Genomic DNA, 144,179 nt, shown 5'->3' with positions numbered 1-144,179 from the left:
ATTTGTGTTAAGGACCCCCTTGAAATCGAGATTGTTCATCTCAAGGGGTTTATATTTCTAATAAAAATTTAATCATATCAGATGACTCAATATGAATGCTGGTCAACATTTCAGCTGATCCTCATTAACTGTCTACTAGCAAATGATCTGCTGGCAGCCCACTGCCTCTTTATATACTATATATAAACATTACATGCAGCTGTGCAGCTGAACAGCTTAACATCCTCTGCAGAAACTTCAAGATCAATATGTCAGCTCTTAATAATGACAAATATGATGTGTTTTGGGGAGAAAAGGGGGAGGGGGATAAAAAAAACGATATATACAATGTGTTATTCCAAACAATAGTGCTTCCTCTTCAATATGTCCACAGCTTGTCTATCAACCTGTCTGCAGCAGCAAATGAATTTACTCTCAGCTCAGTGTGTTTGTATTCTCTGTAGACAACCTTCTGGGTGAAAAAAGCCTTTGTGGCATGTTTGGCTCTTGATACCCTATATTCTCGATAAAAGCTGCAGTTTTGTATGGAGGCAACTAATTGGAAAGGGGCATACTTCTGAGAAGCGAATATACTATCGGTCCACTATCCCGCATAATCGATGATAATTTCACCAATAGGTAAGTATGTTTTAACCAGAGAAATAGATAATATACTCAAGTGTACCAGCAAGCCTCATCTCCAACAATGATGAAACCCAGTACCGCACTGAAGTAGACCACGCTGTCACCTGGTACGCAAACAACAATCTTCTGCTTAATACAGCCAAAACCCAAGAACTCATTATTGACTTCCGTTGCATTCCTAATCCCAAAACACCCATACAAATGAATGGAGACCCCATCACCCCCACCGACTCTTTTAAATTCCTTGGAACATAACAACAAATCTTACTTTATTCAGACACAAAGGTAGGTCCATGTTAAAGACAACAACAAAGAAATACAACACAAGACAAGAACTCAAAAATATAGCTAAAAACAGCAGCTCACAAGTCCACAATGATTAAAAGCTATACAGACATTTGTTCCAATGTTAGCAGAAACAAGAGGAGTACCTGGTGTCCCTTTGTGTAGGCTTTGTTGACAGCATTATAATTACATTCTTAGAATCAATTAATCGACACATAAATTTGTACATAAAATCCTCAACACAGCATGAAAAGTGGGAACATTACTAGTCACAAACATATGACTTGCACTTGTCCATCTTGGAAGCTTGAGCAATATTCTAAATGCATCATTATATGCTACCTGCAGCTTTTTAATTTTTGCTTGGCTATTATTGCACCACAAGTGGGCTATATAGAGTGGAGTACAGTAGGCCCTAAAAAGAGCAGTTTTGAAACTGCTGAAATTTGCATGCCAGCATATTGGCTTGTGCATACTGTTTGCAACACTGGCGCTGCACATCATCGTCGTCACATAGACCATTCCTGATGATGTGACCCAGATATCTCATTTTGTTCACCACATTTAGTGCTTGGTCTGCCAAGAAGAATGAGGGAAATTTTTGCTTCTTATCCTCCTTGGTTTTAGCAATCATGACAACACTCTTTTTAGAGTTAAATTTAATGTCATGCTGCACACCACAGCTTGAGCAGACTCTGAGCAGTTGCTGTAAGCCAGCACTATAAGGGGACAGTATGACTAAGTCATCAGCGTACATCAGATGGTTAATAAGACTATCCCCCACCATACAGCCAGTCTTACACTCCTTTAACTTTTTGGAGTGATCATCCATGTACACACTGAAGAGAACAGGCGACAGTATTCCACCTTGTCGGACCCCATTGGTCACTGGGAAGGGTGCAGATATACTCTTACCCCATCTGACTTGCATGGTTTGATATGAATACCAAAAATGCAAGATCCTTATCAAATAAGAGAGGACCCCTCGCTTTTGTAGTTTAACAAATAATTTACCATGATTAACTCGGTCAAAAGCTTTTAATGCATCCAGAAAACACATAAATACTGTAGTGTTACGTCTTCTATATTTACTAACAACTTCCTTCAGTGCATATGTGCACACATCTGTGCTGTGTTTATTTTTAAAGGCAAATTGATTGTCAGTAGTTGATATATATTCTTGAAGCCTATCCAAGAGAATTCGTTCCAATACTTTGGAAAGTATGCTAGACAGAGCAATTGGCCCATCATTTTCTATGCTGGATATTTTACCAGTTTTATCTTTGATTACTGGCACTAGTAAGACAGACAACATAGAGTCAAGTAGGATGCCATGCATTAACAATCCAGAAAAACACATAGCCAGTAACACTGAGATTCTGTGGTTAGCATACTTCAGATGTTCTGCTGTTATTTGGTCAAGGCCACATGCTTTGTTCACTGACAATTTCTCAATGGCATAGCACACTTCATCGGGTCTAATAACCATATCATCATTGTTAGAGACATCACCAACATTAAATCCATCACTCTTTATGCAATTAAACATGTCTCTATAGTGTTTTCTCCACAGTTCAGCAATATTTTCAGGCCCAGTAATCCCATCAATACTGAATGGCAAGGGCATCTTACTATTATTAATAACCTTAACTTCCTTCCAGAAGTCATGGACATTATTCTGCTGAAGCTTTTTGGCCACGGAGTTTGCCCTCATGGCCTGCTCATTTCTTTTAATAAAACGTACAGCATATTAAAGTCTAGCATTAGCCTGTTTCTTGTGTTCACACTCTGGTCCATGCCTAGCTTTTCCTGATAAGACCCAGTTTCTGAAAGCTTCTTTGGCCTCTACATGCAGTTCAGCTACATATTCATTCCATCCTGGCCTGACGTTATGTTGTTTAGCCCTTTTTTTGGTGGAATGATTTACTGCCATTATTTAGACATTTCACAGTTTTATCATACAAGATTCAAAAAAGGACTGGTTGTTAAAATCCCTAGTGTTTGCACTGCAACAGATTCAGTGGAGATCAAACTGGAGATGTCTGCCAAGGTGACATTGCCACCACCAGGACACATCATCAGTTGTGTACCTCAGCATCACAGGGTGTTTCGGCCTTTTATCACAAGACACCCTCCGCTGAGGCAGGCCCACCACAGGTTGATCGGTCCTGGGTGTGTGACCTGTGGTTAGCTGTTCACCCTGGCAGCCCAGACGGCGTCTCTCCTTTTGAGCCAGATCCAGTGGCTAGTCCTCTCAGCAGTGTTGGCTAGCTCTTTGATCACTCTCCTGTGGGCCTGCCCCCTGACTCCTAGTTCCCTCAGGAGTTTTGCTGTGGAGCTGGCAACAAAGCCCCTACAACCCACCTCCACAGGGCGCACCTTCACCTTCCAGTCTCTGTCCTCTGCTTCGGCTGCTAGGTTGGCATACCGCAGCTACATTATACATAGATCATGCTTGTGGTTTTGGTTCTTACAGTTAATGCTGCCACACAGAATAGCATCAGATGTATATGCATATTACTTAGGCTCTTATCAGTCGGTGAATTATAATGTTTTAAGTCATCTTCTGTAAGTCTAGACCAATCTACTTTCCCACTTTGTTCACGGTTATCATAACTGGTCAACTCAGGTAGACTCTCCACATTTGACATCATAGACACAGGTATGTGGTCTGTTGTGGCCAGACCATACAAGATCTCCACTTTCTCCAAACATTAATGAGCATCAGCTGTACATATACAGTGATCCAGCCAGGATGTAGTATGCCGTGCTTCACTGGTATATGTGTAGCTATCTACTGGCAGCAGCACTTTACTAGAAAGAACCAACTTGTAATCTTGACAAAATTGGATTAGGTGTTGACCAAATAAGGAATTATTATCCACAATATCAGCACCCAACATACATCAGCAATACCTGAAATGGAAAATTAACACTGAACACGTCATTGCAAAAGCTCAACAACGACTTTACTTTCTTAGGCAGCTTAAAAGATACCGGATCAAATATCAACTTGTCGTTCTGTTTTACTCAGCCATTATCGAGTCCATCATAACATCTTCTATTACAGTATGGTACAGCAGCGCAGAGAGTCAAACACAGAAAAAACTGCAACAGATTGTCAACAAGGCATCCAAAATCATAGGCAACCCACTCCCCTCAGTTGAATCTTTACATACTCATCGGACTGTAAAGCGAGCAAAGAAAATCCTCTCCGACCCCTCACACCCTGCTCATCACCTCTTCCAGCTCCTTCCCTCAGGGAGGCGCTACAGGTCACTGTCCACTAAGACTAAACGCTTCACAAACAGTTCTTTTTTTCCCCCTAGCCATCAGGACTATGAATTCCTCCCTATAGTCCCCTCCTCACGCACCATTGGCATAAATACCATCATTCACCTAATTGTTATGTGTGATATGTTTATTTCTGTTATTGTGTAACTGTATTGTTCGTGATAATATGTTTTGTGTCTGTTGTTGTCTATGTATGTATTGTGCTGCAGAGTTTAATGTGTACCAAAAACAAATTTCACCGGCCTTGGTCGTGTGGCTAATGAAACAATCTAATCTAATCTAATCTAATCTAATCTAATCTAATCTAATCTAATCATATTTCTTTGACTTTACTACTGTAAGTGACATTTTCTGTATCCTTGTCAAATTAATGTTGAAACTGTGGTATAGTGAAAACACATGGCGCCATTGTTGTAGTATTCAGCGGTACCCGGCCGAGGAGGCTGAGATGACACAAGAGGAGGAAATAGGGAAAGAAGGATAAAGGAAAGGCAGTGGAAAGTTGAGACAGCAGCTTCCGTGCCATTACAGGTGTTGGTAAGACCTGACAGACAAGCACCAGGTGGGAGGCAGGGAGCTGCGGGAGGCTGCCAGAGAGGAAGACGGGTGTCGGCAGGAGGGAGGTGGGAAGTGGCCGGAAGACAAAACAGTTTGTGGTCCATATATAAATGGGGTGGTGGTGCAGTAAAGATGACAGAAGTAGGTTTGTGACTGCTTGGTTTCCAAGTTTGACTTCGTTGGGAAATCTGAACCCCCTGCTCAAAAAAACCCCAAAAAAACCAAACCTAAATGTCAGTGGATTTGTTTGACGTTACTAGTTCAGGGCAATATATATAATATAATTATCACAGTTGAAGGATATATGATATTGATATACACCGATTAGCCAAAACATTATGACCACCTGCCTACATTTGTGCAGATCCCCCTCGTGCCGCCAAAACAGCTCTGATCCATCGAGGCATGGACTCCACAGGACCTCTGAAGATGTCCTCTGGTATCTGGCACCAAGACGTTAGCAGCAGATCCTTTTAAGTTGTGAGGTGAGGCCTCCATGGATCGGATGTCTTTTTCCAGCACATCCCACAGATGTCTGATTGGATTGAGATCTGGGGAATCTGGAGGCCAAGGCAATGCCTTGCATTCCTTGTCATGTTCCTCAAACCATTCCTGAACACTTTTTGCAGTGCAGCAGGGCACATTATCCTACTGAAAGAAGCCACTGCCATCAGGGAGTACTGTTGGCATGAAGTGGTGTACTTGGTCTGCAATGATGTTTAGGTAGGTGGCACATGTCAAAGTAACATCCACATGAATGCTAGAACCCAAGGTTTCCCAGCAGAACATTGTCCAGAGCATCGCACTGCCTCCGCTGGCTTGCCTTCTTCCCATAGTGCATCCTGGTGCCATCTCTTCCCCAGGTAAACAACACAAATGTACCTGGCCATCCACATGATGTAAAAGAAAACATGATTCATCAGACCAGGCCGCCTCCTTCCATTGCTCCGTGGTTCAATTCTGATGCTCACATGCCCATTGTATGCACTTTTGGCAATGGACAGGGGTTGTCATGGGCACTCTGACCAGTCTGTGGCTACGCAGTCCCATGCACAGCAGGTTGTGATGCATTGTGTGTTCTGACACCTGTCTATCATAGCCAGCGTTAACTTTTTCAGCAATTTCAGCTACAGTAGCTCTTATGTGGGATCAGATCAAATGGGCTAGCCTTCACAACCCACCCATATCAATGAGCCTTGGGTGCCCATGATCCTGTCACCAGCTCACCAGTTGTCCTTCCTTGGCCCACTTTTAGTAGGTACTGACCACTGCATACCGGAAACACCCCACAAGACCTGCTGTTTTGGAGATGCTCTGACCCAGTCGTCTAGCCATCACTATTTGTCCCTTGTCAAAGCTGCTCAGATTCTTACGCTTGTCCATTTTTCCTGCTTCCAACACATCAGCTTCAAGAACTGGCTGTTCACTTGCTGCCTAATATAGCCCACCATTTGACAGGTGCCATTGTAACAACATAACCAATGTTATTCACTTACCTGTCAGTGGTTTTAATGTTTCGGCTGATCGGTGTTTATCACAATATCTATTCCCATATACAAAAAAATAATGTTCAAAAATCAAACTGAAGTTCATCAAATTGAAAATTTTTTGGTAATGTAAAGTATAATATAAAAGAAACAAAAAAAAGTTTCCAAATAATGAAATATTTCAGACATGATTTTGTGAGAAATTTCAGGTAATAGATTATCATTATTATTACTTAGACAACAATGTCAAGATGTGACAATATCCAAATTTCATGTTGATACAGTACCATTGAAGGATGATAAACAGTGATATCTAGCTACAGTCCAGCCCTTGCTGGTATCCCCTACCACCAATGACCTGTGCTTCCATATCAAACCCAACTTCCTTATTAGTGGGTATGGGTTTGCTTCAACCCCTCTGTTTTTTGCTGAACATTGTCTTTTGTGTTGATGTTGTTTTTTTTTTTTAAGTGTGAAAGTCTTTCTTTTAGATGCGTCATTGAGATAATCCACTAGGGCCTTTGGACTGGGCCACCCACAGGTAAGAAGATGTGAAAATGTGAAACAAGGATGTGAGTGTTGGAATGGTAGTCAAACAGGCTATGCATGTTAAACTGGAACAATGCTCTCTAAACAGGGGGGGGGGGGTTACGGCATCATTCGTCACAACACTGTGCTACTTCTGATCATTTTGATTTTCAGTAAGTGTTATCATTCACACGGGAGTATGCTGAGAGGCAAGAAGTCATGTTTGCTTTAAAAGTAGACTTGTGTTGTTCAGGGATTATTTTTTGCAACATAAAGGAATACGACACCTAAAGACATTGCAAAACAGAATGGCTGAGAGATTAAATTATCACATATTATGATTGTTATTATTGTCATTATTATTGTCATTATTGTTGTCCCACATGGTATTGATGTTATTATTGTTGTTGTTGTTGATGATGATGCTGATGATGTGGATGTTGTACACGGTTGCTCCTGGTTGGCAGGTTGTCCTCCGGCGTCACGTGGTGCTCACGAGCATCCTTCGCAGAACGAGCGGGGTGGTTTTTGCGGCGCGTCTCCACTCTCAAGCACACGGACGTGGATCTCGGCAGCCGCCGCGTTGTTTAAAACCGCAAGAGTCCCTCCTCTTTCCTGCCGCCGGGCCTGCCATCGCTAATCCCAGGTAAGCCGGAGGACACTGCACCACAAAACACGAGGAGAGCGGCGGCGCCCCACGCGAAACGCGTGCCGTTCGATCCGAGAGGAGCGCGGCGGCGTTTCAGCGGCGTCGTGCTGAGCGGCTGCGCATGGGAGCGCTGAGCGGCTGCCCATGGGGGCGCATGTAACAAAAGAGCAAGAAAACAGACGAGTCTGTGTGCCACGCTGGGTTTTGCCCAGGTTTGGGCGACGCAACCCATTAAACAGTTGCAAGCGAACATCAGAGGGCTTGTTTTAACCAGGTACAGTCATGCTTTTTTTTCCGTGCCGTGCTTCATTGTGTGCAGTCAGAGAGCATCGTGTTGGAGGTGTTTGCCGTATCACCGTGTCACTGAGGTGTATGCTGTGATGCAATCCTGATAAAAGCGGAAATCTATGCAGTCTGAAAAAAAGAGTGTCTATCGCATTTATAATGCATTCACAGTGCGTCTGATTTTCTAAGTTCAGGGGGGGGCGGAGGTGGGTAAGGTCACAACGCCATGACACAGCTACAATCATGAGAATGGAAGAAAACCAGAATCTGTTATTATCCAAGTAAGTTTTGATACAATAGTGGGCATACGAATATTGTTTTTCTTTGGTGTGTGTGTGTGGGGGGGGGGCGCTACAGTAAAAATGATAGTGTTTCTCAGTAAATTACTGACTCCTTATTGCAGTGATTTAACGGTGATTTATAGTAACTAGTTTGCAATAATGAACTACTAAATAGCAACGGTTTACTGCTTTTTTGCTTTTTTAAAAATACATGTAGACTGCTGTGATTTCAAACTGTGCTACTGCCAATGTACAGTATGTAAGTGCAAATGACAGTATCAGTCACACAACCACTGTATTTTTTATGAAAATAATATGGGTATCATAATCATTATAGTATTTACAGCAAGTAGGTATTATCTAAAACATTAACAAACAGAAAAAAGTAAATAGTGGGTCTCTGTAATACTGTAGTCTGCCTGCATTTCAGATTCTTGTACCAGTGAGAAACACATTAGTAGAAATATATCAAGATTTAGTGTTGAATGGTTTTGGTTTGCCATCGCAGGAATGAAAAAAGAAGACATACAAGGACTAGTTGGCCCTTTTATTCTATTAGAAACCAGATGGCCATGGTAATCTGAGACCCCTTGTATCCGAAATAGACAATGTAGCTCTTCTAGTATGTATTCTGCTTTATTATATTACCAATGACACAATGAAATTACACAATGTAGTCCCAGTCTTTCATCTCCATTACAACCTAGGAGTGTACTAATGTTGTTAAAATTAAAGATCTGAGTTATACAGTTCAGAGAGTTTACACAAAGACAGAGAGAGAGAGAGAGAGAGAGAGAGAGAGAGAGAGAGAGAGAGAGAGAGAGAGAGAGAGAGAGAGAGAGAGAGAGATGGATGGATGGATAGATAGATGTTGCTTCCTTATTAAATCAAAATGACCACTATCATATTTGATCTTTATGTTAAAGGAAAGGTAAACCCATGGTAAAAGTACAGTTAGGTAAATAGATTGTGATATAAATTGGCCATTCATGCTATTGACTGAATGAGCCCATACAATGACCATTTAACATCCATCTCCGAAAGTCTTTTTTTTTTTTAGCGGAATTGATGATTTCATGTGCACCACCATTGAAACTTGTTTAACCGCTCAGAGAACTCTGCCGGCTCACTTGCATAACTTCTCTGACATCATGGAAGCTCTGCATATGGGGAGTAAAACTTGAAGCCATTAAAGCAATCATTTTCCCATGTTAAAGGGCACTGTTAGTCTAATTTGTACCCACTGCCTTCTGAGTCACTTTCCACCATCTTATTTGCAGATGATGATTTCACCTTTTCTTCCCATGTCTGTGTGGGTTTCCTCCGGGTGCTCCGGTTTCCTCCCACAGTCCAAAGACATGTAGATCAGGTGAATCAGCTCTACTAAAATTGTCCCTAGGTGTGTGTGTGTGTGTGTGTGTGTGTGTTTGTGTGTGTGTGTCAGCCCTATGATGGCCTGGCGGCCTGTCCAGGGTGTCTCCCCGCCTGCCGCCCAATGACTGCTGGGATAGGCTCCAGCATCCCCACGACCCTGAGAGCAGGATAAGCGGTTTGGATAATGGATGGATGGATGGATTTCACCTTTTGCCCCCTCTGTAGTGAAGAGCTGTCCATGGGTACCCAGCCTCGATCTTTCAAGCTCAGCTCAGTTTGCCATGAGATCTTAGTCTGGATCTCTAACCCTAACCGGAGTGGGGGGGGGTGTTAGGTGTTAGATAAGGGTTTCTCAACAGAGGCAGAACTAGCCACCCATTGGGCATTCAGAGGATGATGGGGGGTACTAGGGGCAAGGCAGCTTAACGAGGGGGGGCACTCATAACAGCCAATAATTCCAACTGACACCAGTGCTTGAAGTGGTTTGGTACTGAATGGTACGGATGGCCCCCAGCAGCTGAAGATCATGTCGGGTGCCAGCGTTATCAGCAAAGAACAAGAAAACATGTCTGCAGTGGACACAGGAGTATCAAAACTGGACCGTTGAGGAGTGGTAAAAGGTTCCCTGGTAGGATGAGGTTTCCTTTTGCATCATGCTGATGGAAGGATCAGAATTTGGCACAAGCAACGTAAGTCCATAGAGCCATTTTGTTTGTTGTCAGTAAGGGAGGTGGTGACAGTGTGATGATGTGGGCAATGTTTTCCTGGCACACATCAAGGTGCCTGATTACCACTGAAGAACATCTGACCAGCATGGCATATCTCAACACTGGTGCTGACCAAGTGCATTCCTCCATGGCGACAGTTTATACACACTCGGCTGGATACTTCTAGCATGATAATACAACATGTCAATTGGCATGCATTGTCATCATATGGTTCCTGGAACATGACAGTGAGTTTTTATTGCTTCAGTAGCGTGAATTGTCCCTGATCTCAACATATTAAGCATCTTTGGGATGAGGTAGAAAGGATTGTGCGCAAGACTGCACAGCCATCCAATTTGTAGAAACTGCACAACGCAATCATTTCTGTGTGATGCAACATTCCTTCACATTGCATCTAGCATCTTGTAGAGTCCATACCCAGATGAATCCACGCTGTTCTGAAGCATGCGTTGTATGAAGGTTACTAGATAGGAGTACCTGTTGCAACAGGCCTATTCCTCTCTACTTCCTACGTTGAACGATATTGTTTTACTTCAGTAGAACTGCTACATTGTCATCAAGTTTCAAATGGATAAAATAGCAAGAAAAGTTGCAGATTGCTGATCCCCGACTCTGGTTGGAAGATCCTCCCAGTTCCTGAGGTCTCAAGGTTGGCAAGCATGACTCAGCTGATAATATCACAACTTAACATGGAGATTTTTAATTGTTTCTCATGTGGGGGCAGCACCAAGTCTGGATATCTAGTAAGCGAGTGTCACACAAAAAATGGCTGAGAAACACTGGTTTAGATGATGATGACCAGTGAGCAGGCGCAGCTATTGTTTATCAAACACAGCTCTGCACACTGGTTGTCATTATCTAAACTGTCTGCATAGTTTCACTGTTTGGCGCTGCCCTCAACCCAAACAAATTCCTACTGGCCTTTGCCAGACTAAAATGAGCAAAGTGAAATTGGCTGGCTGAGCAAGGCTAGGGAGCCTATGCAACAGCATGGCAGCAGACAGCATTGCGCCCCCTACTGGCATTATAACAACGGTACAAAAATGCTTGCAACTTTCTCATAAATAGACAAACATGCCTGAAACATTTCTTATTGGATCTCCTTGCTATAAGTTATCAACCCATGCATGTGTTTGTGTTACATTTAGTATTTTTAAGGCATTTTTCACAAGTCAAACAGTAGACTGCACTTGTACAATGAAAAATATTCCAAATTTTCTTTGATGGTAGATTTCCAAGGTAAGAAGTAGAAGACCAGGGTTTGAATTCAACTCAGTCTTTTTATTGAGCAGATAATCCTCACCATATCCTTATCCTATACTTATCCTTATCCGATGCGAGGGTCTTAAGGACAGGCCGTTGTGTCGCTGTAAAGCCCCTTGAGGCAAATTTGTAATATGTGATATTGGGCTATACAAATAAAATTGACTTAGCTTGACTTGACCATATTCTACTCTTCCTCCATGGCTTTACCTCTAAGTAGCACTTCTCTACCATATGGTATGGCATGCTGGCCGAATAAAAATAATGGTAAACATCCCATTCTATAAAGAGATTAATATACATGGTAAACTATCTATTGCCTTTGCACTGTCCTCATGGTTGTAATACAAGTCTTTCCTAACATTGTTATGGGCTTTTCCTATGATGGCTGCATTCCTTAGAAATGCTTGCAAGCAATGTTGGTGATCAACATCTTTTTAGGCTTATTTTGCTCTTGCACGTATCATGAACTGCTTTGGATAAGAGTGTTAGCTAAAGCAGCGAGAGCTCAAGACTTGCCCTTCACACTGTCATAATCTGAGTCCTTTGCGGAAGCATAAAGACTCATTACTGTGAGTCTGCTGCCCACTTGTATGTCTAAATATAGATCTATACATCACCTGACAGCACTCTGTCCCTTGTCTGGAGTGGCTTGATGTGACTGGAAGTTAGGGGAGCGGTCTCATTCAGACAAGTGGCGATAAATGACATTTCTGCAGGTGACGTCTCCTCTTATCCCCTCGTCTTTCTGAACACCAGGTGGAATTTAATGCATTGTGCTGCCCAAGGAAAGCGGTACCGCCAACTTGTTAACGTCAACGCGGTGCAAGTGTGCTGGCATATGCGTGGTGGTTTAGGCAGGACAAACTTTTTAAACTGCTTTTTTTTGCTTCTTCAGAACAGTCAATGTTTACTAACCAAGCTTTCTTAACTCACAAGAATAACATTTCAAAACCAGTACCCCTTGGTATGAAGTAGGATTAGTAACGCTATAGGGTGCTGGTTGTTGGATATATTTGCTTTTTGTTGCTTTCGTTGTTCTTTAAATCAAAGTGATTTTGATTCCTCCCACATGAAGTAATGATTAGCCTTAGAATTAGCCTATATTATGTATCAGTTTGTAAGAAGAGAAAGTTAAACGGCTGTGGAGAATTAATTGTCTTTTGCCAATTGTATTTCTCTTAACTGAGTGGAGGAACTGTGCACCGTTATTGGCTGCAGAGAAATGTCAAACCAAACCTTTAGTAATCAGTGAATGAATTATAATCACATGTGTTGGCCCACTTTAACTCCAGCAAAGCTTATAGTGCTTATAGTAGTTACATTTAGTGTATAATTTCTCAAAAAAATTTTTTTTATATAACATTTTTAATTTCCAAGAATGATTGTTTTTTTCCTTTGACACACAACACACACACAAAAAAAATAGAAGCTGTTTCTAGAGCGGTGGTCTTCAGCAGTCTTGTTTGTTTCCTAGATATCTTTTGCTGTTTTATCGGGCACAGACTGAGTCAGAGACCCCCCCTCCCCCACCACACACACACGCACGCACACACACACACACACACACACACACACACACACACACACACACACACACACACACACTCAATGTGTAGCTCTCACTTGTTGATGCCAGTGTCCCCTCCACACATTCATCAAGCCAGATTTGCAGGGCGCTCTCGTTACCCGGCTGGTATGGGGTGGGCGGGATATTCGATATTAGTCACCGGTTAAGTGGTGGGCAAGAGGGGGGCTCTTTCTGGAGGTCGGTTTGTGGCAAAGGTGACTGACTACATGACTACACATTCCACTGGTGGCCAACAAGGAGGACAGCCTGAGTCATCAGAGACAAAGGAAGGTAGGCAGGGGCATGTGGCTGTGAGAGGGCAGTGTGAATGGATAAATCATAACCGCCGAACCACCTTCAACAAGCCTCCAACCACCTTCATTGGGTGTTGTGTGTGGTGCATGGCCCTGTGCAGGGAATACAGTCTCGACAGTATATGGTGGCTAATGGCTGAGCTGGGGTAGTTGTTTTATTTTATTTTTTGTTCAGCTGTCAACAGCGTCCTTGTTTCCTAGTGCAACTCAGATAATGTGCACCGCAAAAGTTGTGTTTTGACTTCTAGCCTGGAAGCCAATCCAGTTTCAAGCTATTGTTTCTGAATTTCAAGGTCGTCTTTAACGTCAAGGAACGGGCGTCGGTGCAGTTGGTGACACATGTAGAATTCCCAAGACCTGGACAAAAATTCCTTCCTTTGTAGTAACTGAGAATACTTGTTGTTGAGATGTTAATTTACTTTTATTTTTAAGCCCATTTAAAGTGGTTTCATGGGGGGGGCTTGTTATTTTTTGGGGGGAAATGGTCGTGAGGTGAGGAAGTAAATGAGTAATTTGAGTTTGAACATTTCAGAGATGACAGACGCTAAATGGGTGATGTGCTGCCTGGCGACTAAATCTTTGCGTGGTTGGGAATTGTTTTTTTTTTTTTTCTTGTCTTGCCCCACCAACCAGGCTAGAGTAATTGCGGACCAACCATCTCTGGCATGTTTACACAAATGATAGGCACCTGTTGTCTTTCATTTGGAGCTGAAATCATCAGCTGCATCTATTTTGGCATCGTAGGGATAATTAAGCAGTCCCAAGGTGCCTTCTGTTCTAAGTCTGTGTGGATGAATGTCCGTTCACTTGAAGCAGTTTCCATGCAGGTTCCATTGTCAGAACAAAACAAGGCCTGTTAAAAAAAGTGCACGGCAGTTAACGCACCACATCACAACAATGATTAACATGATGCTTTGAAATGTATGTGGTGAGGGGAAGAAAGAAAAAGAGGGAAAAAAATGTGGCTGTTGTATTTCTTGCGAACACCTTAGACTTAGTGTGTATATGACTTTTCGTCACCTCCTGCTCAAGTCAAAATAAGTTAAGACTTGTTTGCGATGTAATACAGTATCAATGTCCTTCAAACAGGGCTGACAATTGAGCAACTCCAACAACTGTTTGGACTTGTTGACGTGTCAGGATCTTGATACTATACTCGACAAGCAGTGCAGATCTTGAGACACAAATGCATCAAGATGCACATCAAGAAAAGGCAAAAAAAAAGGTTTTTCATTAATTTCATAGCAAATCTACATTATTACATAGTACATTTGGGGGTGACAGAAAAGGGGGATGACTAGGGCGTGTCTAGTGAGGAGCAAATGGGAAGTATTTCCAGGGGCCCTTAAAATGGATGGGGCCCCTCAGAGAGGTGGGTGATACTGCAGTAAGTCAGGTACAATGGGGTATGCAACTGAGGATCATGTTAAATCACGGGGCTTCCAAGCTGTACCTCTGGGGATGCAATGTGACAAAGGCACGGTGGCCCTGTGGTTAGCACTGTTGCCCTACAGCTAGAAGGTCCTGAGTTTGAACCCCAGGCCATACCAGGTTCTTTCTGTGTGGAGTTTGGATGTTCTCCCCGTGTCTGCGTAGGTTTTCTCTGGGTGCTCCAGTTTCCCCCCACCATCAAAAAGACATGCATGTTAGGGTTAATACCCCTGTCTGTGTCGCTGAGCAAGGCAATGGAAAGAAGACCTGGAGTTGGTCCCCAGGTGCTGCAGCTGCACACTGCTCCTCTACAATAGGATGGGTTAAATGCAGAGAACAAATTCATTGTAATACAGTGACAAAATAAAGTGGCTTGCTAAAATAGTTGGATTTAAGGCCATGGTGATAACTGGTGCGTGGTATTCACCTTACCCCATTGAGACTACAGGAAGTTCCCACAGACAACTATAAAAACAGAGATGTGGTCTCTGGATAGTGCAGTACTTTCCCCAAGCATTGTGTTGCGATGTGATTTTAACACTTATGCATCATTAACACTTATCTTTCAGTGCATGAGATTTTTTACCGCATTTCTTTCTTTTCTATTTTTCAATGTTCCCTCTTGTTATTTTTTGTATATATTTTTCTTAACACACTATTTGTAAACTGGGTGTGTATGTGTGTTAGGGATGGAATTGTACTACTACAATGTCCTAAAATATGATGACCCTTCATGTATATATGTGCTTGGCTACTGTATTGTAGTTGGCCGCAACTATATAATTTCAGATTATATGAATCTGGATGATCAAATTATGAATCAGATTATATGTATAACTGTGAGATCCCTGTCTACTTTCTTGCAGGTTATGCCGCTGCAAGGGCTTCCTGGATCCCCAGCCGTAAAAGAGAAAGGCTGATCCCTGGCCCCCCTCCCCAAAATTCTTGCTGCTTTTCACCCTTCTCACCTCCTCCCTGCCTCAGTTCCCTTGCCAAACTGTGCAAGCCCCATCTCCTTTCCCCCCTCTCTTTCCCCAGCCACACCTCATCCCAGCTCTCCGTACTATCCCCTTGTCCCTCCCAATCCTACCCTCCTCCAAAAAGACTCTGATCTAGCCACACCATTCTACACCCCTCTTTAGCTACGCCCTACGAAATCCCCTTCGTATAGATCCCCCAACACACACACACAAACTTACTTCAGTTTCACTCCTAGTCAAAGCTACGGTTTACTTCATCTTCATCATATCTGACACCATCCATTTTCACTCAGACCCTTTCCTGCGTGTCACCCCATTACCCATCCTTTAGTTGCACCTTAGCCCCCATGGCTACAGGAGGTCATGCCCCTGACAGAGATGTATTGATCAACCTGCATCAGGTAAGAGTCATTCAACTGTTAGTGTTCCTATGATATGTGTTGGAGGTGTCAAGCACATGATATGCACGTGTGTTGAAAGATGGGTGGTTTTGTGTGTGTGTGTGTGTGTGTGTGTGTGTAGGGGTGTTCCTGGTTGGCCATCTAGCCCTCACAGGAGGCTCTCTCTCCAACCTAATGCTTTCGATGACATGACACTGCCTTACGAAAACAGCATCCGCGTTCACCTTGACTTTATCTTTAATTAGACCTGGTTGCTACGGTGTCTCCCCCAAGTGGCCGACTTATCACAGACCAATGGCAAGGTTTCTAATGGGCGTCAGTAGTTTTGCTGTGCTAATTATGTGTGTGAGTGAGTGTGTCTGCGTGTGCCTGGATCATAATTCTGTTTTGTTTGTGTTTTTTTTTTAAAGCTTATTTATTCCCCCCATGGATTTACTGTAGTAGTGCCTACAGCCAAAGGTTATCAAACCTGTGTTGTTATCCTTTCCTTTTTGCAACTATGAGGGTAACAAATGAGCACATGCACATCACAGAGTTAATGGAGAGTGCTGCAAGAGCGAGCAAATTCAGTCAAGGAACTCTTGCTGTCTGCTGACCTACTCAGCCTAAAATATTCTCGATACACAAAGCACAACTGCACCAGTAGAAAGTGGGTCTAACCAGACTACCAGGTTGTGCTTCTTATTGTAGAACCCCTGCTGTCTGCTGCACAGCCACCTATACCCTCAAATAGAAACTAGTGCAAGAACATTAAGGCTGGATTTGTACTGTAGTCTGTAGTGCAAAGTGATTAATTGCAAGAGAAGTAGAATAACAACTGTGCTCCTTAGAACTGACGGTACAGGTTTTTTGTTTTTTCTTTAGATTTGGAAATATTGGGGCTGAAGGGCAAATGAATGAAAGAGAGGTGCGAAAGCATTAGGAAAGCAGCTTGAAGGACTTAAGAATGCTTGCAGAAAGAGGATGGATGTATGGACAGTGAAGAAGAAAAAACCCTGGTGGATGCAAACTGATAATTGGCCAGACTGGAAGTGAAATGAGCAGAGTGGGATTTGGTTGTGCAGAAAGAAATGGCTTCTCCTGAGAAGTGAGTGAGAAAAGGATGCTGATGTGAGTGTAGCAAGATGTTAGGATGACTAGTGATAATCTTCATTTGTGAAATCAATTGTCCATTGGAGATATATGCCACTGTTAGCCGTGAGATAAATGGTAGCAGTTAGGTGGTAAGAGGAGACTGAAGAGACTGCGAAGGCTTGCTTGGTGGGTATCAAGAGAAAATTATAAAATGCTGTGGAGGGACCTTAATAGAGGAATCTCAACAGCTTTTTTTTCTGATGCTGTTGTAATCATTTGTTATACAGGAGAAGACAGATGAGCATGCAGCTGCAGCACCCTGCTTCACAGTCACAGTTACTCATACGCTCACACAAGCTTCACTCAATGCAACCACAACCATCTACTCTCAACCACTGAGCAGCAGTTGGGGACGAGTGCTTTGCATAATGATGCTTTTGCATAATGATGCTTTAACAGTAGTAATTGAGGTATGAGTTGGAATGGGTCTGTGTGTGTGTGTGTGTGTGTGTGTGTGTGTGTGTGTGTGTGTGAGTGTTGGGGGGGGGGGGGCACATCTCTCTAACCAGATCAGGGACTCTACACAGCAACCTTCATGTCACCAGCATCATTTCTCCAACATGTCCTTTGCTACAGTAAAAAGTAAAATACATTTTGATGCAAGTTCAAATCTGACATACATTGTCAGTGAAAAAACACACAAATACTCAAAAACGTGAATGACAAGCAATGGCAGCTTTCAGTTTCTTAAAAATGGGATTTAGAAATGAATAAACTAGATCAGTGGTCTGGGACAGTCCACCCAATGCTAATTTTAATGCTTACATGTGCACAATAGCCTGATTACCATCCTTGTTTGAAATAAGACAATCGTCAGATGAAGCCATTTGCATGAGTTCTGTGAAAAACACGTCCTTTCATATTCCAGGTTACATACAACACAGCATAGTGCATAGTCCAAATACTGTTGGTTAATGTTAAATGCCCGTTCTGCAGCATGCACTTAAGATGCCCGTACGTTCGAGTTTCCCTGATGTTTTTAAAAGCCAGGGAAAGATTTTCCGTTGCAGACATATCAATTTTGGCCAGAATATTAAGCATGAAGATCATTTCAGGCTTGCCCCAAGTATGCTCAGAATCTTTGTTGCTACACTCCCTTGTCTGTGTAAACTGGTAACTTCGCCAGCACCAGATGAGTGCTGTCTGTCGGCGGTCTTCACTTGTCAGATGGCGTAAAGTGTCGCCAAAATTTAGTTTGATAGTGGCAGTGTGATAAGGGTCTTTATATGTCTTAACCTACAGGTAATCCAAACGTTTGCAGAGGAGATGTCACCCCTTACTGGTTTTGGATGTTGTCGGCTGTATCGCAGTTTTGGAAAGAGACCAGTCTGGCCACAAGCTTTATTCCTTAACCTCCATGCTGCTGCTGTCTCTCTTTAAAACAGCTTATCTGGAATGACAAAGGAAAAAAATGCAGCCTCTTTCACTTTGTTCAAAAGGCAATAGATTGGTTATATTGCCTAATTAACATGGCTGAATTACTGGAGCAAAAAATGCAATGCTAGAAGCAAGGCTTCAGCTTTATGTTTGCTTGTTTGTTTGCTTTTACGGATTATATGATATTTACTCATAATGCTTATTGAGGTGAGATTCCTTCTATAAACCCTAAGGGTTTTTTTTTATCTCATGTGCACATCTTGCTTATTTTCATCTGTTGCTGTGTTTTTGCTGCTTTGTTTTATATCCATCCACCCATTATCTGAACTGCTTATCCTGCTCTTAGGGCCGTGGGGATGCTGGAGCCTATCCCAGCAGTCACTGGGTGGCAGGCGGGGAAATAAATAAATAAATACAATCAAAAATAAATCAGACCAAGGGTACTCCTGCATGCATAGCTCATGTTCTTGGCTTGACATGGACATTTATTTATATGTAACTGACTAATAACTGCTTTCTGTCTCTGCGTTGTGTAGTTGAGTGAGGCATACACCGGAGTTGGAGATCTGTGGGGTTTGCTTTTCTTCACAAGAAAAAACAAAAACCAAAAAAATAAACAAACAAACACGGGCGTCAGCCACAGATGTCCTCTGCATCTCTCCATACTACAAAAAAAAAAAAAATACAAAACTCACGTGACTCTACAAAACATTGCATCACTTACGATGAGACACCATTAAAATCCATTCATTGCATGAAGCTAGCACGAGGCTAATTAAATTAGCCAAACACACATGAATAGTAGTCTAAATCAAAATTACAAATAATTTATACAATGGAAGCTAGACCAATAAGTTCATTAGCACCTCACAAGACTGTGTATCACCATAATATAACTTAAAGAAGAAGAGGAAGAAGAAAATATGTAAGATAATGGAGAGAGAGGGCGAGAGAGACAGAGAGAGCGAGAGAGAGAGAGAGAGAGAGAGAGAGAGAGCATTAAGACACGTGACTCGCCAGCCCCGAGCAAACGTGCTCACTGAAGCTAGGCTCAGCGGTGTGTAACACCAGAACAGCGCCCCCCGGGGGAACAAAAGGTATGCATTTAAAACCGCTAGGATGGACTTACAGGTAGGAACTAATTTTGAGGAAGTTCACAACAATAAAAAAAAAAAAGATTTGAGGGAAAATAAAGAAATAGAATAAAATAAGAAATGTGTCTCTGCTACACCAAGTTAAAAACAGTCTGATTTTTTCGTAATGTGTTTCATAAAATTAATTGCCTATGTGTAAATGAGATTAAAAGACAATTAAATTCTTAGTTATTTCATTCCTCCAAAGATGATCCCCTCTCACAGCAAGAAGAAGATTGTCTGAGAGGAGCACTGAAAGGTGTCATGACCATGCCGGTACAGCACAGGCTTGCTCCTTCAAACGGCTTAGCACAGGGATGAGTCATGCACAGGCTATGTGGAAAACGTTCATATTCTGCATGGCAGAATGCTTTGTTGCTACTATTCTGGTAAAACGAATTAGTTTATGTGCAGTAAGGGCTGAGGGGACCAGTGGGTTCTCAGAAAGACTTAGACCTCCCAATTAAATCGGTAATGAGTGGCTGTGCCTGGCGGGGAGCGGTGTCATCCGCATTATGCATAGCAGATTGTAGTGACGAAGGAAATGGAAAAACGGGTTTGCATCCTTGGCTACATTAGGGCACCCAACAGTGCCCAACTCTTAATCTCCCATTTGTCTTTAATTGCATTCACTACTGGAGAACAAACGCAGGAGCGAACACAGACATGTATACGGGGACACAGTCTCTTTTGTTGTGAGGCCATGTCTATTTCAGATTCCCGTGGCCTCTTTCAACTTTGACTTGTACACAGGTGATGTATGTGTGTCTGTGTGTGTGTGTGTGTGTGTGTAGGGGGTTGCCATGGCAACATGACTGGCCAGCTGCAGCTTGTCAGCTCTGCCACCTAAGATACCAATATGGGGGGGGGGGAAGAGATTAATTGAAATGTTTTACAAAAAAAAAAGGCTTGTGTCTGTCTGATCAGAGTTCAATGCTTTTTTGCAAACCCCAACAAATTTACTTGAACTAAGAACGACAACAAATTTGCTCTTACTGAATAATACTGCAGCTAACAAACAATCGTCCGTTGCATGGCAAGCAGTACATTAAATTAGTGGCAGAAAGTCCACTATCAAGGCCAAACTGAAGGCAAAAAGTCAGCAAGATCGCCTTGACAAGTGGAGAAAACACTTTCAAGATCTACTTCATAAATTGCCCAACACCTCAGACCCACCTATACAAAAAAAATCATAACTTTATATTAAGAAAGGCGATTTTACAATGGATGAACTAGAAGAGATCACCAAGAAATTACCAAACAGAAAAGCTGCCAGCCTTGACAACATCCCACCAGAAGTATGGAAAACAGGCAATTTTAATGATATACTCCTGAGTCTCTGTAATGCAGTTTATAATCCGCAAACAATCGACCAATGGAGAGAAGGATGCATTCTTCCTTTTCCAACAAAAGGCAACCTTGGCCTACCTACAAACTACCATGGCATCACACTTACAGCAATAGCAGTAAATATATACAACAAGATGCTGCTAAACAGAGTACGGCCATCTATTAACAACATTCTTCATAAAAATCAAAATGGATTTCGCAAAAACAGATCAACAGTTGGTCAAATACTGACAGTGAGGCGAATCATCGAGGGTGTAAAGGCAAACAATTTACCAGCTGTAATTTTGTTTGTCGATTTTTCAAAGGCCTTTGATTCGATCAACCGTGATATAATGGAGAAAACTATGCTAGCTTACGGCCTTCCACAAGAAACTGTTGCAGCCATCATGATGTTATACAAAGACACGCGCTCAAAAGTTCGCTCTCCAGATGGAGACACAGAGTTATTTTTTTGTTTTGATATCGCTGCTGGCGTGTTATAAGGTGACATATTAGCACCATTTCTTTTTATTCCGTGTCTCGATTATGTACTAAGAGCCTCCATCAACACAATCAAAAGAGCTTGGCCTTACACTGAAGTCCAGGGGAAGCAGTCGACATCCTGCTCAAACCTTAACTGATGTTGACTACGCAGACGATCTTGCCCTTCTCGTTGACAACATTGAGCGCGCTACCTCACTGTTGCACAGTCTTGAAAATGCAGCGAAACAGTGCTAGGAAAACTGAATTCGTCAGCTACTACCAAGAAGGAATCATCTCCTCATCAGATGGTCATAACATCAAATCTGTCTTGGAATTAATTTACTTTGGAAGCAACATCGAATCCAACGAAAGAGATGTGCAGCTTCGAATTAGAAAGGCTTGGGGTGCCATTGAGGGACTTAACATCATCTGGAAGTCCACGTTACCAGACAAACTGAAGCGGGGATTTTTTCGAGCAACATTTGAGTCCGTTCTCACTTATGGATCATCTTCTTGGACTCTCACTAAACGGCTTGAAACCAAACTTGATGGGACTTTCACAAGAATGCTGCATGCTGCACTAAAGGTATCCTGGAAGAAGAACCCTACAAAGAAGTGTCTCTATGGCAACATACCCGCCATCTCAAACACTATCCGAGAACAAAGGGTTCGATTTGCTGGTCGTTGCTGGAGGAGCAAGGAAGAACTTGCAAGCGACACTCTGCTTTGGTCACCCAAACGTGGAAAGACATGTGTGGGAAGGCCTGCAAAAAAATTACATTAATCAACTTGTCGACGACACAGGATGTCCATCTGAGGATCTTCCAGCTGCTATGTAGGATAGAGACGGGTGGCGTGAGAGGGTCAGAGCCATCTGAGGATACTCGACCTGATGATGATGAAAATGAGTGGAGCAATCAATTTTCTAAAAATCGAGATTTATTTTGGGTTACCATGCCCTGTCACACCTCAGAAGATCTATTTTATAATCTAAAGGTATATTAACGTCAACAGTAACAGCTTGCTCCAATTCCTCTACAACAGGCCATATACAGTGTTAATGGAGTCATCACTTTTTCGAAGGGCTTTATTAATTTAAGAATATGTGAAATGAACTACATGATACAAAAGCAAAAAAATAATTAATGATGGAAATGAACGGTAAATGAATGTCATTGTATGGATTACAACAGTGCTTTTACTGATAGGTAATCGAGTAATAGACTGCATCTTAAGGTGCATAGCTGCCAGCTAGTAATAAAGATGTTTTGCTGAGATGGTGGCTTGGAAACTGGCTGTGACGAAGGTAGCCAGCTGAAACACATTAAATGCAAGTGGGAAAACTCGGGAGTATTTAGCTCTAATTCTCATTGTTATCCCTGAAATCAAACCTCAATTCCAGTTGCACTTAGCTGGGAAAATTGTTCTTACCAAGGTGTCAGGGGGAGGTGTCAAGGTAATTTTCTGAGCACGTTCAAATGGTTCTGAGTTCTGTGAGTCTTGTCTTAGAGCAACAGGCTGATCTGCAGAGAGCCCACCTTTTGGAAATGCATTATGACAGGAGTACCCTTTGAAAATAAGAGTCAAGGGTCATTCAAGGTCAAGAAGCTGGTATTGTACATATAATGTCAAGGAGCATGCAATGTAATGCTCAGACATTGCTGAGTTTGTACACAAGGTTGTTCATTTTATGATATTCTTTGCTCCCAGAGAGGGTAGATTGCCCGATATGATCACATGGAAGACATAAGTATTGATTGGGACCAGGACTTGATATAATCAGAAATACCTGATAAGGTTGAAATGTCTGTGACTGTTCTCATTCATCCAGGTCATGGTTATCCAAAGGAAAATGAATCGAGTGCAACTGGACTTGGTATATATCCGCAGCCAGTCAGACTAGCTTGGTCTAGTCAGAAAGGCACGAACTGATGAAGCCTCTTGGATGAGAGGCGAAACGTCTTCACGGATATATACCAACTCCAGTTGCACTCGATTCAATTCTTTTGGATAAGGTTGAAATGGTTCAATAAAATCATAGTTCGGTCCATACCTCGGTTTTTGGGTAACAGTTTATTATTTTTTTTTTCATAAAAAAAAATCTTTTTTTAAGTGATTTCATTAAACTCTTTCCTTAAGACTTTCAACTTTTCTCACAAATAAATAAAGGTGATTAGACATATCGAGAAGAACCCGGCAGCACGGTGGCCCAGTGGTTAGCACTGTTGCCTCACAACAAGAAGGTCTTGGGTTCGAACCCCAGGCCGTCCCAGGTCCTTTCTGTGTGGAGTTTGCATGTTCTCCCCGTGTCTGTATGGATTTCCTCCGGGTGCTCCCGTTTCCTCTCACCATCAAAAAGACATGCATACTGGGGCTTTTGGGTCGCATAGCAGGCTATTCCGTTGCATACCAACATGGGGATCCCGGTTCCAATCCCCGTGTTACCTCAGGCTTGGTCGGGCATCCCCGCAAACACAATTGACCGCGTCTCCAGGTGGGAAGCCAGATGTGGGTATGTGTCCTGGTCACTGCACTTAGGCCTCCTCTGGTTGGTCAGGGCGTCTGTTTGGGGGGGAAGGGGAACTGGGGGGAATAGTGTGATCATTCCACGTGCTACATCCCCCTGACGAAACTCCTCACTGTCAGGTGAAAAGAAGCGGCTGGTGACTCCATATCTATTGGAGGAGGCATGTGGTAGTGTGCAGCCCTCCCTGGATCAGCAGAGAGGACGTCTGTTGAGATGATAGATAGATATTCCAGTTCTTCTTTCCATTGCCTCGGTCAGGAGCATTAACCCTAACATGCATGCCTTTTTGATGAACATGCAAACTCCACACAGAAAAGACCTGGGATGGCCTGGGGTTCAAACCCAGGACCTTCTTGCTGTGAGATGACAGTGCTAACCACTGGGCCACCGTGCTGCCCCATAAGGCTGATGAGGCTGATGAAGAGATAACACTTGTGATCTGTGAGGACTAGGCGATGATGGGGAGGTGGCACATATAACCGGAGCACAAATGCTTAGAGGTGGAGAGAGAAACATATTTAAAGAAACAGCAACAAGATGGTAGGCTAACAATGCAGGTGTGTCACTGTGCTATTAGAGAGATGAGAACAGGTGATGTGATCAGGTGATAACTTAAGTAACAGCCCCAGACAATGACTGCAAGGGAAACTATGAGTGAGCATGCATGAGAGATGAGAATGGCAAGATACAATAAGAAATATAACTACAGGCCTATGCATGCAAAAGATAGGCTTCTTGACTGAACTTTTCCTAAAGCTCAGTTTTTTGAAGAAAGGACTTTCTGATTTTAAATGAGACTTTAAACATTGCTACACTTTACGTTTATCTAGTTATACACATTCAACTGAAATACAGCTATATTGTGTTGCACATGGTTAGACAATTTTTCAATTTTGCTGACTGAGGAGTTTTGGGGGGAGAAGACGACTTCACATCCTTTTTAGACATGAAAAGTCTTGACTAACACTGAATGGTGACAGCCTGTCATGATTTGATTGCTCATTTCAAATCATTCATTTATTAGCCGATTATGAATTAGCTAAAATGAAATTACTTTACATCTTTACTTCACCGGCTTTGTATAGTCTTGTTTACCAGTCTTTTCACCCTGGAGGAGGATGGAAGGTAACTGAGCAATATTCATCACTTATCTGAGATGGAGCATTTTATTTATTTTTTATTTTTTGTCTGTACTGAACATAATGCAATCACACCGTTTACTCTATGTTAATGCCAAATGAATAATAAGGCAATTACTGTTTGTATAATGGAGTTATGAGATGGACAATCCCAAAAAGAAAGTGTTAGAAACTAGGCATAGTACTTACACTGTCTTTGAAAGGGGGGGGGGGGTGTCCAGGTAGCGTGGCGGTCTATTCCGTTGCCTACCAACATGGGGATCGCCGGTTCGAATCCCCGTATTACCTCCGGCTTGGTCGGGCGTCCCTACAGACACAACTGGCCGTGTCTGCGGGTGGAAAGCCGGAAGTGGGTATGTGTCCTGGTCGCTGCACTAGCGCCTCCTCTGGTCGGTCGGGGCGCCTGCTCAGGGGGGACAGGGAACTGGGGGGAATAGCGTGATCCTCCCTCGTGCTACATCCCCCAGGTGAAACTCCTCACTGTCAGGTGAAAAGAAGCGGCTGGTGACTCTACATGTATCGGAGGAGGCATGTGGTAGTCTACAGCCCTCCCCAGATCAGCAGAGGGGGTGGAGCAGAGACCGGGATGGCTGGGAAGAGTGGGGCAATTGGCCAAGTAAAACTGAGGGGAAAAAGGGGGGGGAAAACCCCCACCCCAAAAAATAAAGATGAAAATGGCACACTAGTATGCTAGTATAGCCGCAACTAAAACTGCAAGCTCCTTGGCACCACCTGTTGATAGGTTGTAAGTGAATGAATGGGAGTAGAAATAAATGCGTGTTGGGAGACACGTGTCTATTTGCACATTGGCTCAAATGTCACGAAAGCATACTTACTCACCTTTCAGTTGTAGTTTAACATGCCAAATGATGTAAAGTAGAATGCATTTAGAGCACATTCGATCAGTAAGGAGGCATGTATTACTAAAGATTTTATTTTTCAATGTCCTTTTTAATTTGTCTGCACAATACAGTACAGTATTTCACTGTTTCTGCTGTCTGTCTTGCCCAGGACAAGCCTTGAATACAGTTTAAAGAAAATAAACATGTAGAAGCATTGCATCCAGATGCTGATATTTGTGTTTGTTGTGTTATGTTTGTCTGGGATGTGTGCCAGCTTCAGTTTCACCGTATAAACTAAAGAGGCAGAGAGGACTGATGAGAGAGATGAGATACTATTACAAACACTGCTGTAGAAAACAAGATTCAAGAGATAGTTGGGGTTTTTTCCGGGGGGGGATTTCCCCCCCTTTTTCTCCCTAATTGTACCTGGCCAATCATCCCGCAGTCTGAGCCGTCCCGATGTCTGCTCCACCCCCTCTGCCAATCTGGGGAGGGCTGCAGACTACCACATGCCTCCTACGATACATGTGGCGTCGTCAGCCGCTTCTTTTTACCTGACAGTGAGGAGTTTCGCCAGGGGGATGTAGTGCATGGGAGGATCACGCTATTCCCCCGTCCCCCCCCCCCCCGCCCCGCCCCGCATAGGCGCCACGACCGACCAGAGGAGGTGCTAGTGCAGCGACCAGGATACATACACACATCCGGCTTCCCACCCACAGACACGGCCAATTGTGTCTGTAGGGATGCCCGACTGAGCTGGGGGTAATACGGGGATTCGAACCGGTGATCCCCATGTTGGTAGGCAACAGAATAGACCGATATGCTACCCAGACACCCCAAGAGATAGTTTATGCAGGAATATATGCTGACCGCATGTTTCCGTAGTTATTCTTTAGTATTCTCAAGTTTTATTGCACATCATAAATATGCTCTACAAGGCTGCACAGAAAATCCTTCATGATGTGAAAGAAACTCCACTCAAACAAGTTCTCGTTTTTATACTCTTCTGAAAATAAGTGCAAAAGAAACTGAAGTGGAATTATCTCATTTTCACAATATTTAATTTTATGTAATGCAATTAAGATTTCACTGCTGGATAGATGATTAAAATCACTTGTTCAGATGGATATTTTTGCATTGCAGGTAAACCCCTTTCTCTGGCTCACAAAATGTACAGTCGCTGCCTTGAGGACAAACATACTGTAGTTTCAAGAGAACAGCTGTCTACTGGCACAGAGCAAAGACAATGGCAGCTTTACTGTGATGGAGGCATCTCTAGTTGTTTAAAAGGTTTTTTGTTGTACATGAACTGTCATTCTTCTTGACAGCAGGCTGTTAGGCCTTCTCAACTGATGCTAGCCCATACATACTGTAAAGATGTTCAAGAAATGTCTCATTTTATGATTTCAGCTCTTTGTGAAGGATGTCCCAGTAAACCAGAGTTGCTGTATCTGGGTTGTTTGATGACTGACAGGGGGATCGTTTGGGAAAGGATGCACATAACATCCTGTATGTCGTTGCATGCATATAGCCAGACACACACACAAAATGCACACAACAAACACACAAGGACACTCCTTCCACAATCATCAGCATCTTCTGAATATTTCATTGTTCCTTCCTGGCTTAACTTTCTATTGAATATGAAATATTAATACAGCAGTAAAAGTTGGGAGGCTGTAGAATAGACTGTTATTTTCACCATAGTTGGAGTAAAATATAAATGTCCTTTCTGCAAAAATTGCTGCAATATGCAAAATAAAACTGGCCATTTGTAACATGATTTTAAGCACATGTCTGTGTTTGATTCAGCCTATTGAACTGTGTACACTGAAACTTTGTATTCAGGACGTGCCATAGCAAAGGATGAATTTTTCATTTTAGGACAAATTGTTTCCCTATTTTTGTATTTTGGGTTGTTGTTCCTTGCCATAACCTGCCTACATTGTATCCTGACTTCAAAGCAGACATGAAAGCTTTTGGGGGTCATCTGCAACAACAAAGAAGAAAAAAAAAGGCAGGGGTGGGCTTTGTAGGGAAGAGGGATCAGAGAACTTTTTGAAACATTATCATTAAACATGATGTGAGTAAGGTACATTTTACTGGCAACATTTCCTCAGCAGTGCTTAGCAGGACAAACCTAGACCTCTGATAGAAACACTTACTCACAAACGAGGAGCAAGAGGAGAAGAGGAAACGTTCCCTAAAGAGAATCAGTTTGGTGTGAAGGGAAATAAAATGCCTTGCATAATGAGGAAGACATAGTTGGCCTTCTAAGGAAAGGCTTTTACGATCCAATCAATTTTAAAACCATCCCTTTTATATTCTCTCTGGATAGGCATGCCTGCTCTTTATGCAAACAGCTAGCTCAGGCCACTAAACGCATTAGGTCTCTTTGTCCCACTGGTAAGTATGAAGTAATGGAGTCCCAAGAGAAAGGAAATTTGAGACCATAGAGTGGTAGCCCCAAAGCTCAAAAACTACCGAGCCAACACCAGTTGGAAGCCGAGGATGAGGTGTGTCCCTGCATTTTGACAAGGGAGTGCCTCTGTCAGGGTCATCCCCCTTTAACTGGGGTAGTGTCAAGAGGCTGTCTAATGCATTTGCGCCATGGTTGTCCTCCGCTTAGCACTTTGCTGTATTGATTTGTTGCACTGAGCTCGCCTGCATAATGATTGCCCCCCCCATGTAAAATGCAGGATTTTAATAGTGTACTCTTATTGTACCCTCTGAGGAATATCTATGTCAATTGTAATATATTTTTTAAGGATGCGCATACTTAGAATACTTTTTTTTTAAATTGATTATGTTTTACTGATAACATGTTCACAAATAAAGTTCAAATGGAGATTTGAATCAATATATGAAGCAGCAAATTACGGTTTCCTATTATACAATCAAATTTCTCACTAATAATTTGAGAGGTAACATCACAGTTTGAATGTTTATTTCTATACATTTCATTGTAGTGACCCATATTTACTAAATGGATGTATAGTCATCAGTTACATTTACTTTTGAATTATCAATTAGATTGAACCTACCACATGGGGCTGTGTTGCTGTTGTCATACCCAAGGGGCTCTAGTTTGAGGATGGTGCAAGACCAGCGGTAGTGCTAACGCAGATGTAGTGACAATTTCATTGGGTGCAAAGACGTTTTTCTCTCGCCTGGATGCGTTTGCTCATTTCCAGGCTTACCATGACATCGCTTGTGCTTATATTAGTCCATGGGCCAGAGCCCAAAATTTCCTATTTCGGTACACTCAAGGTGGCAAAACTTACTTATAATTTTTGAAAGGATCCATGTCTGTAGATGATATTTTGGTATGATAACCATTCCTGAGTGGCAGCTGTATCACAGTTATCAGCTCATGAAGTTAACCACCCCCTAAAGTAAATTGCATTTTAGATGCTGGTGCATATCCTGGTTTAGCCTCATGGTCAGGACATTTTTCAATGTTCTATAATATTGTCTTTGGTATCATTTTAAAGGGGACCTTCTTAGCTTTCATTCAAGCCCTGTTGTGGATATTTCTCACAAATATAGAGGTCACTTGAGCTCTTCAACCCGTCAATAACACACATCTTTCTGCAATGTTCGCCTAAACTATATACTTTCTTTTAGCCCTGTGGCATCTAGGAATATCAGGGACACAAAACACAAAAACTGGAATACTCACAGGACTGTAAAGATTCAGGAAATGTATAATATACCCATACTATTTCATTGTGTGAGGTGATTGTGAACCTTAAATTAGAAGGGCATTATTACTAAGAAACTAACTAGACCAAAGCCAGTTAGTCCATGGGTCAGACCAGATATCGATATCACCCAAGGTGACCCAACTTCACTGGTACCATTTTATTTGGTACACTAACAGAAGTAAAATAATACATGATAACCTTTCCAAATAAGCAGCTATTTCATTTTTCTTTCAGGAAACCTGTTTCTGTGCCTCTCACGATTGTGTATTTGCCCAGATTTTTACAAATATAGCATTTCAACACCCCTGGTACTGATTAGCCTAGCTTAAACTCTGGGACAGTTCTTAGTTGGCCAACAACCAAGGATAACCAGTACTGTGTACTTCCATTCATTGTGCTAAGCTAGGCTAACGTGCAGCCAGATAGCTTTCTACTAAACACATATAGAGGAAACTGGTATCTATCTTCTTGTCTCACTCTGGAGAAGATTGTAAGCTAATTTCCCATAATGTTAGCATGTTCTTTTAATGTATATTTTAATATGATTAGTTAAAGTGGCTACGAGGAACTTTCATCTTGTGTTGATTTTAGCGGCCTCATGTGGACAAAATACAGCTGTTGCATAGCAACTAGGTAATGTATCTATTTGTGGCTATGTAAGATAAATAATGGTAATATGACGCTGGTGAAGCAAAGTAAACTTTGTTTTAGTAGTGTTCATACACCTAAGTTACATGTATTTGTTTGTATGTGGCAGGTGAAAACTGACTGAATATGGCCACTGGTGAACAAGCAAGTTTTTACCCAATACCAAAGCGCCCACGGGTGGAGTGCATTATCCACTGTTCTGATGATACAGATAAGCTGGTTTCACTACAAAATGTCGACTCATGGAGAACTCTGCTCAGGGCAGCTCAGATACGAAATCATGCACCAGTGTTGAAACTGGCAAAAGACATTCCTGAGGGACAGATTCCAGCAATCTACTACCACAGAAAGTGTCGCAGTATCTTCACTATGAAGCAAATTCTTGATGGCCTCCTTGCAAAAGAAAAGAAAAGTTGTGTCTCTGCTGAAGAGAAACAATCTAAGAGAGTAGCTCGACATGCTCCAAGTACATCTAGGACTTATGATGCAGAGTGCATATTTTGTCAGAAAAACAGCAAATATTCCAAGAGACAGAATACGAGAGAATACTGGTGCAGTGTCGAGAACTGCGAGCTGATGCAAAGATCAGGAGTGCAGCCACAAAGAAAAGGGACAGCAGAATCCTTGCCATTGTGAGTAGAGACCTTGTAGCAGCTGAAGGGCACTACCACAGGTCATGCTATAGACTTTACACCAAAGAAGAGGTTTCCAAAGGAGAGGTTGCCAGCAATGAAGATGATGATGCTGCAGCCCAGTATGAAGCTGCTGTGAATAAGGCATACAATGAGCTGTTCCTCTTCATCAGGATGGAGCTTTTTGGCAATCCTCAAGTGATGACAATGACTGATCTCTCTTCTAGACTGGTAGCTTCAATGAACTCCCAAGGCATTGCCCAAGTCAAGGAATCAACCAAGAAGCACATAAGGCGAAACCTGGAGAGTGAGTTTGCTGGAGCCTTGCAGATATTCCCTGATGAGAAAGGAAAATTCCTCCTCTATCCCGATAACTTGTCCATGAGGGAACTTGCCAAAGAAAATCAGTCTCTCAAAAGGGAGCTGCAGATCCTGAAAAGTGTCAGTGCACAAGATGTTATAGCCAAAGCAGCCATCAAATTGAGAGCAGACATTAAAAGTCAAGATGTTCCTCAAACCTGGCCGCCTGAAGTCAAACCAGAAGCAGAATGTCCTACCATTCCAGAGTCGCTCATTATCTTCCTGTACTCTCTACTCACAGGCTCAAATGATCCTGATCATGCATCCCAGAGAGTGCAGTGCCTTCTGCAGTCATTTGGCCATGACATAGTATATGCAGTGACATGTGGAAATACCAAGCCTTCCAAGCACATTGTTCTGCCATTCAGTGTCAAATCGTTGACAGGAAATGTAGAGTTGATAAACATCCTCAACCGACTTGGTCACAGTGTGTCCTATTCACAGATGGAAGAGATCAACACTGCCCTGTGTCTCCAGAAACTCTCATCATCAGGGAGTGGCATTGCCCTTCCAGCTAACATCCATCCTGGCATATTCACAACTTTAGCCTGGGACAATATCGACCGTCTTGAAGAAACTGTCAGTGGTGAGGGAACATCTCACAGAGTCAATGGGATTGCTGTGCAAGCAAAGCCAGTCAACCCACTTCCTGTCCAACCCATGCCCACTGTTCCCAAAACAAAGAAGAGAAGCATTGATGGACCCCCACCAATGTTACCAACTTACAATGCTGGACAACGGGTAGGGCCACCACAAAGCAAAAAGTCAGATGCCGATACTGCAGCCAATACTAAGCTTGCCAGAGAGAAAAACCTTCTTTGGGTCCTAGCACGCATGTCACAACAAGAAGAACAGTCAGTCAGCAGCTGGACAGGCTTCAACATCCTGACTCGAGGAGAGATGACGGTCATCCCCGACAATATAGGCTATCTGCCTACCATCAATGCTGCAGTGACACAAATGTCTACTGTCAACGAGGTGCTTAACCAGTCACTGAGCATCATGCAGTGCTTAGGCCTGAGGAAGATTGTCTGTGTCTTTGACCAAGTCCTGTATGCGAAGGCTGTCGAGATCACATGGAAACACCATGACAAGTTCCATGATATCATCGTTAGGCTTGGGGTATTCCACACCATCTGCACACTGCTGGCAATAATAGGAAAGCGTTTCCAAGATGCTGGACTCAAAGACCTCTGCATTGAGTCTGGCATGATTGCAGAAGGCTCAATTGCTGGTGTTATGGATGGCCGCAAGTACAACAGGGCAGTGCGACTACACAAGCTCCTGTATGAGGCTCTCATGCGACTGACCTTGAATGGTTTCCTGTCTTGGTTGGAAGAAACTCACAGGAATGACATGGTTCACCTGAATGAGACACTGAAGACCATTGACAGCCTTGGGAAAGAAGTCTCACAACATGCTTTGAAGGAGGTCCTCGAGAACAGCTCTTGTACACGCATCATGGATCTATTTGATGTCTACCTTGAGTTCCTTAGAGGTGGAAACGGCAGCCTCTCGAACTTCTGGATGTCCTATTTGGACATGGTTGAAATCTTGTTGGGGCTCATCCGAGCATCCAGAGAGGGAGACTGGATGCTACACTTGGCTAGCATTCGAGCAATGATCCCATGGTGCTTTGCTTATGACAGGATGAATTATGCACGCTACCTCCCCTACTACTACGCCCAGATGTCTGAGCTGCCCATCACACACCCAGATGTGTACACAGAATTCATGGAAGGAGGCTTCTCAGTCCAACTGGGCTCCACCAATCCCTTTGGCCGAATCCCTTTTGACCAAGCTATAGAAGAAACGGTGAACAAAGACACCCAAACAGCTGGAGGGACAAAGGGATTCAGCTTGAAGCCAGGAGCTGTGACCAAATATTATCTCACAGCTGAGTATAGAAGCATGTACCTCAGACAGCTGAGAGACCTGACAGGTCAAGGCAGGTGCAAATGGTCTCATCCAGATCTACAGAGTCCAAGGATCAAGAGAGATGAAGCAGATGTCCAGTCTCTCATGGACCTTATGGAGAATAACTGGCTCAATCCTATGTCCCCTGAAGAGATTGATTTGGTTAGCCTCTCCACTGGCAACATGGCTCCACCTGATGTGACCATAGATCTCTTGAGAGCTCTTGAGAAAGGAGAAGAGGCCTACCAAGCATTCCAGCAAACAAGGTTAGATGCAGACCCACCACCTGTGAAATTCCACGACAAGATGACCGAGCAAAGTCTGAAAACATTCTCCAATGTCAGCACAAAACAAGCTCATGGAAAGAAAGCACAGGATGTGGTTCTGAAGGCAGATAGAAACCTTTTCAGTCACATGATCCTGGCGGCTGAAAGCAGGAAGGTGAATCTGAAGGATGTCCTTGCCTACCCATTGGGCCCACTACCATGGGCACTGGCAAATGCTGATGGGTCCTTACGAAAAACAAACAAGGCTGCACTTGCCAGAGAGCTTGAAAAGAATGTATCTCCTGCAGAAGACATCCCAATCCCATCTACTTCCATCATTGATGGGATGAGCCTGGTCCAAAAAATGAATGGCAACAACAAAACCTTTGCACAGGTGGCAGAGTCAGCCTTGACCCAGGTCCTCCATGAGGGAGCACAGAGTGGGAGGATTGATGTTGTTTTTGATGTCTATCACCAGACTTCGATCAAAGATGCTGAACGACTGAACCGGGGTGGAGACATCACTCTCCAGTACAAGAATCTTGCAGGGGGACACCACGTCCAGCAGTGGAGAAAATTTCTGTGCAGTTCCTCCAACAAGACCAGTCTCATCAAGTTTCTGGTGGAAGAGTGGAAACTCCCACGATACAGAGCTATGCTGCATGGCAAGGTGTTGTACATGACCTGTGAGGAAACCTGCTACAAGTTGACAGAAGATGGGTGTGAGGAAGCAGCAGAACTGCACTCCACACATGAAGAAGCTGACACCCGTCTGCTCCTGCATGCATTGCATGCAGCAAATGCGGGCTCAAAGTCAGTTATCATCACAGCTGAGGACACTGATGTCATGGTGCTTTGTCTTGGCTTCCAGAAGGACATCACCTGTCCCATCTACCAGAAGTGTGGGACTCAGAACCGCACACGGTTTGTCGACATCACCAAACTGGCAAGTTCACTTGGAGACAGCATCTGTGACAGCCTAATTGGCTTACGTGCCTTCACAGGCTGCGACACTGTCAGTGCATTCGCTGGTCGAGGGAAGCTGAATGCCCTGAAGATAGTGAGAAAGCACACTTCCTGCCAAGAGACTTTTAGTCAACTGGGACAGACATGGAATGTGAGTGATGAGCTGTTCCAGAAAATTGAGCAGTTCACCTGTCGGATGTATGTTGCTAATAGCAGCACTGCTGAGGTGAACAAACTGCGTTACCAGCTCTTCTGCACCAAAAGGGGAGAGGTTGAGTCCAGCCAGCTGCCACCATGTAGAGACTATCTCTATGCATGTTCAACGAGCCAACTATCAGGCAGCAATATGGAAGTGCTGTCTGCAGGCTAACCCTGTGGTGCCAAGCCCTACTGAGTATGGATGGACAGACGATGAAGGCAAGCTGGCCATTTACTGGATGCGCTCCCCACCTGCACCAGATGTGGTCTTGGAAATGCTAACATGCAAGTGTGTGCATTCATGCAAAATGCCAAGCTGCATGTGCCTGTCAAATGGACTTCCATGCACAGACATGTGCAGGTTACAGACCTGCAGTAACCAAAAACAGCAGGATGGTCCAGAACTGGACTTTGAACTTGGGGAGTCAGATGATGAGAGAAACGAGCAGTTTGATGAATGACAGTGTGATGATTCTGATGGTATTACTGTGGTAGTAGTCTATTGATGCACAGGATGTTGATTCTGGACTTGGTTACCCAGAGCTTGATAACAATAAGGTAACCATATTCACATATACCCATTACCCTACCCATTACCATTACATATACCCACTAATGATATGGGATTACATGTATCATTGACTAAGTATATGTAAATGTCAATGTTGTTTAAAATATTAAAATAGTTCATTACCTCACTATGGTATTCCTTTTTATCATGTATTTTGATTGTGTATGTAAACAAATGTATAGAGACCAGTTTGTGCCTTAACTGGCTTTGGTCTAGTTCTCATTTAAGGCTCACAATCACCTCACACAATGAAATAGTATGGGTATATTATACATTTTCTGAATCTTTACAGTCCTGTGAGTATTCCAGTTTTTGTGTTTTGTGTCCCTGATATTCCTAGATGCCACAGGGCTAAAAGAAAGTATATAGTTTAGGCGAACATTGCAGAAAGATGTGTGTTATTGACGGGTTGAAGAGCTCAAGTGACCTCTATATTTGTGAGAAATATCCACAACAGGGCTTGAATGAAAGCTAAGAAGGTCCCCTTTAAAATGATACCAAAGACAATATTATAGAACAGGGGTCGGGAACCTTTTTGACTGGGAGAGCCATAAAAGCCAAATATTTCTAAATATATTTCATTGAGAGCCATATAGTATTTTTAACGTATAATAAATTAAATATGTCTTACTTTTAATGCGACTTCTGGTGCTGCATGGTTTTGCTGATGGCCTTGTAGTCTGGTTCATACGTGGTGAGGTTGAGCTTCATGCAGGCGTTGAGGCTTCCATCAGTTAAACGTGAGCGTAGGTTGGTCTTAATGTTCCTCATATGCGAGAAAGACTGTTCACATGCATATGTAGAGCCAAACATGGTCAATACGGCAATACTCACACGCTGCATTGTGTGGTATGTCACAGGAAGCTCGTTCCAAGTTTTAAGAATCAGCTGGTCTTCAGGTTGAAGATTTTTAATTTCTGTCCACTTGTGTTCCCTCGCCAGCTCTGCTCGCTGTCGCGCAAGACTTTCCAACTCTCCATTAAGGGACTTGAACTTACTCATCCACATGTCTGATGCCTTCAGGTCAGCAACTTCCAGCTCAAAGTCTCCGATAGAGACCCCGGGGATGCATGTCAGGTCGATTTTGTCCACTGATAACTCATGTGGATGAGTGATGAACTTGAAAAGACCAGTGCGCGCACGAAATTCTCCAAAACGTGCTTTGAATGACTGCAGGAGATTGAACGTAAAGCCAGCTAGCTGCTGGAGATCCAGATGTTGAGTGGAGTCACTTGCTAAGCATGCATCTCTAAATTGTTGCAGTCTTTCAAAGTGCAGAAGACGACCTGTTTCAATGTCCCTGAGAAAGACTTCCAGCTTGCTTTCAAATGCAAACACTGCTTGTTGAAGGGATGAGATTGTATTTCCAATACCTTGCATTTTCACATTGAGCTGGTTCAGATGGCCAGTTATGTCCACGAGATAGTGAAACTGCAGGAGCCAGTCAGTGTTGTCTAGCTCAGGATGCTTGACGCCTTTCATTTCAAGAAAAGTCCGGATTTCACTCAGGCAAGCTGCAAAACGGCTGAGCACCTTCCCCCTTGACAACCAACGCACGTTGCTGTGTAAAAGCAGACCGGGATAATAATTCCCAACTTCTTCTAACAGAGCTTTAAACTGGCGATCATTTAAAGCTCGGGCAACAATAAAGTTGACCACTCGAATGACCAGAGACATCACCTCGCCAAGCTCCTGGCCACACGTCTGAGCGCAAAGCGCCTCCTGGTGCAGGATGCAATGAAAACTTAGGATGGCTCTCTTTTCATATTCACGGAGAAGCGCTACAAATCCTTTGTTCTTCCCCAACATACAGGGTGCACCATCAGTACAGACAGAAATAAGTTTATCCATCGGTAGTTTTTTTTCTTTAGCAAACTCCATGAAAGACGTGAATAAGTCCTCTCCTCTTGTTGTCCCTTTCATTGGCAAAACAGCCAAGCTTTCCTCACGCAGTGTGTCACCTGCAGCATACCTGGCAATGATACTGCACTGAGATAGATGGCTAACGTCTGTTGACTCATCTAACGCGAGAGAAAAGTATGTCCGGCGTTTATGTCCTTAATTTGTGTTTCCTCGACTTGATTTGCCATCATGATGCTACGATCGTGCACAGTTCTTGCTGACAGGGGCATGTCTTTTATTCGTTTGATTATCTTGTCTTTATTTGGGAAGTCATCAAACAGTTCATTGGCCACATCAAGCATGAATGTTTTGGCATACTCGCCATCTGTGAATGACTTTCCATTCCTTGCTATTGCCAAAGCACCCGCAAAGCTAGCGGAATTCCCGTCACCTTGCTTGGTCCACACACGTAGTTGCTGCTGACTCGTCTGCACTCTCCGCTGTAGCTCCTCGCATGCCCTTTTCCTGCTGTCCCCCGCTGGATATTTCGATGCAAATGAAGCATGGTGCGTATCGAAGTGCCGCTTTATATTTGACCGTTTCATCGATGCAATTTTATCATTGCATATTAGACATACCGCAGATCCTGCTCTCTCCACAAATGCAAATTCCTCTGTCCATGCAGCCTGGAATGCACGGTAATCATCGTCTTTTTTTCTTTTCGCCATCTTTTCCGTTACAAGGGTTGAAGCGGATAAACTAGTTGGCTATCTGATAAAATTGATTTCTTCACCTTTACAATGACCCGGACATGCTCGCGAGCCATTGGTTCCCGACCCGACCCACGGGTGACCCGTGACCCGTGAAATTTATCTTCAAAACTAATTTCTGTTTACTTTAAAATGACACAGTATTATTAAGAAATATCACAAGTATTTTAAAATCAGTTCCAAACTGATTTTTTTGAAAAAAATAATAATTTTCAACTCAAAATTGTCTGGGAGCCATATGCCGTCACCGGAAGAGCCATATATGGCTCGCGAGCCATAGGTTCCCGACCGCTGTTATAGAACATTGAAAAATGTCCTGACCATGAGGCTAAACCAGGATATGCACCAGCGTCTAAAATGCAATTTAGTTTAGCGGGTGGTTAACTTCATGAGCTGATAACTGTGATACAGCTGCCACTCAGGAATGGTTATCATACCAAAATATCATCTACAGACATGGATCCTTTCAAAAATTATAAGTAAGTTTTGCCACCTTGAGTGTACCGAAATATCGTCTGGCCCATGGACTATATGGGCGTGGGGGCGCAGTAGAGGGTGTGTCAGTCAAAATCAGGTGGCACAGTCCTAGTTTAAAACCAAATATTACACCTGCATCTCCACCTGGTCGGACCACGTCTTAGCACAGACACAGGTGTTGTGTGGTAGTTTCCAGGCTTTAGGCGAAGATGTACTAAGCATAGACATACAAAATGCCGACTATGGCCCTGTAAATTAACCCATTAGTTCAAGGATAGCTGTATCCTTCTCATTTCTAGTGACATGTCTCCCATTTCCACCTGTAATGCTGCTGTTGGGGTTGTTTTAAATGCACCTGTGCATAATCTCAAAGCCTGATACTGTATTTTATCTAATTTCTTTAGAGAAGTGTTTGCTGCTGACCCATACACCACACAACCATAATCTAATACTGACCGAATTAAACAACTGTATATGGCCTTCAAAGCAGTTCTATTTGCCCCCCATTCACTTCCAACAAAACACCTCATTACATTTAGTACCTTCTTACATTTGTCCACTACTTTCTGAATATGTATAAGCCATGTAATTATTTCATCAAACCATATCCCTAAAATCCACATTTCTTCCCCTCTTCCAAATTGCCCCATCATCTGCAAAAAGTGAAAGGCCCACCTCATTCTCCATTCCCATAAATACATCATTTACCACTACGGAAAATAATAAAGGGCTTACTATGCTTCTTTGAGGTATTCCATTTTCAACAACACAATTTGCTGAATATTTCTTTCCTATTCTAACTTGTATTCATCTTCCTTGCAAAAAATCCTTAATCCATCTATATATTTTACCTTTGATACCTAATTTACAAAGTCTGATTAATAATCCTTCCCCCACATCATATCGTACGGCTTCTCTATATAAAAAAAGACAGCCACTACACTTGCTCTGTTTATCTGTGCTTTTCTGTTTTCATGTTCTAAACATACAGCTGGATCCATGGTATTTCTCCCTCTCCTGAAGCCACTCTGGTATTTAGATATATAACCTTTAATTTCTATATATGTTAACCTTTCTTTCATTCGTTTCTCCATTATTTTGCATATGTTTGATGTTAAAACAATTGGTCTATAATTCTCTGGGTTTGCACAATCCTTTCCTGGTTTACGTACTGGAATTAAAAGCCTCCTTCCAGCTTTGTGGCAATTTCCCACCCTCCCAAACTTTATTACATAAATCCAATAAAATACCCTTTGATGGTTCACTAAGTTGATTTATCATTGAATAACAGATCTGATCTTTTCCTGGTGCTGACATCTTGGTTTTCTTGAGAGAGGGGTCCACTTTTGTCTTTGTAAATGAATAGGTCATTGGAGTCTTCTTCTAGCTGTAATAGCTCTTCATTCTCTGATATTGTATTTTCCCTTCTTCAGTAATACTGTTGGAAGTGTGAATTTTAACAAAAGTTTTTCCCAGCATCTCTGCCTTCTCTTCATCTCTCACTGCTTTTACTTCACCATCATTTAATACTAGATACCCATATTCTCTTTTGATCCCATTCATTCTTTTTATTATTCTCCAAATTTTAGCGATTTCTGTTTCCTTTCCCACTGAGTTACAAAATGACCTCCAGAATTCCTTCTTTGCATTTTTTTATGATTCTTCTTACATTTGCTTGCATCTTGTGATTCCTTTTCAACATTTCAAAAGCTTTATTTCTAGACTTAATTGCTTTATCAAATTATTTTGTCCACCACCGTACAATCTTCCTTTGGTGCTTACCTCCCTTCATCTGAATGAACTTCTTTGCAGCCTCTAGAATAGCTTTACAAACAAATATTTCAACTAACAATATCTTTATTAATATCTTTTTTTTTGCATTTCATGTTCACTGATATATGTAAATTTCTCCCAATCAGCACCAATAAAAGACAATTTCTGTAAAACTTCAGTATCACGTTCTTCCAAACTCAAACCTACTTCAATCACTATAGGATAGTGGTCACTTCCTACAGTCTTCTAATTACTTCCCACGAACAAACATCTGCCAATGAATCTGACAATCGTGTAAGATCCAATGTCGATTCTGTGCCTGTTCCGATATCAATTCTTGTACCACTTCCGTCATTTAGGCATACTAGGTTTTTATTCTCCGTGAACTCTTCAATCACCATTCCATTGTCATCATTACCATTTCCCCACAATGCGCTATGGGCATTAAAATCACCACAACATATCACTTTCCCTCGTAAATGTACAGTGAGCTCATCTATTAATTCTATTGATAGCTTCTTACATGGATTGTAAAAGTTAACAATTTTAACATTTCCCTCTCTCTTGTCCAAACTTCAGTTACCAAATATTCCAACTCTGTTCCTTTCCCCAAAACTAGATATTGCATCCCTTGCTTCAAAAATATAATACACCCTCCTCCGTTGCCCCCCTCCCCCCCAATCTCTGCGGAAACTCCTTTGATAATAAATTCTAATTCTGGTTTAATCCAGGTTTCCTGAACACATATGATTTCTGGTTTCTTTTTAATTCTTTAATGAAGCCTTTAAATTCTTGGCCATTCGATATCAAACTTTTTGCATTCTATTGCAAAATAATTAGACTGTCCTATCACTTGGCCCTCCCAGCTTTCCATCTGCTTCAAGTCTTTTACTAATATGTTCCCAGGATACATCTTTTATACCCAAAAAAAACTTCTCAGCTCCTTTCACAATTATTTTAATTTTCTCTGTTTTGTGTTTGACTTGATCAGAACTGTTGAGAACATAGGCAATGAACAGAATCAGTTTATCCACTGTCAGTGCTGTTAGTTTTCTCTGTTTGACCGACTTCTGATCTCAAAGGTTGATTAATTTTGTCAATTTCATCCCTTCTCCTTTGACCCTGTACCCTCTTCACTGCTTCTGCAAAGCTTATGTTGTTAATAACTTTCACTTGCCCAATGTCCACAGCCCTCTTTCTGACTTCACAACCACCATATGTTACCATGTGTTGTCCACCACAATTACAACACTTTTCCTGCACATTATCTTTGCAATCTTCAATTCTGTGCTCACCTCCACATTTGGGAGGCCTCTGCTTTCCTTTGCAAACTGCTGCTATATGCCCATATCTCTGGCATTTGTAACAGCGAAGCGGAGGTGGGATATAGGGCCTAACTGGAAAGCTCATATACCCGATTTTAACCTTTTCAGGAATTACAGACTCCTGAAACTCCAGAAGCATAGACAAGCTGTCAATTCTTTCGCCATTAATTGTTTTCAGCAATCGCTTTATTTTGCTCACCTTGCCCCCACAAATACTCCGTTTGAGTCTTTCCAAGTCTTCACCCACAGTAATTATCAGTCCCCGTATCACTCTACTTTCACCGAGAATCCTTCTTTCACTTATCATTTATTGCAAATACATTCAATACCCAAGGCTTTGTTTTTCTGTTCTTTCATTCTACATGTTATTAACAGGTTTCCATCTCTCAAAATCTTAGCCATTTCCACCTTTCCTAGCTTATTTTTTAATTCTCTTGACAATGCTGTTGGACTAAGGTGAACTTGCCCATCATCTTTTCTGAATTTAAGGATTATTTTAAAATCCTCCCTCACAACCAGATCAAAAGCTACATCTAACTGCATTTCAGATGACTGCATAAGTTTGCCAACATGCTGGATCTTTGCTAGAATGTCATACCACACAACCGAGCAAACAGAAAAACAGTATGAGCCCACCTCTTCTGCCAAAGACTGAACTTCAATCCTGATGTTTCCATCAGTGGCCTTATCCCTCACCTCCAAGAGGGCCTCCCTTACCTCTGCAGCCTGATAGCATACAGACTCTACAATTTTGATTCTGCTCTCCCACCTAGTTTCTGCCCAGGACTTCACACTAATCGGGACATGTTTTTTCAGGACTGCCCATCTCTGAACACTTGCTGAAAAAAGGACATATATCTTTTGGAGGTATCCAAAGTAACTGATTGCATCTGTGGAGGCTTTGGCTGCATCAGAAACAACTAAGTTCAGGGTATGTGCTCCACAACGCACAAAAAAGGCTCGGGTATTCACTTCTAAGAGTCTGGCCTGTACGCCCTTGTGTTTCCCACACATGTTCCCTCCATTATCGTAAGCCTGGCCTCTGCAGTCACCAAATGGGAGGTTGCGTTCATTTAACTTTTTGAGTATGAGGTTTTCCAAACTTTCACCATTGCTTTGGTCTGCCACACGAAAACCAATGAACTGTTCCTTGATCTCTGGCATGTCATTGAAATTGACCATTTAAATGATTGCAGACATTTGTTCTTTGTGGCTTAAATCTGGGGTGCAATCTAATATGATTGAGAAGTATTTGGCTGCTTTGATTTCGGTCACAATTTCTTCCATTACTTTGCCACTCATTGCTGCAATTAGTTCATTCTGAACAGTTTTCCCCATGTAATGTGGATAATATCCAACTGCACTTTGCACCCTTGCAATATGTTGCGTTGCTATATTACAGGATCAAACTTTGCAAGAAGTTCCACCTCTTTCAAAAAGTTACCATTGTCTGTTTGGTACAATGTGTCACTTGATCCTCTTAAAGCAGGGTTTCTCTGTGCTAGAGATTGGATAATGGCCACTAAATGAGTAAGAGCGTCCCTCCAACACCTCTTCTCAGCCTCTAGTAGTAACATTTCCTGCCCGTCTACAGTCTTCCCCTTTTTGAGACGCAACTCTAACTCCATCCAGGCTGCCATATGTTTGGTGTATTGTGTTCAGGAGAGCTCTCATGGGTTTTCAAGACAGATTGTGTATTCTTCCAATAACTTACCCCCCATTTGACTAAATTATACTCTTTTGGAGAAAACAATTTGCAGCAAAAACAAAAAAGTGCATTGCTTTTGGGGGAATAAGTTAACCAGTTTCTACTCATTTTCTCACCATTTACCAATGTTCTAAAGCAGCGGTCGGGAACCTATGGCTCGCGAGCCATATATGGCTCTTCCGGTGACGGCATATGGCTCCCAGACAATTTTGAGTTGAAAATTATTTTTTTTTCAAAAAAATCAGTTTGGAACTGATTTTAAAATACTTGTGATATTTCTTAATAATACTGTGTCATTTTAAAGTAAACAGAAATTAGTTTTGAGGTTAAATTTCACGGGTCACGGGTCACCCGTGGGTCGGGTCGGGAACCAATGGCTCGCGAGCATGTCCGGGTCATTGTAAAGGTGAAGAAATCAATTTTATCAGATAGCCAACTAGTTTATCCGCTTCAACCCTTGTAACGGAAAAGATGGCGAAAAGAAAAAAAGACGATGATTACCGTGCATTCCAGGCTGCGTGGACAGAGGAATTTGCATTTGTGGAGAGAGCAGGATCTGCGGTATGTCTAATATGCAATGATAAAATTGCATCGATGAAACGGTCAAATATAAAGCGGCACTTCGATACGCACCATGCTTCATTTGCATCGAAATATCCAGCGGGGGACAGCAGGAAAAGGGCATGCGAGGAGCTACAGCGGAGAGTGCAGACGAGTCAGCAGCAACTACATGTGTGGACCAAGCAAGGTGACGGGAATTCCGCTAGCTTTGCGGGGGCTTTGGCAATAGTAAGGAATGGAAAGTCATTCACAGATGGCGAGTATGCCAAAACATTCATGCTTGATGTGGCCAATGAACTGTTTGATGACTTCCCAAATAAAGACAAGATAATCAAACGAATAAAAGACATGCCCCTGTCAGCAAGAACTGTGCACGATCGTAGCATCATGATGGCAAATCAAGTCGAGGAAACACAAATTAAGGACATAAACGCCGGGACATACTTTTCTCTCGCGTTAGATGAGTCAACAGACGTTAGCCATCTATCTCAGTGCAGTATCATTGCCAGGTATGCTGCAGGTGACACACTGCGTGAGGAAAGCTTGGCTGTTTTGCCAATGAAAGGGACAACAAGAGGAGAGGATTTATTCATGTCTTTCATGGAGTTTGCTAAAGAAAAAAACTACCGATGGATAAACTTATTTCTGTCTGTACTGATGGTGCACCCTGTATGTTGGGGAAGAACAAAGGATTTGTAGCGCTTCTCCGTGAACATGAAAAGAGAGCCATCCTAAGTTTTCATTGCATCCTGCACCAGGAGGCGCTTTGCGCTCAGACGTGTGGCCAGGAGCTTGGCGAGGTGATGTCTCTGGTCATTCGAGTGGTCAACTTTATTGTTGCCCGAGCTTTAAATGATCGCCAGTTTAAAGCTCTGTTAGAAGAAGTTGGGAATTATTATCCCGGTCTGCTTTTACACAGCAACGTGCGTTGGTTGTCAAGGGGGAAGGTGCTCAGCCGTTTTGCAGCTTGCCTGAGTGAAATCCGGACTTTTCTTGAAATGAAAGGCGTCAAGCATCCTGAGCTAGACAACACTGACTGGCTCCTGCAGTTTCACTATCTCGTGGACATAACTGGCCATCTGAACCAGCTCAATGTGAAAATGCAAGGTATTGGAAATACAATCTCATCCCTTCAACAAGCAGTGTTTGCATTTGAAAGCAAGCTGGAAGTCTTTCTCAGGGACATTGAAACAGGTCGTCTTCTGCACTTTGAAAGACTGCAACAATTTAGAGATGCATGCTTAGCAAGTGACTCCACTCAACATCTGGATCTCCAGCAGCTAGCTGGCTTTACGTTCAATCTCCTGCAGTCATTCAAAGCACGTTTTGGAGAATTTCGTGCGCGCACTGGTCTTTTCAAGTTCATCACTCATCCACATGAGTGTGCAGTGGACAAAATCGACCTGACATGCATCCCCGGGGTCTCTATCGGAGACTTTGAGCTGGAAGTTGCTGACCTGAAGGCATCAGACATGTGGATGAGTAAGTTCAAGTCACTTAATGGAGAGTTGGAAAGTCTTGCGCGACAGCGAGCAGAGCTGGCGAGGGAACACAAGTGGACAGAAATTAAAAATCTTCAACCTGAAGACCAGCTGATTCTTAAAACTTGGAACGAGCTTCCTGTGACATACCACACAATGCAGCGTGTGAGTATTGCCGTATTGACCATGTTTGGCTCTACATATGCATGTGAAGTCTTTCTCGCATATGAGGAACATTAGGACCAACCTACGCTCACGTTTAACTGATGGAAGCCTCAACGCCTGCATGAAGCTCAACCTCACCACGTATGAACCAGACTACAAGGCCATCAGCAAAACCATGCAGCACCAGAAGTCGCATTAAAAGTAAGACATATTTAATTTATTATACGTTAAAAATACTATATGGCTCTCAATGAAATATATTTAGAAATATTTGGCTTTTATGGCTCTCCCAGTCAAAAAGGTTCCCGACCCCTGTTCTAAAGAAGTAGTGGTGGTGGCGGCATGCTCTGCCATCTTCTCTTTTGGGGAAGGTGTAGTCAGATTTAGGCTGTAGTGGACCTCTGCTTACAAGATCAGTTCTTACTGTGTCTGATAAGACAGAGGGCCAGTCAGCTGGGTCAGAAGGTGGAGCTTGGCTGGCAGCTGGGGCAGGAGGTGGGTGGGTGAGGTCTGTTCCAGGTACAGCCTGAGTAGGAGCACCTTCAATCAGACATAAGACACTATAAATGTCCTGCAATGTCACACATGACATGAAATAACACAGTGTAGACCAGGGGTCGGGAACCTTTTTGACTGGGAGAGCCATAAAAGCCAAATATTTCTAAATATATTTCATTGAGAGCCATATAGTATTTTTAACGTATAATAAATTAAATATGTCTTACTTTTAATGCGACTTCTGGTGCTGCATGGTTTTGCTGATGGCCTTGTAGTCTGGTTCATACGTGGTGAGGTTGAGCTTCATGCAGGCGTTGAGGCTTCCATCAGTTAAACGTGAGCGTAGGTTGGTCTTAATGTTCCTCATATGCGAGAAAGACTGTTCACATGCATATGTAGAGCCAAACATGGTCAATACGGCAATACTCACACGCTGCATTGTGTGGTATGTCACAGGAAGCTCGTTCCAAGTTTTAAGAATCAGCTGGTCTTCAGGTTGAAGATTTTTAATTTCTGTCCACTTGTGTTCCCTCGCCAGCTCTGCTCGCTGTCGCGCAAGACTTTCCAACTCTCCATTAAGTGACTTGAACTTACTCATCCACATGTCTGATGCCTTCAGGTCAGCAACTTCCAGCTCAAAGTCTCCGATAGAGACCCCGGGGATGCATGTCAGGTCGATTTTGTCCACTGCACACTCATGTGGATGAGTGATGAACTTGAAAAGACCAGTGCGCGCACGAAATTCTCCAAAACGTGCTTTGAATGACTGCAGGAGATTGAACGTAAAGCCAGCTAGCTGCTGGAGATCCAGATGTTGAGTGGAGTCACTTGCTAAGCATGCATCTCTAAATTGTTGCAGTCTTTCAAAGTGCAGAAGACGACCTGTTTCAATGTCCCTGAGAAAGACTTCCAGCTTGCTTTCAAATGCAAACACTGCTTGTTGAAGGGATGAGATTGTATTTCCAATACCTTGCATTTTCACATTGAGCTGGTTCAGATGGCCAGTTATGTCCACGAGATAGTGAAACTGCAGGAGCCAGTCAGTGTTGTCTAGCTCAGGATGCTTGACGCCTTTCATTTCAAGAAAAGTCCGGATTTCACTCAGGCAAGCTGCAAAACGGCTGAGCACCTTCCCCCTTGACAACCAACGCACGTTGCTGTGTAAAAGCAGACCGGGATAATGATTCCCAACTTCTTCTAACAGAGCTTTAAACTGGTGATCATTTAAAGCTCGGGCAACAATAAAGTTGACCACTCGAATGACCAGAGACATCACCTCGCCAAGCTCCTGGCCACACGTCTGAGCGCAAAGCGCCTCCTGGTGCAGGATGCAATGAAAACTTAGGATGGCTCTCTTTTCATGTTCACGGAGAAGCGCTACAAATCCTTTGTTCTTCCCCAACATACAGGGTGCACCATCAGTACAGACAGAAATAAGTTTATCCATCGGTAGTTTTTTTTCTTTAGCAAACTCCATGAAAGACATGAATAAATCCTCTCCTCTTGTTGTCCCTTTCATTGGCAAAACAGCCAAGCTTTCCTCACGCAGTGTGTCACCTGCAGCATACCTGGCAATGATACTGCACTGAGATAGATGGCTAACGTCTGTTGACTCATCTAACGCGAGAGAAAAGTATGTCCCGGCGTTTATGTCCTTAATTTGTGTTTCCTCGACTTGATTTGCCATCATGATGCTACGATCGTGCACAGTTCTTGCTGACAGGGGCATGTCTTTTATTCGTTTGATTATCTTGTCTTTATTTGGGAAGTCATCAAACAGTTCATTGGCCACATCAAGCATGAATGTTTTGGCATACTCGCCATCTGTGAATGACTTTCCATTCCTTACTATTGCCAAAGCCCCCGCAAAGCTAGCGGAATTCCCGTCACCTTGCTTGGTCCACACATGTAGTTGCTGCTGACTCGTCTGCACTCTCCGCTGTAGCTCCTCGCATGCCCTTTTCCTGCTGTCCCCCGCTGGATATTTCGATGCAAATGAAGCATGGTGCGTATCGAAGTGCCGCTTTATATTTGACCGTTTCATCGATGCAATTTTATCATTGCATATTAGACATACCGCAGATCCTGCTCTCTCCACAAATGCAAATTCCTCTGTCCACGCAGCCTGGAATGCACGGTAATCATCGTCTTTTTTTCTTTTCGCCATCTTTTCCGTTACAAGGGTTGAAGCGGATAAACTAGTTGGCTATCTGATAAAATTGATTTCTTCACCTTTACAATGACCCGGACATGCTCGCGAGCCATTGGTTCCCGACCCGACCCACGGGTGACCCGTGACCCGTGAAATTTATCTTCAAAACTAATTTCTGTTTACTTTAAAATGACACAGTATTATTAAGAAATATCACAAGTATTTTAAAATCAGTTCCAAACTGATTTTTTTGAAAAAAAAATAATTTTCAACTCAAAATTGTCTGGGAGCCATATGCCGTCACCGGAAGAGCCATATATGGCTCGCGAGCCATAGGTTCCCGACCGCTGGTGTAGACTATGAAACATTGTTTTTCTCTTACCAGCAGTTGTAGGACAAACTTGAGTAGGACCTGGGTCAGGTTCCTTTTGAGTAGAAGGACCTGGGTCAGGGTCCTTTTAAGTAGAAGGACCTACAAGCAGACATATAAGACACTATAAATGTCCTGCAATGTCACACATGACATGATATAACACAGTGTAGACTATGAAACATTATTTTTCTCTTACAAGCAGTAGTAGGACAAACTTCAGTAGAAGGACCTGGGTCAGGGTCCCTTTGAGTAGAAGGACCTGGGCCAGGGTCCTTTTGAGTAGAAGGATCTTCAAGCAGACATACAGTATGAGATAATCAATAATAACCTGAACACCTTTACCTAAAACGGACATACTGGATATCTGCAATGTCACACAAATAACACAGTATTTTGAAACATTACTCACCAACAGCAGTAGTAGGAGACACTTGGTGAGATGGCTGGGTTGTCACATCAGCTGGGGGTGGGGGCCCACTAAGAAATGTCAACAAAGCTCCAACAGGAATACAGAAGCCAAGGTTAAAAATTAACCCTATTTACTTGCCAATGGCAGGTAAACTTAGTCATTGGCGAGTAAACTGAAGCACTAGGTAACATTTTTATCTTAAAATAACAGTTTAAAAATTGTTTTGATGGAACACTGCCTTGTAATAGGGAGAATTGAGCCCCTTTCCTTCCCACTCACTACCCTCAATGCCTGGTTCTAGGACTACAGCAGAGGTGGAAAAACCCGGTCCAGAAAGTAAAAACCCTAACTGTGTCTTTACTCCACCCAAGTACTAAACCATCAGATTGCACTGACTAGTTTCCCAAATTAGCTGGTTTAATACATGGATGGAGTAAAGACATGGTTAGGGTTTTACTTTCTGGACCGGGTTTTTCCACCTCTGGACTACAGTATGTATCTTTCAGCCAACTTTCGCGAGTGAATGGAAGTCAATGGAGTGTAGTTTCACAAGCATCCACTGACTGGCGCCAATCCGCTAAAAATCGCCTAAAATCTAGATGTTCTGTAGGGCTGTTTTAAGACCACTCGCCATTCTGTCTGGTTAAAAAAAAAAGCAGCTTGGCTAGTTAAATGGTGCATCACTGTTGCAGTTTATGAACCAAACGGGTACTTTGGCCTTGCTCTCTGTATCACAGCTAAATTACATAGCTAGCTAGCACTAGCCAGACATGAGGGGACAGAAAGTAGGCAGCCGGGCTTTTCAAAGTCCGGACCGCCGTCTGCAAGTCATCATTGCGCAGGGGCCATGCTAATCTTCTCTAGCATAACTTGATTTCATGCAAGCAATGCCAGATCTCCTTAATAAATTACCCTTCTTGCAATATTTCTGCATAAAGTTAATGTTACTTCTATTATTACTGCACACTTGGCTACTACCTATAACTTAAGTAAATATTGATGATGATGGGTGGTAGCTAAATCTAGCTGGCTAGCTTGCTAACAAGGTTGCTGCTTAGCCAGTTGTGCTAACCACTAACTAAATAATGAAATTCAAGGACATACATACCTCTACTTTTGTTTTTCTTCATCTTTTTTACGTTTTCTTTTTTGGGCGCCAGAGGGATACTGCCCACCCGACATATTTGAGATGACCGTTGCGTTCACGATCTAGCCCACACCACACAGTCAGGTGACTGGTGAAATTAGGTGATTTGCCAGAAACTATTCAATCATCTTTGCAGATACCTCATTTCACCAGTCACAGTGTTTCTCTTGGACATTGAGCAATGCGGCGACTTTTATCTGTTAAAAAAAGATAATAATAATAATAATCTTAACCCTTTCGGGACCCTAGGCGACCGCCTATTTCGCATATAGGACGAACCAGCTATGTACCTGAGTCGCCATTCTGATCCAGTCACAAATGCCAACCGCCAAGTCCAAAGTCCAGAAAAATTCGTGACTTCTCTCCCGTTATCGTGCTTGTGCGAAACGATTTCGAAAAAAACCGCCGGCCCTCGATCATTTATTCCTTCTAATCAAGCCCTTTTACAGCTGCACCCCCGTTGCACCCAATTACCGCCAGAGCATTATGTCCCGAAATTAGGGGGGGGTACGTCGCTTTGGATAAGAGCCTCTGCTACATGAAATTGTAGTTGTAAATTGTATTGGCCACGCCCTAGACCGATTTACACCGTGAATTTGCGTCAGCGCGGGTTCGACTACGATATACGCCCATTTCACGCCACGGCCATCTTGGATTTTTAAAAACCAAGTGGTGTGAATTTAGCCACGCCCCCTTCTTACTCAATCGGAAATCAATGCAGCCGGGGCCAGCAGCAAACATGGTTTGGACTACCAACCTCGAGCACCTACCGTCATTTACCACAATATGAAAACTAAGCTGGATCTTTTCTTTTTCGAGTACATTTCATTTTTATATTGTACATTCAATATTTATACATTAGATTGTCCCATCTACAATATTTTCATTCTTTGTCCTTTAACTTTAACAAAACTGTTGGTTCATTTTAAACTAAAATATGTTCGGTCAACTGTCATTCTGTTGTAGCAATAAACTGGAGTTCGCTACCAGCTCAAATCATCAATTGTTTACTAAACTAAGATAGTGATTGCTCATCTCAAGGTGTGGGCTAAAAATGGGACTGTACTGAAATGTTTCAATCTATCTAAGGTTTGTGTGCACTATTTTCTTGTCAGCTGAATTTAACAAAGGTTTAAAACAGTGGTCCCTGAAAATTTGTTAGGAGAGCACACACAGTCCACAGTTGGTTGACTGTCCCACTTAGTGAAAGGGGTATGACTCCATCAAAAATGTGGTACTCCTTTATGCGTCTTATTGACCGTTCGACGTGTATTCTCAAGCCAGCAATACTCTGTGTCTGTGAGCTCATCACAGCTAAACTGTCCACTTGGGCCTAAAAATGCAGGGATGACAAGTTTTACATCTATTTCATCGAGCAGGTCTTTGATAAGGAAGCCCTTATCGGCCATGACCTCATCACCTGACTCTAAGAGGTCCAGAACACCTGACCTCTTAGTTATCTCCTTATCAGAAATACATCCTGTGTATAGATTACTTACCAGGCTAACTGAACCTGAGGGAGTGATCCCAATTAGGGATTTCAGTGTAGCGTTACTTTTATAACGGGAGTATGTCATGGTGTTCAAAACCTTCGAACTAGCTGTCTCGATGCGGATCTCTGTGCAGTCTAGTATCCCTCTTGTGTTGGGGTAGAATTCCCTGAATACTGGTGGCATTAGCTCGTCTACTGCTGCTCTACTAGGCCATATTGGAAGGGTCCCTGTCATGTGCATAAACGACAGGCAAGGGAGTCGCGATTAATAACGTGCTTTATTCAGCTATCTGCTTCCAGTCCCCGACAATCCCCAGAATGCCCCAGTACAGAACCGCGCTAAAACATATAGTTGCGTGCCCCTCCTCTTACGTACACAGCATGCTGGGCACTGTAGTTCATCACATCTCCCTCCTTTTAAAGGACATGTATGTTCCAATGGAAACAATAACATTGCTAGATTATAAAACATTGCAACAGCAATACCATATTAGCAATTTGCTAATTAACATTATAACCAACTAACAATGAAGACACGCACTTCAAAATTCAAAAATTAACCTGAAGGGTGGGGTAGACTGCCCAGCCCTTCGACTGAGTGTGGGGATTATTCTGCCCCATTGCTCACTCAGTATCTAAACATCATACCGCTTTCGGGGTTTTACAACTCTGCCACTGGAGGTGATGGTGAACCCAGAGGGCCTTGCTGGCACGTCCGGCTCCGTGGCAGTGCCCGATGAGGTGGCGACCGGTGGGCTGAGTTGTTCCTGCTGCAAGTCATTGCTGTCTCTGGCTGGTTGGGTTGCAACAGTTGCAGGGGCAGGCACGGATTGCAGGTGCCTGCGGTTCCGTCTGAAGACAGCCCCGTCTTCCGTACGCACCGTGTAGGAGCGTGGTTCCCCTGAGGGATTCACCACGACTGCGGGCATGTTCCACCCCTTTTGCCCGTCTAGTTTGACTCGTACCCTCTCACCTGAGTGCAGTTCTGTTAGGGCACGTGCAGAGTGTCTCCTGTCGAAGAAAAACTTATAAGCCTCTTTTGCCCTTCTGTCATTCTTCTCCACCTCCTTGTGGTCGAAGAGCTGTGGCTGGAGTTTCCTCTCCAGCACAGGCATGTTGGTCCGGATCTGGCGGCTGGTCATGAGCTGCGCGGGGCTCGCACCTGTGGCAGCAATTGGTGTGGCGCGGTAGCACATCAGCGCTAGGTGAGGGTCAGGCTGCCGCAAAATTCTTTTGGCCGTCCCGACGGCCCTTTCGGCAGCTCCATTTGCCTGGTTTAACCGCTTTAGGTCCACACAGATCCGTATCTTGCCGTTCTTTTTGACTACGGGCACCATGGGTGCGCACCACTGTGTGGGCTCGGTCACTTCTGTGATGATCCCCAAGGACTGCATGCGTTGCAGCTCGTCGTCCACCTTTGGCATGAGAGGGAAAGGGACCCTGCGTGGCGTGCTGAGGGCATAAGGCTGTATATTGGGCTTAAGCTCAATCATGACAGGTTCACAATTAAGCAATCCAATGTCCCCGAAAACATCTTCGCTAACCTGATCTGTTCTAAAAACTAGGCCCATTTCACATGCAGCTCTGCGACGCAATAGATTGTTGGCATTTGGCCCTTTTATCACAAAAATCCCAATTTTCTGCATCTTCCCCCGTCTCTCCGTGCACGCCACAAATTTCCCCGCACACTGCAGTGCTCCCCCTGGGCTTCTCAGGTCGATTGATGTTTTAACCAGCTGTGGCCGTTCAGGCAGTGACCTATATGCAGTCTGTGACATGGTAGTGACGTCCGCCCCCGTATCGATTTTAAAATTAACCAACTTGCCGCAGATCGGTAACTCCACTTGCCACTTTTTCTCAAAATCCATCCCCTCTATGTAACCGAGGAAGTAGGGGTGGCTTTCACTTTCCGCTTCGCCCTCATACGCATCATCCTGGTAAACGACCTCCCTCACGTCTCTGGTTTTGCATACGGCAGCAAAATGTCCCAGCTTGTCGCATTTCCTGCAACGCCTGTTGCGTGCAGGGCATTCCCGCTTCTGTGACATGTCTCGGTCAGCAACTCCGATCACAACTCTATCACGAATATGCTCTTCCTTTAATGCCCCGAACTCGCAGTGTTCTGCCAACTCATATAAACTCCCCACAAAGGCCTCGACAGTCTCTCCAGCTCTCTGCGAGCGCTGGTGAAAACATGCACGTTCGTGGATTACATTTCTCCGTGGTACGAAATGCTCGTTGAATTTACTGACCACCCTGTCATAATCGTTAGCGTGAGAAGCCTCTTCGAACGTAAATGAATTAAAAATAGCTTCTGCATCTTTCCCCATTGCGTATATCAAGGAATTGACTTGGATCTCACCATCCTCCGCATTTAGCTTGGCTGCTAGTCGAAACCGGGGAAACCTCTGAATCCAAATCGGCCATGCCGCCGGTTGAGTGAAATCAAATTCCTCGGGGGGATTAAATGTTGCCATTCCTCGTCTCACCGGACCAACTCCGATCCCGATTATTGAGGTAAGTGGATTCGAAGATCTTCTGACACCATGTCATGTACATAAACAACAGGCAAGGGAGTCGCGATTAATAACGCGCTTTATTCAGCCATCTGCCTCCAGGCCCCGACCCGGACAATCCCCAGAATGCCCCAGTACAGAACCGCGCTAAAACGTATAGTTGCGTGCCCCTCCTCTTACGTACACAGCAGTCCCTAACATAAAGAGCAAATAGTTGGCCTGCGTCGTACAGTTCCTGTTGACTGTGGCCGGCGACACATTGAATCGTACAGATAAATCCAGAGCAAAAAAGCCCTGCCTCACACGGCACAAGAACAGGAAAAATTGACCAATCAGCGATAAATGCTCTGCATGGAAGCCAGACACAGAAATGTGTTCTAGGTTATGGCTGTTCCTTTGCGTTTGAGTCCATCGCACCATGGACTCTGCAGTAGGCTGTAAAGCTAGGAAGAGTGCTTTGAGGGTGTGGTAATCCTTAAAACCAGTGTAAAACCTGATCAGATTGGGCGCACACTGGAAGCGTTCTAGACCAAAACGCTCACTTCTCAGCTTTTTATTTTCGTCCTCCAGGAAAGCGATGCGTTTCTTTACTTGTCAAGCTGGTCTTCCACAGAAAGGGGCTTCACGTCGTAGTCATTATCAGGTAGAGTCGCCCAAACCTCACTGGACACATGAGGATATGTCATACATGTGGGAAGCAATATAAATCCACACATTTTCCTGTTATCAAGATGATGTGTCAGAACAGAGCTATCCACTATTGAAAGATTAGTGAATATACATACATATTATACAATGCAGTAATCTACATGTTTGAAAAATTGTATTGTACTGACAGTAACAACTCACCTATCTCCCTCATGTTCCTCTTCATGTTCCTTTTCATCTTCTTCTGCTATTAAGTCACCAATGCGACTACAAACAGGAGCAAACATTTTTCAACGTCAAACTTCTGTCTCCCTTCTAATGTTTTAGTCAGTGAAACTGGTCACACGTGTAGAGGAGCTCAAGCAGGAGTCGTGACAACTTTCTCTTTCGGCTACACAACGTGCACCATTTATTCCTTCCACTATTACAACAACAACAAAAAACTCGCGCAGCGGAAGTGTGTCACTGTAAACCCGAACCGAGGAAACAGCAGCTGTAAACTAACATTGCTACTAGCTCAATAAGGGGAATTATGTAGCCCCATAACCACTACACACGTCCCCCGAGAATTCGCCTTAATACGAAAAGTCAGTGTGGCGAGGGGGGCGGATCTCTCTGCCCCAACGGCTCCGCTGAACAGGAGCTGGGGGCTGGTTAACCGCAGGCAAAGCAGCAGAGTCCTCACAGCTGGACCGGGGAAAGGGAGGGGCTAGGGAAGCGGGGGGCGGCTCGCCGGGGGAGGGGGGCAAGACCAACAGGGCGGTCTAAGTCCAGGTGAGCAGGCTTGAGGCGGTCCACAGAAACCCGCTCCAGCCTGCTGCCAACCTCCACCACAAAGTGCTTATCTCCAGTGTCCCGTACCCGAAATGGGCCGTCGTAGGGTGGCTGCAGGGGACCGCGGTGCGCGTCGTGACGGATGAAAACATACTCCGCCGACCGCAGCTCCGTGGGGACATAGGACTGAGAGCCGCCATGCTGAGAAGTGGGGACCGGTGCAAAAGCCCTGGCTTCCTCCTGCAGCGCAGTCCGTTGGCATCTGGCGGACCAGGGAGCTGTGGCGGTGGGAAGGAAATCCCCCGGGACCCGAAGTGGCTGTCCGTAGACCAGTTCGGCGGATGAGGACTGGAGGGCCTCCTTGGCAGCCGTCCTGAGCCCAAGCATGACCCAAGGCAGTTTGTCGACCCAGCGGTCGTCCTTGAGGGTAGCCCGCAATGCGGCCTTCATCGAGCGATGGAACCTCTCGACCAATCCATTCGCCTGAGGGTGATACGCTGTGGTGCGAGGGAGCCTCACCCCTAAACCCGCGGCGATCTCCTCCCAGAGCGCTGACGTGAATTGCGGCCCTCTGTCCGAGGAGAGGTCAGATGGGGTGCCAAAGCGGACGACCCAGGTTCCGATGTTTTTTTCCTTACTTTATTGATACTTCAAATACATTCAAACAGAGCAAAAGAGACACACGAGACACCACAAAAAAATAGATTGAAGATAAAAAACAATAAAGACACAAAAGAGAAAAGCAAATTATAAAAAATAAATAAAAATAACAGAAAAAAATAAATAAAGGCGAGATCATATTTTATGTAAACATATTCAGAGATTTGCAAATGTTGATAGTTTTTAAAGCTTTTGTGTTTTTTGAAGTAGAGATTGTCCTTAAATATTGTTCAACTTCTTTTTTAAGTGCAAAGAGTTCAGGCTTTCTGTTGGAGAATTTACATTTATGTATATGAAACTTGGCTAAAAATAAAAGCATATTTATAAAAAAGAATGCATCACCATCTTTGTGATTAAAATTATGAAAACCAAAAAAACATTCTTATAGTAAAGGTGAAAATCAGAAAAGACAAAATCAGCGATAAACTTGTGGAAGTCTCTCCAGAATTTATAAGTGAACTGACATGACCAGAATAAGTGGACACGTTTCAGGATGCATTTGGCAAAAAGAACATTCAATATCTATATCATTTTTAAACTTTGATAAATATTGTTTTGCAGGGTAGAATTTGTGTAGCAATTTAAATGAAATCTCTTTGACTTTGTTTGTTAAAAAAATCTTTGTGGTAACGACCAAACTTTCTTCCATTCAACATCATTCACAAAGTTATTCCAAAAAAATGTGGCTGGTGGGACGGAAACTAGGCTATCCTGAAACATGGCTCTTATTTTGGAGTTCAAAAGTTTACATGATGAGAAGCAGACAGTACCAAGAGGAGACTGTGACACATCAGGAGGGTTGAATGATATGAGAGGAGAGCTGCCAGAGGACCTGAATAACATGCACAAACCAGAAGGGATAGCATCAAATACCACCGAAAATTCTCTAGGCATTACTGGTACATTATATCTCATTAGAAATTCAGAGTAATTATATAGCAGCCCATCTTTTTTGAACAATTGACCAACTAAAACAAGACCATTGTTAAACCATCTGTCCAAAAACAATGTTTTGTTCTTATAAACAATATTACAGTTGTTCCAGATGAAACAATTCTGTGGAGAGAAATTGTGTTTGTATATCAATGCCCACGCTAAAAGGACCTGTTGATGGAAGTGAGAAAGTTTCAGAGGTATTTTTGGAATGCTATAATTACATAGCAGCAGGAAATTAAGGCCGCCTAAGTTTGAGAACACATGATGTGAAATGAAATTCCAGATAGATGTGGGATTTTTCAAATATTTTTTTATCCAGTTTATCTTGAAGGTATTGTTGAGTGCACCAAAATCAATAAAATTCAAACCACCTTTGTCATATGCGCTTAAAGTAACAGATTTTCGTAAATAGTGGGTTTTGTTTTTCCATAAAAAATTGTTTAACATTTTATCAATTGATTTGCAGATTGTGTTATCGACATGTAAGGACTGAGCAGCATAGGTTAGACGAGATATTCCTTCTGCCTTCGAAAGCAGAACTCTACCCCTTAGAGACAAGTCTCTCTGCAGCCAGTGATTAAAGATTTTTTGGGACTTTTCTATAATAGGGCTGAAGTTTACAGAGCTTCTGGATTGCCTATCTTTAGTGATTTGAATACCGAGTCTTTCACAGGAATCCCATGAATTGAGGTCGCCAAACAGTCTTTAACAGGCAAAAGTTCACATTTATTAAGATTAAGGAAAAGTCCAGAGGCTTTCGAGAAGGACTGGATACTGTTGATAGCGACAGAAACTTGCGAGGCATCTCTGAGAAAGAGAGCCGTGTCATCTGCCAGTTGACTTACAAGTATTTCTCTGTCAGCTACGACCATACCCTTTAATGAACTAAGTTTAATATGTAAATTAAGGAGTTGTACAGAAAGAAGAAACAGATACACTGAAAGGGGGCACCCCTGCCTCACTCCACGTTTCAAAGGAAATCTTGGGGAAGTACCACTAACAAGTTTTATGGAACTATTACTATTGAAATATAAAGTATGAACTGCATTGCAAAAGGATTGACAAAAACCAAATTTCTTCAAAGCAGTAATAATAAAATCATGTTCTAAGGAGTCAAAGGCCTTATAAAAATCCAAAAGAAGAATAAAACTCTCATCCTGCACAAATTCTGGGTAGTCTATTATATCTAAGATTAGTCTTATGTTATTTGAAATATGACGATTCTGCATAAACCCGGACTGACACTCATCAATAACAGTATCTAAAACAGGTTTTACTCTATTTGCAAGAATCAGCGCTAGTATCTTGTAATCGTTGTTCAATAAGGAAATTGGTCGCCAATTATCTAAGAATAAGGGGTCCTTTCTAGGTTTGGGAAAAAGGGTGATTAGACCTTGAGATAAAGTGGGAGGGAGCGCACCCCTATCAATACTTTCCTTAAAGACTTCCACAAGAAATGGGGCTAAGCTGTCAGAGAACTGCTTATAAAGTTCGGCAGTAAGGCCATCTGTACCAGGAGACTTATTAACTTTTAGACACTTTATAGCATCTGTGACCTCATTCAGAGAAATTGACCTATCACAGAGTTCACTGTCAGCCTCACTCAGCTGAGTAATATTATCTATGGAGTTAAAAAAATCAGAAGCAGCTTGAGGGCAATAACTGGAAGAGTATAGTTTACTATAAAAATCAGCACAATACTTTGCTATGGTATTCTTATCATTAGAAATTGTCCCATTAATATTTAGTTGTAGAATAGAGTTAATGGTGGATTGGTGTTTCTCGAGTCTGAAAAAATATGCAGAGTTTTGCTCTCCTTCTTCAAGCCACTTTTTGCGAGACCTAACAAATGCTCCTTCAGCTTTGCGCTTATAAATCTCATCCAACCTATGCTGCAAGTCAATTAGTTCTGCCTTATCATAGTCGTTGAGAGCCTCTTTTGGTTTGGATGTTAAAGATGTAATCTTATGTATTGTTTCATTCTCGTCAGCCCTTCTTTTCTTTGCCAAACAAATGCTATATTTACGAAAAAATTTGCCAAGTTCATATTTCAAAAGCTCCCACAAAACATATTTTCAGCCCGAGCTTTGCTCCAGTGAAGCCTTATTAAACTATGAACTTCAGTAACTACTTCCTTATGCTCAAGGATAGTATTGTTAAGCTTCCAATATGACGCTTTAGCATCAGAAGACGATGACAAAGAGGCGTAGGAAAAATGTCAGTTTTAACTTCTTTCAAGTCTTTTGAAATATGCCAATAATCAATCCGTGAGTGACTGGTTTGTGTCTTATTGCACCATGTGTATGCTCTTTGAGCTGGATGAGAATCCCTCCATGAATCTAATAAATCAAATCTTTGTGCAAACAACTTTACATGTGAGTTAGAGAAGTCTAAACCCCTAGAAGGCCACCTATCCATGCAATTATCAAATACAACATTAAAGTCTCCACCAAAGATTATAAAAGAACCTGGATAGACCCAGGTTCCGATGAACGCTCGGGCAACCTCAGGCGCTGTCGTGGATGAAAGCGGGACGGCCTCTGGCCATCGCGTGGTCCTGTCGACCATGGTGAGCAGGTATGTGAAACCACGGGAGGGGGGTAGGGGGCCCACCAGGTCCACATTCACGTGGTCGAACCTCCTCTCAGGTACCGTGAAAGGTATCAGGGGCGCTTTGACGTGCCGGAGCACTTTGGAGTGTTGGCACTCCACACAGGTGTCAGCCCAGTCCCTCACATCCTTTTTGAGTCCATGCCAGACAAACCTTGCCGCCACCAACCTCTGTGAAGGCTTTCTGCCAGGGTGAGACAGCCCATGGACTGCGTCGAAGACCCGTCGCCTCCAAGCAGTCGGAACGACTGGTCGGGGCTGACCCGTAGAGACGTCGCACAGGAGCGTGGCGCCGGCGTCGTCGAAAGCCACATCCTCCAACTGCAGCCCTGTGTCGGCGGTCCTGCATGCCTGCACTCCTGGGTCGGTGGCCTGGTCAGCCGCCATCTGGCTGTAGTCGAGTCCCAAATGGGCGGCACCAGCGATGGCCCGGGAGAGACAGTCAGCGACTGGGTTGGACTTCCCAGCGACATGCCTCACGTTGGTGGTAAACTCTGAGATGTAGGCCAACTGTCGCTGCTGGCGGGCTGACCACGGCTCTGCCACCTTGGCCACCGCGAACACCAGCGGTTTGTGATCGACGAAAGCCGTGAACTGACGGCCCTCCAGTAGGAAACAAAAGTGCCTAACAGCGAGGAAAAGGCAAAGCAGCTCACGATCAAAGGTGCTGTATTTGCGCTCTCCCAGGTTCAACTGCCGGCTGAAGAAGGCAAGCGGCTGCCACGCACCGCTCACCCACTGCTCGTAAACCGCGCCGACAGCGTAGTCTGAAGCATCCGTCGTGATGGCATGGGCGCTCCAGACACAGGGTGTGCCAGCATCGCCGTGTCAGCCAGGGCAGCCTTCACATCCTTAAAAGCCATGTACCTCTCTGCAGACCAGTCCACAGCGTGTGAGGGGGCTGTGCCCTTCAGAGCCTCATATAGAGGGCGGAGGAGATCGGCAGCCCGGGGGATAAACCGGTGGTAGAAGGACACCATGCCAATGAACTCCCGGAGGGACTGGGCCGTGTGTGGGCGTGGAAAGTCTGCGACGGCCTCCACCTTAGATGGAAGGGGGGCCGCCCCGTCCTTGGTGACCCGGTGGCCCAGGAAGTCGATGGTGCTCAGACCAAACTGGCATTTGGCCGGGTTAACTATCAACCCGTGCAGGCTGAGTCTCTCGAAAAGGGCTCTGAGGTGGGACAAGTGCTCGGACACGGAGGTGCTAGCGACCAGGATGTCATCCAGGTACACAAAGAGGAAAGGCAGGTCCCGCAACACTGAGTCCATGAGGCGTTGGAAGGACTGCGCGGCGTTCTTAAGCCCAAACGGCATGCGCAGGAACTCTAACAGTCCGAACGGAGTTGTCACAGCCGTTTTGGGGACAACAGCGGGATGGACGGGCACCTGGTGGTATCCACGGACGAGGTCCACCTTGGAAAAGATCACTTTCCCAGCCAGGTGGGCGGAGAAATCTTGGATATGAGGGACCGGGTAGCGGTCCGGTGTTGTTGCGTCATTGAGCCGACGGTAGTCACCACATGGACGCTACCCACCGCCAGGCTTAGGCACTATGTGAAGGGGTGAAGCCCACGGGCTGCTGGAGCGACGGATGATGCCGAGGCGCTCCATGTTCTCAAACTCCGCCTTGGCGACAGAGAGCTTGGTCGGGTCGAGGCGCCGAGCTCGGGCGTGCACCGGCGGGCCGGTGGTGACGATGTGGTGCTCAACTCCATGTTTGGTCGTAGATGACACTCCTCTGCGCCCCAGTGTCGCATAGGAAACGCCGCCCCGAGATGGAGTCTCGCAGGAAAAGTAGCCTGTTGTCCTCCACGCCGACGCCCATGGCCACTAGTGAGCGCCGGCCTTGGCGTTTCCCGACGAGCTGAAATTGCACGGGGAGGTGCACTTTTTCGCCTTGGCCCCGAACTTTGCATGGTAAAAGCACAGGCCGGGCTCCTGTCGCCGACCGGGGTTGCCGCGGCGACCACCGTGGAGTCACCAGGTGGTGGCGTGTGGGGATGGGCAGGGGTGAGCGCGGACGCGCAGTGCTGCTGTTGGCTGGCCAGGAAGAACTTGTCAGCTTCTTCAGCTAGCTTGCGGCAATCGGTGATGCTGGTGTTAGCCAAAGCGGTCCGCACCTGAGCAGGCAGTTGTCTCCCAAATAGTTGTACATGAGGAAATCAGGTGTGTGCGCCGGTCCCAGCAGATTCAGCATTTTGTCCCTGAGCTCGGATGGCTTGCTGTCACCCAAGCCTTGCAGAGAAAAGAGACGGTGGGCCCTCTCGGCGTCGGAAAGCTCAAAAATCTTCAAGAGGTGATCTTTGAGCCCCTTGTATTTGTCTGGCGCCGGAGGATTTGTAAGGAGACTCACCACTCTAGTTGCAGTCGAACACCCGAGCGCCGATACCACGTAGTAGTATTTAGTAGCATCATCCCTTATTTTGCGGATAGCAAACTGCGCTTCCGCCTGGGCGAACCATGTCGTCGCCGATGACTCCCAGAACTCTGGCAATTTGAGAGAAACCGCGTTGATTTCGTCAACCATGTTCGTTCGAAAGATTGTCTCTGATAACTACCAAGAGACAAACGTCGGGGTCACCAGTGTAGAGGAGCTCAAGCAGGAGTCGTGACAACGTTCTCTTTTGGCTACACAACGTGCACCATTTATTCCTTCCACCATTACAACAACAAAAAATCCGCGCAGCGGAAGTGTGTCACTGTAAACCCGAACCGAGGAAACATCAGCTGTAAACTAACGTTCCTACTAGCTCAATAAGGGGAATTATGTAGCCCCATAACCACTACACCCCAGTATTATTTAACTGGCTGTACATGGTGCAACCTCTGCAGCTCAATGCATACAGTAGGCCTACATGTACATAATGCCTGTTGCAATAATAGCAGGAGGAGTAAACATTTAGCCATATGGCATCTTAATGTGTCAGTTGAATTTAGGATGGTACACAGCAGTACGACATGTTGCTTCCAGCAGTGTTTTCAATGAAGTAAGAAGGGGGCGTGGCTAAATTCCCACCGCTTGGTTTTTAAAAAAATCCAAGATGGCCGCGGCGTGAAATGGGCGTATGACCCGGAAACTAAAGCCCAAGATGTTATGGGAAAGGAAAATATCTAACGGACTCTTCTTTGATCAACTGTACGCCATTCCACAGCGTAGACCGTCTCTATAACTAATCAAACATGAAGATTATTAAGTCAAGTGCCCACACTGTTTTCATGTCTTGACTAATGCTCAATAATCCAGGTAAGGAAATCCCAGAAAACTGAATCAGTTCATCTGTACACAACGTTTAGTGGGACGTTTCCCACTGAACATTGTGGGACTCTTTATATCAAGAGATGCCACCGTTTTATTATATGTTAGTTCGATGTCTGATGCATAATTGTGAATAATGTATGGCTTATGGTTTCTCTTAGATTTGCTAACAATTTAAAAGACAGGATTTTACTGTTTGTTCTATGGCACTATTGCCGGTATTACTTGATGCAGGGATGGGCAACATGACCCACAAAGGGCCGGTGTGGGCGCATTTCTTTGTTCCAACCAAGCAGTTACACACCTGAGTCTACAAATCAAGGTCCTTAGCAAAGAGTATTGGTCTGGATCATGTTGCCCATCCCTCCAATCATGACAACTTCCTCTTTCTCTCTATGCCTCTATTACTTTCTCTCTATTTCTGCTTCTGTTTTCTTCCCACTGTCATACCCCACAACTAATCTTATAGTTGTGATTACAAATCTTTATTTCTCCAGCACTTTTCAAAGGCAAGGTTAGAAAGTGTCTCACAAATCAGAATTAGATTAGTATCACTTTCATCAGACTTTCTCTGCCCTCTTCCAAAAGGAAAGTAGGCAGGCTGCCCACTAGTATTTTTCCTTTCTTTTTTACTGAGATAATAAAATGGCTGAGTTGGAGTTGATTCTGGCCTGCCAGGCAAACAGGTGGTTCCACGGACCAATTTTCTAACCATCTTTTCTCCTCTGGTCACACCACTATACTTCTTGGGATTATTTCAAAAGGAACAGTACCCATGTGGGTCAGGTCCTTCAATGTTATCATGCTACCATATTTAATTCTTTCACTCTTTCTCCAGGTGAAGGTGGAAGAGGAGGGGGATGAGGGATCGATGGAGGAGCAGGAGGAAGAGGAGGAGGGGGAAGAGGAGAGCTGGGAGAAGGCGCTCTCTGTGGAGCGGTTTGGAGACATCATTAGTGATTCGGCCTCCACGAGTGGAGCGAGGATGGGCCGACACTACAGTGAGAAGGACTTTGAGTGTGAGTCTGGCTGCTACATAAAAATCAAGTTAGATTAGATAATACATACCTATTGTTAGTTAATAAGTGTACCCTAGAATACTTAGCTCAAGGCAGTGATGGGAAGGATTCCTGCAAAATCCCAAATCCTAAATTTTCATTGAGCGCAGATTAACTTTATTAAACAAAATCATTATGCATTTACATTTAGATAAATTTACTTGAAATATCTTTGGGATGTGCAGTTAAAGGATTTAATCCAGTTTACAGACTGTCATCATCCCCATTACTTGCCATTTATTTGATATATCCATTATCATTTAAGTTTCCCTGATCTCACAATTTTAAATGACTTTTTTTCATGTGAATTTAGCATTGTATTCGTCACTCAGTGATCAATAACTTTGCCACTATATACGTAGATAGCTAGATACTGTATTGTCATTACAAAATGATAATTGTTTTCACCTTTCAATGCTGTATTGTGTAAATTGTGTAAACACTACATCCATTGCACGTTCTCCATCTTGGGAGAGAGATTCTTCCTCTGCGGCTCTCCCTGAGGTTTCTTCCTGTTTTTTTCTCTGTTAAATGTTTTTTTTTTTCAGGGAGTTGTTCCTTATCCAATGTGAGGGTCTAAGGACAGGATGTTGTATTGCTGTAAAGCCCCTTGAGGCAAATTTGTAATTTGTGATATTGGGCTATACAAATAAAATTGACTTGACTTGACCTTTTGTACAGAGCCTCACATACAGTAAATACATGTACACATGTATGTACATGTTGGGCGGCATGGTGGCCCAGTGGTTAGCACTGTTGCCTCACAGCAAGAAGGTCCTGGGTCCGAACCCCGGGGTTGTCCAACCTTGGGAGTCATCCCAGGTCATTCTCTGTGTGGAGTTTACATGTTCTCCCCGTGTCTGCGGTGGGTTTTCTAAGGGTGCTCTGGTTGACCCCACCATCGAAAAGACATGCATGTTAGGGTTAATACTCCTGTCTGTGCCCCTGACCAAGACATGGCAAGACGAACTGGAGTTGGTCTCTGGGTGCTGCACGGCGGTTGCCCACTGCTCCTAGCTACACAGCTAGGATGGGTTAAATGCAGAGTGTAATTTTCCCACGGGGATCAATAAAGTATGTCAAAAAAAAAATCTAAAATATACTATACATACCTCATGACATGCATAGAGAACAGGGAGACAGCAATACATTAACACAAGAGTTTAGAGGTTCAGTGAGTTTAGAACTTCAATGGCAGTCAGAACAAAGCTCCTTTTTAAGTAGCCTTTCTCCAGGTGAGGGACATGTACCTGAGACCAGATGAAAGCAATGTGAAGAATGGGTTTTGGGGTGGTGAGTGGGATCCTGAGTTATGGTTGGTGCTCTGCGTGTCATGGCTTTGCTATTGAGGTCTGATAGGTTGGGGGTGGGACGGCCGCCCCCAACCTATCAGACCTTAACCTAACCCTGATTTTGGATGCACTGTGCAAGATCATCTAATTGATATTAGTTACCACTGTAATCCTGTTTCTCTTTCTCCCTTTCTCTAGGTTAACACAAATCAGACTTAGACCGCTTTTATTTGTCATTGCCTCTATGCATGTCTCATACATACAAGGGAATGAAATTTTGTTTCACAAGGACCACAGTGTCACATAAAAACAAATAACACACAATAAATATTAAAAACAAAGTGCATTAAAAACAAAAATTACTTCACAGACCTAAACATCACAAGCACACCTGACACGGACAGTGAGTAAGAAGGTCAAAAAGTCATTTTGTTGAAGGTCTAAGTGTCCAGGCTGTTGAGGAACCTCACAGCCTGAGGAATGAAACTATTGCGTAGTCTGGTGGAGGCACCGGATGCTCCGGTACCTCCTGCCAGAGGGTAGGAGGGTGAAGTGGATGTGAGAAGGGTGGGGGGGGGGGTCCTTCACGATGCTGAGAGCCTTCCGGGTGCACCGTGCGTCATAGATGGCCTGGATGGATGGGAGAGCAGTTCCTATGATCTTTCCAGCTGTCTTCACAATCCGCTAAAAACACCAAGTTGTTTGGACCGAGTGAGGTCACTGCGTCTACACACGCCACCATCCAATTAATGAATGTGTTAAATTCTCATACTGTGACATTTAGCACTAACCACTTGGGTTAATAGCAAAGCCATGACACGCAGAGCACTAACCACCCCACTCATCCCTTAACCCGTTCTTCACATTGCTTCCATGTGGTTGCAGGAACAGGTCCCTCACCTGGAGATGGACCGCTTTAAAAGGAGCTTTGTTCCTTCTGCCATTAAAGTCCTAAACTCACTGAACCTCTAAACTCTTGTGTTAATGTATTGTTTTCTCCCTGTCCCCTATGTATGTCATGTGGTGTGCTTTATATGTGTACATGTATTTACTGTATGTGAAGCTCTGTACAAAAGGTGAAAACAAATACCCCCTCGTTGGATAAGTATCTATCTAGCCAACCACATTTGCTTATGTGTTGACTTTGCGTTATTCTTGATGGGCACATACCCATTGTATGTATATAGCTACAGTACTGAACGCATGTTGATACAAATGCACCAGACTTTTACTTCTAGTAAGACCAGTACTTCCAGTAAGATGTGTAATACTTTGAGCTGCCATATGAGCGAATTCAGGGTGGAATAATTAATCCCACCATCGCAGAATATATTGAAAGAATTGTATTGTTTCAGAGCACACCACATTTTGTAATCGAAAAGGGCCTCTAAAGGTTAAAACTGTTGTCCTCTGATGTTTATAAGTATTGCTTTCCCCAATTAGAGCAAGTTAATTGAAACGTAAAGCTTTTGTTTATTCTTTACCCTCGAGTGCTTAATAGGATAATTAACCCAGTACACCGTGAAGAGCACCTGGGATTAGCATCAGCTGAGACATTTATTTCATCTCATATTTTATTTAATGCACTCTAAAGCCTGGGCCTTAGAAATGTGCTTCCTCTTATTTGTTATCATTATATGCTAAAACCTCAGACAAGAGCGGGTTCTGGGATTCATAGCCACATAGAAAAACATGTTCCTTTAACAGGGAAGAGTCGGTTGATTTTGAGTTTTTTCTAGCTTTGTGTATTCAGTAATAAAGTCTTACTCGGCCTTTCATTCCCTTGTGACTTGTATTATCTTTACATGAGAACAACAGAAAATAATGCTTGTTTGGGTCATGGGACACGATCAATTGCATCATTGATCGTTATTAAACAAACAACTTTTTAATATTGCTTTTTTTTTCTTGCTTGCCGTATTATGTTATACCCTGCTGTCAGATGTGGAGTCTGTTATTGAGGTAGCACTGGAGATTTTTGATCCAGAAAATGTGTCATCATCAACCACCACCACACTGAAGAGACCCATGTGAGAAATAAAATAAGATTTCTCATTGATGGGATTTATCTCTTGGCGGCAGTTAAGCTAAATTGCAATAAGTCCGTTCTGTCTCCGGTACCATCAATGCAATGGGGGTTCTGTTCTTAACTTTTAACTTGTAAAAAGATTTGGATAATGGCATTTTCATCCAGGCGTTTACATATGTTGTAATTTGGAGGAACTATACAAGTCCGATACTAAGCCATTTCAAATAGTGCTTTAGTGATACCTGCACAGAGAGATAGCAGCAACTTTGAAACAACTTGGTACAAAGACAACAGGGCATCAGATAGTAACGTGATTCTGCATTCATACCTCCCAAATTCAATATGAGTCATCATCTTTAACATTCCTCCTCTTTTCCACAGATCATAGACACACATTTCACCACACACACCACCCCTTGTCCACCCATCTGCCCCCGCCACAGCGCCTACGCAAGAGGGTGCACAGCATGGACCGTCAGCGGAGGAAGAAACGGAAGAAAAAAAAGACTTCCGTACCCCCTTCCGAAGTGACACCCACCATCCATGAGGTAGACGAGGAAGAGGCGGAGTCTGAGACAGAGGGACAGGGCGTGGCGGCCACACCCACAGGGTTGATCAGCGACCAACCACAGGTAACATAAGACAGATGTTTGGATTTGTTGGCATGGACTTTGCACCATGCTGGTTTTGGTGACTGGCTCATCTGTGGAAGCTCAGCAAATGCTGGTGTTATTTGGTCCCACACTCTGAGGCAAGAAATACCTGTTTCCTGTGTGTGGGCTACTGCTATAGAATGGTCTTGGCGGACCTGTGTAAGGTGATTCCTCTGATAAAAACCAAAAATAGCTGACATAGGAGTGATGCTAAGCACCAACTAAACAAGCGTGTGGGTGTGTGTGTGTGTGTGTGTGTGTGTGTGTGTGTGTGTGTGTGTGTGTGTGTGTGTTTGTGGACATCTGTGGGTGTGTGCATGTAACACAAGAGAGAGACTTGAGTGACGCCCGAGTAAATAGAGAAACCAAGCCATACAGTGAGTAGCTGTGGGCTAAAATTGATATAATATGACACAATTGGAACTGTAGCTTGGATCAGCATACAGCTGACTTGATTAATTAGGATCTGGCATACTGCAATCTCCAACTGTAATCTCTAACACCCAGATTACTGTGACTAAACCTCAAAATTTGGGTATATACAACAGAAGAAGTTTTTTACATTTTCAAATGCAGAGGAAATCAGACTCAAAGAAGGGACTTGGCTGGTGGTCATTTTGGCCCCTTTTTTTTGTTGTTGCTTGTTTTCGTTTTCTTGTTTTCCGATTAGAAAATGCTCAACACTTGAACAGTAGGCATCGTAGCTGGTCACAGATATTTCAAAAGTGGCAAGAAATGAAGGTTGTTGTTTTCTTTAAATGTCACACTCCTCAACTCCTTAAACTCTCCTCAGATGTGAATTAATGCTGAAATCCGGGGTTTTTCTCCTTTAGTGAGTAGTTCCATCTGGACCATAGAGTCAGGTTACATAATACTAACTGGCATGGTTGGAGACAGTCTTCATATACTGCTGTTGACGTTAAGTCAGGGTAGGACTAACACTGGTGCAACAGCAAACACGTTCCTCCTCAAACAGGAAAAAGCGATTGAAATGTGACAGCGAAGTCGTGATGTCTCTGTCGAACAGGTAATCTACCAATTTTATATTCAATTCCATATTACAGCACAAGTGTTTCCATATTTTTTAATGTAGTTTGTAATACATTAGATTGCCTGTGTTAGATTTTGTGCGAGGAAGACATTTTTACAAGGGTGGGAACTGTTTACTGCTGAAGTGACAGCACACAAGCCACAATTGGCGCTACACCGTGTTTGTTTCACGGATTTTAGCTTTAATATGTTTCTTGATTTATTGTTTAAAAGGAACAAGGGTGCTCAGCTAAAACCTTCCAGTACAGATGACAAAAGGAAATTGCAGTTTTGTTTAGCAGATTTGGTTTGGACAGAAACTGTAGTGAGAAAATGTCTCTGTCATAGCTTTACATACCGTAGATTTAACTAATATTACCAACTTCTTCTCCTCTTCTGAACTTCCTCTTCCTCTCAGTTTAGTTTGGGGAGCCAAGAGGACTCGGGGGAAGCCCTTCCTGTCACCACCTTCTGCATGGAAAATGAGGTACATTCAAGATCAGAGAGAGACACCCCCACTCTGATGATGGTGGAGGGGACGGAGGTTGTGAGAAGTGCTGTCCTTGGTAGCGAAGAGGAGGATGGAGAGGTCGATGCAAGAAACAGGTGGGTTCTTCTTGTATCTTAGAACGTCCTGTTCCCTCCAATGATTGCATTTGTCTACAAGGACATAAAATCACAGGATTGGGTAATGTAATTCCACTCACAAATGAAGAAATGGAATTAAATGGCACAGATCCTGTTACTCTATGTTTGTGGAGTTTCCTCATACAGTTGCTTAGGAAGATTAGACAAATAAGGCGGCTGCTATGCTTGGACAGAGATGTCAGTTGGGTAATTTTCCCGAGTTACAAAGATGTGTTGTTGTTCCACTACAATACTTGATTTCATTGAAAAGAAGCCATATTCATATTGTTAAGTATATATTTGTTTAGACTATACCTATTGTCGATATGACTAGGCCAACTTAATACATTTCAAAAGACACGAGGAGAAAACATTACATTATAGCTGTCCTGAATATTGAATTAATCTTATTTGGGTGAGCTAGCCGGATTGATATTCCAGGATATATATTGTGATTTCTATAAATTTACTGTAGATATGACCTGACACTTTCCGAAGATGAGCTGCAAAATCAAGACAAATAACACATTAAACACCATATATTTTTACTCAAAAAATCACTCTAAACAAAACAAGATCATCAACGGCTGTGCAATGCAAAGAAACACATAACGAATTCACAGACAGAGCAAACAACAGCAGAGCACTTTTCACCGGACACATCTGTTTTGCTAAAATTCATGTGACATTACAATGGGCAGATGCCCTTTCCCATACACATAAGTTTTCCTATAATCTCATCTCGAGGAGTCTTGAGATGTTTTATCTCAGTCATATATATATATATATATATATATATATATATATATATATATATATATATATATATATATATATATATATATATATGGGCGTTTGTCAGAGCCAGGAAGACGGCCAAACAGTGCACCAGCCAATCGAAGAGAGGAGAAGGACAACAGCTGTCTAAGCGCAAATCAGTCGTGATTCCGTATGTGGCGGGTGTGTCGGAAAAGTTGAGATGTGTATTTTCCAAACCAAACACTACGTCCCAGTTGCTTTCAAACCCCAAAACACGCTGTGCCAGAAATTGGTCCACCCCAAGGATCGGTTCCCCCGGCACAAACGGAGCAATATAGTGTACGCTGTTGAGTGCCAGGAAGATGCCGTGACTTGTACATCGGGGACACTAAACAGACGCTGGCCAAGAGGATGGCACAACACAGGAGAGCTACACTACATCTACAGGCCAGTGGCCACTCTCTCAAGTATGAGGATGTGCACATCCTTGATGGAGAGGAACGCTGGTTTGAATGGGGAGTCAAAGAAGAGGGAACGACCATCCCTGTAATGGGGGGGGGGGGCTAAGAGTAGATCCGTCACCATCTTACAGTGCTCTGATTGCAAACATTCCCCAATCCTCTGTGAATAGTACACATGGCCATTGTAACTCTAGTTAATGGTCACAGTAATTTGCATATGAAACCGATCGTTGGTTTCGGTCATTATGCCACTGTATTGTTTATAAGGGTGGAGATACCTGCAGTCAGTTGAGACTGAAGAAGTCAGTTAGATGACTGCTAAAACGTTTCTCTCAATAAACGTTGTGTCCAGATGAACTGATTCAACTTTCTGTGCTTCAGAATAAATCAAACATTTGCATTGTGGAGTTCTCAAAGGTTTTGCTGTGCACTAACTGCTTCAGCTGCTTCCCAGATATTATATGACCCATCTGGCTCATAAACATGCATAATGCTGTGAATAATTCCGCTTGCTGCCAGGGAGAACAGGGACCATGTGGTGGTCCAGGTATTTGTCTCTCCTAAAGCCTTGCTGGGAAAGAGCACTTGATTCAATTTTAGGTTTTTATACCAGTGGGGTCGAAACAGCATTATGCCAGTGTCATACAATGTTATGTTGTGGCTTTTAAGTGAACACAGCCAAGGCCTGGTGGACGCCGGCTGTGGAGACCCATGGCTGATGCTGTGTTATGAAGCCCTCTGTTGGTTTGGAGAGGGCAATGCAGCCAAAGAGGCAACTGAAACAAGTCATAACTGAGTCATGACTGCATAGTCATGCTGTATGTTAAGCTAGGAGCAGACAACCATGCTGAAACAAAACAATAAAAAAAAATGGAAACCACACACTTAACAATGGGTATTCACATTGTCGGATCTTTACTTTCCTGCATTGTAGAGGAGCACATACTGGATGGGGAATGGAGACTGAAATCATAAAGTACCGTAATGCTGCGAAAACACACTCATGCTGTCTAAACACAGAGATACGGATTTTTTTTTCAATCGTATTCATTAAAGAGCGCAAATTTACAATCAAATGCACATAAGCATAGCACATTTCATATAGATAATACATTTCAATGTAGCAATATAGAACACCATATCATGAAACGGTATGAAAACATAAGAAATAATGAAATTTACATTAAAAAAAATTTATCTCGCTTATTGAGTTATTATTTTTTCCTGCTCCTGTGCTTATTTCTTAATGATTATTGGTCATGTCTTTTTTTTTTTCTGTACCCCACCTTTTTCTCCCCAATTGTATCCGGCCAATTACCCCACTCTTCCGAGCCATCCCGGTTACTGCTCCACCCCCCCTGCCAATCCATGGGGGGGGGGGGCTGCAGACTACCACATGCCTCCTCCAATACATGTGGAGTCGCCAGCCGCTTCTTCTTTTCACCTGACAGTGAGGAGTTTTGCCAGGGGAGACATAGCGCATGGGAGGATCACGCTATTCCCCCCAGTTCCCCTTACCCCCCGATCAGGCGCCCCGACCGACCAGAGGAGGTGCCAGGACACATACCCACATCCGGCTTCCCACCTGCAGACATGACCAATTGTGTCTGTACGTAGAGATGCCCAACCAAGCCAGAGGTAACGGGGATTCGAACCAGCATTCCCTGTGTTGGTAGGCAACGGAATAGACTGCGACGCTACCCAGACGCCCCCCTTATTGGTTATGTCTAATGACAGTTACATAGGGAACTATCTTACATGACAGGTATGTCAAAACTTGTCCAGGTTCAAAGCCTAAAAAATTAAACCTGTTTCAGCTGTGACTGCCCCTGAAAACCGCACCAAACAGTTGTAATGGGATGACCAAATCATGTCTGTAATCGTCATTAAATTTGTTTGTGTGTCCAGACGGTAGTGGAATCTGTTACATCATTTATAATTTAGACATTTAACAAAACCACATTGTTCATTTCATAGCAACTGGTGATGTAGTTAACATCAATTACACACACAAGGAAACAGTGGGAACTGAGAATGATGTTGAACACATTCATCCTCGTTGTATGTAAAAATCTGAAAACTCTAATTAACATCAGTTTTCTTTACCCGTCCGCAGTGTGCTTCAGGGATCAGACCCGTCAAGTGTGACCACTACCTGCGGCTGGTTCCGGAGGAAGCCTGTCCACCATCGGCTAGCAGGGGCGCAGCGAAGCAGCTACGACCTGCGAGAGCGGATCTGTATCGGCAGCATGACGGCCCTGGAGACGGCTGTCTACCAGCAGGTGCCAACGGATGAGGCCGAGGCCCAGATGCTGGCTAGCGCTGACCTGGATGACATGAAAAGTAAGGGAAGATCATGCCCAAGCTCACTCACATTTTCAAAACAATGATTGCAAATATAGTTGACAAGGTTACCGTTGGTAGTTTGACATGTAATGTCAAACTAACTTATCCAGGCGATTCTGTTTTTGTGCCATCATCTATTTTTGGAGGAGGACAGTGGAATGGTGCAGATGCAAGGAGTAGAGGTGATGAAGGCATATGAGTTTAAATACTTGGGGTCAACTGTTCAAAGTAATGGAGAGTGTGGAAGACAGGTGAAGAAGAGAGTGCAGGCAGGGTAGAGAAGAGTGTCAGGAGTGATTTGCAACAGAAGGGTACCAGCAAGAGTTAAAGGGAAGGTTTACAAGATGGTTGTGAGACCAGCTATGTTATATGGTTTGGAGACAGTGGCACTGACAAAGACAGGAGGAGGAGCTGGAGGTGGCAGAGTTGAAGATGCTAAGATTTTCATTGGGAGTGATGAAGAAGGGCAGGATTGGGAACGAGTACATTAGAAGGACATCTCAGGCTGGACGGTTTGGAGACAAAGCAAGAGAGGCAAGATTGAGATGGCTTGGACATGTGTAGAGAGGACATGTATATTGGGAGAAGGATGCTGAATATGGAGCTGTCAGGGGAGAGGAAAAGAGGAAGGCCAAAGAGGAGGTTTATGGATGTGGTGAGGGAGGACATGCAAGTGGCTGGCGTGACAGGAAGATGCAGAGAACAGGAAGAAATGGAAACGGATGATCCGCTGTGGCGACCCCTAACGGGAGCAGCCGAAAGTTGTAGTAGTAGTACTGGTAATTGTAGTTAGGTTATAGAATTGTATTTTTACCCTTGAAGAGTGCATATTTCAAGTATATTTTTTTGCTGAGATCATATATTTTAGGCATATTTTTAGCAAACGAGATTGCACATCAGTGCTTGAAGTTTGGGGGTGATGTGCAATGAAAATGACACTGTCCATTTAGACATTATTGGTGTTTTGGTAAGCTGCGGTGTTAAACGTCATAATGTTGCACCCCCATGAAAGTACCCCAAGTCCAAAGTCTTCATTCTCCACTCAGAGAGAAATGTAACATTAGAAAATGGAGATATACGTCAGTAAAACTGTGATCGAATGATGATCAAATGATTATATATAAATGGTTTTTGCATATGTGTGTCAAGTCAAATTTTTGTGTATAGCCCAAAATCACAAGGTAGTGCCAAAGCACTTTACAATCAGTACAACATACAACAATATATGACAATATATGACATACGGCAGTCAGTCAGTCCATTCATCCATCTATAGAGGTTGTAGTGAGGCTTCCACTTGTCATTCATAATGAACTTTCCATGAGCAACAGCTGTCATGGAAAATGTCTTTGAAAAGTCCCATGAAATTATTTTCTAAAAATAATGGGAACCCTGAACAGTTAAGGTTAAAGTAATAATAACGTATTCAAAGAGCACTTACGAAACAGAATTTCAAACATACAAAGATACAAGATGATAAATGTAAGCAGCACGTAAAATGCTAAAACAGTAAATGGGGTAGCTCTGAAAGTGACACTTTTGGAATAACGCTTTCAAAATGCCACTAACCAACTTTTGTGACTCTTCCTCGAAAAATTTACTTCGGGAAAAAAAAGAGCGATCTGACAAGAGATGCTTGGCAACAAAACATGAAAAAGATTAGGATTACCCTAATCTTTCACAAGATCAGATAGAATCTAAAAGTAAAGCACATTAAAGTCACATGCTCCCTCCTGCAGACACTTGATTGTGCATCTCTGTTTTCCCTCCCCATCTTTACATCACGGCAGTTTTGGGAGAGACCGTTTGTAGGCATGGAGTATGGAGTTAGAAGCAATGCTTTTTGTTTTGAATGGAGAAATGAGTGAGTAGGTGGGAAAGAGACTGGGGGGGGGTTAGAGAAACTGAGAGAGAAGGGAAAGGAGTAGAGGAGAAGATAGATTAGACCAACAGTTACAGTAAAATCAGTGAAAGAAATACTATGTGTGGTAACAGTAAAATCCTCGATGAAGTCCTCATCTACATCAGCATTCTGCTCTGATTTGATGAAATTGTGAGGCTCAAAGCCTTTGGCACCATACCGTTAAGAAAAGGCATCATCAGCATCATCGGCATCCTTTCCGCCTGACATGCTGAGTTTGCCTGAATTGGATGCTATGCTCCAGATACTTTCCCAGTTGGTGTACTAGGAAGGGACCTAATACCATCAACAAACAAGATGAATATAAACTTACACTATTAAAGTAACAGATAGCTGATGGAATTTGTATGATATTGGTAATTTAAATGTCCAAAAATTCACAGAAACAAATGTTTGAACTGTGTTTCAATACAATGAATTGCATTTTTAACATGTTTGGAGTGTCAGAAGGATGGGTATTAAGGTATTAATGCAATTTGAATAATGACAACAAATTTGTTATTTTAAGAGATTCAGTAAATGTGTACCCAATTTATAACTGTCTCCCAAGATTACAGTAAACAGTATTTTGCAAAGCTCTCCAATTGGGAGCCTTGGAAAGCATTAATGTTATGTTTGCACAAGGTATATGGCACTTGTCCAGTAAGTTCAGACGGTGATGAGAGAAAAATGCTCGTTTACTAATTGCCTTCCTTGCCATGGTAATGAAAAAATAAAGTGTAGCAACTTCTGTTGGCATTTTGAGATACTACACATTTGTCTACCAATTACCTCCCCCTGCTGGCTGTTTCTTATACTAATTGTTAAAACGTATGTAGAGGGTCCATGTTATTGGTGTCCACAATGCAGGTAAGGGTTGGGGGTTAGCACCGCAGGGATATCTGTCATATGCAGTTGTGATGCTGGAATGACATTTCTATGTTTGACCTTATGTGTGTGTGTAGCTGTAAATCATGTCACTTAATTATTATTGTTACTATCCCTGAAGAATGCTCACCTTCATGAAAAGACCAATCCAAATAATGTACAGGGAATGCCCATATCAATGTTTTAGCTTACTATTCATTTATTCAACTGGAGATCATTACATTGCCTCGCCTAAAATTATTTTCATTATTATTATTATTATTATTATTATTTTCATAGGTAGTAGTAGTAGTAGTAGTAGTTGTTGTTGTAGTAGTAGATAGTCTTGGTGACAGGAACTAGTGGCTCGGACATTGGTTGCCTAAAGAACAACGAGTAGCTGTTGTGGTGTATTTTTGGGAAGATGGCAAAGTAATCTACTTGAACAAAGAGGGTGCATTAGGAGGAGCGATGACAGGAGATCAGTGGACAGAGGACACTGGTTAAAGTCTCAGGAAGACCTTGCTTGCATTCCCATCTGGCTTCTGCAAGTTAGAAACAGTGCACTTGACTCAAGATCCAGTATGTCCATTGAGCTTTGTCTGTGTGCGTGTGTGTGTGTGGGGGGGGTAATGTGGGCAGGGCCCTGGCAGTGAGCTGTCAGTAGTGGAGATTTCAGATTGGTGTTCTCTGTTTGTTTTGCCATTAGCCTGGCCTCTTCAACTCTGTTGTACCGTTTCACTCTTCTTTATACAGAAAGAAGATTAAACTGTTAATTAACAAATTCTGAAATTAGTTAAAATAAGAAAAAAATAAAATTAATAGGAAGTTTGTGGTGTAAAAATACCAGGGAATTAGATGAAAACTGGGATAGTATATGGCAAAAAAAAATTACATTGAAATCACAACTATAAACCTAAACAGCAAAACTTTTCCAGCTGATATATATATATATATATATATATATATATATATATATATATATATATGGAGAGAGAGAGATGGCAAGGGAAAGGGTCGTATTTGGCAAAGGGAAAGTATCCATTGTGGCATCCGGGTGCAGTAATTAACACAGAGGTTGCGGTCGATTCTCCTTCATCAGCGACCCTGCCCCTGGCCTTTCCTGCTTTTACAGAGCAGAGCAATCATTGACTGCCCAGGAACCATCTGGAAACAAAAATAGGGCATTCACAGTCTCTCTCACAACAACTTATCGGATTTGTAGGGGCTGATGCCCAACTCTGGCAGGCAACCTATATAAAATTCCCTGTCTCTACTCCACATTGACGAATCAGTGCTCCATCCATTCACTTGCAGCAAAACAAAATTTGTTTTTGGACGTGGGGCAAAAATCTGAAAGGCGGAATTGGTCCAGTTATGCACAAAGAGTACATTCATTTTTCTTGCTTTATTGCTGTGTTTTGATAGTCAACAAATTCGACTTTTTGTTACAACACAGCTAATAATGGGCTCGGGATGCTGTGTAAACTATGTAAAACAGATCTATGTAATCTCACCTTCATTTTATTGAACCAAGGGTATGTCTCACATTGTGTCTTGAAGCATTTTAGCAGTTTGTTTGGCTGGCAGAAATTACTTTCACCCCATTAAAGATTCAAGAGTTCTATATTAATGTGTCGAAAACGTCCATGTTAGCCACAGTATCAGTTATGGAAATCTTAGCTCTTTTGTTAGAGTATGAAAAGAGGATAATCTTAGAGAAGAAAACACATTCGCCTTTTATTAGTCAATTTTACATTTCGAGAAAAAATTATGTGTTTTGGTGTGTATTGCTTAAACTAGAGAGAGTGTGTGAGAGAGAGAGAATTAAAGCAAGCATGGTCAAAGGAAGATCCTGCTAAGCTCATATCAATGTATGTACCTGTTGTGTACAAGTGACATTTTGGCGCCACTGGGGGAGTATGGTTTCCATGGCGACCTCGGATGGGAACAGTAGAGTGTGATCTGAAATTTAGCACTATCACATCTGACCAAGCAGAACAATGCAGCTGATGCCTGTTCACTATTTACAAAGATTCAGTTTCTATACTGGCTGTGTGTGTGTGTGTGTGTGTGTGTGGAATGAGGAAAGGTAAGTGTTCATATACATTTATCTATGCGCTGTGCATATGGGCCCCCCGTGTGTATGTTCTCTTTGCAGTTCAGAAGAAGTCGATAACTTTAGCCACTGACCCTTACTCTCCTGCACATCATCAGGTCAGGAAGTGGTGATGGCACCATGGGAACCAATGGCAGCAAGCTTTCTGCGCTGAACCATCTTCTCTCCCTTTTCTGGCAGCTATAGGATCAATAGATTGCAGGCATCATGGAAAAGGGTGGAGTTGCCATTCAACTCAGTAACTGGTCGAAAAAAAAAGTACATCACCCTGTATCAATATTTCCTTTTGGAGTGACAGCCAAGGCAATTGTTGTTGCTTTTTCTCCGCTTTTCTTGTCGTGGATCTAGCAGGAGGCCTCTGCCTGAGGGCGTTGCTTCAGTTTTTTCCTTTGTATTTTGGGGACATTAGCAGTCTCTTTGTACTTTATGATCTTGTGGCATACTTATAACTTTTAACTTAGTTGACTGAAAGGAACATTCCTGGTTATCGGAAGTGAATTACTTGAAGACCATCAAGGGTATCTGTCTGACGTGTCAGGTTTCATTTTAGAGCTTTGCTTTCCAGCAACGTCGCCAGTCTAGACTGCATGTAGCTGGTGTTGAGCTGCGACCTAACTGATATAGGTGGGGGAATCTCCTTGAGTACCAACTGGCCCTGCAGAGCAATATCTGGGGCAAGCAACAGCGTTCAACAGTTGGGAACCCTGGATGAGCAGTGTGTCCGCATTGAGAGGGGTGGGGAGGAGGAGGCACCGCCAAAGGAGATGACAGACGCAGGGGGACTAGAGGACCAGGAACACGGAGCCTGTGATAAGGAGTATGGTACAGAACACGGTAAACCAGAGCATCAGCTCAGTGTACAGAAGGGTTTGGGCTCACCAAAACATTACCTGCATGACACTATGCACCGCGGCTCCTTGCTCAACATGGATGGGTTTGAGGACTTTGAAGAGTTTGTTTTGGATTTTGACGACTATGATTTGCTTGAATCAATCCACACTCAGCTGGGGTCACCGCTGGAGCCCATTCGTAAGTATCCATGCTCTCTCTCTGGCAGCCAGCAATATTTAACCACTGGTGAACTGGGAGTGCACTGGCATGGCATCATTGTGAGGAGAAGAGGACATACAGAGCTGATATGAAGAACTCATGTCACAGTTTGGAAATGGATTACTAGTTATTCAGTCGTAGTTCCTACTTTCAGTTTTTTTGTGAGAAGAACTTTCTAAAAAACTTGATAAATAGCTATATTAGTTTGCATTTGGCGAAAGCTTTTATCTGGATCACCTTAAAATACCAAGAGTGGATATAGTTTTAGCATCTGTGGCCCCAGTCAGATCAAGCCCCTAACCCTGGCCATGCTGCCATGTTCATGCCATTTAGCATTGACTACAGTGAGTGACGATATATATATGCTGCTATGTATTAAAACTTTTTTCCTCCCTCTCTATATATATATATATATATATATATATATATATATATATATATATATATATAGTTTTTTTTAAGTAAAGCATTTTCATTGGACAGTTTTAGTCAATTTAGTAAGCAGGGTATGAAAAGTGCAGCACGGTGGTGCAGTGGTTAGCGCGGTCGCCTCACAGCAAGAAGGTCCTGGGTTCGAACCCCGGGGTTGTCCAACCTTGGGGGTCATCCCTGGTCATCCTCTGTGTGAAGTTTGCATGTTCTCCCTGTGTCTGCGAGGGTTTCCTCCAGGTGCTCCGGTTTCCTCCCACAGTCCAAAGACATGTAGGTCAGGTGAGTCGGCCACACTAAATTGTCCCTAGGTGTGAATGTGTCGGCCCTGTGATGGACTGGCAGCCTGTTCAGGGTGTCTCCCTGCCTGCCGCTCAATGACTGCTGGGATAGGCTCCAGCATCCCATGACCCTATGTAGGATAAGTGGCTTGGATAATGGATGGATGGAATGGATGGGGATGAAGAAGTCTCTATGTAAATACTTTTCCCAAGCAGCCCAAACATGTCATAATGACATTTACTTATTTTTTCTCAGAAGATGGTCAGAGCTGTTTAAGGCTCTCGAATGATTTTGCTAGTTCAGGTTCATTTTATTTCCTTATTAGGGAGTTTTAAAACAACTTTTACAATTGTTGATTTCTTAAGGTTTATGACCTATGGTCCAAAATCACATCAAACTTTCCATCCTTTGGTGCACTCATGAAGACAAATGTTTAATCCACATTTTTATTATCATCCTTTTTTTGCCATTGAGTTAAATCATTGTATAACATCACGTGGAAAAGCACTCTACACTATTTTTGGATGGTTCTAACTCTCACAATCAGTCACGAGGAGTTCACTTGTTTTCATTGATTGCGTGGCCTACTGCTAGCTTAATTAACGGCAGTCTTCGGCTAGGCCATGGTTGCATACACAACCATGTTCAGCACGGTATTGAGTGAATTGACAATGCAGTACTGCTGTTGTTGACTGCTTTCCTATTGATTTGGTGTGCCCCATTTGGTTTCAGGCCCAGCTCTAACGGGAATGGAACTGCATTTCATTGACAATTGATGGATATTTGTGCTCTCATTTTATCTAGCTGTCTTTGGGAGCGCTGTGATTTAGGCACCAGGTCTATAATGAAAATGGATGCTGTGAAAAGTGTCACTGGTAGTTCGTTATTCTGTACTGCGTGAAATGATGGGCTCTTTACTCAGAAAAGTGGTATCTCACCTAATACATATACATCACACTTTTAAAAAGTGGCCTCTCACAGGTTTTGATGTTGTTGAACATATTACTGCAAGGCTGCATACAACGCTTCACTTCTTCTCAGACTTTAACTCAGACAATGCCTTTGTGAACTGAATGAGGGAGTGACAAAATATGACTAATTCAGTTTTGATTCTTTCTTAAAGGAGTGAATAATAGGGGGCTTCCGGGTAGCGTGGTGGTTTATTCCGTTGCCTACCAACACAGGGATCACTGGTTTGAATCCTCGTGTTACCTCCGGCTTGGTCAGGCGTCCCTACAGACACAATTGGCCGTGACTGCAGGTGGGAAGCCGGATGTGGGTATGTGTCCTGGTCGCTACACTAGCACCTCCTCTGGTCGGTCGGGGTGCCTGTTCAGGGGAGAGGGGGAACTGGGGTGAATAGCATGATCCTCCCATGCACTACATCCCCGTGGCGAAACTCCTCACTGTCAGGTGAAAAGAAGCGGCTGGCAGCTCCACATGTATGGGAGGAGGCATGTGGTAGTCTGCAGCCCTCCTCAGATCAGCAGACGGGGTGGAGCAGTGACTGGGACAGCTGAAGAGTAGGGTAATTGGCCGGATACAATCGGGGAGAAAAAGGAGGAAAAAAATCCAAAAAATAAATAAATGAATAAATAAAGGAATGGATAATGGCAGCACATATGTATGTTAACCCTAACACTTGTGATTTTACTAAAAGAGAAACAGTAATCCAATACACTTGCCATTATAAGAAATGATAATCTTATTACTATGATGTGTTACAGAACAATACGCTACCAACCAGCTCTGACAATGTGATGAGGGGTGATCAAGGGGCTTTACCTAATTAGGTAAAGCTCCTTCATAATGAAATATTTTGTTGATTTGACTTTACTGCCAAGCCAAGTGCATGTATATGCAGTGTCCAACTGTCCATGAACAACGATGGGCTACATTTGCTATAAAGGATTTTTATCTATAAAGAGGGTGTCCAACAGAGAGGCTGACTAGATCATCAACCACAGCTGAAGCAGGAGAGATTACTTTAATGAGATTTGATTCTAGGCCAGCATGGGTACACAGGCTTAATATCATGTTAGAGTTGGGGGGTCTTGAATACAATGCTATCTCTAGAAAGAAACGTGTCCATAGGAACGTTTGTCAAATCATGACGGGACATCAGACGCACAAAGAAGTTACAACTGGAAGACTCACAGGACAGCTCAGAGCAGTGGCAACACCCCATTTTGTGTGTGTGTGTGTGTGTGTGTGTGTGTGTGTGTGTGTGTGTGTGTGTGTGTGTGTGTGTGTGTGTGTGTTTATCTGTCCACGGCTAATGTCTCATACTACCGGACCTATCATATCAGCATAAATGTTTTGTTTTGGTTTTTTGCACAGTCATGACTATTTGATCAATAACCGGTGATTCAAAACCTTTGAAAAACATTTGTTCTCACTACTGCTGCTCCCTCTCTTCATTCACTCTCTAGCTCGCTCGATCAAGTCGGTCATGCACCCGTGTGTGGCTCATATTCACGGTTGACTCGGATTGGGCAGCGACATGATCAAAAGTTATTGAAAGAATTTTAATAATCCAAAAAATGTGAACGTTATAAAGGAACAACTTCCTTTAGGTTGCATTCAAAACAGGAAGTGTACAATATTCTTGTCGCTGCCCGATCTGAGTCAACTGTAGATGCGAGTCACACATGTGCAAGCGTAAACAGTTTACCCAGCTTTATTATACTATGAAAATAAAGACTAGGCTAGGGTTAGACCAAAATGGTCACATAGCAAAGCTTTTCTTTTTTGGAAAGTGCAAGTTCATATTAGATTTGGTTGCATTTGTGCGAGGGTCCACCTTAGGAGGCTGTGCATCTACAGACTGACAGGCAAAATGTTTTTTATTTGGTAGATTTTTTTACTGAGATCGCGGATACAAGCGGCTGAAATGAGTTTCCTCCGTATGGTGTCTGGGCTCAGCCTTAGATATAGGGTAAGGAGCTTGGCCATCCGGAGGGAGCTCGAAGTAGAGCCGCTGCTCCTTCGCGTCAAAAGGAGCCAGTTGAGGTGGTTCAGGCATCTGATTAGGATGCCTGCTGGGTGCCTTCCTTTTGAGGTTTTCCGGGCACATCCAACTGGGAGGAGCCCCTGGGGTAGACCCAGAACTCGTTGGAGGAGCTACATTTCCAATCTGGCCTGGGAACGCCTTGGGATCCCCCAGGAGGAGCTGGAGGGCATTGCTGGGGAGAGGGACATCTGGAGTGCTCTACTTAGCTTGCTGCCACTGCAACCCAACCCCAGAGAAGCAGCTGATGATGAGATGAGAGATTTTTTTAGCTTGAGCGCTGCATATTTAAAACTTTTTTTTCTCCATATTTCCCATTCAATCGAATTGGGCGCTGTGGAAAAGTCTTATGATGGCAGGAAAAACATTGCTTTTTCTGACCATATATGCGTGTATCTGTCCGCTTGCATACTACTGTGCCCGTCATTTTTGTGCACAGTTATGACTATGATCAAGGACCTCTCGTGGTTATGGTGATGCAAAACTTTTGAAAAACGCGTTTTATACCGCAATCGAGTGCTAACTCCTCAGCTGGTCCTTCACCTAAGTCTGAGCACCAGAGAAGGAGAGATACACCTGGTGGAGGTCTGCACTCTACTGAGTGCACTCTTCTAGTAATTGTAATGAATTACCTTTGCTTACTTAATGAGAAGTTCTTTTGAGGCGGGTTCACATTAGGTGTTGCAAATTGTGTTAAACTATAATGCGCTGGAAATTTTACTGTGCAATACATTACAACTGCAGTGGTGTACACATATCAGTCAACCAATTTTTTTAATAAGGGCTGTTTTCTCTATTGTAGAACACAGTAATATGATTTATATGAAGTTTTATGTTTTTTATGCTATGCTTGTGTTTTGTAAATCTGTTTTACATAGCAAGTATTGCATGAATGCGTTTTAACTCTTATTATGTCATTTTCATTAATGGCTAATACACTCCCATACATTACAAGAATTTATCAGCTAAAACCTACTCTGTAGCTTGTCATTTCCAGATAATTGATTACAGGAATCCCACAAGCGTTCTCTTAAAAGTTCTCCACATGGGAGGTTAGCCTTTTCCTTTGGCATTTACAATGTCTTTATCTCTTTAACTCCAGAGCCCATGCACCCCACTGTCTCTTTCATACAGCAAATCATAGCCAGGTCCTTCTTATTAGCAAGACTGCTTTGTTTGTTAAACAGAATAAAATATGGCAGTAGACTGAGGACCCCATATATTGCCCTCCTGAAACAATTGACTACAGTTCATCACATTAGTAGAACATTAACAGAAGTGTCACCCCAAGTCCAAAAGGTTAAGTAGGACTTCCAGAGAGCATTTGGTTTGGCCCATGGGAAATATGAATTTTAAATGATTGTCCCAAAAATGTGTTTCAAATTGGACTTGTATGTGTCTTGCCTTCATTCTAGGCCAAAAGAACAGGCACAAAGACAAAAAAAAAATCTGAAAAATAGATACAGAATACTATGTGGCATGCAAGAAGATCACCAAACGACATGAATTGGATGGGATTATTCGGAACCATTCATGGCATTTATTACTTTATTGTATTGCACGTGGATCAGCATCATCAAATGAGATGTTAGCCCGCTCTGGAGCCATCGGTTTGTTTGGTCTTTTTAGAATAGATAAAATCAAAAGCATATGTGTCTTATCATTGACCCAAGAGGATAATCAAGAGCATTGGCTGTGGCAGCTTATGTTGCCATTACAAATCCCCATCACAGAGTGTAGCCAAACGCTTTCTTTTCCATTTGGGACTAAAAGTGGCCCAGAGAGAAGTCAGAGAGCTGTGAAAGTGCAGTTGTGTTTTTACTGGGATAAAGAACTGTACTCAAGTAATTCAATATATTCCTATTAGATATGTATATTTCTGTTGAATTTAGCATATATTCAACATTATGGCATGTCATGATTCATACATCAATAGCTGGATGGATATTAAAGATGGGATGTGTACATTAGGGCCTGTTACTGACAGTGTTGGCTGTCTGCTCTATTTTCTGTAATTTGCATGTGAGAGAGAGATAGATGGATGGATGGATGGAATTGATAGACATATAGATAGATAGATAGATAGATAGATAGATAGATAGATAGATAGATAGATAGATAGATAATCTTGAGATCTGAACCTTTACCAAGTTGTTTGTGCTCAATATAATTACATCCTTTGTAATCCACATGTGCCTTTGTGATTCTTATGTAGGGTGTAGTCACCACATCCACCCAGCAAGTGTCCCATTCAATGTAAATGCAGCAGTTCTAAGATTTGGCTCCTGGGGACACCATCAGAGGAATCTTGGCTCCCTTCAGCTCCCTACACCTCTGGGAGAGACGCTTACGGTGACGGTTCTCTTGCCTAACATGTCAGAGATAATCTTTAAAAAAAAAAAAGGGAGCCAGATTTCTCTTTTGGGTTCACTTCCCCTTGTAAGCAAAGGATCTATGTACCGTGAGCATGAGGAATGATGAGAATTACTTCCCCCGAGCATTAAAGATTAGCGAAATGCAGGGTCGTCCACAAGGCCAAGTACAAGAGCAATGTACCAAGAACAAAATTAAGTCCTCTTTTCTCCTAGACTTTATTTGCCCTGTCAGCCCTGTGGTAAGAAGGACCAGCTTGCCCAAATCAACTGGAGTTGTGTATACGTACGAAGACAGCCTTTAGAGCTTTCCCTCAGGGAGTCTCCACAAACTGAAAAACAGCCTCCTAATTCACCAGGCCTTCGGCCTTCCTCTGTTCCCCTGAGGATGGCATGACGCAGCAGGATGTCAGAACATTTATTGCTGTTCATGCTGGTTTTACTGAAACTCCCTTGCCCTAAATGAAGCTCCACAATGATACTATGACATTGTCCAGCACAATCATGCAAATAAAAGTAAACATGCGTGCATGTACAAACGTGCAAAAAGACACTGGGATGTGTATGATATTGATAGATATGATATTGATAGATGATATAATGCACATAGCACACTATGGAATATATGGCTATTGCAGTGTTTTAACAAACTCTGTTAAATGTTTAATAGATTTTTCATGCTATATATGTTTTTGCCTGTCTTATGATGTCAATTTGATTTCAGCTTATGACACAATAACATACCTTACCTGAACTGACCCCGTAAAACCAGCAATGCATAACTTATAATTTTCCAAATTATAATTGTTATTTCCAAATAATGTATTACAAGAAACCCTCTAGCATCCTTATAAAACTTTTCCACATGGGTGGTTAGCCTTCTCCCTTGGGTTTCCCAGTCTCTTTGTCCTTATAAAGCCAGAACCCATGCACCCCAGTTGCTGTTTCACACAGCAAATCATGGCCAGGTCCTTCCTATATTGGCAAGACCTCTTCATTATGTGAAATTGAATAAAATATGGTTTGCAGGCAGAGGAGGTTGCAAATTAAATAACTGCTTTTGAACTTACAAATGTCTGGGGGCAAAACCGCCTCCCTCAAATAATGACCTTTGTCTGTTTCCCATGGCAGACATTGATTCTCGTTTAGAGCCTTTTGCCTGCTATTATCGGATGTTCTTTTTCTGTCAGAGGGAAACTTAAAAAGACAAGTTTGATTCATGGTTTTCCAAATGTAGACTACATATCCTATCTCAATGTTTTATAAAAAATAAGCTCATGATCTCCTGAAGATAACTTATGTCACTGGTTCCGTAATGACTCGCAGTTTTGTACAATATGAAATCTAAAAATGAGGGCCTGCAAGGCCTGAGCAGTTTTGGCTCTTGTATTGCTAATACCAGTGGTTGCGTGGTTCAGGTCACAGATTTGAGGACAACCCCGGGGTGAGGCGCCACCTGGTGAAGAAGTCATCCCGATGCCAGTTGTCACGGACGAGCAACAGCTCCACACCGCTGTCCAGCCTGAAGAAGAAGAAGAGGGCAGCAGATAAGAAAACTCATGAGGTCGGTCATGTGCAAGCTTCAGTAGCCATCAGGTCAGACAATTTGAACCCTGTGGTTCAAATTGTCTCACCTGATCACTCTCAAAATTGATGACAAGTTCTGTTCCTGTAGGAAAATCAGCCATAAACTATGACCTGAAAGCAAGCCACTAGATGTGGTTTACACGTGCACCATTGTCTCAGTCCAAACAGCTGGCTATACTTTTGGAAATGTTTACAGTCACACAAATCTATTAATTTTATCTGATCATCACAATAACATACCACCATATTGTGTTATGTTTTCCATAATAACTCCATTCATGTTAGTAGTTCATGGTGATTCTTTTCAGTTCACTTTGATTTTTTTTTCAGTTAAGTTCCAGGACTGGTTTTCCAACACAATTTCCCAATCACTTTTTGATTATTTGCAATTTTCTGTTTATTTTTTTGTGGTCACATTCATTATGCTGGATTGTTCTTGTCGGTTGTCTTATCCTCAGTCTTTGTGTCATAGATGGTGAGCAACAGGCATCAAGTCACTCAACGTAGTGATCACTATTTGGACAAAGTTTCTCTTAAAGTCTTGGAGTAGACTTTAGCTCAAGAACTCTTTTACTGGTTGACTTGAAAGTGAGTCACTGAAAGAAAGATAACTGGAAGATTGCTACGCAGGTTCAATAGAGTCCCCAAGAACCACAAAAGCGCTGATGTCAATTTATTGCTCCGAGTCAGCTTCATGTTAAAATCTGAAGAAATTGCTATCCAAACCACTCATTTATACTTCCAGTTGGATCCAAACCACAAAATTATCGGATTAGTTGGCCCCTTTAAACAGCATTCTAGACTTTCATTGAATTAGCGATCTCCATTGATGATGTATTTATTTCTATCAGTATATCATGTTTTCAGGAAAAATAGCTGTCCAAGAATTGCCCCCAGAACTCATTTATTGGAGGTTGTGTTTACTGATGCCAAACGTTTGGAGAGATTCTACCAAGAATATGGCCTGCTTTTCCTGTTTAAGTTAACGGGTGAGAAGGGAAACGCAGAGGAATCGCTACAGATTTTAATGTGTATAGATAGTTATATATGTTGCTCATATTGAGTCAACATTTGTTATTCGATACATTTTTATTTAAATCACCTTGCAATTCCATGTGTGCATACACTTTCGGTCTGGCTGGCTTCTGCTCTCTAACCTCCCACCCTGACAATTTTAGTTTTGTACCCACAAAGCTACTCAGAACCAGAATGCCTTCAGAAAACCTAACTTTCCAACATACTCATCAGCTACGCCTTAACATTCACTATTAAAACAACAACATAAAAATCACATATCGCCTTTTACAACTAAGGTCACTACTTCACATTTAGGTGTTTGTGGAGCTGAATGAACTGATTGTAGAGAAGGACCATGAGATGCGTTGGAAGGAGCGTGCCCGTTGGATCAAATTTGAGGAGGATGTGGAGGAGGAGACAGATCGCTGGGGAAAACCACATGTGGCCTCGCTGTCCTTCCGCAGCTTGCTTGAGCTTCGTCGCACCATCACACACGGTAAAGGTCTCCTACGCACTTGTGGAATCACACTTTGCATGCCAGCATTGCACCATTACAAATAACTGTTATACAGAATGACTCAGAAGGAGAGGGTTGATTTGGGTTTAGTGTCTTGCTCAATGACACTATGACAGGGCACATTTTTGATGGGATGAACTTAAGAACCTCAGTTACAGGGCAGTCCCTCTAACCAACAGGCATTTTTGATGGGATGAACTTAAGAACCTCAGTTACAGGGCAGTCCCTGTAACCAACAGGCTACATCAGGCATTCAACATAAATTTACTTTTATGTATACACAATAATAAACTAGAAAAAAAAGAGGACCAAAACAGATACTTTCGGTTAGCTAAAGCATCCAAATAAGCTACAGAAAGACACAGAGAAACAAAGCGATCAAACTATTTTGATCAAAAGTTTTGTGGAACATCCAACTTAAAGTTCCTTTTTAGATAGAAAACATTGATTTTGTTATTACAAAAAAAGAGAGAGAAGAAAAAAAGCAGCAAATAGTATATAAATTTAAACTTTTTTTTTTCAATAATTTAACCAAGCACCTAGACACAACGTGCAAATGCATCTCCACTATTTGGAGTATCCAGTCCCACCAATGTTTTTTCCCCCTCTTTCTTTAGGTGCCATCCTGCTGGACCTGGAGCAAAATTCACTGCCTGGCATCGCCCATCTAGTGGTGGAAACTATGATCATCTCTGACCAGATCAGAGCTGAGGACCGACCCAGTGTACTCCGTGCTCTGCTGCTCAAACATAGGTTAGATAACACAGACTTCCCTCCAGTGATGAAAAGGAATGTGTATTGACCAAAGTTCTCTTCCAATAATCTTGTGTGCCAAAGAAGGTTGATTCAGTTCAGCTGGACACGTTTATTGACAAATAGGTTTCATCACTCAACTAATGCCCCTTTTCCACTACATGGTACTGGCTCAACTCGGCTCAACTTTTTCGTTTTCCATTACTGGAAAGTACTGGCATTTTAGTAACTGTTACCGCTTTTCTGGTACCACCTTTGTCAAGGTTCCAAAAAAACTGGAGTGGGTACCAAAATCAATGCAGACCAGCTACACTGAGGAGGTCCTGTTACGGTAATGGAAAACAACACTTTGCGAGTCGAATCGAGTCGAGTTGAGCCAGTAACATGTAGTGGAAAAGGGGCATAAATGACGTCTTCAGTCTAGTCTAAACTGACTGCAGGTATCCCCACCCCTTATAAACAATACAGTTGCATAACAACCGAAACCAACGACCATTTCATCTGCAAATATGGGTGTGACCATTAAGTAGAGTTTCAATGGCCATGTGTCTGTTCACAGAGGATTTGGGAATGTTTGCAATCGAAGCATTGTAAGATGGCAACAGATGTACTCTTAGCCCCCCCCCCCCGGTTCAGGGATGGTCGTTCCCTCTTAACATAGATGGCCTCTTTGACTCGCCATTCAAACCAGCGTTCCTCGCTATCAAGGGTATGCACATCCACATCCTTGATAAAGATAGAAGTTTTGCTCGTTTTGTAAACATATCCCCATACATACACATTATTCAATTAATGGAACTATGAGTGAGCAGATAGCGAGTTGTGATTCATGATGTCCTTAGTTTGGTGCAGTATTGCAATAGACAGTTTTGATTTGATATCATTTATGTGAGGTTTCAAACAGAGTTTATGGTCTATTACCACTCCCAGGAATTTGTTTTCATACACTCTTTCAATTTCTACATCATTAATCACAACAGTTTCTTCAGAATTGATTTTATGATTTCGAAACACAATAAATTTTGTTTTACTTGGATTTAGTGACAATTTATTCATATCACACCACTTCATTAGGGCTTCCAATTCCCCTTCAACTGTATCCAAAAGTTGCTTCAAATTTTTATCTGAGCAAAATAAATTTGTGTCATCAGCAAATATAACAAAATTTAACAATTCTGACACTTACAAATATAATTTATGTTGGGTATAAAGAGTTTTGGACCCAGCACTGAGCCTTGTGGAACCTCACAGATGACCTTCCTACGTTCTGAATCAAAATTATTGACTTGAACATTCTGATATCTGTTCTCAAGGTAGCTTCTCACCCAGAAATATGTTGCCCTTTTAATACCACATCTTTCTAGCTTCTTCATAAGTAAACGGTTACTTATATACATGATGTAGGTGGACATGACAGAGTATGCATGTATACATACAATATACAGTATATACAGCATACTTAGATTTATTATGACAATGTTAAGTGTTCATCAGAGTGACATCCTTCGGAAAGAAACTTCTTGTGTCTGGTTGCTTTGGTGTACAGTGCTCTGTAGCACCTACCAGAGGGTAGGCGTTGGAACAGGTTGTGACCAGGGTATGATGGATCTGCAGTGATGTTGCCTGCCTGTTTCCTGACTCTGGAGATGTATAAGTCCTGAATGGAGGGCAGGTTGGCATCAATGATTTTCTCTGCAGTCCTGACTGTCCATTGTAGTATGTTCCTGTCCTGTTTGGTGGCCTATCCAAACCAGACAGTGATGGATGTGCAGAGAACAAACTGGATTATTTTAGTGTAGAACTGAATGAGCGGTTCCTGAAGCATGTTGAACTTCCTGAGCTGACAGAGAAAGTATATCCTCTGCTGGGCCTTTTTGATGATTGTGTCTGTGTTAGATGCCTACCTTAGGTCCTGGGAGACTGTGGATCCCAGAAACCTGAAGGTGTCCACAGCAGACACAGTGCTGTTGAGTATGGTGTGTGTGTGTGTGTGTGGGGGGGGTGTTGGGGGGCTCCTCATCTCCATTGTTTTGAGTGTGTTCAGCTCCAGGTTGATATGACTGCACTAGAGAGCCAGCTGTTCAACCTCCCATCTGTATGCAGACTCGTCAGCATCCCAGATGAGGCCAATGATGGTTGTGTCGTCTGCAAACTTCAAGAGATTAACAGATGGGTCTCCTGAGATGCAGTCATTTGTGTATAGGGAGACGAGCAGAGGAGATAGCACACATCCCTGGGGGGTGCCAGTGCTGATTGTCCGGGTGCTGGATGTAATTTTCCCCAGCCTCACCTGCTGTCTCCTGTCTGTCAGGATGATTTTGATCCACTGACAGGTGGGGGCTGGCACAGTGAGCTCGGGGAGTTTGGAGTGGAGAATGTCTGTGATGATGGTGTTGAATGCTGAGCTAAAGTCCACAAACAAAACCCTTGGGTGTGTCTCTGGGGAGTCGATGTGTTGTAAGATGTAGTTCAGTCCTATGATGACTGCATCATCCACTGACCTGTTTGCCCAGTGGGCAAACTGCAGGGGGTCCATTAGGGGGCCTGTGATGTCCTTCAGTAGGGCCAACAGTAGGGCCATCATGTCCACAGATGTCACAGTAAAGGGCCTGTAGTCATTTAATCCTGAGATACAGGGTTTTTTGGGGACCGGGATGATAGTCGAGCTTTTGAAGCAGGAGGGGACTTCAAACAGCTCTAGTGATCTGTTGAAGATCAGTGTGAAGACGGAGGCCAGCCGGTCAGCACAGACTTTCAGGCAGGAGGGCGATACGCCATCCAGGCTTGGTGCCTCCCTGATCTTCTGTCTCTGGAAGTGCTGACACACATCTTCTTCACAGATCCTGAGTCCAGGTGGGGGGTCAGTGGGAGGGGTGAGGGGCCAGCAGGGGGTGGCGTTGGTTGTGTGATGTGGCCAAAGAGAGTGAAGGGTGGGTGTGAGAATGGGCTTATCAAGCCTGCTGTAAAACATGTTCAGGTTTTCAGCCAGTTGATGGTTCTCTGCAGTGTGGGGGGATTATTTCTTGTAGTTGGTGATGTCCTGCAGGCCTCTCCACACAGACACAGGATTGTTAGCTGAAAACCTGTTTTTCGGTGTAGCCGTTTTTGGCCACTCTGATCTTGTTTGTCAGTGTGTGTCTGACCTTGTACAGGATCCTACCTCCACTCCTGTATGCCTCCTCCTTGGCCTAATGAAGCTGCCTTAGTTTTGCTTTGAACCAGGTTTTATTGAAGATGCAGAAAGTTTTGGTGGGCACACACTTGTCCTCACGAAAGCTGATGTAAGATGTCACAGTGTGGGTAAGTTTGTCCAGTTCTGTAGATATAGCCTCAAAAACACGCCAATCAGTGTAGTCAAAGCAGGCCTGAGGCTCCAGTTTTGACTCGTTGGTCCATATCCTCATAGTTTTAACCACAGGCTTTGCAGATTTTAGTTTCTGCCTGTAGGTTGGGAAAATATGAGCCAGAAATTGATGAGTCCCAAGGCTGCGTGGGGGACAGAGCGATAGGTGTCCTTTAATATTGTGTAGCAATGTTCCAGTGTGTTTTTGTCCCTGGCGGGACACTTAACATGTTGTCTGTATTTTGGCAGTTTGTGGCTGAGGTTTGCCCTGTTAAAATCCCCAAGGATAATGAGGAGGGAGTCTGGGTGTTTGTACTCCATATTTATTATCTGGTCAGCCAGGTGTTGTAATGCCTCACTTATCACAGGCCTGGGGTGGAATATAGACACCAGCTAGAATAAATAATGAAAACTCCCGCAGTAAATAAAACGGTTTACAGTCAGTGAAAATGGTCTTTAAGTGAGAGCTGCATGATTTCTTCAACACTGTGATGTCCGTACACCAACCTTTGTTTATATAGAAAAAGATTCTGTCTCCCTGTTTTTTCTCCATTAGCTCCGTTTCACGGTCTGCTTGAAGGAGTTGGAAAGTGCAGCAGATGGATTGAGCTGTCCAGAATATGCTCAGCAATCCAAATTTCAGTGAGGCACAGGATGGCAGATCTGGAAAAGTCCATGTATGGTCTGTTGAGGAGCAGCAGTTTGTCCATCTTGTTGGCCAGAGAGTGAAGATTCAACAGGTGGATTGACAGGAGAAAAGTTTGAAATCCCCGCTGTCGCAGTTTAACGAGTGCTCTGGCTCGCTTGTCCTGTTGTCAGCCCATGCAGAGCTGCTGCTCCTCCAACTAAAAGCACTAAAACTTTCTGGTTCAATGAAAAATGGTAAAGTTTGACCAGTGGATAGTCAAAGGTTTAAAAGTTCTTCCCTGCTGAATGTGATCAGAGTGAGAGCTGGAAACTAAACAAATTTTAAAAAAAAAACAGAAAAAAAGTACTAGAGAGCGCAGAGCCAAGGCTGCTGTCTGCAGCACCATCTTGAGATCTATAAGATCTCTAAAGATCATCCTGAGATCTTTCTGATTATGCTGTTGAGCATTTTCCATGTTCCCTGAATATTCTATTTTCCTCCAACAATTTGCTATGATACGCCTTCTTGTTACATCACATAATGCTTATCAATTTATTTTTATATCTCTATTTGTTTTCATTTTCCTTTGTTCTACATTTTAGGTATTCCCTGTAGAGTGTATTTTTCTTCTCGCATACATTCTGCAACCCCTCAGTAATCCATGGTTTAGCCACATATTTATGCTTCCCTCTGGGGTTTTTTTAACGGGCAATTTATTTCAAAGTTCTATTAATGTTGCCAGGAATGCATTATAGGCTTTGTCTAGATCTTAAACATAAACGTCTTTCCAGTCTTGTTTCATTAAGTCTTCCTTAAATGCATTGATGGCTTCCTGTGTCATACCAGTTTGTGGGCATTAATATCAGCTTTGAATTTAAGATCCTTCTGAAGAATAGCAAAGACTGGTAGGTGGTCACTTATATCATTTATAAGCAATCCACTCACCCGTTCTCTATCTATTACATTTTTAAATACATTATCTATATGTCACACTATCTAAGGTTATTCTGCTTGGTTTTATAATCAAAGGATATAGGCTTAGTGTTTAGTTTAGTTGGGTCATTTTCAACTTACACAATTCAAATACATATCCAGCCATCCATTATCTGAACCACTTATCCTGCTGTCAGGGTCGCGGGGATGCTGGAGCCTATTCCAGCAGTCATTGGGCAGCAGGTGGAGTCATTACATTCGAAGCACTGACAAACCAAAGCAAGTTTGCACTGACCGAAAAGATGTAGGCTGAAGCCTTAGCTTATTACACCTACCCTTTTTAAATTCATTATTTCGTACAGATCCCTTTAGATTTATACACTGAAAATGAAAGAAGAGAGAAAAGGAAAGAAAATAAGAGATTATTTTTATATATTATATGTCTTGTATATAACTTTGTTAAAAGAAACACACAACGGTAGGGAAAATGCTCAACAAATAAGGAGCAAAATAATCCAGTGAGTCAAGTAAATTCTTTATGAGACAGTACATTTCTCATTACCATAGCTTGGTAGAAAACTCCTTTCGTCTGGCATTTTCTTTCGAGGGCGCATGCACCAATTTTGTAATTATAAATAAACCATGCCAATAGATGCCAATAGACAACCCCCCCTCCATTGGACCGTTAGCGGTCATGTGTTTTTGAATGAATTTTTGAACGTTGCACCTCTCCCTTCTCCATTGGACATTGTTCATGTGATGTGCATGACGAGGCAGTAAATGGTATGTCCTTTCCCGTGTAGCTTTATTGACAGCTGATGATTGCTTATGGCATGAAACAGGCTTGTACTGTCTCATAAAGTATTTACTTGACTCACTGGATTATATCTTTTATATATGTATTTTTATATATGTAAATTGTATATACCCCAAAGTCCGAAACAAAATTCACATAATAATAAACTTTATATAGCACTTTTCTAAACAAGGTTACAAAGGGCTTCATGGAACAGGATAACATTGTTAAAAATTACACAAAAAATGAAAGAAAATAAAACAAAAAGCACTAACAAATAAAACCATAAAATTAGCACAAAAGGTAAGAAAGCAATGTGTTAATCAAAACAGTTACAAAAATAAGAGTAAAAATAAAAACAGTATAAATAAAAACAAATGTAAAATATTTGTAAACGCTTTCATAAAAAGAAAGGTTTTAAGTCAAGTCAATTTTATTTGTATAGCCCAACTAGTAAGTGACCCGCAACCAAGTTGCGGTGATCATGATGTTTATTAGCTATCCACCCGTCTAAATCTCCCTCCTCTTCATCCTGCCAGCTAACCGCCTTCCCCCTGCCCCTAACCCTCCCCCCAAAGGCTCAGAATCATCTGAAATGCCGAGAAGTGGTTTTTAGCCATTTTTAGAAAAATGCATATTTTGCATAATTATGCATGATTATTATAATTATATTTGAATTTTCTGCTATTTTTCTGGTCCTCTCTGGAACAATACCTACCACCTCCAAAAGAAATTAGGATCATGAATGCTTTAGTTTTCGGTCCCGCTATCTACACTAACACACACACACTTAACACCACACACACACACATTCCGAAAATATATGAGCAGAAGGTGCGAAAGTACCCACACCTGTACGACACGTCACAGAGAGGATACATACCACCATCTCTTCAGTTTATTGTCTTGTAGAGCCAGCAGGCAAGAGCATGTCTTCCTCGTCGTCAGTGTCGGACGCCATGACAGAAGTGTAAACAACACGCAAGCATTGTGGGTAATGTAGTGTTTCACGGACGGCTTTACAGGAAACTACAACGCGGAAGTGCGCTAGACTATGGAAGCCCAAATGACTGCGGACATTCCTCGTGGAGTCAGCTCCGCCCGAGTATGTTTGGGCCTTTAAATCTGATTCATCAGATAAGACACTCGGACACTTCCACGCGCGCAACAGCGGACAACTGTATTGTTCGTCAGACCCGCCAAAACCCGAACCGCCCGCACGCGCTGATTTACATTCAAAAACAGAAAACTTTATTGAGTTCACTTCACGTGACGGCCGCCATATACGCCCGTGCTCGACCCATGCAAATGTGACTGTGACGTTGTGGCTTATTTCACGGACGCTTTGTATTTCCAACGCTGCTCGCTGTCTCCGACCGCCATCCAGCAAGCCGTTAAGAACGCGAGGTTTGTGCGAACGGCGGAAAGAGCCGAGGCGTGACGTAGCCAGAGCCCGCCATCTTGTTGAACTGCTCAGAATTATGAAGGGATTCCACATATTTTATTCCGCACATTATGCATATTTTTAATGTTCTGCTATTTTTTTATAGGTGCCCCTGATCATCCCCAATAACTTCCAAAAAGAATCAAGGCCCCAAGTGCTTTAGTTTGGCCGTTTATAGACTCCCACACAGACACACACCAGACACACATTGTGAAAATACAGGAGTAGATATCACAAATTACAAATTTGCCTCAAAGGGCTTTACAGCAACACAGCATCATGTCCTTGGTTCGTCTTACTTTGACATGAAGAGTTCCATAGTGTGGGGGCTCTAACAGCAAAAGCCCGAACACCATTTTTTACAAACCGAGACCTGGGAATAACCAGCAGGGCTCCATCTGCGGATCGTAATGGTCAAGAGGGCATGTACCAGGTCAAATTGGAAATTAAGTAGGAGCAAGGCCGTTTAAGGCCTTAAAAGTGAGCAATAAAGATTTAAAATCAATCCGAAATATAACAGGGAGCCAGTGTAGGGAGGCAAGCACAGGAGTGATCTGGTCATGCTTTTTTGTCCCGATAATGAGCCAAGCAGCAGCATTTTGTACCAAATGCAGACAGTGGAGGGAGCCCTTGCTGATACCCGAGTAAAGTGCATTGCAATAATCAAGCCAAGAATAGATAAAAGCATTTACGACTGTTTGCAGATTGGCAATTGATAAAAATTACTTAATTTTAGAGATTACCTTGAGCTGGAGAAAGCATGACCGAACAACGTGTTTGATTTGATTATCGAAACTGGGGTTAGCATTGAATATTACCCCAAAATTCCTAGCATATACATATATATATGTGTGTGTGTGTGTGTGTGTGTGTGTGTGTGTGTGTGTGTGTGTGTGTGTGTGTGTGTGTGTATTACAAACGGTGTATATATATATATATATATATATATATATATATATATATATATATATATATATATATATAGCGTTTTTTTCTGAAACCGTCAATGGTGTTATAAGTGCTCAGCTAATGAGGAGCGGAATATCAACACCTGCAACGTTGGGGCTGGTGCTGTGCTGCTGCAGGCAGAGGGTTTGGGGGTCTCTTCTGGACAGAGACCTCAGAAGTTGTTCCTGGAATCTGCTGGAACCACTCTCCCGGTTTGGGGGTCACAGCCCCTAATGCTCCTATTACCACTGGGACTACTGTGGATTTCACCTTCCACATCCGATCTAGTTCTTCCCTCAGCCCTTGGTATTTCTCTAGCTTCTCATGCTCTTTCTTCCTGATGTTGCCGTCACTCGGAATTGCTATATCAATCACTACTGCTGTCTTCTGTGCCTTGTCGACCCCCACAATGTCGGGTTGGTTAGCCAGCACCTGCTTTTCAGTCTGGAACTTGAAGTCCCACATGATCTTAGCTCCACCATTCTCAATCACCTTTGGCAGTATCACCCATTTGGACTTGGGGACTTCCAGTCTATTCAGTACAGATATTCCTGTACATTATCCCAGCCACTTGGTTATGCCTTTCAGTGTGTACTTTCCCAGCTAGCATTTTACACCCTGCTACTAAGTGCTGGACTGTCTCTGGGGCATCTTTGCACAGCCTGCATCTTGGGTCTTGTCTGGTGTGGTAGACCCCTGCTTCAATCGATCTGGTCCTGAGTTCCTGTTCTTATGCTGCTATGATCAGAGCCTCTGTGCTGTCCTTCAGTCCAGCCTTTTCTAGCCACTGGTAGGATTTCTCTATCAGCTACATCTTCTATCTGTCAATGGTAGTCATGGAGGGACTTGACCTTCCATGATATCTCCTCTTCTTCCTCTGCACTCTGTCTTCTGCTGCCTGAGGTACTCACTCAGCACTTTGTCCCGGGGGGCCCTCTTTCTGATGTACTCATGGATATTCCTTGTTTCATCCTGGATAGTGGCCCTGACACTCAGTAACCCTCGGCCCCCATCTTTTCGCTTATCGCACAGTCTCTGGCAGCTGGACTTCGGGTGGACCCCTCCATGCATTGTGAGGAGTTTCCTTGTCCTGATATCTGTGGCCTTTATCTCCTCCTTTGGCCAGTTTATTATTCCAACTGGGTATCTGATGACTGATAGGGCATATGTGTTGTTGGCTTGTATCTTATTCTTCCCATTGTGCTGGCTTCTCAGAACCTGCCTCACTCACTGGAGGTATTTGGCTGTAGCTTGACCTCCTTGCTGCCTCCTCATGGTTTCCATTTGCCTGTGGAATACCCAGGTACTTGTAACTGTCCTGTATGTCTGTTGTTCTGCCATCTGGTAATTCAACCCCTTCAATGTGCACCACCTTTCCTCTTTATGCCACTATTCGACCACACTTGCCCGGTCTGAATGACATCCCAATGTCATCACTGTAGATCCTGGTGAGGTGGATCAATGAGTCAATGTCACTCTCATTCCTGGCATACAGCTTGATGTCATCCATGTATAGAAGGTGGCTGATGGTAACTCCACTTCTGAACCTGTATCCATAGCCACTCTTTGTGATGATCTGACTGAGGGGATTCAGGTCTACGCAGAACAGCAGCGATGATAGTCCATCACCTTGGTATATGCCACATTTGATGGTTACCTGTGTGCTTGTCTTTGAGTTGTCCTCTAGTGTTGTTTTTCACTGCAGCATTAAGTTCTTGATGATGACTATTAGTGCCCTGTTGGCTTTGTATAGTGCCAAGCACTCCAGTAACCAGATGTGGGGCATTGAATCGTAGGGTTTCTTGTTGTCAATCCAGGATGTGCTCAGGTTTGTCTGTCTGGTCTTAGAGGACTTGGGTGACTGCTCTATCACCAGTAGCTGGTGCTTTGAACCTCTGGTGTTCTTCCCAATTCCTTTCTGAGTTTCGCTCATGTATTGCATTGTGCCTATTCAGCTTAGCTGCTATGATGCCTGACAGGATCTTCCATGTTGTGGAGAGGCAGGTCAGTAGTTTGAAGGTGTTGTACCCTTGTGGGGATCCTTCGTGATCAGTATTGTTCTCCCCTGTGTTATCCAGAGTTTACAACTTACGACAATATTCTTTGCATCTTTGACAAAGAGAAACTCAAAATAATGACAATACTTCCAGCTGTTGAAAGTATGTCTCCCTCCCTCTCCCTCATCCTCTATCCTTCATCTAGCATTTTGGCTAGTAGCCAGCATGACCTGCCATGTGTACGCATCATTATAAGATAGCCTACCTAGGACAAAAAACAAATCACGTTCTTGCAACGCAGTAGCACAGCTTACTTGGATTAATAACTGCAATATAATTACTGTTTTGGAAATTGTAATTCTTTACACTACCCATTACTGGGGAAAGTAATAATATTACAGTAAGCGGAACACTGATCATATGGCTGAAAAGTATTGAGTGCGATGTTTGGGGCAAGGTGTAAGTAATTTAATGTAGGTGTAACGTAACGTTGGGATAATGTTATTGTTGTGCACAGTCGGTGATGGTAGGTTTGAACATTGCGGGAAGTTGCTGTTGAGGGAATTGGTTCTGGGACATTAAACACACTGTTGAGTCTTTTTAGACATGTGGGGTCTAATTCGAAAAACAGCCTGTGAAAAGATGTTCCTACTTGATAACATCAACAATAAAACTACTCTTACCCATCTGTTTCCACTACTATCTCTTGCCAGGTTTTTACTAATGTAGTTGCCCTAAAAATGCAAGGGATGGTTACCACACGTCACATTCTGTATATTGGTAAATGTGTGATCAAATAAAGATGAGCATGTGGATGTAATTATGAGACATGTTTTCATTTTGCTCAGCTCTCTCATCTCAACAACCCATATTGATTGATTATGGCATGACCATGCCAGCTAAACTGACCTAACACATCTGGCCATGGACAAAGCACGTGATAGATTTTTTTTACAAGTTACATAATGAGAGAGTGAGTTATGAGAGAGTGAGTTAATTGTCAGGAAAACTGTTAAGTCAGCTGTCAAATTAATTTTAAAGGACAAGGGCTCAGCCAGACTTGTCAATTAAACAGTGTCATTACAGTGAAATATTGTCTGTTGGGATTTATGATTAGTCAGTGTCCATATGGTAGTCCCCTTTGAATACACCATTTAATGGTGATGATCAATTTGGATATTGTCCACATTTGGAAGATATATCATTAGTCTTAAATTGTTGTAGTGTTTGTATTGTACGTAAGGCTAATGTTTTTTCTATCATGTTTTGGGTGACATGATTACAAAGTGGGCATGACACATGCAAATACATACCCACATATCTGTAGACATACACACATGCATCCATAGACATACACATTTTTCAACAATCTCACTTATCTCCCTGTCTTTGTACACAGCACTCCTAAAGTACTTTTCCAGTCTTCTGTCTGCGACCCCAACTCTGTGAAGCCAGAATGGTATTCTATTGGTTTGTCCAATATCAATAATATTGCCATATTGTAATTGTGTGGTGGTACCTTAATGGTTTGCACTGCAGTAATAAATCACTAAAAAGAGAATTACTAACACTTCACGTTTTGCAAGTTTGTTTTGTGGGCTTTGATGCTGTCATAGTGCACTGACTAAAACGTAAACTAAAATTTTGTAGCAGCACAATCCAATCAATCCATCAGTCAGTCAATCAGTCAATCAGTCAATCAATCAGTCAACTTATCTATCTATCTATCTATCTATCTATCTATCTATCTATCTATCTATCTATCTATCTATCTATCTATCTATCTATCTGTCTATCTGTCTATCTGTCTATCTGTCTATCTATATATCTAGCTCCTTCTCACTCACATGCAAATACACAAGAAATATGACAACCAGCCAACACAGTCAGAAACAGGCCCTCATGTGCACATCCCGTCTTTCACAGTCTTTCCACATCATTTCCCAATATGTAACCGACTGAGTCCATGGGAAAAAGAGTCTGTAATAAGCCATTCCAACATATGAAATTTATGATGTGGAAAGAAATACTTTGAGGCACTGTTAGAAATCTTGCTCATCGCTTACTCCTCTTTAAAGATCCTCTGGATGCTTTTTGAGCACAATTCACTTCGGTGTCACACCTCGTTCCTTTGTTTTGGGTCACTGTCGTTTCCAGCATGGACGCCATCTTATTGGACCATGCGGACCTAATTGGTGAGGTGATGTCACGATTGGACTTAGCATTGGTGTGATGAGGAGGTGCTGAAGGCCTTTATTACTGACACACAGAATATCTCTGCTTTCCTTTAAGAGGGACAAAAACAACCATTGTCAATGCAAATAGCTTGGTCTCCTTATTGTGTAACTGGTGTCCTGTATTTTATGCAATGATATAAAATTTTCTGAGTCTGTGTAGATTTCCTTGAAATTGCCTTTTGAGTACTTTTGCTAGAGAAGTGGAATGATTTATAATACTTGAGAAGTATTATAATTCATTATCTATGGACCATGTTCATCACTGCACATTAAAAAGTTAAACATCTTGAATGAATACAACAAAAATATTCATGCTGTGGAAAACCGCTTTTCTTTTATACCAAAATGTCCCACAGCCTTCTAACTTTCAAATCATTATATGTCATATATTGATATTTTTATGATCAAACATTGAACCCACAATGTTCTGGCACTGCCTGCTGATTTTCAACATGTCTCTGAACCACCTTTTAATGTTTGCAGCCCACCAATAGGGTGGTTTATGTTTTCATGGCTCTAAACTTCAGCATGGGTTCTGCATGGAGAGAACAAATGGCTTCCAAATAACAGAAGTCCACAACTTTCAGTGAGAAAGTCTAAGGAATGGGGCGAGTCGAATTTTGAATTTTTTAAATTATGGATTTAGCATGTCAAGACTTTTTTCCATTATTACTGTATAATCTTTTTTTCTTTTTTACTTGCTAATCTGAGTCAGATTTCGTGATTCTAAGACATCTCCCATTTTTAACCCTTGCTCTCTCTCAGCCATCCGAGTGACCTCAAACATCGTTTCCACCGCCATCACTCCTCCGCCAGTCTCCATGGCAGCTACAACCACAACCATGTCCAGGACACCAGTCTGCCGGCGGTGGCTGAAGAACACGAGGAGCACCACGATAACAAAGGACCGGAGTATGACCCAAAACAAGACGTGTTCGTTAGCTTGTTTGTGAGTTTTCTTTTCCATTTTACTTACCTAGCTCTCTTTACTCAGTCAGTGCACTTCCTGTACACTCCATCTCTGTTTTGAAAGTTTAATGATAGAGGCCTGACATATGATGTCTGTGTCTTGGTAGCCTGAGGATGTATTTTTCGACAGTAAGGCGAGGTAAAAACAATTTCATGAGACCAAAGAAAACTGATTTAATATTTTTGACAAGAGTCCACCGGGATAATGAAACTCAGCTTGCTAAATGGGTGGAGATAAAAGCGATGTTGCACTTCAGCTCTCTAGTTTGTGGTTTGCATTAAGTTCTTAGAATCAGGAGTAAGAGTAGACCTCAACATGATTAGAGTAAACGCTTGATTTGAAGCTTTTGCATTGTGCTTTAAAACACTTCCCTATGAGGTCACGCTATAGTGTAGGTAGTGCTTAAAGTCAGAAAGAGAGCAAGACTCCCTGTGCCACATGTGCTGGATTATATTCTTAGTCAACTTTCAGGTGCTCCTAGTTAAAACTTCTTGATGCATTAACTGTGAAAAGTTAATGTTCCCCATGGCTTGAGTTGTTGGCAAATTTAAAACAGCCCCTTTAAAAATCCAATTCTAACTTTGGGAGAGAGTAATCCATCATCACAATCGAAGACTAAACTGTGCAGGGGCATAAGAATAATATAGTGGAGTTCTTAAATAGATTGTTATTTCCACTTTAAACTTAATTCCACATTTATGGTCCCGTGCTATAGTGTCAAATTATGCCTGCCAGAACCATATTGTTGCTAATCTTGCACTGTTCTTCTCCAAGAAATCCCTCCACCCGCTGCCTCCTGAGAGCCATCCAGCTGCAGCCAGATCCATGAAACTCTTGGCCAAGATTCCCAAAGATGCTGAAGCCGTCATCGTATTAGTTGGTAAGTGCAGGGATATATTGGCGAATAGTGAACAGATTAGTGGGAGGAATTAATTATTATTCTCTATCTCTTTTTATTAAAAACAGCAGTTATAGAATTAGCAAAATGGTTTCACAATAAGTACAATAACAAACTGTTTTCCAAAAAAGTGTCACAGCTAAGGGAGCAGTAATTAGCCTCGCATTGTTTGGGACTCTGTCATGAATGATGAAGATAAGGCTGCATGATATCAAGTGTGATATCATTTCCATTGACTGCCAATGTTCCATCATAATTTTTCACAAAATAGCAGCCGCGTTGTGTTTTTTATCACCAACATACAGCGATTTTATTTAGTTTAGTCAGGCTTAAACGCTGGAATCCTAAACGCTGGAATCAAAATGCGGTTTATGTTAAACTTGGCCAGCTTTACGCCCACTCAAAACAATAAAAGTGGTAATCCGTCATTATAATTCTTTGTTTTTATAGATTTCATAGCACCAGTGTTTCTCAACACTAGGCCCTAAAATATATTTACAATGTTAATGCATTTTTATGTTGTATCATAACACAATACAACAGGCTTCACTCAAGAATTCTCTTGTAATTGTTTGCATCTTGATTGAGCATCCACTAAAGTCAAGTCAAGTCAATTTTAATTATATGAAAGTGCGTCTTTTGTATACAAATCAAAAATACTGCCAGCAAAGAACCAACGTGTTTGTTCATCACGGCCACTGATAGTGATCTTGCTGGATCAGTTCTGAAATGAATGGACGCGCAGAAATGAAAGGTCCTGGTTTTGGATTAAAGGGGATGACATCCCTTTTTTGACCTTTTACTCTTTACATAACATAGTACATGCAGTAATAAAAACCCTCCTCTTCTTTTATACACCAGTAAACATATGATGATGATTCCCACAAAAGCCAAAGTGCAGTCTAAATAAATCCTGTTGCCGGACCTGACTGTTGCGGTGTACAGTTGTAAGCGAACAGTCGTGCTATAATTTGATTTACTAAGTAAATTGGTGGCCATTCTCCTTCTCTTAGGATGTGTTGAGTTTCTGGAGCAGCCGGCCATGGCCTTTGTCAGGCTGAATGAGGCAGTGCTGCTGGAGTCAGTGCTGGAGGTCCCCGTGCCCGTTCGCTTCATTTTTGTCCTGCTGGGACCCACTCAGTCCAACATGGACTACCACGAGATTGGACGCTCCTTCTCAACCCTCATGTCAGACAAGGTAGACAAGAGCCAATGAAGATGAAGGGCTGCATATTTCATTCAAATAGCTTGTATGTCCATTTTGAAAACAAAAACAAAAAAAATGTTCACCTGTTGTTTGCTGCTTTGAATTTCAAAATGTCTTCTAGTTATCAACTATTAACAGAATAACTCTTCTGTAAACAAGCAACCTCAGATAACTCCCAATAGCTGTCCCAAGTGGGGTTCTTCGTTCATGCTGACCTTTCTGATCTTTTTTTAGAGACTGGCGTTACATTATTCAGTGGTATATTTTAGGCTCAGCGAGCAGTGTTGGCAGACATTTCTTGTTTTGGATCAGAATTTCGGGTTTTCCAATAAATTTTAGATGACACAGTCAACCTTTTTTATTACATGAATTTCTCCCGAATAGTGAATCATGAGATTTTAAAATGTCATGATTTAAGAACTCTTATTTTTCTCAAAATACTCATCAGACACAATGAACATTCATATAACCTTTCACCCCTATCAAATACTGTTCCTAATCAGTTGTTTAATATATTGCCCTTTGTTTTAAGGACCCTCAGTTAGGAGCACAGTGCTTACATCTACTTATTGTTTTGCACTAGAACTTCCACGAGGTGGCCTATTTTGCTGACGACAGACAGGATCTCCTGAATGGGATCAACGAGTTCCTGGACTGCAGCATTGTCATCCCACCATCCGATGTGGAAGGGAAGGACCTGCTGAAGACGGTGGCCGACTTCCAGAAGCAGATGTTACGCAAGAGGAAGGAAAGAGAACTCAAGAAGCATCACTCCTTCTCACCTGGAACAGAGCAGGACAATAAAGGTTCTCTGCCAAGTCTTTGGGGAAAAAAAAACAAGTAAAATTTTAAATTTGAAAGATTCATCAGATAGATAGATAGATAGATAGATAGATAGACGTGCTAGTACAATCAATGCCAAAAATCTGTTTCATAGCATAGTAAAGGGTAAGAAGTAGCTTTGTTTTTTGTTTCTTGGAGAATTTTTATCCATAATAATTATACGGCCATCATAAAATTCATTATTAGTGTTATTGTTGTAATTAAACGTTCTTTTCTTCTCAGTAATGAAATTATTGGTGCAGCAAGAGGTTGTTGGATGGATTTACAGTTCATCCAAGCTCTCCTTCAGTATGATAAATTAACATTAATGTGTATACTCTGCAACTGACCACTAGAAGTGAGTCCAGAGGAGCAGGAGGAGGGAGACCAGGAGGTGGACCCTTTGAAGCGCTCGGGGATCCCATTCGGGGGCCTGATTCATGACATTCGCCGCCGCTACCCGCGCTATGTCAGTGACATTAAGGACGCTGTGGACATGCAGTGTGTCGCTGCGGTCATCTTTATCTATTTTGCAGCACTGTCACCAACCATAACCTTTGGAGGCCTTCTGGGTATGTGTTTATTTCCTGTGCCATCAGTGTTAGTACAGTACAAAGGGAATTTTAAACAGCATAAGGAATGTCGTGTTTTTTTTTTGTACTTTTTGCATTTCTTTAATCCTTCTTTTAAAAAATATAATATGTTTTCTTTGATATTTACCTGTGTGTATGTGTGTGTGTTACAGGGGAGAAAACAGAAGGCATGATGGGAGTATCTGAGCTTATCGTTTCCACAGCCACTCTCGGCGTTATATTTTCTCTGCTTGCTGGACAACCTCTTCTGATTATAGGCTTCTCTGGCCCATTGCTGGTGTTTGAGGAAGCCTACTACAAGGTGCCTGAACAGGACACCGATAAATTTAGTCATATTTATCACTGCTGCATCTCAACGTCCAACTGACTCGAGTTTTTTGTGCTGGTCATGTTTTTCTATGATTTAAAGTTATCCTTTGCATGATGTTGTATGACTCAAAGCAGCCACGTAAACTTTTCCGAGACCTTATCTTGTAATGAGAAGGATTAATCTGAAAAGAAGTTTTTTTTTTTATCACCCCAAACACACAAAAAAGACTATTTGGGCACTATTTGCAGTGTTTTGATCCAAAAACAGCAGATGATAAATCCCCAAAAAGATTCCAGTTGTAGTCTGTCGTAAAAGAAATGCATGGTTTCCCATGTGAGCCCTTCTAATCATACGCTGTTAACTTTTCTCGGTGCCGTGTTACTCAGTTCTGCCAGGCCCAGGGTTTTGAGTATCTGACTGGCCGGGTGTGGATTGGTTTTTGGCTTATCTTCATCGTCTTGGTTATCGTGGCAGCAGAGGGCAGCTTCCTGGTTCGTTACATCTCTCCCTTCACCCAGGAGATCTTTGCCTTCCTCATCTCCCTCATCTTCATCTATGAGACCTTCTCCAAGCTCATCAAGGTAGCCATGCTAGAGGACAAGCTGTTAGCAAATGGCCTTTTTTTTCTGTTGATAATCCATGCCCAAGCATGTTTTAAGAGAAATACCTTTTCAACAACCTGAAAATATAGACGAGGAAAACAAGGCCTGTGTGCATTTTGAATATGAATAAAATTAACCTGAAATTAAAGCTGATTTTCTGTAATGTGACTTCATAGCCATTAAAGTTGTGTCAGTCAATTTATATTGTTGTTATTTTTATTATTATTATTATTACAGTTGATAATTTTGTGGAAGTACTGTCAAGTACTGTTATTAATCTCCTTGTTCTCACCTCTAACTAGCTACTCAGCCAGTTTTGATCCATTTGAAGATAAAATCATTTTGGTTTTAAGGTCTTCCATGAACATCCACTAATGGCAAGCTACCCCACTGCCCCATCCACACCAGGAGCCCCACATCTTAACCATCTCTTAAGTCATACAGATGAAATCCCAGCTGGCGACGGCCACCTCCACAACCAGCCCAACACTGCTCTGCTGTCTCTGGTCCTCATGATGGGAACTTTCTTTGTGGCTTTCTTCCTTAGGAAGTTCAGAAACAGCCGGTTCTTAGGCGGCAAGGTATGTACCTCGCTACAACGAAACTCTTAGTAAACCTCCACTCACCGTGGGTGACATGCTTTTGGGCATCATTTAAGTTAGAACGGATGATGTCATCTCCCCTAGGTTTGTTTTGTTTTTTTTGGGGTTTTTTTCAGAGCAGATAACTGAAGGCTTTGATAGCAGAGGTACTTTGATTTCTGGGTCGTCTCACACTCTTGAAGAGATTAGCTTTTCGTGATTTCTTTAAGGCTGATTTTGCTGATGACTGTGCTAGGAGTTCACAAGGTTTTTCTTTCATTTTTTTCTTCGTCTAAATTATTTTTCTGATAGACAAGTAAGAAGAGCGCCAAGGTTTGACCCGTAGCTGGTCATGCAAGGGGTCAAATTTGACTGATTGATGAGTTTTTGTGGTCCTGGATTGCTTCCCTACAGATTTCTCTTTCTTTCCCCCTGAAATCCTTCTTTTCTCAACTTTGTTTCTGAAGAATTTTGTATTTTGTTGCTTAATCTCCTCCAGGCCAGAAGAGTTATTGGTGACTTTGGCATCCCAATCTCAATATTATGCTCAGTATTGGTGGATTACTCCATTCCTGATACTTACACACAGGTGAGAGAACAGATGTCACTTAATGTTACGATTGCCATCAGGTGACCAGGTTTTAGAAAAGTAAGGGTACTTTTTAGGTAAAAATTATTTTTAAAAAAAATACAACTTGTTCCTCAACAAAGTTACTGTTTTAGACTTCAGGGTACGTGTGTGTGTGTGTGTGTGTGTGTGTGTGTGTGTGTGTGTGTGTGTGTTCACGCCCTGTCTTGCTGACTTTAGAAACTCAATGTGCCGTCGGGTTTTTCTGTCACATCCCCTGACAAGAGAGGGTGGTTCATCAGTCCCTTTGGAGACAAGCACCCCTTTCCCACCTGGATGATGGGGGCGTCTATTGTTCCCGCTCTTCTTGTCTTCATCCTCATTTTCATGGAGACCCAGATCACCTCGTGAGTATGATAAGTCATGATCTACAGTGGGAATGCTGTGTGCTTGTAAACGATGTGTAGCAGTTCAAACAGATACAGCCATTTTTAATTGATTGTTTCTTTGGGGAATTTAATTATCAGTGCATAAAGTCATTCATCCATACAAGTTTTACAAATTACTACTATAATAGCATTTAAGGTATTATATAATTAAGTAGGCACATAACATGCTGTTAACAAATTAATAAAATGCCCCCTGTGGTTGTAAAAATAGTTTTTGTGAGAAATCACTGGGCTGTGTTAAAGGCACACTACAGAAGAATAAGGAATCTAAATAAAAACAAAGTGTCTCTACTGCTCACCCCAAGGTCTCGAAAACCTCTCCTCTTTCCAACTAGCTCCGCACACACACTCTCCCCTTAAAGAAACAGCTATTCATTGTTTTTCATCATGTAACATAACCACACCTGTACCAAATAAATACCAAAAATATACCGTTACCTTACTGTAAAAGTGAATGATATGTACCTACACTAAAATGGCTGTAGCGCTTAATCACTTTTGAAGATATGCATAATCATGGTCTCTCCAGAAAGGTAACCCTGTGTAGTTTGTTTATCTTTGCCTAAACTGGAAAGTGAGTGGCTTTGTCTCTTCAGCCTATGACTCAATGGAGCTATAAGTCTTGCTATAAGTCTTACCAGTTACCTTTCCAAAATTTGATTATATACTACTAAAATATAAGCATCTCATGTTGTTTTTATTATGGATAGGTATGGATCTCTGAGATGCCCATTTGTAGTCTCCAAATGGCCATTTTGTGCCAAATGATGGCCTTTTGGAGTGCATAAGACAACATATTTTTGTACCTTTCATCTGGATGGCCCTGTTGGGGGCCGGTGCTCAGGAGGAGGCTGAGTAGTTACACAGCATGTTTCTACTTAGGTTTCATTACCATCTCTATATACCATAGCTGCCATATAAGACACAATCCCCATAGCTTTACTTTGTCTCCTTCTTATGACTGGCTGTTCCTGCACCATATTTTGCAGCATGTTCCCCTTTTGTAAGAAGGTATGGTTTAGCCTGAGTGATTTTACGTGGTGGAATGGCCTCCAGCTGAGGTAGAGGCACTATATTTTTGGGATACCCGAAAAAGATCAATCCTTCACCATATCCTGGGGGCAGTTTATGTGAATGTGGGCTAGTTAAACCTAAAGTTAACTGGTTTAATGTGTCTTTTCTTCATTCAAAATCCCTCCCTGCCATTTAACCTCCCAGGCTTATCGTCAGTAAAAAGGAGCGTCGCCTGGTGAAGGGCTCGGGTTTCCACCTGGACCTGCTACTTATCGTCACCCTTGGTGCCATCTGCCCCCTCTTCGGCCTGCCGTGGCTAACTGCTGCCACCGTGCGCTCAGTCACACACGTCAATGCGCTCACAGTCATGAGCAAGGCCACAGCACCTGGCGAAAAGCCGGTGATCCAGGAGGTCAAGGAGCAGAGGGTGACTGGGTTGATCGTGGCTGTGCTCGTCGGTAAGAAGGAAGGCCGTTTTACGGGGTTGCCGGTGCAATGGTTTTCAACTGAAGGAGATTAACACTAAAATGAATCTTTCAGATGCATTGTCATTAATCTGGCAGAGCTTTCAAATCAAAAGATATGAATAATAAGAATAATTGACATATACATAAAGGAAGCTGGTTACTTCGGTAAAGTAACAACCCAAAAGTCACTTTTCATTTGAATTCTGTCTGATATAGTAAGTAATGACAGATATTCTCTACATGACGATGTAAAACAGCATTTGGAGCGTATCTCTTCATAATCTGACATATTTCCAAATGTAAGAGGATGTTAAGGTGGGGCAAAACAGGGATGTGATTTGATTAGATTGTGTAAAATATTTTATGATATTATCGGCTTAATCCTTGCTCGCCTGCCTGCTTGGATTTGGTGAGGAATCACAAAAAAACACGGCTGGATTAGAAGAAGTCAAGTTGATTCGATTTTGATGTAATTTTTGTGATTTTTTTTTGGGGGGGGGGCAAAAGTTGTTGAAAAAGAACATAATACAACTGGGGAATTAATTGAGCTTAACAAGGTAAAAAAAAAAAAGTCAATTTTCGTTTCACATTGTTTTTAAATCACAGAGATCAATGCGCTCCTCACCAGTAAACCGGCTCACACCTGCGTGCAGTGTCGGATATTGCTGCTAAATTTACCTGCTGTTTGTGAACTTTTATCCTCGACTGCTCCCCCCCCACACACACACAGGTCTGTCCATTGTGATGACGGACATGCTCCGCCTCATCCCGTTGGCTGTGCTCTTTGGCATCTTCCTCTACATGGGCGTCACCTCTCTGACGGGCATCCAGCTTTATGAGCGTATCACTCTCATGGTCACACCTGCCAAGCACCACCCTGACCACATCTATGTCACCAAGGTAATCAGGGCAACTTCTCCACACTTGACAGCACCACCATTAGAAAGGTAGTAAGAAACGGGCATCTGAGAATCTGGGACTATCTGAAAGTGAGATGGTGAGAGGAACCATTTTTGTTGTCATTTCCCCCCTTAATTGTCTTAATTTACAACTAGTAAGCATAAGTGGTTTAATATATCCTTTCATATTGGTCAACATAATGAGTTTCGGATAGTGCTGAAATGACCAGTCAATTGATCAGTCGTTCAACAGCAAATTAATTGATTATGATTTTGGTAATGGATTAAAAATACCAAACATTTGTTAAATATATCTGGTAAAATGCTAACATTTACTTGCTTTTCTTCAGTTCATTGTAAAATGAATGCTAAGGTTTTTGGGGTTTTTTTGGCTTCTGTTCAGACGGTATAATTTTACAGTACATCATAGTTTTAAGACATCACTTCAGAATCTTGGAACTGAAGAAGGACATGTATCCGTATCTTTGAAATTTTATGAATGAAATTATTGATTGACCTTGATAAAAAAAATACAGATTAATTGGTGATAAAAAAATAATCATTAGTTACAGCCCTGGGTTTTTTTTTTTTTTTTGTTTTTGTCGGTTGACATAACCGATTCTTGTAAACACTAAGCAGGCAATTTTGCACATTTCAAGAATACAAATTCAATTTTATTGAAAAAAGAAATGCTGATTGAGACTTGGTGCACGGTTGATGAATGACTGTAATGTTAAAAAAAATTAAAGTACAGTCATCTCCCACTAGATGGAGACGAAAACATACAAACTTTAGTAGGCAATCAACTTTGCATCGTGTGTCTACAGTGTTCTAACATAGTGTGTGTGTGTGTGTGTGTGTGTTTAGGTGTGCATGTATTTATTGAACATATGTTATTGCCTTGTACTTATGAAATCATTCTCATATATGCGTGTGTATTTGTGTGTTTCTTTTCTTTTGGTGTGTGGGTGTGTGTGTGTGTGTCTGTCTGTCTGCCTGTGCGTCCCACCTCAGGTAAAGACATGGCGTATGAACATGTTTACTGCCGTCCAGCTGGTGTGTATCGTGGCTCTGTGGGTAGTGAAGTCTACTGTGGCCTCCCTGGCTTTCCCCTTCATCCTCATCATGACCGTGCCACTACGCCGCCTCATCCTCTCCAGGATCTTCGAGGAACGTGAGCTCCAGGCGGTAGGTTGAGTAGTGGGCAACATTCCCCAGATTCCCAGGATTCCTGGACTATTACCACCTGATCAGACACAGCCTCAGGATGTATAGTTTACACCGAATTACACATCAGGCAAATACATACATCCTGTTATCTTGACAAGAATGCAATAAAAATGAAATTCACCGCTGGATGTCCTTTGAGCGGATTTCCTCTTATAGGATCAGGAAAGGCTTTCTCATCCAAATATTTTGAAATTCCATACAGATATATATTTGGCTAAGTGGCTTACACAGGGAAATATGAAAACCACACAGCCCTCCTTACAGCTGGACTTTATGTTTTCTTAGACAGATGGTCAGAACAACCTCCACTCACCCCACCCGCCCCCCATGTAATATCTCTCTCGCTAACTTCCTCCATCGCTTTCAAGATACACAGGAACATGATTTTGTATGTCGAGGAGGAAACTAGAAAGATGGAAAGGAGATTGAAAGAAGGGGGGGGTGTTCTACCTGACTCTTTTTTTCTCTTCCTAGCAAGTTAATTTTATTTATCCCATCACAAATTATAAATTTACCTCAGTGGGCTTTACAGCAATACAACATCCTGTCCTTAGACCCTCGCATCGGATAAGGAACAACTCCCTAAAAAAAAACCTTTAACAGGGAGAAAAAATGGGTATAAACCTCAGGGAGAGCAACAGAGGAGGGATTGTTCTCTATCAAACACTATTGTTCCACAGAAACAGGAATATTTTATACATCTGCTCTCTATACCATGTGACCTTGACCCTTGCCCTCCTTACTTCTAATTACCTGCAGTATTACAAATCTAGAAACTAAAGCTTACTGTGAGTCGCTGTAGACAACAGTATCAGCCACACATGCGTGACAGGTTATAAAGAATGTGAACATCAGCAGAAAAAAAATGACTGCACATAATATAAAGTGATTTTTCTATTCACAGCTCGATTGCGACGAGGATTCTCCCAACTTTGACGAAGACGGTCGAGACGAGTACAACGAGATTCACATGCTGGTTTAAAAATTGGACACAGCCAAAAAGACTTTGTCCTTCAGCGCCAACCAATCGGATACAGTGCCCCCCCCCTCTCCGGAAACCCAAGTTTCTCTGTGTAGCCATGAAATACAGAGGCGGGGCAAGCTAAATAGTATTTGTACATTATATATAAAAAATGCACCTGGATAATCACCTCTTACCTTTATTCACCCAAGTTGTTAGACGTTTCAAACCTGATGTTATGCTAAGTGTTTTAACCTCTCTGAAGATGTCCTGTAAGAGGCCAAGAAACAGCTCTCCTTCCAACTCGAGCACCCTACCCCAACCTATATGGCATGGAGAACCATGTCTGAATACAAACCTGAGATCAAGTGAACACTTTATCCCCTATTTAGTCCCTTTCCCCGCGAAACTTTCCACAGGTTCTGGGCATCGGTGCAATGATGATGGTGACCTCTGGGTTAAAGTGGGTCGGTTGTCAGTGTATATGAGTTTGTCCGGGTTTCTGCAAGCGAGGGCCAAAGACGGGTTCAATTCACTTTCATTCCCGTCAATCCATGAAGTAGATTGCCATAAAAAAAAATCTGAACTGGAAAATATTTTGTTGCTTCGGGTACACATCAGTACAGCCACCCCTATAGAGAAATAATTAATAGTGAAGTTTACCTCATGTTTGCAGTTTAATTTTAGATTCTCGGGAATGTGAATTGACCCCGACGCTGGTGGGTGGCCAACCCCACCAAATGAAATCCACCACCTGTTCAATTTTACCTGCCTGTAATTCTTTACACCTCAGCCACTGCCTATACTGTGTGAGCAAGGAGTTAAACCATCCTCTGCTTTTCTGTGCAGACTTCTTTAGTGAAGAGCACTTACACTGGGCGAAAGTTCACCTTGATAGCTGCCAACCGAGCTCCCTGGCACGAGGCCGCCGCTCTAAATGTGGTCTTCCCTTGAAGCCAAAATTCATTGGAGAACTGGTAGACCTTTTTCAGGGGCGCTGCTTTGCTGTACCTTGTTTACTTTGGTGTTTTACGCCCAACGTGACTGTCCGCTGAACCCCTGCTCATGACCTTCGCTGTGAGACAATTTGCTTGAGAGAGAGGGTCGCAACCTTATTTTGCTACCTTGCTTTATGTCTTTTTTTTTTGTGACCTCAAGAATGAATTGTTTCAGTGCCAGAGTCTTCATGATGTTAGTCACCAGGGGGGCTTTTGTGAAGGAGAGCACTGCCAAGCTGCGACTTAGGATGAAGAAAAGAGTGCAAAAGTGCACGTCCAAGAAGAAATCTGTCTCTTCTCATACATTTTTTTTTCTCTGTAAGCTCTCAGTAGCCTTGTGCATTTTTCTCCAGGGTCAATTATATTTGTAACATGCTTGACTGGAAAAAACATAGCAACTAAGCAAACACTTAAGCACTGAAAATGTTCCCATAGCACCATGGGGAAAGGTTGAGTGTTGGCGAGATTTATGAATGATGCATTGCAAAGTTAATTTGTGAGCTGGGAATTACACGGTCCTGTCTGTGTTAAGAGCAGTTTTGAAATGGTAAGCATTTTAGTTTTCACATCCCATATGGTGAAATAACTTGGCCTTTTTGGTTGACATTTTCTCACACGTGAAGATACACTTTTCAGGGGATGTTATCTTCGACCTGGCATTGAGATCTCTATCCCGAACCGCGTTACGCATCCACCTAGTTTTTATCTAAAAATGTCAGGTGGGACCTTGTTGCTGCAGTTTCACATGTGGTTGAGGGGTTTCTGTGAATCCTCCATGGATGGCTTCAAAAATTCATTTTACTTGCACACAACAAGCCAGCGAGATTAGAGCGTGGCCAACAAGTTGGATTGGGGCTTCAGCAAACATTCCCAACGCGGACTCATGACTAAACTCTGGAAGGACATTCCATGAATGTTTCCCGGATGTAAGACTCATTTTAAAGTGTGGTTAAAATGTCAGGAAGGTGCGGTGTTGCTCGTTTAATTCAGCTACGGTCAGTAATGAAGAAAACAGGATAGCGGATGATGTGACAGACCACTACGTAAGATGAACAGAGCGAGGGTAGAGGTCAAAAGAAGATAAAAAAAATAGATAAACTAACTTGTTTTGTTTATTTGTTCTTCCCAAGCATGTTGCTTGCTGCTAAAAGTGAATCATTTAATTGTTGTGTTTTTTTTTTTGTGTTTTCAGATGAAACATGATAGGCTGTTTATCTGGAGTGGAGGACTACACGCACACCCAAACCGAGAAAGGGCCGACGCTGAGCCGAAAACGAGCACACAATGAAAAGAACAAATCAACAGCTCGCACACCGCGGGGCTCTAATTATCATCTATTTCGGTTCACATTTCGAGCGCCGCTGCTCTTCATCAGCCTTCGTTTCGAGCACCGCTGCTCTTCATCAGCCCGCGCCAGACGCTGATGAAGGCTGATGAAGAGCAGTGGCGCTCGAAACGTCACAGTGGTGTTGCTGCAATAAATAAGTGAAAATTGGAGCCCTGCAGTGTGCGAGCTGTTCATTTGTTCTTTTCATTATATGCTGTGTGTGTGTGTGTGTGTCTGCAACAGTGCTCACGGAGCAGCTATTGACGCACAAAATCAAGTGTTTTACTGTAACTAGCGAACAGTACCAGCCCAAAAAAATTACTTCGCATGCAAACCTATAAGTTCACGTCAGAAACACTGTACTTGCCATAGTGCATCAGCCGTTTACAGTGTATGTGGTGTGATGGAGCTCATCTGGAGGACATCTTGTGGAAATATGAGGATGTATTGTACATCAGCTGAAGAGGGTTTTTTTTTTTCGGTGCCCAGAAAAAGGTCACAGTCAGTGCTCCTGGCACACATAATAAACTAGAGCCAACATGCATTATGTCCTCTATTGTACTGTATTTGACAGCAAAACATGCTATAACTACAAAGACAAATATAGATATATATACAGAACACAGACTTGCGGTACAAACGGCACATTTAAAGATGTTTAAAAGACCTTACTATGATGTTCTAAAATGGCTAGAACAACTAATACTTCCCCTCAATGGTGAGTTAGCTTATGTGTGTGGGTGTGTGTGTGTGTGTGTGTGTGTGTGTGTGTGTGTGTGTGTGTGTGTGTGTGTGTGTGTGGTATACAGTACCTTTCAGTTGCCCATGTCCTACATCATGAGACATGCACACAGACTCTGTCTCAGGGGAAACTGACCTATGAACTGTAAATATTGCTCCCCAACCTTCAGTTTGTTGTCCCCTTTGTGTACATAAAACGGTCATGGGAATTCAACACTTAACGCTCTTAGGAAGCGCTGTAAAAAATATGTGGCCTAAAATCCAGGCATGCATGTCGTACCGTCGGAGAAATGAGGTCAAGTGATGAGACTAAATTTATTCACTTACAGAAAAAAACAAAAGTTGTGAGTTGTGCGTTCGGTTCCCTACGTGACAAATGTTTGGATTTTTACTGCGAAATTAATGTGTTTACTTTATGAGTTTGTTCTTTCTTTCTTTCTGCGTGTATGCAGCCTTCCAGCGTAGGGCTATAAATGTCAAGCATTTTCAAATTGCACCTTGATGTAAACCACAGGCCTACAACGGCTTCAAACTTGATTTCAGTCATATACCCCCCCCAACACACACACACACACACACACAAAAGTGGTAACTGGACATGCTTTATGCCAGTGCTTTATTACAGTTTCTGTTGAAGCCAATGTGTCTTTGTTAACCTCCTTCAAATGTTGCTGGACATGGAGTAGGACTGCAGTTCTGAAATCAGTGTGTAAAAGTCTGTCTGTGAAGACCAGGGTCGGTTTTCGTCATTCTCCTTGGCCTCACCAAGTTTGTGGCATTGTTGACTGTAAGTGGTTTGCTGACCGTGCCCAGCCTGCGGTGTCTTGCTTTGTGTCCACACCCAGTGTGACGGCAAATTTTGAAGCAACACCAATCGATGAGAAGTCAGTGGGAAGAGGTTTAAGCAGCGCCTCAAACCGATGCTCCGAGGGGCGTCCGGGTAGCATGGCGGTCTATTCTGTTGCCCACCAACAGGAGGATCACCGGTTCGAATCCCCGTGTTACCTCCGGCTTGGTCTGGCGTCCCTACAGACACAATTGGCCGTGTCTGTGGGTGGGAGGCCAGATGTGGGTATGTGTCTTGGCCGCTGCACTAGCACCTCTGGTTGGTAAGGGTGCCTGTTCGGGGGGGGGGAATTGGGGGGAATAGCGTGATCCTCCCACGCGTTGCATCCCCCTGGTGAAACTCCTCACTGTCAGGTGAAAAGAAGTGGCTGGCGACTCCACATGTATCGGAGGAGGCATGTGGTAGTCTGCAGCCCTCCCTGGATCAGCAGAGGAGGTGGAGTAGTGACCGAGATGGCTCTGAAGAGTGGGGTGATTGGCCAAGTACAACTGGGGAGAAAAACGGGGGGGTGGGGGAATCCACCTGCAGTGAAGAGGTCATAACCAATCAGCCTAAGCATGGCTACTAGGAAGTCTCCTCGAGATCTGGCCAAGATAGAGGACAACCTGAACTGATGAATTGACTTTGCCAAATGTACCTTCCAGGAGTTACATCATAACATCACAATGTTATCGCGCTACCAATGTCAAAATATGAAACAACAGACATGGTAGGAGGTCATTGAAGGGCAGATGGAGTTCAAAGTGTGTCTCACTTGCTCGCTTCACAAAATGTGGACCTTTGCTTGTAGCGGAAATCTCTCAAAAAACGAGCTGTCGAATAGGTAACCATTTCGCCCATTTCCAACTTGTGGTGCCACATCAGCTCTTTCCATTGACTCGTCGTAAGAGACTCGCCGGTTCCACTCCAGAATAATGACGGGCAACAGAAACTGGGTCCCGGAGGATCTGAGTCAACTTGAGTCGATTCGGTGTTCAGTCACACCATTTCTATTTTTAGTTGTGGCGCCCCCCTTGGTACTGTACCTGTCCTACCTCCTCTCCCTCACCGGGCGTACGGCAACGTTTTGCAAGCAGAATTGTGCTGACCCAAACTAGTGAAAAAAGGAAAAGCGACCTCGCAAAGGGTCAAAGGTCATTGTTGTCTGAGAATACAAGTGTGCAGGAGTGTTGAGGCCCAACACATCCACGTGGGCCTATTATGACAAGAAGTGGTATGGGAGTATGTGTGGATAGGGGGGGAGGGGGCACACAGTAAGTCAAACATCCTTTCACTTTTTAAAGTGTGTGTGAGGGGGGGGGGGGGCTGGAAGTGTGGCTATTATTTAAGATAATACCAGATATAGTGCAGCCACTTTCTCCTGTCTGGACGCGAGACATCGAAGCGTGCGAGATTAAAAGAAAAATAGGGTTGATTTTTTTTTTTACTTTTGAAAAGCCCTGCCATGTCAGTGGTCTGAGTTCAACCACATTTCGTCGCCGGATACCACCATGCTAGCAGGGCAGACCACCCACTCAAAATCGAGGACTCTGCTCTTGTTATTTTTTAACCTCTGTTTTCTCGATGTTATTGGTTCGATCGAAGGCGTCTGGGGCTCTTGGATGTCTAGGACACAAATACGTGTAATATGTTTGATTGTAGAGGCCCGTATCTAGAAGAAGAAAAATGTAGACAATCAGATATGCATATATATATATATATATATATATATATATATATATATATATATATATATATATGCAATTAGTAAATGTGTTATAACCCTACTCTAGGTTTGTTTATCCACAATGGGAATATCGGTATTGCGATATTTTTTGAGCGATTATAGCAGGACAATAATAGTGGATATTACTTTTTGGGGTATGACAGACATGCTAATAACTTGTCTTTCTTGGTGTAAAAGTGTCATCTTCACAAGTGACCTCCCTCGTTGTGAATGAAATCCAATACAGCGGAACAGAATTGCATTGCCATCTGTATAGCCAGATTGTCATTAAAGGACACTTACGTGTTCTCTTGGCGAAAAGACCGGAGTGTCACCGGGGGATGATGTCTTTCACAAGAGCACAGTATTTCCACATGTGCGGTACTCGAGGCCCACTCTGAAATAACGGTTCCCCGGAAGCGTCCTCAAAGAGTTCCTTGTTATCCTGGAAGTGATGTCACGGCTGTTTTGGTGACGCGGCGCTGGTCTGATCTGTCGTCCGGAGACGACCCGCCACTTCACATGCGTCACGAGATGATTTAGCGTTAGCAATACTGACCCATAGTTTGATTATGTGGATACTTGAATTAGCTGGTCCATCTTGTTATGGCTGTAAAGAGGTTTTCAAAGAACTGTAAAACAAATTATTTTTTTTGTCTGGAATAAATATTTATTATGTGTTTCAAATATATACCGTGGCTCTGTTTTCATTCCAAAAGCAAAAGTACAATTGAAATTACAGCACATATTTTTCAGACGCTGTTTGATGTAAACTGCACGTGCCCATATGAGTTTGTGGTAAGGGAGCCTTGTGTACCAGACAAGGGAAAAATAGTATTTAAACATTATATTTGTTTGTTAAGGTTACATACCAGGTGGGTGTGATTTTCCATGTAGGTAACTAATATTCCCTGACAGTTTATACAATCACAGGCAAGTGTTTGAGAGTCAGTTTAGTATACTTTAAATATACTTTCAACGACAGGTAAATATACCTGATTTTATCTGGATTGTCTTGAACTTGGTGTTGTGTCCTGCCGGGGTTATCCCCACTTGTTTGGCACACCGAGCAGGCTTGAAGACATGCCAGGAATAATTTGCGACTCAATCAAGGTGACTAGGATATGCCAAGTTGAAAATATAGTTGCAAAAGGAGCCTTCTGCTCCAGAATGAAATGTCCGGTTCATCGATAATTACATACAAACAGAAGCTTATAACATGTGCGGTGATGCCATGTGTCCCCTGAGCACTTCCTGTTTAGGGATAGTATGTTATACACATTCACCTTAAAAAAAAGTGTGTGTGTGTGTGTGTGTGTGTGTGTGTGTGTGTGTGTGTGTGTGTGTGTGTGTGTGTGTGTGTGTGTGTGTGTGTGTGTGTGTGTGTGTGTGTGGTATGTCTTCAGAACTGAGCTCAGTGCGTTAGAGTCCCAGAGTGCCAGGCATCTCTTTATTCCCAGTAGTGAGGCAGTTGCAAAGAAAGGGCAGGAAGAGCACGACAACGATGCCTGGCACTATGAGCATGAGGAGGGAGAAAAGCGGGGGATCCTGGACGGTGTCACACAGGGAGAAGTACGTCTGATGGATGTCGAAGTACATGTCATCCACCGAAATTCCCCTGCACGACGTTAATACGGCCCAGTGGGACACACAAACATTCAGTGTGTGGTAGGAGCTGAGGAGGAAGAGATCGAGACAGAGGACATTGATAAACGGCAAGAAGTCTTGCACTCGTATCACTGCAGCTAGGTTTGCCATTCAGTATGTCCAACTCTTCCGTGTTCACCATGAGAGCAACACAGAAAGTACACACATCTCCACAGGCAGCAAACCTCTGACGCACGCCTCCATCATTATCAGCCACCTGCTACCACCGACATTCAGCCTTTTCTACTTCTTAGTGCTGAAAACTACGAATGGGCAGAATTAACTCCTGAATATGGTGTCCTGGAGACAACAGGAGGCCCGTGTATGCGATGCTGTGCGTTTGTTTGTATGTTTGCACCGTTTAAGCAATTGCAGAGAGTACATGTTCTCAAAATGACCAATATTTGCAGCTGATCATTCATAAACATGTGCACTATCTGGGTCTAAATTGTTGTGTTTGTGCAAGACATAAAAAAATAAAATACAAAAGTTGCTGTGGGTTGTCCTCAGAACGGACAACATTTGGTGAGTACCGGTCATGAACACCAGTCATGAAATACTTGTGCATCCATCCATCCATTCATCCATCCATATCTATCTATCTATCTATCTATCTATCTATCTATCTATCTATCTATCTATCTATCTATCTATCTATCTATCTATCTATCTATCTATCTATCTATCTATCTATCTATCTATCTATCTATCTATCTATCTATCTATCTATCTATCTATCTATCTTGATCTGTCTGGCTGTCCGTCCAGCCATCCACCAGCAAATAGGCAAAAAGCAAACTTTTATTTATGGCAGTGGCCTTGGAGAAGAGCCACACCTGGGATCTACACAGTGGTTGAGGGTTTTGGCTCTGAGCGGCTCTCCTGGGGTAGTTAGGGGCCTTTCTCAAGGGCATCTTGATGTTAGTTATTGAAGAGGGGGGGAGACCCTGTCTAACTCACTTAACCTATCCCAGATATCCCCAGCTGGTCTGGGAGCTGGCTACCTTCTAACCGCAAGATAATGACCCTAAGTTGGAGCTACCACTGCTCTATTACCACCCCCAGAAACCTTCAACCACTGTGAAATATGGTTTTTACTGTCTACCCATCATGCTTCATTTTGTCACAGTGAAAAAAAAAGAAAAAGGAGAATGATGGACTTTCCAGTCTCTTTATTAAAAAAGAAATGTTATAAATGTCAAGCACCCTATTCGGCAATGAACTAGAGTTAAGTGAAGCAATTGCTCATATGTCAGGGTGTAACCGGGGCTCCTTGTGACGATCGACACTCCACCCTAACACGCCATTTGAGCTTTCATGGGACCTCAGCCCCGAGCCATGTCAACAGTAATATATGGATTAATACAGCTATAATTAAAGAGGTACTCTAATGTAGGTAGCGCAGCAAGGGCTAACGTCTGCACAAACAAGTGGCGTCTGGAAATATAAGCCCAGCAGCAGCAGCAGCAGCAGCAGTTGTACGTTTTCATTAAAAGATGACTAATTAGCTGAAGCCTTGACTAACGCCAAACGTAGCCGGGAGACAGGAAAGCATCTGACTTTCCCATGACTAAAGGTTGTATATCTTCGCTGAAAAGGCCGTAAAAAAGGGCATAATGTGCCACTGTGCTCAGCCTTTCCCTGTGTTCTCACTCATCAGTGGCTACAATGTCATGGTGAGCTCAGGGATCGCTACCTACCGCAGTAAGGAGGCAAGGCACAGACAACAACCATTAACAGAAGGCAGCGGGACGTAGGCTACACAGGTTGGGCAGGCAACACCCAAATATTTTGTTTATTTTACTCCAGCCCCCCCCCCTTATCCTGACAGATTGATTAAGCGCAGTTATTAATAGTGTGTTGGCATCATTGGCTGATTGAACACTTACCCCCTCATACACCCCCCCCCACACACACACACTTTCATCATGTCCTTACATCCTCCTAGAATTGACATCATCATAATGTGGAGGGCTGTTCCTTGAGATGAAGGTGATGCTCCTTGAAGTTCATTGTTCAATAATAAACGAGCTAGTGCACAGTGGATCAAAGGATGAATGTGTTAATTTAGTGATGGATGGATGGATGGATGGTTAAAAGAATGTAAACAAACAAACAAACAAACAATACCACAGGGACAATCCCTTTGTTGTTATTCCCACTATTTTGCAAGTTCACAGCTCAACATCACTAATAACGTGAACCATCTCCAATAGGAGGTGATTTCTCTTGTGCCAGCATTGAGGGCGTATTGTGGGTCTCTGATTTGTTAACAACACTTTTCGTAATGCTTGTGCGACGAGCAACACCCGCTATACTGGATATTCACAGTTTCACGATGGGCCACGGGCAGCTGGTCTGGTAGTCCATCATCTCCATGGTCTTCTCAAAGTCCGGCAGGCACTTGCAGTGAATAATGTCGTTAAACATGTGCCGGTCACATGGTAGAGCAAGCCCTGGGAGAAACAGGGAATTTACGTGAGGAAGAATAAAAAAAAACCTTGACAAATCAATCCTCGTGTCGTCCAACGTAATGTTTTACAACTGAAGCTAGAAAGCAGCGATAGCTCGATGCCGCTATAAATTACAGATATGAGCCGGTCGGCTTCGTGTCTGCTGGCTGCTCCGCATGTCAAAAATCAAACCTGGAATAAATCAAAAATCATTACGGAGGAAAGGAAGAGGTGTGGGCATGTCTCAACCTGTCTCACATGCCTCTTCCATTAGACACTATTAAAGAGTGTTTCCCATTTTTGTGGTCATGACATCACAGAAAAGGACAGAATGTTGTGCCGCTCCGCTCTGTAATTTAGGAGAATAACCGAGCGCTCCACAGCTCTTTCCAGCAACGGTCCTGTTCCAGTACCAATGTTTTCTCCTCTCTCCTCTCTCGCTCGCTCGCGCTCGCTCTCTCTCTCCTCTCTCTCTCTCTCTCTCTCTCTCCTCTCTCTCTCTCCTCTCTCTCTCATCTCTCCTCATCTCTCTCCCTCTCTCTCTCTCTCTCTCTCTCTCTCTCCTCCTCACTCTCTCTCTCTCTCTCGTCTCTCTCTTTTTTTCTTGCACAACATTTTGGAAACGACTTGGAAATTGAAGCACAACTTGCAGTTAACCTGTGCCGCTAATTATTTTCTCACACTTCCCAGGTACCAACCGATTTTAAAAGATGCTGGTATTAACGGTTACCAGTGTAGCGCCCTCGTATATAAACATTTACTGCCACTGCAACTTAACGAAGTCATGCAAAGTAACACCCTGGCTGTCTCTAAATCACTACTTAAGTTTACACTGGGTTTTTTTTTAAAACGTACAGCTGATGTTGGACACCGAGCACACAGTTTTATCATCCCAGCAGGAACTAAAAACGAGCACACATGCATGCGGCTTTGATGGGACACAACTGTATTTTACCGCCTCTTCCCGCGCCGATCAAACCCTGAACACAACATTTTAAAACTCATGTTATGGCGACGTCCTCCATCCACATGATGGCGCGACTCGCAACAGTCCTGGACATCTTAACATTCTTGCTTACCTGTCCACACCAACAAAAGGGCAACGCTGTGGGGTAACAGCCATGGCTACTTGCTTCTTCTCCTGTCAGAAATAAATAATGCCCCCCATTAATCAATGACAAGCACGTTGCGTTTGACGTTAAGAACAACAGACAGCTACACCAATTCTAAGGGGTCTGACAAATATTGATTAATAGCGCTACAGGGTTATTACATGTTATAACAGGGTTATTACACGATACAAATGCATGATTCAGCTGTTGTGTTTAACGGATGTCCGCTGATCAAGTTCTCATGTTTGACATCATCCCCCAATGCTGCATCAACCAATAGTTGCTTTCCAGCTTTCCAGCTGACACGTATATCCACCTTATCCTACCAAACCAATGAAGTCATGACTTGTTGATCCTATTTACGCATTCATTTTTGACAAGCGTTCAAAAAACAACAAAACCCCATACAAGAGAGACTTGATGACCATCTGCTTCCTGGACATTCCCTCAAATTAATGAATTTATCTCATGGGAGGTAGTCTCTGAAAACAGATGTTACCAGGGAATGTAGCAAGGGAGGGCAGTGTGAGTCTATCCTTATAAAGTACAAACATGAGATCTCTCTGCCGGAACCGTAAACGCGCCCTCTAAGTTGTACCGAGCCCACGTTCGTTAGAGTCACTGTGCAGTTGCGCGAGGGAAATTCAACACCTGGGCAAAATGTACCAAATGAAGGCATGCATAGTATATCTCATAAGTACGTCAATATGTTGTAAGATCCATGCGAAAATGTCGACTTGAGCATCAAAAAGTCCAGTACAATACAACGAATGTATTAAGCGATCTGAAAATCGTAGCAAATCCCACACAGTGCTGAGAAAGAAAAAAATCCCTAACCACCTACCTCAGCTTTTATGTACTTGTTTTGAATTATTTCCTCGCTCTGTAAAACTCCTGGTCGGATCCCTTTCAGAGGACCTACAGTGAAGAGATGCTTTAAACCTGAAGTTTCACCAGCCAACTAACAAATGCACCAGAGCAACTTGTCATGAGAAGCCCCTGTGGCGTTGTGGTCCAGGGACTTAATCAGTGCAACTGGGGCTAACTGACATGTGCAACACAGATATAGCAGACAAGCTGCTTCCTTTCCCAGGCTGAGCCTGGGTTTTTTTCCTCAAGCTTCCCATGCAATCCGGCAGCATGTTCCCCACAACCCCTTGTGGCCTCAAAGTCAACATACATCCATGTGATAACCCAAATATAGTGTGTATAAGGGCAATATTCATGCTTGGGACCCCCTGAACCGCAATGTGACTGTCACACACACACACACACACACACACACACACACACACACACACACACACACACACACACACACACACACACACACTCACACACACACACACACACACACACACACACCACACACACACTTTCCTATAGATTCGCCGTCTTTGTCGACGACAGTGGTACAAACGGTGATGACAGCATAATCCCCTTTTATCTTAATGATGACAATGTCTTCGCGTCGCTGCCTAACTGTTTTCAGACGGAGAGGGTGGGTGGGTGGGGGTCGGTGGGGTGGGGGTGGGGGGGAGGTTTTAGGCTACCCGGCACACTGACTGACTGCAAGGCCGCGTTCAGCGCATTCTCCCTCCAACCCCCTGTACACCAATCTCCCAAGTAATTACATCATATTATTAATCTGCTCCCACAGACCTGCTGTCAACCCGGCTGCATCCCCAGGCGCCCAGGGAAGTCTGCGGAGGGCCTGCGATGTGCCAGGGGTCAGGCATTCGGGGAGCAGAACGCAGAAGCGCTCCCATGTAAACCCATTAGAAAAACGAGAACGGCCCCCTGAGTGAAGTATATTTCACAAAGCAGGTTTTAGAGGTTCAGCGCAGTGACGATTTTGATGATAATCTGTTTTTTTTCATCACTTCACAGATCTGATTTTCTCATGGTGGAGGGAACACTGGGTTTTTTCTTCTCCCCCCTCCTCCTCTTTAGAAGGAGCCTGAGCCACCTGTGCTGAAACACCAAATGTAATCTCATACTGTGCTCAGATGTGTGTGTGTGTGTGTGTGTGTGTGTGTGTGTGTGTGTGTGTGTGTGTGTGTGTGTGTGTGTGTGTGTGTGTGTGTGTGTGTGTGTGTGAGTGTGTGTGAGTGTGTGTGTGTACATGTTTGAAAGTGGTTAGAGTGAATGTGCTCTGTGCTCATTTTGATATTTACAGAGCGTGTTTACTGTGGTGTAGCACGAGGCTCAAATGTAGAGGCAATTAAAAAAAGGAGGCAATTAAAAGTGAAGAGAACGACCTCTGGCAAAGGTGAGAAGTCAAACAGATGAACACATTATTGTGAAACACGCAGCTGTAAAGAACACCGGAGTCTCTCCTCTCTCTCTCTCTGTCTCTAACACACACACACACACACACACACACACACACACACACACACACACACACACACACACACACACACACACACATCACACACACACACACACACACACACACCCAGTGCCTGACAACATGCTCTGAAGCTTTCAGATCTACACGCAATTTAATTGCATTGGTCTGTGGTGAATTTGACGTGTAGTGTGGACCACGTCTCAGGTTTACCAGAACGTTCCTCATTCCTGAGTGCATGCATATAAACTCCTAAAACTGGGGACTCAGGCATCACCATCGCCTAAAATCGAGCCTTTTTTTTCTCTCCCCCCTCTCAGACAATTTTGACCAAATTCAAACGCTAGTCCCAGTATCACAGATCACGAAAGGAAAAGAGGGGGAACGTGTAGAGCCGCGTCAGATGTTTCGCAGAGCGAATATAAAGAAGTACTGATCTCTTACTTGGTGCCGCGTATCTGCGCTCTTCCATCTCTCAGCCTCCTCTTCACTCTCCTCCTCCTCCTCCGATCCGGAGCGAAACTCAGGACGGAGGAGTGGAAAATGTGACCCGCTCCTGTGCGGCATTCAATTTGTCTTGACTGAAGAATGACTACTTGAAAGATGGGTCTCTCAGGAGCCCATGTTGAAACATCTTTCAGCAATACACTGTCAGATCTATCCCTCTTAAGTGTAAAATTAAACGTTTTGAAGGTCGCTCAGCCATTGCCCATTCATTCGGGGTTGCCAAGCAACGCGTCGCTACACACAATATCCTCATAATGGATTTGAGAGCGGAGGAATGTTCAGGAGTGGTCATAGGAAAACTTTTCCACTTCACTTAATTGTCGGCATAATCGTGTAAGCAGCGGGGCAAACAGAGGATAGGTGCAGCAGATGCACGTGGCTGGGTAAATGGGGTGCTTGTGAAAGGTAATGCGTGCGCTGTTTGGACAGTTTCCTCTCACTTGTTGTAATGGAAAACATTCTCACGAGGGGTCACGGAAGCGGAGGGGGAGAGGAGACTTTTTATAACATGCACATACATCTGCCTTTTGTATAACATGTCGTCTGCCTTGGAGCAGCTAGGGATGGCTTCAATCCCATCCCGGATGTGTGGCTGGACGTGTCCATCAGTGGGGACGTTTCGTGTCAGTCTTGGGCGGAATAGCAGCGAGCAAGCGGCCTGGCCTGAATACTTGCCCGCAGCTTTCATTTCTTCTCAAACAGGAGTTCGTCAGTCAGGTCGAGATAAACTTCATAGTATGAGACGTTGCGTCATCTCTCTCGCGACAAAAATCGAAGCATTCACAAACACGAGAATCAGCAACACTTTATTAGTCGCTTCATTCATGCACTTGCGTACATGAAATGAAACGAAATATGGCTTCCCCCCAGCCCACAGCAGTGCAACACAGACAAAAACACACACAAAAACTACAAGAACTACAAGAAGAACACACATACCCAAACTAACACATATATTAAAAAAAAACAACCACACTGTCCAAGGGAACGAACGCCAACCAGGATGACTGTCAGAACTGCCGGTCTTCGTGGGACCGCCCTTGGTGTTTCTTCTTCGGACGCAGCCCCAGGCAAGGGCCGTGGTCCATGGGCCCACCTGACGCAGCAGACCAGGCACCCTCAGCCAATCCGACACCAGCTCTCCCAGCTAGACACCTTCGGCACCCCCCCCCCCCCCGCACACCACACAGACACCAAAAACACCACAGTCAACGCCAGGTAAGGCCGCCGCCAGACCGCCCTCTTATTGGAGCTGCCGTCGGCTTGGGATAGCAGTTAGCTTAGCCTGCCCCGCTTCTGCATCCTGTCAGACCACCCTCGGTGTTACCTCCTCGGCTGAAGCTCTGGGCAGGGCCGTGGTCCCTGGGCCCACAGGACACAGCAGACCAAGCTGTCCCAGCCATCAAACGAAGACAACTGATACATTTCTATTCTGGAAACGTAATTGTTGAGTATAACTTTGGCTGCTATTTCTCTTATATTGATCACTTGTTATATTGATCACTTGTTGAACTATTCATTTCATTCACCACCCTGACTCCAGGTAACACAGACCACTCGGATGGACTGTGAGCTGCAGTAAAAACGCTGATAAAAATACTGGTTGTTCATACCAACCAGTGGTTGTTTTATACTGCCTGAAATAACAGGTGGGTGGAGTTCATACTGTTTTAGGAATTTTCAGATATTATTGCACAATAATGGATTGGCCTGTGAGACAGTGTCAACGTGGACACCAAAGCACCAGATATTTGCTTAGAGAGCTCCTCCTTGTGGAGGTCGTGCCCCTCCATAAAGGTGTGTGCATCTGTTCAATGAATAAAAAAAATACATTTGTGTCCAAAAATTTCATTGGACCTCTTTTTTTTTTTACTGTAAATTTCATGATAAAATGAGCATAATCGGTTGTTTTTGTTCATATTCACATTTGTTAACTGATTACAGGGAGGAATTAAACTACGAAAGATTGCTCTAACAGCTGAATTAAACCATTGTGAATTCGCCCAGGTGTATATGGACCTACAGGAGCTACAGAGCTCTGAAGTTTGGATAATGCTTTCATGACGCACTCGCTTTGCACATAATGAGAGCGACTCAGCATCAATTTACTCTCTGCAACACACAGTGACTGCATGGATCGCCCCTGAGGAATGCAAACTCTGCCAATAAATTTCACTCTGTGCACAATAAATGGCCTGTGTATTTTAGCATTGAAGACAGTGTCAATGCAAGTCAGTTTACGGTACAACGGCCACTTTAATGACTGCAATTTATGCAATGTAATGGCATCTAACAAATCTGCTATGTCCTTGGGTAAAAGTTAATCACAGCTTTGCAAATTTTTGATGTCAGGTGTAAGATGTTGATTCTCCATATGTAAACATCCATCTAGATTCAGTTTGGTAAAGGAGACTAGAAATCCAATGTGTGTGTGCCTGTGTGTTTGCATGCATGAAAAATGATCCCACAAGCAAGTTTGTGTAAACATGTGCAGTATATGTTTGTTTGTTTGTTTTTTGTAATGAAATGAGTCAAATGTTTGCTGATCACTTTCATTATAGGTCCATAAATTTGCCTTACAGTATCACCACAGCTCAACTCCCGGTAATTGCCAGCCATGAATCCTTAAGCATGCACTCAAGTCCTATCTATTCAAGCGGTACTGTGTAAGGGAACCAACAGGGGATGATTGTGGCGACAGCTACCAAATATGTGTAATGGTGTGAATATGTGCTGTAGAAGGTTAGCAATTAATCAACAGGGAATTTAGTGAGTCAATGATTATACAAGAAAACATATCCAAATAACTCGTTACTCATGGTGGCACCCGCTAATGTGCTTTCCTTAAACGCCAATGATTATTTTAAAACAGTACATCTCACTTTTGTCAGTGGATATCGCATTGTATGATGAAAACTCTCCGAACATCACCGCTGGATGGAAACCTGGACATTCAACAGTTCATTTCCTTGTCTTCATTACCAGTTTTTCTCCCAAACGACAATGGAAAATAGTATCGAGCAGCCCCCCCCCCCCCCCAGCTCTACCAGTGAGCTTTTTTTACTACTCTGAAACCGTATCCAAGTGGCAGCTTCAGGCAAAGTGAAGAGAGATGGCCCTAACAGACATTACCTCACACTCCCAGGCCAACTAACTGTAGGCCTCCCAAGCTGTTACACGGAGAGCCACGCTGACATCACCGTAGGGTTTTACCATAGGGTTTGAATGCACCCTGGTGTCAGTCAAAAAAAGTGTTCAAGGGCCAAACGGCTCCCCGTCGAGGTGCAGTCTTGGAAAAGGTACCGCATGCGCTACCAAAGCGCTGTGTCAATCTATTATCACATCATACATCATTACAAAATCATTCATACTCTCGTGTCCCTGGTGGGCTATGAATAAAAAATAGTCTTAATGTTTTCTGTGTCAGCTGGTAAAGCATACTACTTAGAGCAGGATTATAGGTTGGCATGTTTCACATGGAATTATACACTGGCATTCAGTGAGTGTATAATACTTAACAACTCTCTCAGTCACTCAATGCATTACTTTTTTTTCACTTTGGAGTCATTCAGCTCATTATTGATCAATCACATATACCCACCTATTGTAAAAAGATGGTTTTACAGTATATCAAATTGTAAATAATTGGAATGCTGTGATACTGAATTGTTTTGGGTTTTTTTGCATGGATATTTTCTTTCCATTTTTCCATTTGGTCAAAAGCAGACTGACTAGCCTGCTGAATAGCACACCTGGAGCTGGTTATTACGTGTTGTCGTGCTAAGAGATACTTAGACTTTTTCTTTAAACAGTGGGTGGAGAGGTCCGAGTCCGAGAACTAGTTGTAATTTACTACAAATGATCAACCTACTGTACCAGCTCAGATTCAGCAAACATGATTCTGCAAATAAAGGCAATGCAAAACCGGAGTTCGACTGAACTCAAAAACTGAACTATTCAACACACACACACACACACACACACACACACACACACACATGCAAGAACACAAAAAAAAAACCCAAGATGAGTGTTTACTGACAATAAGGAGAGTCCTTGGTTTCTCATAGTCATCAGACCAGTCATATGTCCATTACGGATTATCAAGTGTATGTCCCTGCTGAACAAGGGCTAAATAGACCGTTTTGGGGGGCTGTGGAGCATCTGCACCATAGCTTAAATTTGGGGTTTACGAGGTTCATTTGGTAACAAATCAAAATTATCTTGACTGCAGCCGCTGTGCAAATAATTGGGTTTCATAGAGATGGAGAGCAATTTTGGCCCGGGGCCTCACCTTTAATTGAGTGCCAACAGACATGCAACAAATGAAGGGGGCATGTCGCAGACACTCAGCACTTAGCATAATATTCCCCAGGAAACATCTGTTTTTGGTAATTGGCTTTGAATTTAAACATTCTTTTCGAACGAGAGTGGCATAATACAATGTACCGAAGCTGAGTCAGCTGTATTGATGTTTGCCTTACCTCGTGAGATGGTATTGAAATGTAAGAAAAAAACAAATAGTCCTGGGTTACAGTTTGAGTATAAAATCGAGCCTTGCGGTGCTTTTTCCCCTCTTTTATTTTTTCATTCCACTTTTTCTCTCTCGTTTTTTGCTCACATCGCTCCTAATGAAACAATTGGGTTACTGCAAATTTGCAGTCAGTGCGAATGATGAAAGCCAAAGCCATGACTGGTGACCTGCCTGCACTTGTTGAAAATGTGTACATGATCACACACACACACACACACACACACACACACACACACACACACACACACACACACACACACACACACACACACACACACACACACACACACACACACACACACACACACGTTAATCATCCCATGGTTATCTGATATGCTTCGGTGGTTAGAATGATGGACTGAGTTGATTTATGATAGACATCCAACAAGTAACATGACAGTAGATAGGACCCTGTCCTCCACATCAGAGATTTGCCTTGTTGACACAAACACAGTGGACTGTCAAAGGTGCTTGGGGTTATTCAGTAATCCTCTAGGGAACTGGAGTGGAATAGGACTGGATTCTACCGGTCACTGTTTTCATTTTACCAAATGTTAGAATGGTTGTATATTTCACCTGCCGGTTGCTGGTCTCATGTCTCGTCTTACCTGGCATCTTGCTCGGGGACTTGGTCTTCCGATGTCCGAGTTGCACGGCGGAGCGGCTGGCTGCTTGTCCCATGGTCACAACGGCGTGTGCTGAGATAGTGCGGGAGCCGGGCTGCGGCTGCTGTCCGGTGTGCGCCAGGCTGGAGGGGGAGCTGTGCGGGGTCTACACGCCGAGATGCTCCACCGGGCTGAGGTGCTACCCCAGCGCCGATGCCGCATTGCCTTTACAACAGCTTATCCAGGGCTTAGGCCGGTGCTCGCAAAAAGTGAACGTAGAAGTCTCGGCCAGTCAAAACGGTGAGTTATTTAAAGAACATATTTATTGGCGTTAAAGGTAGACTAGCTAAGTTAAAGCTCAAAACAATATTGATCCTAATGAATAATTTACAACAAGGCATGCAACATCATAATTTCCTGCTGATTCACCCAATTAATGTATATTTTTAGTTTTGGGCCTATCGTAACTACCTTGTTCTCCTCCAGTGTTGCGTGCAATGCCCTGTCCATGTCGTATATCATAAATGGAGCCTTACATCTTGTTGAATGTCACATTAGATGCCTACAGAATTTAAGTGGCCATCAATTGACAGACAATGGCACGATACATATAGGCCTACTTCCATCATATTGGGCCATACGGTCATGATAAGTGGGACATAACTTTTTAATTTTACTGCTGAGTTTTGGAGAATAGGCATTATTTAACAACGTCCCCCCCCCCCCCCCCAAATTAAGTTACATGTATTGCTAGAGTTAAAATCTTGGACTACTGCCAGTGCTTTGAACAGAAAAATTCCCCCCAGTCATGATCAGGGGCTGCTTTTACACGTATCCTGAAGATAAATCATTGCATGCAGTATGTCAGCACACATTAAATCACCACTTGGAACACTGGCCCGATACTTTCGCCAGCTCCCATCCTTTTACTGCACATCACACATTTACTCACAACATTTTTCTGAAAAATATTGTCCAACATTTTGGTCACGCTGACCACAGATAATAATGTGAAATCCTGCAGGGAAAATGTCCGACCTCTCTCTCCCACATTACGGCTTTTAGAGAAAAAGGGTCACTATTGATTTCTGAAAATGAATGTTGACATACGCAGCATATTTGGCAGGCAGTGGCAGGCCCACATCTGTGAGTGCAAACAAGCATTATCCCCCCGTTGAACTCAAAGCTATGATTTGTAACCCACATATATTCAAAGCTATTTTATTGTCAGTATCTGCTTTTCGCATATTGTTTAGGGCATATTGTATTGTTTCATATATTATTTCGTGTATTGGTCAGGGTGGTTTAATAAAAGTCCGAACACTGAATATTTCTACTCAACCGATTTTACAGCAACTGCTCAGATCTGCTAAAAAAAAAAAAGTTTATTTTGCATGCTGACAGTTTGCCCCTGCAGCTTTGCAACTTGCATCACAAAGTACAACACAGAAAACATGCATTTTCCCAACTAGAAGATTGTGTTTTATGCCATGCTGCATTGTGCTTTTGAACAGATGATGTCATAAAGGTGGGACTTAACAGTCTAGACGCTGGTAAAAGCCCCCCACCCCCCTCGTCTTTACTCTTTGAGGCAACTGTGCTTTGCTTTTCTTTTTTTTCCAATTCGCAAGGGGTCATATAACAGCACCGATGGTCATGCCATAATTGCTTTCCATCAGCAAGGCTTTCACCGTTTGGACCAGCACTTCTTCATATGTGTTCCCACTTAAATTATTTTTACATTTGAAATTGAGTTTGAAACTTTCAGCTTATCAGAGTCCAGGACAGGCTTATTATTGTGATTATTGTTTGTGTGGAAATTTAGTCCCCATTATATTCAAAAACGTTTCATTTCCCCATTAGGCAAAGATGAATTGTAAAACAACATGAGCACGTGGAAAAAACGTGGTTTCTTCAGGGAGTTATTCGCCTGCTTGTCGTGACATACTGTTGTCTATGGCAGGTGTGTAATGTCTACTTATGCAAGTGATGTAATGCAGCAGTTTCTGAATTCAGCCAATTACAACTTCAATTCTCTCTTTAGTACTTTTATTTATGTAAGGACGACTTGCTGAGCACGCATGGTCCTTTTTTTTTTAAAATAGAGCCCTGTGTCACGTTTACAGAGTTGCACACAATCACACCTAATCCATGAACCACTGCTGCACTCCATGACTTCAGTCATCTACAAACAATCCTTACAATCTCTGCAACAGAGTAAATTAACTGTTGAAAATACACACAATTAATGTACTTTGGCAGCAGTCTGAATGATGGACCTTGGACTCTGATTGCTATTTGGCAATTGTCAGTATATCTCCCATGACCAGCACATTTCAAAACATGACGTTTTCAGGATGTTGCATAAAACCATGAGCAGTGCAGACCATACAGGTGACGGAAAGAGACACTTTCACAGTCTGTTATGCCGCTGTAGACTGATTATATCTCAGTTGCTGATGCCGCCATAGCAGGCCAGCCTGTTCTTATTAACCTTGACCTGTGTGCAAGGCTTAGAACTGTTAAAACCCGTTACAGTGCTGATTTTACAGCTGAAATATTTGCAAGCATTATGAACGGTCTAAATCTACCTACCGCACCAGCCGCTGACAACCTAGGAGATATCTTCATCTGGAGAAACAAAAATGCCGTGGCAAACAAAATGTCCGGGGGGTCGAGGTACCATAGCGGTCTATTCCATTGCCTACCAACACGGGGATCGCCGGAGTGAATCCCCAGTCCTCCGAGTGTGGCTAGATGGGGTACAGCCACGGACGGAAGTGACGCAAAATCTCGCCTGGCGTATTTTTTTGCTATGGCGCTACTCACGTAAGGAAGGCCTTCCAGCTAATGGGTTGAGCGGTCCTATTTTATTTTGTTTTGCTTGATATTTTATTAATTTATTTTAATTTTATGATCTGTTATATTACAGTCTGTAAAGTAATACAGTATTCTCTTGATATGTTCTGATGTTTTTGTATATTGTGGAGAGCATGACATGCAATGCCATCCCTACGTACCATCTGAAGGAAGGCGCCGAACCAAAGATACTTATACGTCTGACTGTCTGGCTGAATCATGCAAGGTATGGCAGTATGTGCAGATAACGGATGGTAATCAATGTAGGACTGTTTTACTTCGAAAGACCACATTAGGCATGTAACTTTAGCAGGACAGATGTTTGGTTATACGGTGTCCGTGCACCGGCGATGAATCTGATACATAGCAGTTTATTTCCCACCCCTCACTCCTGGAGGAGCGTGGCAAACGCGATTACTTAATAGGGATAAATGCACAGAATTAACATTTTAAATATAACGTTATCTCCATTGATAAATAGCTACAGTGTCGCAGACACTAGCTAACGTTAGCTACCGTTTTATGTAGACTTAGCTGGCTTGCTAGCATTGGGAAGCAGTATCTACGCACAAGCAACAGCGATATTTCATTCAAAATACACAGTTACCAGATTTTATTTAGTGAAATTGTAGTTATTTTAAGTAAAACGAATTCATCCGACTCATCATTCATCTGGCTTTAAAAACCAAAGGCCAAACTCTCGATAGCGCAGGAGGTTAGCTAGGCTAGCTATCGCCATAGCAACGAAATACGCCCGGCGAGATTTTGCGTCACTTCCGTCCGTGGCTGTATCCCATCTAACCACAACGTAATCCTCCGGCTTGGCCGGATGTCTGAAGCGGGATGTGGGTATGTGCCCTGGTCTCTGCATTGGCGCCTCCTCTGCTCGGTTTGGGGTGCCTGTTCGGGGGGAACTGGGGGGAATGGCGTGATTCTTTCACGCGCCACTTCCCCCTGGCGAAACTCCTCACTGTCAGGTGAAAAGAAGCGACTGGCGACACCACATATATCGGAGGAGACTTGTGGTAGTTTGCAGCCCTCCCCGGATCGGCAGAGGGGGTGGAACAGCGACCGGGACGGCTTGGAAGAGGGGTAATTGGCCGGATACAATTGAAAAGGAAAAAAGGGGGAAGTTGCTCCATGGTGGCAAACAAAATTTCCCTGGAGAAATTATTTTAAAGGGGGTTGACAAGAGTGTGGTGCAGTAAGTCGCACAAGACAAATCTTTTTGTCCTTCTCGAGAGCTACCAGGACAGTTAGCACAAATACAGAAAACAGATGAAGAACGTTCTTCAAACATAATCCTCTCGGACAGATAATGACAACGTAATGTAAACAGCGCTCATGTTCCATCTATTCTACCGTTGACAGGCTTTTGATTTCCCCATTGTCCATGTCCCCAAAGTTTCTGTTCATCTAAAAATGTGAAGAATATACTTTTTTTTCTGATGCAATTGCATGACGCAATTCTCAATTGCAAACATCAAATTTTTTGAAGAACCTGTTGGCCAGCAGAAGGCTGCCAACTGCAGCCTTAACCCCCTCCCTAAATCTCTTTGAGACTGTTTTTGGTTGCCTAGTGAGGGCGTTACTGAAAATGTTCCTTATACTGTCATAAAGCCTTTACTCGAAAAAAAAAAGATATATCTAAGTGCATCGTCTTACAACAAACCCATCTCTAACCTACTGCTCTTTAGCAAAATTTTTGAAAAACGTTGCATATGACCAGTTAGATAATTACTAACAGACTCCAGTCTGGCTTTAGAGGTCATCCCAGTGCAGAAACAGCACTTTTTAAAATGTGTATTTATTTATTATTACAGTCTCAGATTGAACTCGGGTTCAAGCACAACATCGATCCTGGTACTTTAAACCTTCATTGTGACATCTGACACTGCTGATCATGAAATTTGTCCTCATAGACTAGAGGAATGGGTTGGCCTGTATTTGCAACACAAGTATTCAGGATGCATAAGTTTCCCATATTTTTGAGTTGGGACATGAAAATACCGTAAGAACTTAATAATTAACCCGAAAAAATCTTATCTCTGTTTTGACAAACCTGAATAAGACCCCTGTTGACTGGAATACTGTGGCATATAAACACCTTATCCTGTGTACTGTTTATTTATCCATACACTGTGAATGTTTTATTTGGCAAAGTATGATGGGCACAATTCTGCTAAAAAAAATTACAGCTGACTGACTTCCATTATAATTCTGTTATCCTCTTTCAATGTTGTATTCTGTAAAGTGTGTAAACACAACATCCATTGCACATTGTCCACCTTGGGAGAGAGATCCATCCTCTGTTGCTCTCCCTGAGGTTTCTTCCTATTTTTCCTCCCTGTTAAAGGGTTTTTTTAATTATTTTTTTAGGGATTTGTTCCTTATCTGATGCGAGGGTCTAAGGACAGGATGTTGTGTTGCTGTAAAGCCCCTTGAGACAAATTTGTAATTTGTGATATTGGGCTGTACAAATAAAATTGACTTGACTGTGGAGAAGATTGGTAAGGCAGAGTGACCATTAAACACAACTTTGTCTTTTATGTCAGAATATATTAACGAGTCAACAAAGTGGTGAGAGGGAACAGGTGGGCTGGGCAAGAGACATTGCATTCGTTGCAACCTTTGTCTTATTTTCTTAGTTTTGTCATTGTTTTTGTGGATCTCTCTCCCTTTCTCTCCGTGTCACTGTCTCTCTGTCTGTCTCTGTCTCTCTCTGTGTCTATGTGTCTCTGTCTGTCTGTCAGTCTGTCTCTCTCTCTCTCTCTCGCTCTCTCTCTCCCCTCATTGTCTGTGGTCGGGAATGCCCTTGTTGCCCTGCAACTGATCCTTTGCTCAGACTTGTGCCCTCCCTCTTGCACTCTCTCAGGTGTTAAATCACTGTACACATTCCCAGAAGCATATGTGATAATATGCGTGTGGCGCACACACACAGTATAAGGGGTGAAGGAGTGAGGGAGATCACTTTGGGTGGGAATTGCATGTTTGTACCTGCGATCCCAGCATGGCTACCCTGAGGAGCAAGGAGGGAGCCCTCCCTACTTAGCGCATGTAAGCCAAGCTAGTCGGTGCCTGTTATGATCTAGCGTTGACATGAAAGAATGAATGATCACTTCAGATGGCAGAATGCATGGCAGAGACAGAGGTGCAATGTGTATCTTACATGTCATTTAACTGACAAAGCCCTCAGGGTAAAAGTTTTATTTAGTTATCGATCGTAATAGTGTTGATACCAGTAGTACTTTATTGATCAATTAGTAAGAAATCTTTTTATTATAGGGACACCAAAAAAACCCTTATCAATATTCAGCAGATAGAGGAACAATGATGATAAGAAACATATTAGCCCTATCCGGGGGAATCAGGAAATGTCTTTAAAAGACATTGCAACAACAATTGGATACAAGGTTGGGTAGATAATAAAACATGCATTAAGGGTTTGTAGGAGAATAGCACCTTCACCTCAGCTTCACCTTTATATCTTTCAAGTTTGGCAAATGCTGTGAGACAGGCAATTGGCCAATCGCAGCCAACACCAAAGTCAGCATCTTTTTGCTAGCATGACACATGTGGCCACATTGGAGCAGGGCGAGTTCAAGTCTTGAAAAAGTGCAGAGCTAGCTAACTTAAAAGGCTCGTTGATTAGCATATGCGTGTTTGTTCATGGGACGGGGGTCCCTGGCTAGACAAAACCGTCTTTATTTTTTTAATTGCTTTTGTCCATCTGCCAACGGTGAAGTGTTTGAAGTGCTGCAGCCCTGAGAGGAACTAGTCATGTGAGCAATGGTGTGACATAGGCCACTTTCATGGATAGGGGGAAAAACATATATGTTGTTAAGACACAGCTCTACTGTACATGATAAGAGTGTAAATACATTAATGCTAAGCAACCTTGGAAAGACATTACTCACTCCATGTTATGAGGGTGCTGTGAAAGCATTGCTCAATGGCAATACCTGATGCCAATTCTCCAACAGTTTGAGACAGGTAGTTTCTATGGCGCTAGAGACAGAATCAACAACATTGCACTGAGATGACAGCTGTTGGCTCAAGATGTATGTTTTTTTCCCCTGGAAAATTAGCTCTCATGTGTTCCTATAGCGTCTATAGTGAGCTTGGTCATGAGCAAAAAGCATATCATTCTATGTTAAATTAATATAGAGCTTTTATACAATATATATGGTATGCTTCTCTATCAGGAACATGTCGCAGTTTTAGGATGAAATCCTCTTCAATTTTAAAATCCTCATATTACCTGAAAGTATGCCTTTCTGCACTGTGAGCCCTCATTAAGCCAATAAATACTGACTTAAAATGTCCCCTAGAGCCGATGAAGGATATGGACAAAAAGTAATTTTCTTATAAATCAATTGACAGCAAAGGAGAAATGCATTACTCTGCATTTTCTCCCCCGCAGGGAGATCATTGTCAGCCACACAGAATACCCCTGCAGCTAGTTTGTATTCAAAGGCTTGCTCAAGGGCATTACAGCAGGGTAGATGCTTACTATCATGGGTTGTTAACCCTAAGCCTTTCAACTGAAGGATGGTCTTCTAATAAGTACACAACTACAGTATATCCTCTCAGAGGGATGGAAAATTGTGGAAACTTTCCACCCCCCCCATTGTCATCAGTGTATTGTTTTCGACGTTAAGAAGTAAAACATTAAATCCAAATGAAACAGTGTGATCTGGATGACACATGCAAGCTTTTGAGCTTAATTAAAGGTTAGAATTTAACTGCAAGTCATGACGTCAGTATGCTATGCCGTAGCTCCCTTCCAACATTTCATTTAATTTGATCTGGCCCAGCATCACATGGGCATGCACAATATTTTTAAACTGTAGAGTCATCAGTTGTCGGAGATAATCACTAATTTCTAAGTATTTGCACACAGTCTTACCATAAATTTCTCAATATGCTTTGCATTTATGATTACAGGAGAAATGTTACCATGCAAATAGATGCATGAAAATGCACACAAATACAAAACAAAACAAAAAAAAGATCTAGAAGAGTGCACTCAGTAGAGTGCAGATCCCCACCAGGTGTATCTCTTCTTCTCCGGTGCTCGGGTTTAAGTGACAAACTAGCTGAGGAGTTAGCACTCAATTGAGATGTAAAACAAGTTTTTCAAAGGTTTTGAATCACCGCAACCATAAGAGGTCCTTGATCATACAGTCATAACTGTGCACAAAATGATAGAACACAACAGATAGAACATTATTAGTCATTTTGTACATACATACAAGTGAAACTTACTCTCTGCATTTAACCCATCATAGCTGTGTAGCTAGGAGCAGTGGGCAGCTGCTGTACAGCACCTGAGGACCAACTCCAGTTCTTCTTTCCATTGTCTTGATCAGGGGCATAGACAGGAGTATTAACCCTAACATGCAGGTCTTTTTGATGGTGGGAGGAAGTCGGAGCATGCGGAGGAAACCCATGCAGACACGGGGAGGACATACAAACTCCACACAGAAAGGACCTGGGACAGCCTGGGGTTTGAACCCAGGACCCTCTTGCTGTGAGGCAACAGCACTAACCACTGGGCCACCGTGCTGCCCATTAGGTTGATTAGGCTGACAGGCCCAGTAGTATGTGAGATTAGCAGCGGACAGATACACACACACACACGGACAGAAAAACCAGTGTTTTTCCTGCCATCATAAGACTTTTGTGCAGCACCCAAGTCAGTTGAAATTTTTTTTAAATATGCAGCCCTCAAGCTAAAACAATCTACTCAATAAAAAAGTCTTGCCTGTCAGTCTGTGGATGTGCAGCCTCCTAGCTGGAACCTCGCATGAATGCGACCAAGTCTAATATGAACTGCACTTTCCAAAAAGAAAAGGTTTGCTGTGTGACCATTTTGGTCTAACCCTAACCCTGTCTTTATTTTCATAATATAATAAAGCTTGGTAAACCACTCACATCTACGACTGACTCAGACTGGGCAGCAGCACGAATATGCAGCACTTCCTGTTTTGACAGCAACCTAGAGGAAGTTGTTCCTTTATAACATTCACATTTTTTGGATTATCAAAATTATTTTTGATAACTTTTGATCATGTCGCTGCCCGATCCGACTCACATTTTTATTTTTATTTATTTTTTTACAGCTGGCTAAATGCCCTTGCAAGAGCACACACACACACACGCACGTATGCATTCATGCACGCACGCACACACAAATACGCCACGCAAACACATATGCATTGACACAGAGACATATCCAAGAACAGACGCAGTCATGGTGTGTTGGTGTGTGTAAATAACTATGCAGAGTCACTGGGGCCTCTCTCCCAAGACTGATTTATAGCTTTGGAGATCTGCTCTTTTTTGTTTTGCTCTAATTACAGATAAGAGTTAGAAGCAAGTCCTACGCAGACACACACACACACACACACACACACACACACACACACACACACACACACACACACACACACACACATACACACACATACACACACACAGCCTCTGGCAGATCAGGTAAAAACAAAATCCTTATTCAGCATGAAAAGCAGACCTCAGGAGTGTCTCTCCATACATCCCGTCTCACCATGAATACCAGTCAAGTTTGGGTCTGTACTGCTGTTGTCACCCTCATAAACACAGGGGTATGTATGGCAGAGCTGAGGGAGCTGAGATACTAATAAAGGGAACCGCACTCACATTCAGGGCAATCACCATAAATGATAGCACAAAAAATAAAACATATTTGACGTAGATAGATTTTGTATATTCCTGCATCCCAAGAAAAATTATAATCCTCAGCAAAAGAAAAATATGCTATTTTGGGCATGCACTAACAGTGTGGGATGGCATCCTTATATTAAGTGCGCTCCAAAAACTGTGCATATTCAAAGTGATAATTATCGTTTATAATTGAAGTTGTGTTAGTAACCTCTCAGGAGTATACATTTCCTATTTAGTGTCATGACTGCTCCTGGTTCTGCCCTCTGCAGCCATGGTTTCTGCAGCTTGTGTCTTGTTCTGCTCTGACACCATCCCAGTCCAGAGTCCTGTCCAGTTTCCTCTGCTGCCCATTTGCCCCAGAACTGTTGTTTTCAATCAAGTTTCTAAGCATTTAAGTTCGGCTGTTTAGCTTGTTTGTTGTCAGCGCGTACTGTCATGTGTCCGTGTGTGTTCCCTAAAACTCCTCATATTCCTTCTTTTTTTTGGTGGCTTTTTCCCCTTTTTCCCCCAATTGTACTTGGCCAATTACCTTATTCTCCAAGCCGTCCCGGTTGCTGCTCCACCCCCTCTGGCATGTGGAATCGCCAGCCGCTTCTTTTCACCTGACAGTGAGGAGTTTCACCAGGGGGACGTAGCACGTGGGAGGATCACGCTATTCCTCCCAGTTCCCCCTCTCCCCTAAACAGGCGCCCCGACTGGCCAGAGGAGGCGCTAGTGCAGTGACCAGGACACATACCCACACCTGGCTTCCCACCCGCAGATATGGCCAACTGTGTCTGTAGGGACGCCCAACCAAGCCGAAGGTAACACGGGGATTCGAACTGACGACCCCCGTGTTGGTAAGCAACCGAATAGACCACCATATCGCCTGGATGCCCCACCCCTCATATTCCTACCAGTAAACCTTTTTATTTCACCTTTTACTGGGTTTGCATCTGCACCCTGCTCCCCCGTGACAAGTTGGAATGAAAGAGCTGTGTTTTCATTGTGTTTTGTGGCTATATAGTAGTTTGCCTTGGTATGTTTATCTGTCTCATCTGTAAGTAATGCACATACAGTACATTACTGTATCAGAGCCAGCAGAACAGAGTCATACTAACACAGTGACCCTGTCATATGGGAAATGACTGCCACATAAACTGTACGTAAGTTGGCGCTACACTTACAAACCTGAAAGGGCTGATGACAGCATGCCGAGGCATCCTTCCCTTTGTTCGGTGGTGATCTCACTGGCCACTTCTACACTGCTGTCATCGTGATTACAGTTCACGCTGTTAGTGCAGAATTAGGGGAGGCTGGACGCCTTGAGGAGGGCATGTAAGAATTTGTCATTCAATTCCAGGAACAATAACATCTAAAACCACTGTCATTAGAAAAGGCCCCACTTCTAATTGTGGCTTGAGATTAAAGAACAGATACTCTGTGTGTGTGTGTGTGTGTGTGTGTGTGTGTGTGTGTGTGTGTGTGTGTGTGTGTGTGTGTGTGTGTGTGTGTGTGTGTGTGTGTATGTGTGTGTAACATCTGTCTATTAATCACACACCTAAAAGTCATGACAAAAAAAGACCTTGCCTCATTTAAAGACTGGCACAGAGCCATACAGTTTTTGCAAATACTTTAGATCTGACATTTCTGAGGCAGATATAAAATGTAGGTTTGTCTAAAACGTTGGATCTGTGCCATTTTCCTGGCATGGCATTGATTTTAAGAAAGAAAGGAAGAAAAGAGGGGCACCCCAGTGGTTCACCTGGTAGAGCGCGTACCACATGAGGCCGAGTCCTTACCGCAGCGACCTGGGGTCGAATACGCTCCGGGCCCTTTGCTGCATGTCATCCCCTGCCTTTCCTGTCTCTTTTTGCTATCAAATAAAGGTGGAAAATGCTTGGCGTCCGGGTGGCATGGTGGTCTGTTTCGTTGCCTTCCAACATGGGGATCGCTGGTTCGAATCCCCGTGTTACCTACAGCTTGGTCGGGCGTCCCTACAGACACAAATGGCCGTGTCTGTGGGTGGGAAGCCGGATGTGGGTATGTGTCCTGGTCACTGCACTAGCACCTCCTCTGGTTGGTCAGTCGGTCGGTCGGGGTGCCTGTTCGGGGGGGGGGGACAGGGGGGAATAGTGTGATCCTCCCATGCGCTACCACATATATCGGAGGAAGCATGTGGTAGTCTGCAGCCCTCCGCGGATCGACAGAGGGGGTGGAGCAGTGGCCAGGAAGAGTGGGGTAATTGGCCAACTACAATTCGGAGAAAAGTGTGGGGGGGGGATTTATATACATATATATATATATATATATATATATATATATATATATATATATATATATATATATATATATATGTATATCAGCATCGATCCTCCTATTGAGGAGATATGTCTCAGTTGAAAGACAGCTCTCTAAGTGGTTTGTATTTACAGATGTTGTTGCTTGAGCTTCAAGTTGACTGCATGTGTGTGTGTGTGTGTGTGTGTGTGTGTGTGTGTGTGTGTGTGTGTGTGTGTGTGTGTGTGTGTGTGTGTGTGTGTGTGTGTGTGTGTGTCTTTGTGAGCATACAGAGGTGGACAGCACGGAGGGTCCACCTGTGAAGAAGCCACCCTGGATATGGCCGAAAGAGAACGCCAAGCAGCAACACCTGAATGATCTCAAAAGCAAAATGAAGACGAATCGCCCAGATGAACCTCGGACCCAGATATTGCCACAGGTCAGGACAAATCCCTCTGCCATCTTTGAGCTTTGGACTGACTTGTCCCAGAGGGCTGTTTCATCATCGGTTTTCTGCTAATTCTAAATAATTCTTATTCAGTGCTAAGGTAATTACTTTTCAACCACATCCTTTGCTGAAAATATTTTTCCTTTTTGTGTCCACTACCAAAAGGATA

The 144,179-nt window shown here is 43.0% G+C and overlaps 3 protein-coding genes across 3 annotated transcripts in view; 2 read left to right on the top strand and 1 right to left on the bottom strand.

Annotated features, from left to right (window-relative positions):
* The first annotated feature begins 63,712 nt into the window (after positions 1-63,712).
* slc4a3 (solute carrier family 4 member 3) lies at positions 63,713-113,025 on the top strand. The gene is made up of 22 exons (XM_056288864.1): positions 63,713-63,875; positions 67,617-67,867; positions 69,336-69,523; positions 71,434-71,536; positions 72,861-73,107; positions 86,558-86,703; positions 88,059-88,239; positions 88,878-89,013; positions 102,105-102,288; positions 103,084-103,189; positions 104,221-104,405; positions 104,998-105,220; positions 105,593-105,808; positions 105,982-106,130; positions 106,526-106,720; positions 107,095-107,322; positions 107,822-107,911; positions 108,131-108,297; positions 109,558-109,811; positions 110,551-110,720; positions 111,734-111,907; positions 112,854-113,025. Exons 1-22 carry the CDS (start codon positions 63,728-63,730, stop codon positions 112,929-112,931), a joined length of 3,819 nt encoding a protein of 1,272 aa, XP_056144839.1. The 5' UTR covers positions 63,713-63,727; the 3' UTR covers positions 112,932-113,025.
* A 6,166-nt stretch (positions 113,026-119,191) lies between these two features.
* Positions 119,192-124,744, bottom strand: LOC130121150 (receptor activity-modifying protein 2-like). The gene is made up of 4 exons (XM_056290003.1): positions 124,585-124,744; positions 123,708-123,769; positions 122,505-122,631; positions 119,192-120,203 (listed from the first exon to the last, which is right to left on the bottom strand). Exons 3-4 carry the CDS (start codon positions 122,603-122,605, stop codon positions 119,951-119,953), a joined length of 354 nt encoding a protein of 117 aa, XP_056145978.1. The 5' UTR covers positions 122,606-122,631; positions 123,708-123,769; positions 124,585-124,744; the 3' UTR covers positions 119,192-119,950.
* Positions 124,745-131,693: 6,949 nt separating this feature from the next.
* Positions 131,694-144,179, top strand: part of LOC130120808 (insulin-like growth factor-binding protein 2-B) — a 27,810-nt gene continuing 15,324 nt past the window's right edge. Inside the window, exons 1-2 of the mRNA XM_056289559.1 lie at positions 131,694-132,039; positions 143,856-144,001. Of these exons, the coding sequence (XP_056145534.1) occupies positions 131,694-132,039; positions 143,856-144,001 (492 nt within the window). The remainder of the gene's footprint in view (positions 132,040-143,855; positions 144,002-144,179) is intronic.

This window comes from Lampris incognitus, chromosome 11, assembly GCF_029633865.1.
Source record: "Lampris incognitus isolate fLamInc1 chromosome 11, fLamInc1.hap2, whole genome shotgun sequence".
In the NCBI taxonomy this organism is placed as follows: domain Eukaryota; kingdom Metazoa; phylum Chordata; class Actinopteri; order Lampriformes; family Lampridae; genus Lampris; species Lampris incognitus.
The sequence above is the reverse complement of the archived record's forward strand: the minus strand, read 5'-3'. Positions and strand labels throughout refer to the sequence as shown.

Excerpts from the sequence above, each read along its gene's own strand:
- slc4a3 (XM_056288864.1), top strand. The coding sequence starts at position 63,728 with ATGGAGGAGCAGGAGGAAGAGGAGGAGGGGGAAGAGGAGAGCTGGGAG. Across the intron at positions 73,108-86,557 it reads TGACCTGGATGACATGAAAA|GTCACAGATTTGAGGACAAC; the intron begins GTAAGGGAAGAT and ends TGCGTGGTTCAG. Across the intron at positions 107,323-107,821 it reads GCCGGTTCTTAGGCGGCAAG|GCCAGAAGAGTTATTGGTGA; the intron begins GTATGTACCTCG and ends AATCTCCTCCAG.
- LOC130121150 (XM_056290003.1), bottom strand. The coding sequence starts at position 122,605 with ATGTTTAACGACATTATTCACTGCAAGTGCCTGCCGGACTTTGAGAAG. Across the intron at positions 120,204-122,504 it reads CCGTGGCCCATCGTGAAACT|CTCCTACCACACACTGAATG; the intron begins GTGAATATCCAG and ends CTTCCTCCTCAG.